At 36.7% G+C, this 144,179-nt stretch overlaps 1 protein-coding gene and 1 non-coding gene across 3 annotated transcripts; both read left to right on the plus strand.

Annotated features, from left to right (window-relative positions):
* The first annotated feature begins 12,584 nt into the window (after positions 1–12,584).
* CWC22 (CWC22 spliceosome associated protein homolog) lies at positions 12,585–79,515 on the plus strand. Of its 2 annotated transcripts, XM_012471454.2 has the most exons (20): positions 12,585–12,792; positions 24,593–24,731; positions 29,941–30,005; positions 32,054–32,164; positions 36,835–37,080; positions 40,116–40,244; positions 44,816–44,984; positions 45,365–45,418; positions 47,266–47,401; positions 47,495–47,701; positions 47,788–47,850; positions 52,108–52,212; positions 53,481–53,562; positions 58,751–58,811; positions 62,591–62,668; positions 69,381–69,533; positions 71,114–71,241; positions 72,795–72,896; positions 72,990–73,207; positions 78,059–79,515. In XM_012471454.2, the coding sequence occupies exons 2-20, from the start codon at positions 24,705–24,707 to the stop codon at positions 78,643–78,645; spliced, it is 2,721 nt and encodes a 906-aa protein (XP_012326877.2). In that variant the 5' UTR covers positions 12,585–12,792; positions 24,593–24,704; the 3' UTR covers positions 78,646–79,515. The 2 variants fall into 2 exon arrangements, with proteins under 2 accessions (XP_012326877.2, XP_064229355.1); XM_064373285.1 differs by lacking the exon at positions 29,941–30,005.
* An 8,387-nt stretch (positions 79,516–87,902) lies between these two features.
* Positions 87,903–88,040, plus strand: LOC135273739 (small nucleolar RNA SNORA43). The gene has a single exon (XR_010341549.1). It is a non-coding gene; the product is annotated as a small nucleolar RNA SNORA43 (small nucleolar RNA).
* The last annotated feature ends 56,139 nt before the right edge of the window (positions 88,041–144,179 follow it).

The raw sequence follows: 144,179 nt of genomic DNA on the forward strand, positions 1-144,179 counted from the left end.
ATGATATTACCCCCAATATCGCATGGATACCCCCTTGTGATACTGCTTGTAATATTCAGGAAGGGAAATAATATTACTCTTAATAGAGTAAACACCCTGTGTGTACACCCCCCTGTGATATGATTTGTAAAACCTGGCGGGGAGGGGGTGATATTACTCCCCATACTGTGCGGGGTGTACACCCCCCTGTGATATGGTTTGTAATATCCAGTGGGGGAGAGGGTGGCCTCATGAGATCCACTCACCTTGGCCTCCAAAGTGCTGGGATTACAGGCATGAGCCATTATGCCCACCTACATTGTTTTTTATTGTTGCATTGTTACTTTGTTTTTTTAAGAATATTTTTTATCTACAGTTGGTTGAATCCACAGATAGAGAACCAGTGAATATAATGGGCTGACTATATTCATGCCCATGGGTCATTCCCTACCCCTGAACATTGGCTGACCCTGGTGACTTGATTCTAACAAATGTAATATGGCAAAATAATGGGATGTCCCTTTGAAATTAGGCTATGCCCTTCCTCACTTGTTCACCCTGATGGAAGCCAGCTGCTATGTTGTGAGCTGTCCTAGGGTGAGGTCCACATCAGTGGCATGGAGCCAATGGTCCAGGGCAACAGCCAGCAAGAACCTGAGTCCTGCCAACGACCACATGAGTGAACTTGAAAGCCGTCTTAGTCTGTTTGGGCTGATAAAACAAAATTTTCATCAACAGGGCAGTTTATAAGCAATAACATGTGTTTTGCACAGTTCTGGAAACTGGTAACTATAAGATCAAGGCACCAGCTGATTTGTTGGCTGGTGAATGTCTGTTCCTCATAGATGGCACCTTCTTGCTGCATCCTCACATGGTAGAAGAGGCAAACAAGCTGCCTCAGGCCTCTTTTACAGGGGCACTAATCCTATTCTCGAGGGCTTGGCCCTCATGACCTAATAACCTCTCAAAAGACCCCACCTCCTAATATCATCACCTTGGGGGTTAGTTAGGATGTCACCATATGAATTTTGTGAGGACACAAACATACAGACCACAGCGGATGCAATCCCCTCCCTGTTGAACACTGAGGGACTGAAGACCTGGCCCACACCTTAACTGCAGCCTTGTGAGAGGCCAAGGGTGGGCCAGTGGACCCAGCTAGGCTATAACTGGATTCCTGACCTACAGGGACTGTGAGATAATAAATGTTGTTTTGATGTGTTGTGTAGCAACCAATAACTAATACAGTTGATAAATTTAAACTTAGATAATCTGGCTTTGCACACCATGTTATAACCACCATGTTCTACTGGGGATCGGTCCCCTGGGCTTCCCTCACAGAGACCAACATTTACAGCCAGGTCTAGTGTGCTGCTTCTGCTTCCCAGGGGCCCAGGTGGGACCGGAAGTCTAGCACGCAGCACATACCACAATCAGCTCTGAGGTACTAAACAAAGATTCCTGTCTTCTTGCTTGCATCATCACAAGATCATTATTGATCATTCCTGTTGGATTGTGACTCAGAAATATCCATTCTTACATTTTGTTTGTTTCCATACTCCACTTTCTTTTTTTCTCACTGCTTTCATACTCCATTTTGCTCTTATCTAAATCTATTTTCCTCTTCATGTCTACCTTCTCTCTCCTGTAAACTGTTTTCTCCTGCTTCTGCTTTCACTTACAGAAGAAGGCACTATTTACTTTCTGGAAATATTAACATTGGTCTGAGAAGGACATTTTTTTGGAAACAGCATCAGAAGGAAAAACACAGGTGGGGGGTGGGCTGGGGTGGAGCAAGAGAACCCTCGTTAGTGAGTTTTTTTGTTGTTTTTATTCCCACCCACCTCTCATATCAAAACATCCCCTATGGCAGTTAAAAGCTGTTGCCTACCTCAATTAAAGTGTTTTTGTAGAAACCGTCAGAAATAGTTCCAAGAGCACTTTTAAGTTATTACATGTGGGTTGCATAAGTACTGGAGACTCATTAAAACATTCAACATATGATACGAATTAAGTGACAAATCAGTGAGTCAAAACTTTAGCTTTTCAGTGTGACTAACATGATCCTCTGAAATTTAGGCACCCTGTAAAAAAAAATCTTAAAAAAAACAATGAATGAGTATGTTTTGTTCCTTCTAGAAATCTGTATTTCCAGCATTGAAAAGATGGCTATAACTATTTTGCATTTGGATTAATTGTGTTTTTAAATATATCTGTAATTAACAGGACCAGTCACATTGCAAATTGGATCTGGGATGCAAAGGTAATTCTTTATTTTGTTTAAACAAATCTTATCTTCCTCAAGAGCTCCACCCACTGGGTTTTGCAAAGGGGAGGGAAAGAGATCTATTAAGTCATTTCCCTAGACCCAGTGGACTGTAAGATTTAACAGCACATTTCCATATTTCTTATGATAACCCAAGGGGCATGCTGGGTGGGACATTTCTTCCTAGAGCTGCACAGACACTTAGCACCCCTACTGTCTCCCTTACCCAACTTCCTTCCCCCACAAAATGCCAGCAGCTGCCTCTTCTGACATGGGGGTAACCTTAACTGACCGTATACATTTCCAAACACCACCCTGAAGGTAAGTACTGCCCTCCCCCCTAAATAACAACAACAACAACAAAAAAACCCTAATTGATTCTGAAGTATTTCGGTAAACCTTCTAGCATGTCCAATCCATCTTTTCCCACCTCCTCTCCAAGGTAGCATCTGAATGTTTTAGGAAAAGGGATTAGTAAGGGTTCTTTGATGGGTTCAATGACCCTGGGTGCTCTGGTCTCCAAGGAAATGGTCATTACTCAGCTTACTGGCCTTCCCTGTAATGACAACAGCTGGTGTCATTTATGAGCTGGTCTCCACGTATAAAGTCAACTCTTGTTGATACATACTTAAACAAGAATTATTTTCAAATGTAACACTTCAAATATAGTCTTATTGCACAATCAATTTGTCCAATTATACCCTGGTAAAAATGAAGACATATTCTTATTTATCCTATGCAAAAATTATATTGCTATGAAAAAGTAAAGAGACTTGGTAAAAATAGTTCTTTCTCAATTCTTACATGTCAGTGAAAATCAAACCCCAAAGGAAGAGTCTACTAAATTGAGGATTTAAGATAGCTTCAGAAGAAAAAGAATCTGTTATGTATCTATGAAAAAATAGAACACAAAATTAATACCAAAAATATATTCTGAGTAAATCACATTAAAATTTCTCTCTTTTGCTTAAGTATGCTGTAATTAACTCTTACTGCACTGGACCTTGAATCAAGCAGTTGGATTTGATGAAGTATAATGGTTTCTGAACAGAAAGGGATTCTGGAAATCCTGACTTGGTCCACTGGTACAGCCTGAAAGTTTTCTAAGCAATCTTATCTTGGAAGATTATGCTCAAGACTCTATTCTTTGAAATACCCATAGTTCAGAGTACCTACTACAGTCTTTTCTGTAGGGCTCTCAGATTATATTCTTTGGAGGAACAAAGACTAGCCTGTTGCCTAAACTAGGGTTTTTAGGCAAGCTTCAGAGGGAAACAGAAATCTGCTTAAGAATGAGGCTGGGCCGGGGCGCGGTGGCTCAAGCCTGTAATCCCAGCACTTTAGGAGGCCGAGGCAGGTGGATCACAAGGTCAAGAGATCGAGACCATCCTGGTTAAAATCCTTTGCGAACAAACAAGCACTTAGAGAGTTCACCACCACCAGGCCTGCTCTACAAGAGCTTCTGAAAGAAGCACTATACATATAAAGGAACAACCAATATCAGCCTTTCCAAAAACATATCAAAAAGCAAAGAACATTAATACAGTGAAAAATTTACATCAACTAATGGACAAAACAGCCAGCTAGCATCAAACGCCAGTATTAAAGTTATATATATTTTAATTGAATAAAAAGCCAAAACCCATCGGTATGCTGCATCCAGACCCATCTTACATGCAGCGATACACAAAGACTCAAAGAGAAGGAGGAAGATTTACCAACCAGAGAGTAAAAATAAACAAATAAACAAAAAGCAGGAGATGCAATTCTCGCCTCTGATAAAGTAGACTTTAAAGCAACAAAGATCAAAAGAGGCAAAGAAGGACATTGCATAATGGTAAAAGGATCAATGTAACAAGAATAGCTAAAGATTCTATAGATCAACGAGATAGAAAATTAACAAGGATATTCAGGATTTGAACTCAGACCAGGAACAAGTAAACTTAATAAACATTTATAGAACTCTCCACTTCAAATACACAAAACATACATTACCACCTCACACCTATTCCAAAAGTGACTATATAATTGGAAGTAAATCACTCCTCAGTAATCGCATAGCATTTCATAGGTTTAAATGAAATATTGGTTGGCTGTTTGTTTGTTATCTTCTTCCCTTATTCCTTCCTGACTACATCATTAAGTATAATTATCAGTATAAAAGAGGTTTTCAATACCCATTACTAAATTGCATTCTAGCCTGGACAAGAAAGCAATACTCCCATTCTCTCTCCCTCTTTCTTTTCCTTTTTCCTCCTCCCCATTCTCTCTCTTTCTTTCTCTTCCTTTTTCCTCCTCCCCATTAAAAAAAAAAAAAAAAAAAAAAAAAAGAATGAGGCTGGGCCGGGGCGCGGTGGCTCAAGCCTGTAATCCCAGCACTTTAGGAGGCCGAGGCAGGTGGATCACAAGGTCAAGAGATCGAGACCATCCTGGTTAACATGGTGAAACCCCGTCTCTACTAATACAAAAAATTAGCTGGGCATGGTGGCGTGTGCCTGTAATCCCAGCTACTCGGGAGGCTGAGGCAGGAGAATTGCCTGAACCCAGGAGGCGGAGGTTGCGGTGAGCCGAGATCGCGCCATTGCACTCCAGCCTGGGTAACAAGAGCGAAACTCTGCCTCAAAAATAAATAAATAAATAAATAAATAAATAAATAAATAAAAGAATGAGGCTGAATAGCTGCGATCAATTTATTATAATACCAATAATATCAGAATGAATGGGAATAAAATTTCCCATTAGCCATTTCATAAGTTTTTAATCAATGCTTCCTATAAAGTGAGAGCTTAATATGAACAGTGAGGGCAGTGATAACTCTCTGGAGTCTTTCCTTGAAATCTAAAATCTATGAAACTTTTAGATTAACTGATCCTAGGAGAGGCTGCAAATCTCTTCGGATTTGACAGTTCTTCCCATGCAACTCTAATAGTGTTGAGCAAATTTAAAAATATGGAGCATACCAAACAAATCTAATTACTTCTAGTATCTCCTTATGCTAATACCTATTATGGCAGACATAGAAATGCACCCTTCTGATATTCACACTTGTGGCCTCCAGCTGTTAACTCCTTCAGATCTGCCTCTGAGCCCAGGTCATACTCTTGTTGGGGTCATCCCAGCCAAGGACCAAGCAAGAATGTGGTATAATGGTGCAGTAGTCTGTTTTGTATTACTATGACAAGATACCTGTAACTAGTTAATTTCTGGAAAAAAAACAAGAAGGAGAAGAAGTTTATTTGGCTCACAGTTCTGCAGGCAGTGTAAGCATGAGACCAGCATCTACCTGACTTCTTGTGAGGCATCAGGAAGCTTTTACTCACAGAAAGCAAAGTGGGAGCAGGTGGGTTACATGGTAAGAGATAGAGCAAGAGAGAGGGGGAGGGGGCACATTCCATTTTTAACAATCAGCTGTCACATGAACTAATAGAGCAAGAACTCACTCATTTCTGTGGGGAGGGCACAAAGGTATTCACTGGGGATCTGCTGCCATAACCCAAACACTTCCCATCAGGCCCCACCTTCAACATGGGTTGGAGGGTGGGGGTCACATTTCAACCTGACATTTGGAAAGGACAAATATCCAAACTATACTAAATGACCTAAAATTTCCCCCAATGCAAGACTCTCCTAATAGGCAATCCTTGCTCTGAACCTCTCTGTTGAACTTTCAAAGACCTGTCAGATTTGCATCATGATCTGCTGAGTTTTTCTGCTCAATCTTGCTTCCTGTCTTTTCTTTTCACAGGTATTACTTTCTAATACATCTTTTATACTCCTGTTTCTATCTCAGTGTCTGCTTCTCAGAGGATCCAACTGATACAATTCCAGGAATTATTCAAAAAAACAAGTGATAAGTTGAGACTTTGACACTGGACCCCTCATTGCCAGAATGATAAAAATGAGCCTACCATAGGTAGCATATGGGCACAATTAGTCCCTGGCACAATATAGTAGCCCAACTGCTAAAATACTTCACTGGTATATAGCACTAGAACATAATACTAGATAAAGAAGAACTTTTTCACATTGGGGTACTCTCTTGAGATATAATTAAATTCCCTGGAAAGGATCTAAGGAGGTAGAGCAAATTTCCTGCTAGGGCACCTCTGGACACCAGGAGAAAGTGATAGCCCATGCTGAGAAAAACTGAAATGCCTAGATTGCCATAGCAGACAATGGAGGAAGGCAGCAAGAAGCTCAGGAAAGCAGACATGCTGGAGTGGATATGAGATCAGAAAGTCTACCAGAAAATTATTTTCCACAGGAGACCATGAGGACACATCATTCCCCAAAGTCATTAGGAATTTACTAGTAAGTGGGCACCAACATCATCAAGACATCCAGTGCTGGCTTTTCTCTACAGGTCAGGACTGACTGTAGGAGAGGCTGTCATAGAACTTGGCTCCTTAGTACCAATGAAGATCATGGGGCCCAAGAGCAAGAGAGGTTGAGGTAAAACTTAATCCTCAATGTTGGGGGTGGGGTAGGTCACAATTATCGTTGTGCCCAACAATGTCAGAGCAACGGTGAAGGGGGAATTGTGAAGATGGTTAATAACACATAGTGTCACTAGGTGTAAAACATATGGGCCTCCAATGAGGATGCTGCTTGATATATGCAATTAAAGAAAAGAACGTATGAACAAGAGGTTGACAGTGGTCACATTGATAAAAAATCACAATATCTTCCTGGATATTGTGCCCACTTCCTGGATCTGTGCCAGTTTTCAAGGTATTGAGACTTGGCTGGGTCTCAGGAAGAAATATCCTGTGATATCATGTCAAGTACGACATGCAATGATTCCCTTGGTCCTTTCCCAAAGAGATCCATTTCCACTTACTTGAATGACTGTACATTGGGAAAGTGAGTACCCACACTTCCTGGGAACTATGGCATACAGGATCAGAAATAACACTGATACCTAAAGATCTGAAGCAACACCATAGCTCTTCTGTTGGAACAGAAGCATATGGAGGTCATGAGTCATGTCCATGAGTCTGTCCAGAATCTGCTCACAATGAATCCACTGGTTTCACAAACCAACCCAGTGGACATTTATTTACCCAGTCTTCAAGTGAATAATTGGGATTGACATATTTCACAGTGGGAGCAACTTCCATGCATTGTTCTTGGCCTATGGAGTAAGAGCAATCATAGTGGGGAAGGCTAAGAAGAAGTCTTTAAAACTGCCTCTCTTGTCCAAGAGACAACATCTAAAACAATATAATGTGCCTAGGAAATAGTGCAGATTAATGATACCTATAAAAATGAAAAAGATTCAGGGTTGATAGTTCCCATCACATCTCCATTTAATTCAACAGTCTGGCCTCTGCAGAAACTAGATGAATTATAATAGAAGAATGATTGTAGACTACCAAAAGTTTAACAAAGTAACACCCCCAGTTGCAGTTGTCTTGCCAAGCATAGTATCATTGATAAAGCAGGATAATATGGCGCCAGGTATATGGTACGCAGCTATTGGTTTGGAGAATTCATTCTTTTCTATACTGATCAAGCAAGACAATTTGAAATAGTTCATGTCCATATGAAATAAAATATCAATATATATGGAAACTTTTCCCCTGGGCTATGTTAACTTTCCTACTCACACTCATAGTCCAAAAAGATAGGAATCATTTGGAAATCCTGTAGAATATTGTATTGATTCATTATATCAATAATATCATGCTGATCAAACAAGTTTAGCAAGAGGTTACTAGCATGCTTGAAGTTTGGGTCGCAGGGAGTGAAAAATGAACCCTTGGAAGAATCAGAAAGGGACCTGATTCTTCATTAAAGATGTTAAGGGCCCAGTATTCAGATGTGTGCTAGAATATCCCCTTCAAAATAAAAGACAAATTGCGGTATCTTACGTCCCATTCAAAAAAGGAAAAAGCACAATGCCTAGGAAGCTGCTTTGGGTTCCGTAAGCAACATACTCTACACCTAGAAATATTTTTCTCATTCATATACCAGGTGACATAAAAAGCTGCCAACTTTGCAACCTGCCACAGGAAAGAGTTTTACAGCAGGACTGAGCTGTAGTGAAAATAGCCTTGACACTATATGATTTGGCAGATCCTATGATGTTAGAGGTGTCAGTGGTGGAAAAATATGCAGTATGGAGTTTATAGAAATCTCAGTGGGAAAATTACAGTTAAGGTGCCTGGTTTCTAGATGAAGGTCTGCAAGTCTTTTGAAAAATGGCCCTTGTAATGCTATTGGGAAAGAGAAAATGCTTGACTGTGGGACACTAAGTGACACAAAACAAAATGTGCCTTGACTCCAGCCTAGGCAACAGAGTGAGACTCCATCTTAAAAAAAAAGAAAAAAGAAAAAAGAATGTGCCTTGTTGAACACACCATATTATAAGTTTTGGGCAGCTCAGCTGTAATCCATCATAAGATGAAAGAATTACATTTAGGATGAAGCACAAAGAAGACCACAATCAATCTACAGGAGCAGATAGCATACATTCCGACATCATCATTATAGTTGCATCACTACCTCTCCCTCAGCTCATATTGGTAACCATATGGGCCAGAGGTGTGGTCTTGAACAAGAAGCTGAAGAAAGAAAAAAAAATGGCTCAGCTTAGTTTATGAATGAGTTGCCCAAGTATGTGGATGAAAGCTGAAATTGGGCAGCAGCTTGTATTACAATCACCTTAAAGAATAGCCTTGAAGACAGTGGAGAGAAACAGTCTTCCTAATGGACAAAGCTTGGATGGTGCACCTTGTCATCCACTTTCTGTAGAAGAACAGGTGGCCTGAGGTTAGAATATAAATATACTTACAGGAAATGACAAGCATCCCAGCTAGCTGGTCAGAGGCCTGCAAAGAATGAGTTTAGAAGATCGCAGACAAAGAGTTCTGAGGGTCTTAGAGGAATGTGGATATACATATTAGTTGTGGGCAAAAAGTGTGAAGATATTTTTTATCACACATCAATGTCCACAAGAAGGTATGATCTATTGAGTAAGCACTTAAAAATGTAGAAAAATTACTCAGTTAGTTGATGTCAACCTGTCTTTATTAGTGGCCACCTCAGTGCTGGCACAATCGGCACAAGAACAGAATGACCAGAATGGCAAAAATAGAATACATGCACAGGTCCATCAGCACAAAGCCCACTTACCACAGCTGATCTACCTACTTACTACTTCATCTGAAAGCTTGACCTGTGAAACTGATCCTTGATTTGACACCATACCTTTAGGAGAGCAAGTAGACACTTGGTGGTAAGTAGTCTACACTACATCGAGATCTTTCCATTCTAGCAGTTCAATTTTATGGGAATACTTATTTGGAGTATGCATTTGCATTTTATGCTCACCAAGACTTGTCCAGCACCAGTATCTGGAGACTTTCACAATGCTTGATCCACAGGTATGGAATATAATACAATGTAGCATCCAAGCAGGACTTGCTTCATAGCAAAGATGGTGCAAGAGGTGCCTGTGACCATGGGTTCCACTGGATGTATCACATGCTGCATGCCCAGAAGCTGGTGGCCTAATAGAGCACTGGAATGGCCTGCTGAAGGTTCAGTTGAAGTACCAGCTAGAAGACAATATTCTGCAAGAATGAGGTACTGTCTCTCAGGATGCAGGGCCCTTAGTAGGAACAATACTTGGGTCCAAGAAACAAGGCATGAAAACAGGATTATAACCCAACTTATCATTTTTCCCAATGACCTGCTGGGGGACATAGAGTTCCCCATTCCTACAACTCTGAGCTCTGTGAAATTAGAGGTCTTAATCCCCAAAGGTGGTATATTCTTGCTAGGGGACACAGTGCCCTATGGAACTAAGCTTAGCAGGTGGCTGGGAACATGGAACTTCTAGCGTTTAGGGACCAGTAGGCAAGAAAGGAATCAATGTTTCATCAGAGGTAGCTAAATCCAAACAGCAGGAGGAGGCAGGCTTGCTGTTATACAATGGGAACAAGTAAGAGTATGAGTGATACTTAGGTGATGCACCTGGGCATCTCTTAGTAATCCCTTACCCTATAATGACCATAAATGAAAAAATGCAGCAACACCTACCTGAGAAGATGATCACTACCAGGTGCTCAGACTTCCCAGGAATTGGGGTCTTATATCACCAGTATGACCACAGAGAGAAGTAGAGATGGTAGCTGACAGCAAGGGAAATTTAGAATGAATAGTAAAGAAGAGAGGAAATGGATTCAGTGCGGCCTCAGGACCCAAAGATGGGGACTGTAGTTTGTTTCACCAACTTTCCACTTCTAAGTTTCTTTTTAGGAAGAAATGTGCACTAGAACCCTGTAAAACCTGCTCCCAAAATGTGTATGGAGACTGAATCCGCATGGTGTAATGGGTGCACTGTGACAGGCACAAAGATATGCTACTCAGATACCTCTTCAGGAAAGGACTTACTTGTAGCCTAGCTGCAAGCAGTGTGGTTAAATGATAGCCTTTAACTGTTCACATCTTCACATCTACCTCGGGTTTTCAGTTGAGGCCACACTCCTCTTAAGGTGGCTCTAGCCAATGACTGAAAATAACTGGTACAAGGGCCTAGAAATTTCATTCCAATGTAGGCCTCTTCATCTTTATTATGGAGCTACCCTGCCCAATACTATTTCCTCCCTTTTCCTTTCACCTTTTTCATTCATAATTCTTTCTCAGTGTCTGCTTCCTGAAGGACCCAACTGACAAATCTATTCTTTTCCAGCTCCATCTATTTCTCTGCTCAATCTTTTCTATTTCTGTCAATCATTGTAGAGGTAGTGTATTCATCAGGGTTCCCTAGAGGGAAAGAACTAATTTTATATATATATATATATATATATATATATATATATATATATATATGAAGGGGAGTTTATTAAGTATTAACTTACATGGTCACAAAGTCCCACAATAGGCTGTCTGCAAGCTTGAGGAGCTAGGAGAGCCAGTCTGAATCTCACAACTGAAGTCCAATGTTTGAGGGCAGGAAGCATCCAGCATGGGAGAAAGATGTATGCTGGGAGGCTAGGCCAGTCTTGTCTTTTCATGTTTTTTTCTGCCTGCTTTATATTTGCTGGCAGCTGATTAGATTGTGCCCACTAGATTAAGGGTGAGTATGTCTTTCCCAGTCCACTGACTCAAATGTTAATCTCCTCTGGCAACACCCTCACAAACACACCCAGGATCAATATTTTACATCCTTCAATCCAATCAAGTTGAAATTCAGAATTAACCATCACAGGTAGTATTGTGGATTTTTAAATATATGAATACAAATGTTCATCTCCAGATCCATCTCCCGTGCTCTGTATTGGTACACCAAAATGCACCATGAACAATGGCCAAATATCTTAAATATGAAACAAAACAGATAACACTATTGTATACCAGCAATTATCTTAAATGCATTATGTGAATCAACTAATTCAATTCTAAAAACTACTGCATGGGTGGGTACTGTTAGTATTTCCATTTAACAAATCAGGAAATGGGCACAGAATGTGAAGTTTCTTGCCCCAGTGATCCATAAATAATCAAAGAACTCATGACTCAAACATAAGTGGTCCAACTGCAGTGTTTTTATTCTTAATCATCACACTCTGCCTCCAGAAAGGAGTGGAAGCACAGCACTCTAAAATTGTAATAGAGAAGTGCGTGGAAAAACCAGGCCTGGTTTATGAAAGGCTTGAAAATATAAAGATATTATTGTTTTAGGAAGAGAGTTTCCAAAAGAGCAAGTAGTTGAACTTTTAGGTTTTGTTACTAGCGAAAAGTGAAGTTTAAAGAAACAGTTTGTTCAATGCCCAAGTTCTACACTCTGTACAAACTGCTACTTCCCACTCAGTCAGGCAATCTCCTTACTCTCAGGTCATACCAGTTGGTACCTTAACCTAAAAGAGAGGTAACATCGTCTCTACAGAATTAGTTTTTCCTCATTATTTTACTCTATTTATAATCTAATATTCTCCTATTCTCTTGGTCTGGACGTCTTGGAATTTATTAGGCACTTAACATTTGGTAACATTTTTGCTTATTAGGCTCTTGGTCAAACTCTATTATAAAGTCTCAGGAAAATCTCTTAATATTTTCAAGGAAAAGTGACAAACTGCTTTAAAAAAAAATTTCCCCTAAATGCAGAGAAATAGTTTTAGATTAAAGTAAATTCGGCTAAACTCTAAACACTATTAGGCTGCCAGTGAGCACCTTGGATGTTACTGGTAGGCGCCCATCTGTATGAACTACAATTCCCATCTTACAACGCGGCCTTCCATGCTAAACTACAATTCCGCTTTCATCATTTCCGTCAACTCAGGCGCTGGATTTCGGACTTTGTAGTTCATGTCAACTTCTCTTTTTTGTAGCCATTTTGATAGGAAGACAGTGTGCCTGGATCGACCACTTTGACTCTGGTATTATGATATGGTATTTGAAATAAATTAAAAGGATAACGTGTCAAGCCAGTTGAGCGTCAAGTTTTTATGTATTTCACTATCCGCATTCTTCCTACTGTCGGTTGTCGGGAAAAGGAAGTGACGTACGTCCGGTGTAATGGCGGCGCGGTGGAGCTCTAGGTAATTATCCAAACTCCGTGGAGTCCCCGCAGACAGCGAACCGGAGTAGGGGTGGCGGGTCGCTGGATTGGGTGGGAAGTGAAAGAGGCCCAGGAGTGGGTGCGGGCTCACTGGTACGGCTGTGAGCGGCATTGGAGTGCGCGTGGCTCTCTTTCCGCCAGGCACTGACCCGCGAGGGGGGTGTGAGAGCGGTTGGGGCCGGGGAGTCCGAGCCGGTGGGGAGGGAATGGGCTGTGTCAACTCACTCACTGCCTGCGCCGACCGACCGACTTTCCTTGTGAGGTTCTTGAAGCTATCTGAAGTCCTGCACCAATCCTGGTGCTCTGTTGTTTCGTGTGCAGTGTTTCGTATTTAGAGCCTCTGGAGTCACTTGGGCTTGCGAAAGCCCCTTTGCTAGTGCCCAGATCCCCGCTCCAAGGGAGTGGGATTAATGAGCTGTAGTTGATTAAAAGTTAGTTGAAGTGCTTGCACTCTTATGCCTTTTCCGGCCTTATATCCTTTTGACTATTTGTGTGAAATTTCATTAGTGGTTTCTTCTTCATTTATTTGCCCTGTAAATACTGATAAGTTCTAGTGTTTAGTCTTGAAGACGCTTCATTTCTCCTGTGTCCTCTTCATCTGTCATCCTTTATCCATCTCTAGTGAGGTAATAACTGCCAAACTTGGCTTTCCAGGCTCCACCTCTCTAACGAGCTCTGGGTCCTACAGTGCAGCATTATATAATGTAAATATAATAGTTAATTTCACTGAGTTTAACTGCAGAAACCGCAGTACCTATTTCTACTTAATCTTCACAATTCTTTTGAGGTAAGTGGAGAAGGCAGGATTTGGAGAAAGGCTATTCTTGATGCAAGAATTAGCTAAGAGTTTCCTTTGCATTTTTAGGTGTGCAGAGACTCGAAATAGATAAACAAGCAAACTTGGTCCTCAGCAGATCAGTTAACCTAACTCTTACCTGTATTTAGGATTGCTTGGAAATTCAGGAGTTAACATAAATTATCCTACTATGGAAGGGCAGATTTAAAATTCGTATTAAAAGTGTGGTTTTGACCAGGAGAAGCATTGTAACAGGCAATATCAGTAGGAGGAGGAAACTCACTTGTGTTGGTCCTGGGTGATGGACTAATAGAACAAATATTTCAATTTTATTGTGCAATTATTAGGTCTGTCACATGGAGCAAGTTATCTAAGGTCTTTAGTGTCAGCTTCATCGTCTGAAAACAATCCAATGAGGCAGGTATTGTATTACTACCTCATCTGTAGGTAACAATACAATCAATACCTGCCTCATTGGATTGTCTTTTGGAGTTTAAAGAAAACTAATACTGATGAGGCACTCAGCACAGTGCCTGATACACTGTGTTAGCTTTATATTATTGTAAAGCACAGTGCCTGATATACTGTGTTAGCTTTATATTATTGTAAATTACTACGATGATACAGTTGATGAGTTCTCTCTGTGCCTCCATTCTTGTTCTCTGGTTCTGAATGTTGCCTTTCCACCTTTAAGTGTCCTTCCAGTTTTAAGTGTCCATGTCACTTTTATGGAGTCTTTCCCAACTCAGTTGACTGCGGCTCTGAGACTGTCTTGGTTATAAGTTAAAGACCAAGAATTTTGATCTAATGTTCTGGTCTCGTGCTTCCAAAGTGTGGTCTCCTGAATCAGCAGCATCATCTCCTTGAAGCTTGTTAGCAATGTAAATTACTGGGCTTCACCCCAGTTCTGTTGAATCAGAAACGTAGAAATGGAGGCCCAACGATTTTATTTTTGTTTGTTTTTCCAAAACATTCCAGTGATTCTCATGCCAGTTAGTTTGAGAACTTGTGATCTAACCCATCCTTTAGGGACATAACTGATTCGTCCTTCCCCTGCCCTCAGAATCAGGTTTGATGCCCTCCTTGCTCCAAAGTATTTGATCCGTGGCCAGCTAGTATTTATTATTATGACACCACATCCTTCCCTGCTTTGGATAGGTTATCTTCACTCACTTTTTGGAGTTCTGACACTTTCTAGACTACTTAATTGTTTTTTCCAAGCCAGCTTTCTTAGCTCTGTTAGCTTTCCCAGCTGCTGAATTTTTAGAAGTTAACGCTCCTGGTGGGGCGCAATGGCTCACACCTGTATTCCCAGCACTTTGGGAGGCTGAGGAGGGTGGATCACTTGAGGTCAGGAGTTAGAGACCAGCCTGGTCAACATGGTGAAACCCCGTCTCTACTAAAAATACAAAAGAAATTAGCTTGTAGCCCCAGCTACTCAGCAGGCTGAGGCACGAGAATCACTAGAACCCTGGAGGCAGAGGTTGCAGTGAGCTGACATTGCTCCACTGCCCTCTAGCTTAGAGTACAAAATGAGACTCTGTCTCAAGAAAAAAAAAAAAGGAAGTTAGCTTTCCTTCCCAGTGCTTGTACATTGTTGAGCGACCTACAGTGGCTTGTACCTGAGACCGCCCAAAAGACAACACAGTGACACATTTTATATTTCATATACCTATGCCTTAACTTGAATAATATTTTCAATTTATTGTCCACCTGTATTTAGATGGAATTTTGTACTACCTTTCATATCCCTAACTTGGGCATCGTTTGTTCATGGTGCCTGGAGCTAGTCCAAGAAAGAAGTGGCTATTGGTAATACATCTGATCCCACTGATAACTTTGAAGGCTTCCTTGTTGAATTTCCCTGCTTTTCTGTTTATCTGAGCATGGGAGGGTGGTGGAACAATAAAGCCACAGAGCATACTGGTTTTAGCAAACTCCCAGACTTATACTCTTTCTCAGTATATACATTCCCAAGTGGACATTGGAAGAGACATTTGAATGCCTATAACAAAGTGCAAACTTTAAGCATGGATTAAAGCAAGCCTTTACTATATATAGTCAAGTTAGTAAGTCTTTCCCAGTGAACAGATACGAAAAACGGGGTATGGGCTGCCTTGGCCTTGGTACATATTAACTTCTGGAGAATGGGTTAGCTAGTGGGAAGGAGGAACTCAGTGGTGACTCATGTTTAATCTGTCTCTCAGTCTAACTTATAAATGGGTAGAGCTAGACAGAGTTCAGCACTTCCACCTAAAAAGTTACCTTGTGCGTCCTTCCTGAGATAGTTGGTCAGGATAGCTTTATTTTAGACCTGGCTACAGGAGCCTCTGTAGTAGAATGCAGTGCTTACATGTCTAGGGGCTAAATTTCTCTATGGAGGCCAACACCTCCAAGTTTTCTTTAAACCAGAATGTGGTTTACTAAATGGCTAATTAAATAATCAGAAAGGTGACTTTCAAAGCTGTGCCATGAAAATTGGCAGAATGTATTCGCTCATATACTTAATTAGGCAAGCTGAGGAGCAGATTTGGGGTGGGAGAGAGTGGTTTGAATGTATGATGAAGGCATGTGGCATATTCAGTAATTAGGCTTGATTTTGTAAGTTGAAAGAACTGCACCTTCAGGGTTGGATTTCCTCTTGTGCTTGCAAAGGAACTAGTATTTTTTTCATCTCACTCAATGAGGAAGTGTTGTCAAGCTGCTCCACAGGTTAACATGGAATGAAGACTAATAGGGGGTGGCATCTGATAGTGCTGTCTTGATGCACTAAGACTTGGAAATCTTAGTATTTCCAAGAAGTAGGAGTTAAAAGGTGAGACAAGGCTGCTGTTGTATTCCTTGATGAGCAAGTTGACAAAATGGCGTTATAAGGAGTTCTTTGTAGGAAAAAAAAATAGGAGTAATCAGCAGAAATATACACTCCCCATTTTTTATTTAATTTTAGAGTTGGAACTTACTAAGTAGCAGACACTGTCCTAGGTTATGGATATGTAGCAGTGACCAAGAACCTTGAAGATCCAGTGTACTCATACAGAGCCTTTCATAGTTGAGCTTAATGAGTCTTGCATGTTCCTGCTTATTCATATACACCCTGGAATCCCCAAATTCTCTGTCTCTGAGTCTTTACACATGCTTCTCTGTCATTTCCTGAATGACCTCTTTCCCATTTCTATATGGATAATTTCTCCTTGTCTTTCAAGACTCAGCTTTAAGACCTACTTCTTTCTGTGTGTCCCAAACCCTCTTTTCCAGTTATACTTTGTTTATAACATTGTTGTAGCACTTAGACATTTTTAGACATTTCTAGACATTTCTTCTTTACCCTAGGACAGAGTCCTCCGTGCTTTGTGTGCTGTGTAATTATGTATCTCCTGACTATACATAGGCACTGCCTTAAGTAAAGACTACAGCCATACTTTGTTTCTCTTAGTTTCACTCTTCCTTATTTTCTCTGTAAACACTTTTATTTTTTCTTCTTTTACTATTTTCTTGGGAATGGGATCTCATTCTGTTGCTGAGGCTGGGACTATAGGCCCACTGCACCCAGCATTTCTCAGTCACTGAATATAAATATCAACTATGACTCTAGCCTCATCACTTTTTTGGTCCTATTTTCCTGTACAAAATTCTTCAATTATTGTAACCTCACAAAGATAGACTCTTGTGCACAAATACAAACTTCAAAAAGTGAAGAAGGAAGTATTCAGTGAGTGATTAAAAGCACAAGAGCTATTTTTACCACAGGCATATATTAAGTAGAGTGTTGAGGGTTACAGTACAGGTTTGAAATTTAAGATTTTGTTTTATAATTGTTATCATTAAAATGAGTATCATTGGGTCCGTTAAAACGTCTTTTTTTTTCACGCCTCTGTCTTACTGTCTTAAAGTGTCTCAAAATTTGGGCTGTCTGCTTTCCACACAGAGTTGCAGACCACTCAAATGCTTTTATGTTGCTTATCTTTTACAAAAAAACAATGTCCAGAACGACCTGCACAACTTCTAGCCCTGTCCTTGAACCTGGGAATCTGGTCATTCAAATGATTATGAGTCAGAGAGCACACCTGGCATACGCAGTGACTAGGAAGCAAAACAGGGAGTACAGCTCTGCAGCTCTTTACTTGTAATTCTTGGAGCCAGAGTATTTTGACTTCAGAATCTTGTAGATTTTAGAAAAATCCAGCGCACATACTGCATATTAAGTAATCCCCCATTTGGGGCCTGGAGCAACATCCTCTAATCAAACACTAATATTTCTGCATTGTGTCAAGTCACATTCAGTGTCAAGTCAGTACATTTTGCTTTCCAGTGAGTTGCCACATGCTTAAGAAAAATCTTTGTATTTTCAGAGCTTTTCAGATTTTAGAATTGCAGATAAAGCATTGTCAAACTGTACTGGTGACTTTTCTAGGAAGAGACAGGAGTATTTTGAACATTTTATTTTCTTGAAATTGTGATTCTATGTTGACATCAAATTATGTATTTTTTGCCTTACCTTATGTGGTATATCATGGAGCACATTTTTCACTAATATGTAAATATTTTTGAAAAAAAAATAGCAAGAAATGATTTTCCTAAACAAAGAAAGTTTCCTTCAGTACAGATACGGAAAGTACACAGCAATCTTGTTTTATATTGTTCAAGAGTGAAGCCAGTCTGTTACTTCTGTTTGTTTCCTGAGAAGGAAAATCCATTCCTTGGGGGCTTGGCTCTTGTTGGGGGATTTTCTGAGAATTCCATTATCTCCCTCCTGTTATATTTTGGCATTCAGAATAATTTTAAGACAGTTTTTATTTTTTATTATGTAATATTGCCACTTAGGTTTTGGGTTATATATATATTTTAAATTTGAACTGTGTTATAATGTTTGAAATTCACCAAACCTGTTGTTACTATTTAGAAGCCAGAGGAGCCAACTAAAGGAAATTCACTGTTGATTCCCTCCTTTAGCAATTTTTTGATAGTATGCTTCAGCAAGTTCCTCTAACCTGGTCTGAGAACACCGAAGTGACAATGGTAGAAGTGTTTTGCTACTGAAGTCAGGTGGAAAGCAGTGCATTTCAGCCATTAGTTGAATATTTTCTCATTTTCTTAAATTTTGAGATAATTGCAGAATTCACAATTTTATAGCTTCTAGTTAACAGTCTGAAGTACTTCTTATAAATGGTACTAAATAGTTTGCTTTCTAATGCCTGATGAAACAGAAAGAAAAAAACTCTCATTTTTTTAATAGTGCTCTCATGAGTACTATATCTACTATTGGAAAATATCCTCCTTCTTCAGGAGAGCAGGTGTGGTTTTGTTGAGTTGCTTTCTTGTGAGAAGGGGAAGGAAATTTAATAATTCACCATAAAATTCACATAGTGATGCTTAGAAGAGCAGAGAGAGCTATAAACTCTAGATAAATCACTCATTTCAGGAATTTCCAGTTACTCTGAGTATTAGCATGCATATGTTGAACTCAGAATTTCAGAAGAGGCATATTCTGTATAAATCTGGACAATGACAATATATTCATTATTTTGTTAGAACTATGATAGCAGTCTATTTTACAATGTTGTCATTTTCACACTTACATTTTGAGACATGGAAATGTAACAGATTGTACTTTATTGCCAGAAATTATTTGCTGATGAAGGGTGAAGGGGAAAGATGATACCAATCAGAAAGAAGACTCTTTAAATTTAAATATGTAAGGTAATTTGAAATAAAATGCACAGAAATTGCTAGTTTTAAAATGTGTAAGTAGGTTGGGAAGAGGGACTGGGTTTAAGACCCCAGGGGACAAGCAAAGGAAAATGCCAATCTTGTGCAATAGAGTCAAGTGATTTTTTTTTTTTTTTTCCTCGTAGTATACCTAGTCACAATGAATTCTAGGTATGCTAATTAAATAAAGGAATCCTTAAAATTCCTATGACTGAAAAGAAGTAGTGCTTTGTTGTATTAAATCAGTCTTTGCTGTCTGGAGCTTTGAACAAATAGATCAATTTAGGCTAGGATAATTTTCTGGATAGTAGAGTCTGTACTTGTTTACATTTTATAATGTACCATTTTGACTTCAATTCATTAATGTTGGTGTTTTCATTGGGACACGATATTATATGGCTTTGGCATCAGATAAACCTGACTTTGAATTTTAGCTTCTGCCATTTACTAGGTATAATTTACTTGGACAGATTGCTTGAATTTGCTATACTTCAGTTGTTCCGTTGAAAAACATGGCTAAAAAAAATCACCAGAGCAGGGTAATTATGAAGATTGAATAAGATTGTGTAAGTGATTATAACTTGTGCCCATAATTTCTCAGGTTTAAAAAGCACTTCTTACCTGTGAATTATTAAGAATTAATACATTTGGAATTTCTGTGTCCCTCCAATTGATTTACAACTAAGTTCTTCACTATAAAGTAGGTAGGCTGTGGGGTCTTCATATTCTGGCTAAGTGGCTCATGATTTGAGAACAAATTAAGAACCAAAGTTTCTTATGTAGAATTGAAAAGCTGAGGAGACTCAGGGAAAAGTTGGATTTTAGAATTCCCTTGGGAATACTTTCAGAAAACAAGTATGCACAGGTCTTTTCCTTACACTTTCTGCCCATTTTCTGGTTCAGTAAGTCGGAGGTGGGCCCCAATATATGTACAAGTAATTCTCCTCTCATGCGTGTGTCCATGATTCAGGTTGTTTTTAATATAGTGATATCAAACTAGTTATACACTGTTAAGTAGTGATTTAAAACTGACATGTAGGAAAAAAGCCCAGCCTGTCACCTTGTTTGAGTGACTTAGTGTTTTGCTTATTATAGATTTGCTTCTATACCTAGAATGTAAACTTCATGTGAATAGGAGATTTTGTTAGGGTAGTTCATTGTTGCCTATCCAATGCCTAGAAAGATGCTGGGCAAATAATAGAAGTGCTGTATTATTTGTTGGGGAACAAATGTATGTATACATAATACTGGGTTTAAAGGTAATAAAGGATATATTAGAAATGATAAATGGTTGTGCTAGTAGAGGTAGGGAAAAAAATACCAGTATCTTTGAGCAAAAGTAAATTAAGTAAAGTTTTGAATTTTATGGCTCTCTATACCTTTATAGCCATAAAAGCAGGACCTTTGGGAAGAGTCATGCAATTTGGTTTCAACAGAGTCATCTTGTTGAATCCAGCAAGGGTTATCCCTATAGGGATCTCATCCTGAGGTGAGAGAGGGGTAGCCTCTGTTTTAAATATTTTTAAAAATTCTATTTTAATTTGTAGGCTTTTACACTATATTTTGTACATTTTTTTTTTTTTTAGTCATTACTCTAGGGAACAGTATATATGTCCTTAACTTGTCATGTACTACTTAGAGTCAATATTGTATCACCTCAAAAAAGATGTAGAAACCTTGCGTAGTGTACCTCCATTTTGACTGCTAATTCTATATACCATACATATATATATATATACACACACATATATACTCCAGCTACATATAATCCCTCAAGACATATTTTTTGCTGTAAGAGTCCTATGTATTTTAGATAAATTAAAATAAAACAGAGTCTTTTGTATTTCCTGAGAAAGGTATCATTTCCAGTATTCTTCATTTCTTTCTGAAAAAGTTTCCACCTGGTATCATTTCCCTTTAGCTTGAAGAACTTATTTTAGCGTGTTTTGTTTTGTTTTGTTCGTAGTGCAGGTCTACTGGTGATAAATTATCTTAATTTCTCTTAGTTATTTTGTTTGTTTGTTTAATCAGTAAATGTCTTCCTTTTTTCTTCCTTTAAAGATTGTTTTTGCTGGAATTATAGGTTACCTGGTTTTTATCTTTAACACTTTTAAAAATTGTTTCACCATTTTCCAGTCCCTATAGTTTCTTTTTCAAGTTTATATATATATATATATATATGTAAATTATATATACAAATATAAATTTTTAAAATTTATATATATGTATATATGTATAATTTACCATCCTTACCATGTTTAAGTGTACAATTCAGTGGTAATAAATACATTTGTGTTCCTTTTTTTCCTTCATCCTCCACATCCCACTCCTGTTTCTGGCCTCTGATAACCACCAGTCTACTTTATCTTTATGAATCCACTCTTTTAGCTTCTGCATATGGGTGAGAACATGGTCTATTTAGTTTCTGATGAGAAGTCAGCAGTAGTTTGAATTGTTATTTTCTGTATATAATATACTATTTTTTTCTTTTGCTGCTCTCAGGATTTTTCTCTTTATCTTTGGCTTTCATTAGTTTTATTATTAACCATTAATCATTCTATTGTTAAGCATATTCAGTGAATTTTTTATTTCATATATTTTTCAGTTTTAGAATTTCTGTTTGGTTCTATTTTATCATTTCTCTTGGCTGAAATTTCCCAGGCATATTTTCCTTTGCATTTTTCCATATGTTTTAAAAACCATGCTTTAAAAATCTTATGTGCTAATTCCAGGATCTGGGTCATCTCAGCATTGATCTGTTTTGGTTGTGTTAAGATTGGACCACAATTTTTAAATGTTATTTTTAATTGTCTCCTGGAAGTTGTTATTGTTATGTTACAGAGACTTTGGTTCCTTTACATTCCTCTAAGGAGTGGTGACTTTTTAGGCAATTAACTTGGTTGGACTTAAATTCCAAACTCCATTCTCTTGAGCAGCAGTTCAAATCTTAGTTCAGTTATTGGCAGGAATCTGTCTTGTACATGTGTTGGTTCAGAGGTAGTTAGAGATGTGGAAACAATTTATACCCAGCATATGGGGCTTCCCTTCACTCACTCTCTCCCCTCCTGGATTTCCCCTCAGTTTCCAGCAGCTGTGGTTGCCTCAGACTGTCCTCTTCTTCTTCAAATGAGAATGGCTGCAGCTTTTCGTCAGTTTTAGCCACCCTTGCATGGTACAGACTGCAGCTTGCCCTCAGACTAAAGCTGTATTAAATGGGATAACTCACTCAGGTTGCTCCTTTCTCCAGGGCATTTACTCTCCTTAGACTCAGCCTGTTTTTGTTGATTCTCCAGTGCCTTCAGGTGGCTGTTGTGTGTTTTATCAGGAGTTTATGGTTGTTGTCTGTGAAAGGATTGGGTTCAGTAGGAACTTCCTAGCCATTTCAGAAGTGGAAGTTCAGTTACCCTTTTAAAAAATTTGTTCAGAGGTGCCTCACAGACTACCCAGTGGCACTGGGAACCAAAACACCCTTGTTATTTAAGTTCTTACAGGAAAATAGTGTAATTATTGTATTATGAAACATTCTAGTCTCTAACCTCTCTTTCCCCTTTGAAACACATTTATTATTTGACTTCGGATAATATAGAGTTATTAAGATAGTAACTCTTTCATGATATCAGAATAGACTGTTTAAGGTAGAGGGTCATGCCTCTCCTCTCTGTTACTGTCAGAGTCTGATTTTATGAAATGTTTTATACAACTTATTCTGGATTTTCTCAATTTTTATCTAAGGTATAGCATCCAGTAGGAAAAGTTGCTCTGAAACCGAGTTCAAACAATAATATCATAGTTGTGGGCCTGGTAAGGTCCTAGATAGACTGGTCTGTTATATGGCATTAGGTTTAGGACCAGAGTAATCTTTAAAAATATATATAAAGGAAAGATTTGGGGAGAACTTGCCAGCTAAAAACAAGGCTGAGCTTTCCAAACTACTGCAATAATAACTAATTGAAGAAAGAGCCTGTTAATCAGCGTATTATGTAAAGTTACACACATTTGTCTACTTAACTGTAGACTTCATACATAAGCAGTGATGTGCTTTAAATTGTAGCTATATTTTCTAGATTGGTAAGTTTGCCTTTACTAACCTTGACACCATGCCAACCATTGTAATAGAAACATTACTTGACTTAGTAATTTGTATACATCCCTGTCTGCATCAAATGATAGCAGCTCTGTATCACTTTGTAATGTAAAGACTATTTCTATATGTGTTCTAGTGAGAGGAATACTTAACAGGGTGTCCTCACGATAGCTTTCTAGTTTTAAGTCTTAACTGGTATTATAACTTAGTTATTATAATTATAATTGGAATAGCTTATCTGGCTTTCAGTGTTCTCTTTAAAAAGAAGGAATTGGACCAGATAATCTGTTATACCCTAACACTGAAATTAATTTTTTTTTCTAGTTGTATTCAGTTATTTTGGTACTAAGTACATTACTTTCTCTGCAATCTCTATATCTTTTAATCCTTTTATTTTTTTTTTCTATTTTATTTTTGGGATTTTATTGCCTTAAACTATAAACCATAGAGATATGTACTTACAATAAAATACTCAAACAGAAGTTCTTTGTGAACCTAAGTATCCATTTAGCATCTTGCAGAAATTACTAAAATTTACTTAGGCAAATATTAAAAGACAACTAAAGATTTTAGGTTTAATGCCGATGACAAGGTTTATTCTGAGCCAGATACTTAGTTCTCGTATGTGTATATATCTGAAGCCTTGTGCCATTGATAGATCACATTGAAACATAATTATTGTAGTTTAACACCTTAAGTTTCTGTGTGGATTATATTTATTTCTTAATGATTATTATTGCAAGGATATAGGGTATTTCATTCTTAGTCTGTATAGAAACATTGGATTTTTATACTGAGTTTATATAGTTTCTCTTCTATCATTGTTTTCTCAATTTTTTAAAAATAATATCCCAATACTATCTTATGATGTAGGTGTGTTTCTCCCTCACTTTGAGAACATTTTTAATAAAAAAGTTATAGGACATCTCTTTTTAAGTTTTGTTCCTCTTGGTCCTTAGAATATAACCTTCTGCTTGCTCTCTCGTTCATGGATTTTTTTTTTTTCTACTAGCATATCTTAGGTATACATTATTATGTGTAACTACTTAAGGATTTTTAAAATTTTTGTTTAGTTATTATATTTGTTTATGGATTAAGAAAAATGGGGTTAAATGTCCATTGTGTAGAAAAAATATGTCATCATTTTACACACTTTATTGGTGTTAACAAAGTTTTCTTTGGTATATTTTATAGGTGATATTTGCAGACAGAAAAAGTAAACTGTCAAGGAATTCAGAGCATTGGGTACTTGTTATTTGGACCAGTTTGAGGAGTCTTTGATTTATTGGACCAACCAGCAACAGAAATGAAAAGTAGTGTGGCACAGATAAAAGTAAGTGTTCGAAACTTAAAATAGAGGATGTAGGCTTATAGTCGATTACCTGTTCTTTAAATGCATTTACGTAATTAGGACAGCAGAGCCAGACAGTAGAGTGGCACTTAGGTTGGTGCAAAAGTAATTGCAGTTTTTGCAATTTTTAGAAACCGCAATTACTTTTGCACCAAACCAATACATCCAACTTAAACAATTTTAAATGTAGATTCTTAGCTATATGGAAGCAATAGTGTGCAAGAGAGCAGTTGAGAGAACATACAGGGGTGTGTGTGTGTGTGTGTGTGTGTGTGTGTGTTTGTACACGTGCATGCATGCAGCAGTGCCTGCATAAATCATGTGAGTGATCAAACAGTGCAGGGAAATTTCTGCTTGTCTGTTTACAGTGTGAGCCTTTTGTTGCATATTTCTTATGAATAGATGGGCTCTTTATTCTGTGCTGTACTTTAGACAGTGTACATTCATTTATTCAACAAATGCATAGCAAGTTCTAGTGATGATTCCAAGAACTTTGAACAAAATAGTGAATAAAACAAATCCTTGTTTTCATGGAGTTTACATTATAGTTGTGGGGAGGAGACTAAACGATAAACTTGTTAAATAAGTTATATAGTATGTTAGAATGTTAAGTAATAGACTTGTGCTGTGGAGAAAAGAAGTAGAATAGGGTACAGGGGTTCAACATTGAGGGGTTGCAGTTTTTAATAGAGGGGTTAGTAGGGCCCGTTGAAAAGATACCCATTTGAACAGAGACTTGAAGATGTGAGAGTTAACTATGCCGATATCTGGGGAAAGAGTGTGCTTGGCAGGAAAAGCAAGTGCCAAGGCAAAGAATCTAGAGTGAGTGGGGCAGGTATCAGAAGGGGAGGATTATAGTAGGTGAGATCAGGGCAGTAACAGGGACCAGTAATTCCATCTGCTTTCAAAATTGTTCTGCCTGTGAGTGAACTTGGCAGGTGAGCAAACTACTCAACTTCCTTTTCTTTTCAGCTGCATGGATTTACAACCAAGCCATCACTTTTTGGGCCATAGAGTCAGTAAAGGGGGAACTGTATTTTTATTTGATTATAGCTGTAGGCACTCCTCCCTTCCTCTCCTCTACCAGCTGTGTACCCCTAAAGTTCCTTCTTTAAAGAGAAGCAGTAGATTGCAAGCTCCTTGACAGTAGGCCCTGTGGTAGGTGCTTATTAAGCTTAAGCTGAACTGGTAAACTTGTAGAGTAAGGCAGCCTCTGCTGCCATCTTTTCCAGCCTCTGTCAAGTGTGAGAAGACACTTACCCACCCCTCTGCTAGGTAGACATCCAGCCTCTGCTTGGTGCGTATCTCTTTTGGCATGGGGCTCACAGTTTCCTAAGGTAGTTCCATCTGTCAGTAACCCTTGTATATTCTTCTAAAATCAACCTTTTTGGGACTTGTACTCATTGGTCCATTGTTACTTAAACAGTTAATTTGTTGAAGACCCAGTAGGGGGCAGATTCTGTGTTAGGAGCTGGGGACATAATAAAAGAAAGGAGACCTTGTGCAAAACTGGCTGTTGACAGAGCTGTGTTAGACAAGAGCACTCAGATCTTTAGATTAAGGCCTTTTCACTCAAAGGCAGAAATGTTTAGCCTTTCTCAGAATCCTCTTTCAGTTCCTCTTAGCCTCTGCTTCTCCACGCTTCCCTCATGTGGTCCTGATGGGTCTCCTGTGGCGTTTTCCCCCCGGGCCTGGGCCTGGGAGTGAGTGACTTCATTTAGCATGCCCTTCACACTTAGTGGCTTGGCTTTCCCAGCCAACTCTCTTTGGTCTGCTTCCATTTCTCTCCTTTCTGTTAGCCACAACAGGTCCACTAGCTGGGGTGATGCTCATTCTTATTTTAGGTGACACTCAGCTCTTTCCTTGATGTTCTGAGGACTCACCTGTTAGGTTCATAATGCTTCAACTGAGAATTCCCTGTTTTTCCCTTGAACTTTATGGTAGCTTCCTTAGCGAGCTCCCTACCTCTTCTAGCCCTTCCTCCCTCCTTGTCTTAATGTCTAGTGGATCCTGAAAGCCTCTGGATTCAAGCTTCTTGTTTCCCTTGTCTCCTCATACTGCTGTCTCTATGTTGTTGTAGACTATGAGTGATTGCATGATATCATCATATTTGTTTTGCTTCATGAACAGTTTAGAAAAATTTTAAAGGTAATTCTGACTGTATAGTATTTTCAGCTACTGCACTGACTTAACAATCTAAAGTCTGTGATAAAAGAAATAGGGAAATTTGGGTTCTTAATATTTGAATCATACCCGAGTGATTTTTAACTTGGTGAAATTCTATTCATCTATGAAAGCCAAATTCAAGTCCCCATTTTCCCACTTTCATCCTTTAGCACCCTGTGCCACAGTGATTATTTCCTACTCAAGATCTCCTGTTAGCACTTACTATGTGTGCCAGTCATTTGTTTCTTGACCATATTTACGAAATCTTTCTTATTCACGACTTCAATATTTTTGGTCTCTTCCTCTTGCTCACAACAGATGTTGCGGAGATGTGTTAAAAATCATTAGCACAGAATTGAGGCCTTCTCCTTAATGTAATCAAAATAATTTCTTTGCCTTGTAAAGAGAAAGGAGGTCATGCAGTTTTACTGTTCTCTGTCTTCTCCCCTGTATTCTCCCCTCCTCCCCTTCTACCTCCTCCTCTTCTCTCTCTCTTTCTCTCCCTCTCTCACTCTCCTACTTTCTCTCCCTCTCTCACTCTCCTACTTTCTCTCCCTCATTCTTGGAAACTTACAGTCTAATGTGTTTAATTGTGGAAATCTTTATGAGCCTCTCCTACAAGGTCATAAGCTCCTTGGCCTTTCTTATCTATTGTATCCTTCAGAATGTCTACACTGGAAGGACTATGTCTTACAATACATGATCATATAAATATTGTATTTTATGTTACCATTGAATTGAGTGAATCTTGTGCTCTGTGTCTGATCTAAGATCTTTATGTGAAGTTTTATAGAAACCTATATTATATACATTGAACAATTCTATTTCACTGTGTTACTAAGTGAAATAATTTTTAAAACTTTCTTATATTAGAAACAGAATTTTAAGATGGTTGAATTTAGTGCAAAGTAACAGCTAAACTACGGTTACTTTAAATTATCAATTTTGATTACATGCTTATTCATCTATATAGATTAGTTAGTGGATACTGTTCAAAAAGTTCAATAGTTAATGAGACTGTTTTGCAGTGTACTTGTGATCATGTTAGACTCAAACTGCTGTTAATTAGATAGTCATAAAATCAGAGGAAGTTGGATCTTACATTTCTACTCAGAATAATTTTCTATTTTAAAATATATATTTTTTTCATTAAGGAGGCAAGCATGCAAGTTTGCAGAACATTTACTCATTGTTTGATTTAGTTTATCTTAGATTTCAAGATTAAGGTATGTTAAATGCTATTTTCTTTTCAATATGGTTAATTAATATCATTTTAATTCTTAAAAAAAAAAGGCTTGTCGATATTTGAATGTAGACCAGTTATGTAACAAATTTTACCTATATGCAGAGGTAAACATTTTGGTTCCTTAATGTATTTAGATTTTTAAATTAGGATATAGTCCCAAACTGGATGGTTCATATCTCTGTCTCATGTCAGTCTCATGTTACATGAAGTTACTTACATGTATCCTGAAGTTACTTATATGTATCCTGTTTTTCAAAGGATTTGGAATAGGACTTATACCTTAAAAGTAATGTTGTTTCGCCTGTAATCCCAGCACTTTGGGAGGCCGAGGCAGGTGGATCACGAGGTCAAGAGATCGAGACCATCCTGGTCAACATGGTGAAACCCCATCTCTACTAAAAATACAAAAAATTAGCTGGGCATGGTGGTGCATGCCTGTAATCCCAACTACTCGGGAGGCTGAGGCAGGAGAATTGCCTGAACCCAGGAGGTGGAGGTTGTGGTGAGCCAAGATCGCGCCATTGCACTCCAGCCTGGGTAACAAGAGCGAAACTCCGTCTCAAAAAAAAAAAAAAAAAAGTAATGTTGTTTGATTCTGTAGTGCTTACCAAAGTATAATATATATCAGACATTCAAATGATGTTTGTTGAAAACAAAAATGAATTTTTATAAACATGTTAGAGTCAGTTTTTTCCAGCTGTTTATTTTACCCTGTACTAAAGTTGTGGTTTTCATAAGCCAAAGGAGAGATGAGGTAAGTACAGTATGAAGGCAAGAGGATCACTTGAGCCTGGGTGATTGAGTCTGCAGTGAACCGTAATTGTGCCACTGCACTCCAGCCTGGGCAACAGAGCAGGACCTGCCTCAAAAATAAAAATTGTAACTATTACATAGAAATAAAATATAAGGCCGGGTGCGGTGGCTCAAGCCTGTAATCCCAGCACTTTGGGAGGCCGAGGCGGGTGGATCACGAGGTCAAGAGATCGAGACCATCCTGGTCAACATGGTGAAACCCCGTCTCTACTAATACAAAAAATTAGCTGGGCACGGTGGCGCGTGCCTGTAATCCCAGCTACTCAGGAGGCTGAGGCAGGAGAATTGCCTGAACCCAGGAGGCGGAGGTTGCGGTGAGCCGAGATCACGCCATTGCACTCCAGCCTGGGTATCAAGAGCGAAACTCCGTCTCAAAAAAAAAAAATAAATAAATAAAATATAAACTAGATGTCATTGATAATTGGAGAATTATCATTTTCTACTTTGAATTTTTTTTGGCTAGAAAGAAGTATTTGGTCCAGCAAAGGCATAAGAATGATACAGTGGACTTTAAGGACTCAGGGGAAAGGGTCAGGGAGGGTGAGGGGTGGCGGTGAGGGATAAAAGACTATACATTGGGGTACAGTGTACACTATTCATGTGATTCGTACACCATAATCTCAGAAATCAGCGCCAAAGAACTTATCTATGTAACCAAATACCACCTGTTCCCCCAAAAACTATTGAAATAAAAAATAAAAGAAAAAGAAATAAAAAAAAAAAAAACAGAAAAAAAAGTATTTGGTCCATAATGAAAACAGGTGCCTGCCACAGACAGGCCCGAAATTTTTGTTTTATCTTATAGACTGTTTAGGTAACATGAATTCTTCTTAATGATGTTTTAAAAAATGTTTTAATGTAATATCTGAAGTACTTCCAACTTTCTGAGACATGTATTTCAGCCTGTGTTTTTTTTTTAAACATAAATAATTTTTGAAATGTTTTTTCCTTTTTCCTTTTTTAAAGCCTTCTGGTCATGACAGAAGGGAAAACCTTAATTCGTATCAGAGGAACTCCTCCCCAGAAGACAGGTAAATAGTTTTATATGCTCTAAATGCAATGTAGTTTTTATAGTAAGTTTTATGTAATAATTTAGCTCTTAGATTTCTAATTTTAGGGTGGATAACGTCTTTCTAATGGTTTTATAACCAGTATTACTTGAATGGACTTGATGGAGGAATCATACTTAAATGACTCTTAGGAGTGTCTAGTAAATAATTCCAGATATTATGTAATTTTTATGTGAAAGGGAATAATTTTTAATGTCTCAAATACTAATGGAATGGAAGTATATAATGGAAAACTGAGTTGAAATTACACTATTTAGAAGTGCTACATTTACTACTGGTAGTACTGTCCCTTACATTTACATAGCCCTGTATTGTTTTTAAAATATTTTTATATGGATTATATCAGGGATCCCCAACCCTAGATCCAGGGACCAGACCGCACAGCAAGAGGTGAGCAACAGGCCTGCCAGTATTTTGGTCTGAGCTCCACCTCCTGTCAGATCAGCTTGTTGGATTCTCATAGGAGCACAAACCCTGTTGTGAGCTGTGCATGTGAGGGATCTAGGTTGTGCTCTCCTTATAAGAATCTAACTAATGCCTGATGATCTGAGGTGGAGCAGTTTCATCCTGAAACCATCCCCTCACCCTCACCGTCTGTGGTAAAATTGTCTTCCACAAAACTGGTTTCTGGTGCCAAAAAGGTTGAGGACTGCTGGATTATATCATATTATAATTATGTTAAAATCCAAAAATGTTACCGTTAATGTACATTATGAATTCATATTAGGACTACAATCATTTCATTTATGATCATTGAAAGACCATTAAGCATATGGTCTATTAAATATAATGATTGTTAAAAATAATTTTTTATGCCCATTAAAAATAATTTATGAAGGAAGAAGCATCCTTCAAACTTGCTTTCAGTTGTGTAATCTTCCTTACTCCGTATGTACTTTCTTATTCTACTCTGCTAAATATCTCTAAAAGCTTTGCTTTTCGGACATCAAGTTAATTGCCCTGGTTCGTGACTACTTACTGCCTTTCACCAGTTGCCACTCCCTATATATTAAAATATATATATGTCTTTCTACACACAGACACATACACACATGGGTATATGTGTGTATAACTTAATTGTAGATGTGCATGTACAATATGGATTATGTTACTATATATCTATTATGTATATATTTAACTTCTCTTAAGGTTCTTTGATTTTACTCACTTTTTTTTTTTCCCTTGAAATGGACTTTCACTCACTCTGTCGCCAGGCTAGAGTGCAGTGGCGCCATATCGGCTCACTGCAACCTCTGCCTCCTGGGTTCAAGTGGTTCTCCTGCCTTGGCCTCCCAAGTAGGTGGGACTACAGGCGCGTGCCACCACGCCCAGCTAATTTTTGTATTTTTAGTAGAGATGAGGTTTCACCATTTTGGCCAGGATGGTCTCGATCTCTTGACCTCATGATCAACCTGCCTCAGCCTCCCACAGTGCTGGTATTACAGGCATGAGTCACCATGCCCGGCCCTCACTTTTAAGATTCAAATAACTGACCCAATGCTATCCATCCTTGTTTGCTAATAATTTCAACCCATTCTCATTGCTTTCCAGTAATGCATTTTCAAGATTAACAACTGATGAATATGGTCTTTTGGTGTCAAATTAAACAGATCCTATGGAGGCCAACCAATGACAGTGGTCTCATACATTCAGTGTTTTGATAAATGAGCCAACTAAGCAAAAGGAGTCATTTGCAGGATAGCCTTTTCCATGCTAACTGTATGTGATATCCACATATATGTCTCCTACTGAGAACAAAATGCATCAGGATAATTCACTAACCAAATAAGTTCTGTTAAGTGAATTCTAGGAGTTGTTTTGCTGTGTACAAGCTGAAAGGTTCTGTAATTCTTACTGAAACAATGGGTGTTAGCAAAATGAGCTGTTAAGAACAGTTTGATAAGATGTTGTTCAGTCGTAGAGCTGCTTTATCATTACCAATATATGACTTTACTATTTATAACATAGTTATTTTTAACTTACAACTTGGTTTTCTTATTTTATGTTAGACATGCAGAACAAGAAAGATCCCCCCGGGATAGAGATCACTTTGATTACAGCAAAGGAGACTGTGAGCATTCAAGAAGAGGACATTCTTATGATAGTAGCATGGAGTCACGGTTAGTGTTGGGAATTTCTAACTGTCGAAAGTCTTATTTGTTTAAACTTTCATTTAAACAAATGCTTTATGCTATATTTATAATAAAAACAAAAATAATAGTAGCTAACATTAATTGGATGTTCTTAGGTGCCAGGCTTTCTAATAAGGACTTCATGTGAATTAACTTCTTATGGCAGTAAATATGTGAAGTGTAGATACTGTTATGTCTGCTTTACAGCTGAAGAAACTGAGGCCTAGAGAAGTTTAGTAATTTGTTCGTGTTTTGAAATGTAATAGTGCCAAGCCCAAGTCTGTCTGACTCTAAAGCCCAAGCTGATTCATTATATTGTACTGCAAAAGTAGTCAGCTTATGTGATTTTTTGAGATTCTTTACTAAATGAAAGAAATTTATATTGTATGATATAGAGTGGTCTAAACTTATTTTCCTACATAATGGCAGAGGGACATTGAGACTAAAGTTTCCAATTTGTAGTTTTTTTCTACTTTACTTGAGCCTTAGAGAACTTGGTTACCCACCTGTTACTCTGGCTAACAAGACTTACAAGATTTACTTGGTTGAGAAATGGGCAAGGAAACCAAATGGAAGGCAGATAAACTCTTCTCCAAAGCAAGAAATATTGGAATGAGAGTGTTTGGAAACTCTTAGGGGTAATACTTAAGAAGAGTCAGACATTAAGTGCCATTCAGATTTCACTGAACACTAGACAGAGTATTATAGCCCCCTTGTTATTGATCTGTACTTAATTTCAATTCTTTTTCTCATTTGTAGAAATTAATAATAGTTTTTACAATGAGAATATATTAGTTCCCACTTATCCGTGGGGAACGTGTTCCAGGACCCCCGGTTGATGCCTGAAACTGTGGATAATACCTGAACCATATATATCTATAATGTTTTTTCCTATACATACATACTTATGATAAAGTTTAATTTATAAATTAGACATAGTAAAAGATTAACAACAGTAATACTAAAATAGAACAATTATGATAATATAATAAAAGTTATATGAATGTGGTCTCCTCTCAAAATATCTTATTGAACTGTAGTCACTTATTTTTGGACTATGGTTAACCACTGGTAGCTGAAGCCTCAGAGAGTGAAACCACAGATAAGGGGTGACTGCTGTGTTAGAAAGATGTTGGTGTTTTTAAAATTCCCTTTAAAACTTCACTACAGGGCCTCTGTATTTGCTCAGGAGAAAGTGTAATGGAATAAAAAGTTACTTAGTACATGTCGGGAGAGAATCTCCAGGTAGAAGTAATGGTAGTCTCAAAGAAAATAGGTGAGTAGATACTTGAGATGCTCAATATAGGGAAGAGATGTTAACTAGAACTCTACAGATGAGAATACTCTCAAGTACATAAAACAAAAGTCACTATATGGGTAGTATTCCCTTAACTTGCATGTATCTTTGCTTAGGAGAGAAGTAGTGATGCAGACAATTTCCAGGTCATTTGAAATTGACTTTGGTTGGAATGTCTGTATTTTAGCCTTTTTAATGAGGAAGTGTTGCATAATAGAAAGAGAATAGATTCCATATTCATGCAGATTAGAGTTCAAGTTTTAGTTACTAGTTATTGAAATTTGGTAGTTTCTTAACAAATTTCTTCTGAGCCTCAGTTTCTCATCTATAAGATGAGGATGATAACATGAATCTTGTCTAGTTGTTTAGGTTTAAAAATAATGTCTGTCCTACTACCATGTCTGAACATAGTAGACACTAAGAAAATTATAACTTTTAAAGTATTAGTTTCTTGAGCATATCAGTTTGAGTAGTGAAAAGCAGTGAACCAGTGGCAGGCACTTTATATAGAAAACAATGTAAGAGTTCAGATAAACTATTGTTGAACAATGCGGTTGATTCTGAATGTATTTCTAATTAATCTTAAAAAGCTAACATTATTTCAGTATTTTATAAAGGAACTATGATTTGTCTCTGTAACAACCATTTCATTATCCCTTAAAAGACGTCTTTCTGCCTTTATCATTGTTTTCATAAAACCAGCTTTCTCCTGATTTTCCTGTGTTCTCTAGTCATCTAGCTTCCAAAACCTGACTCTCATATTTTATTTTTCACTAATTTTTTTGGTGTTTCTCAGATATTATCCACCCCTTTACTACCAATATTATAACCCCCAGGAATTTTGACCAAATTCCTCTGCAGTTTCGAGCTAAGCACATTCTTTGATATTTACAGCCGAAAATTTCCTTCTCATCACTTTCTAATATATACTTAATCCTAAAATGTCAGATTACATTAACGTTCAAAATCCAGGCTTGTCTGCTGTCACCTTAATGACACCTTAATGAGAACAACTGCTATAGCCATAATCGGTAAGCTAAGCTTTTTGCGTATTTTCCCAGTATACTGTAAAAGCTCTTAGAAACGAGATACTATTTTTTTTCAATTTACAAATAAGGAAGTGGCTTTGAGTTTATGAAGTAACTTACCTGAGGTTGCATTTAAACATCTGGTAGATATTGAAACTGGAATTTGAACCCAGTTCTGACTCCAAAGCCCATGTCTTTTCATAATCCCTGACTGTACTAATTCAGTATAACTCTGTTAGGTCTAGTGTATGAAAATGAAGTCTCATGTGATCCACACAGTCACACTGTGAAGTAAGCAGGCTAGGTATTATGTAGAACATAAAGGCTAACAGTCCAAACATGTTGACTCTTAGAATATTTTGTTATTTCTGCATTATAAAGGAACAAACACAATAATGAAAAGGATCTGATTTTATCAGCCAGCTAGCTCTCTTACTTGGTGTTTCTCAGACGAATCGTAACCAATGTCAGGAAATCCCTTCTGTAGCTATTCTCTTGGAACATATGTATTCACAAGAAGAAGCAACTCAGTTGCAAATTAATTCAGAGAATTTAGAGTATGTGCCTTTGTGACTAACGGAGGCTTATATTTGAAATCACTCTTTATCTCGTCTGTTGTTGACTCTTGGTGTATACAGATTGTCTGTCCTCTCTAGGAGTCATTTAAGTCTCTTATATCTTAATTTCAAAACTGTAATTCAACCCAACAATCTCAATTATTACTGGTTATATACCCAAAAGAATATAAATAATTCTATTATAGAGACACATGCATGTGTATACTCATTGCAGCACTATTCACAATAGCAAAAACATGGAATCTGCATAAATGCCCATCAGTGATAGAGTAGATAAAGAAAATGTGGTACTTATACACCATGGAATAATATGTAGCCATAAAAAAGAATGAGATTATGTCCTTTGCAGGGACATGGTTGGAGCTGGAGGCCATTATCCTTAACAGACTAATACAGGAACTGAAAACCAAATACCACACGTTCTCGTTTATAAGTGGGAGCTAAATTACCAGAACCCATGAACACATAGAGGAGAACAACACACACTGGGGCCTTATGGAGGGTGGAGGGTGGGAGGAGGAAGAGGATCAATGAAAACAACTAATGAGTACTAGGCTTAATACTTGGGTGATAAAATAATCTATACAGCAAACCCACATGACACAAGTTTACCTGTATAATAAACCTGCGCTTGTACTCCTGAACTTAAAAGTAAACAAACAAAACTGTTCCTCCACAGCTGTCTGGGAGGGCGACTGCTTTTCAGTCTCCATGTAGGTTTTATTACTATATATTTAAAAAAACCATCTCAAACATACCCCTTAGATTTAGCTAAAATCTATCTCATAGTTTTTCCTGGTAATGCAGTGATAATATGAAACTTACTTTTATTTACTGTATTATATATGACTCATGGTTACCCAAAACATGAACAGAATGATCTGAGTTTCCAAGGCAATATATTTAAAAAGCAGCTTAGTGGATAAACTTTTCTCTGGGGAAAGATAGCAAAATGCAAGGATTTGCTTTTTCCTGTTAGTTCTTGATGGTTTCAGAGAACTGTACTTTGATTGTTTTAAAAGTCTTAAGAAAGGATAATCAGGTATGTTAGTTGGGAAGGAAGACTTAATTGTGGCTAGAAAAAATTCCCCCCCCTACGTTGTCTCAAATAAGCAGAAGCTTCCAATATTCTGAGATTTCTAATAAAAAATATTAGTTCTATCAAGAAACAATTTCAAATATGTTTTCTGTAGCAGTCTTACAACTAAAGTAACCACTATTGGAGATTAACTCTTGGTTTCTTCTTTTTTTATACAATTTGTCATAGATACCACAGGCTAATTTTTCTTCTTAAAACATTCTTTTCATGCCACTCTCCTACTCAGAAACTTTTAATGATTCCCCATCAGCTCCAGTATAAAAACCTTAAAGTCTTTTGCATATGTTTTAGATTTTAACTCATCTTTCCAACTACCATCACACATAATTCTTTGTTTCCTGATTGTGCTACTCATTCTTACCTTAACACCCCTGCTCAGTCTTTCAATAGTTATTCCTTCGTCTGCTAGTTGCAGAATGCCATACTTCTTCTCCCCTTCCTCCTCCCGACTTGCCTCCAATCTAAATCCTGTCAAGCCTTCAGGACCTAGTTTGTTGCATTTTCTCTGGGAAGCGCTGTCTCACTATCATTCTAAACCACTTTTCCTAGTGTGACTTTGTGGGGCCCACTTAAAGTTTCACTCATTTTTGTGCACTTAATTGTTAAGAGTGTATTTTATATTGTCTTTTCTGCTCTTAAAAAAATTAATATTACAGAAGCAGGGAGCGAGAAAAACGCAGAGAAAGAGAAAGAGATATGGATCGGAAAAGGTCCCGGAAATCCCCATCTCCTGGGAGGAGAAACCCAGAAACATCAATAACTCAGAGTTCCTCTGCTCAGGATGAACCTGCTACAAAGAAAAAGAAAGATGAGGTGGATCCTCTTCTTACTCGCACTGGTGGAGCATATATTCCTCCTGCAAAGCTCCGGATGATGCAAGAACAAATTACAGATAAAAACAGGCATGTTGATATCAATAAGTATATAAGGCCATGATATTGTCATTGAAAAATAAGTCAACTATGGTTTAATTAACTCTGGTTCTTGAGAATTTACATTAATCTACAGTGATAGAGACCTCAAATTAGAGACCTACTTCATAGCTCCATTGGAAAACCACACACTGCTTGCCCTTATATTAGCTCATAACTTCTTTTTTTGCATGAATGAATTAAAAAGTTTGAGCAAAAGATTACTTACCCTTTTTATGGTATTTTCAAACTGTTATTCCTTTCATAATTTCATGGATGCATTACTATTGATAACATCTACTTTTTGTAGAAAAGAGTAGTATTGGCATTTTAGTTCTAAAATGGACCTTTCCTATTGTAAGCCGGGAGTCAATAAACTTTTTCTGTAAAAGCCCAGATAGTATATATTTTACATCTGTGAGTCATTTTGTCTCTGATGTTGCTACTCATTTCTGCCGTTGAAATGTGAAAACAGTCGTAGGTATTGTGTGGCTTTGTTCCAATATGGCATTATTTACAAAAGTAGGTGGTCAGCTGCATTTGACTCATGGATATAGTTTGCCAACCTCTATACTCATCTATAAAACTGAAGCTGGCAATTTTCTCTTTTTGTATATTTTCTTTAGACCCCGATATCTTAGACTATACTTTTTTGCTACTCTAAGGCAAACAAAATTTGTATATGAACAGTCACACTCAAAACACTCTTCCTTCCCTTTTCAGAATAATTGGGATGGTGAGGAGCTATTTAGGAAAGTGCAACTAAGTTTTTGAGATATTTTCTCTAATAAGATGAGTTGATAACTAGGGAAGGTATGGTCCCAGATTGAAATGTTTATTCAGTTGTCAGGTAACTAGTTAAAAGATTGGGATAGAAGATATTAATAGTTATAATTTAAGAAAAACAGATGCAAGGTAAGCCAGACAGGAGTATTTCCATATCTTTTCTTGGTTGTGTTTTAATGGCAATTTGAAAAGTGCTTGAGAACCTTATATAAGTTAAATCTAAATTTGTTTCAAGGATTAGCTTAAAGTAGAAATGTCATTTATCTAAAAGAAGCTATGAAGATTTAAAATAAATTAAAACTGAATTTAAGAACCAGAAAGAGGTATTTGATGCCATTAAATTCGAAACTAATAAGTTTTTCTTTATGTGTCATATTTTAGCACTTGGTAGTGATATTTGAAGTGTTAGGTTGAAAAGGAATTTAGAGATGGCCTCTGTGGTTAGTAGGACCTTCATTATCATGTAAGCATTTTGCTCATCATGCACAAGGCAGTAATGGCAGTATTACTGGAAAGTATTCAGTTTCTCCAGTCCAGTCCAAAGCAATCCTATTTGTAAAAGACTAGAAACTTTGTCAGTCCAAGTCTTGCTTCCTTTTAAATAAAGCAGACAGGAGAGAGTCAGCAATACATGTAATTTAAAGCACATTCCTTTAAGATAATTTCATAAACAGTTGAAGTCTGTAGTTGATGCAGCTGTTTGATTAGTTTAATAAGATAGGTTGTGATTATATATGAGCAACTTCATATTAATTAGGCTAGTTGTTAAGCCATATGTCTTGTTTCTCTAGAGATAGTGGGATACCAAAGGGTTGGAATTATGAAACAGTAGAATAGTCCACCTTGGGTACAGGCAGTAAGGGGGTACATAATTTATAGAGAATTTAGAAACAAAATAAAAATTAACTGCAAAGTCAGTCTGCTTCTTATCCTCACTGTGCTGGCAATTCTAAACAATGTTAGTGCTACAATCCTCGTTCCCACCAGGAACTGCTCTCACCAACCTGCCTTGTTGCACCATTCCAGAACAGGGATTCTTAACCTAAAAGCCTTCAAGAGGTCCATGGATAGAATTCAAACCATCAGTCCATGAGTGTGTTTAGGGAAAAAAATGGATGTTTATTTTTGCTATTCTCTAAAATTTAGCAATTTTTTTCTTTTGAGAATGTAGGCAATAGATCAGAGTATTGACAGTCTGTTTGTTACAGATATTTCATAATATGGATTATGGCTATGCTACTTAGAAATTTAAGTAGTAATTAAGCATTCTCCCAGTTCTTTTTATTTAATGTGTTATGAAGCATATAGAATATTATATCAAACTTTTGTTTCGTGTTTCGAAAACTGAATTTCAGTATGATTAGTATCCTTTGTAATCCTCTTCATTGTATGTATCATTCCCAGAAGTCTACTGGCTTCACCAGACTTGCAGAGAGAGATGTGTATGGAAGAAAAAAGGTTAAGACTTCCTGAAGCTGAAATCACATTCCACAGAAAAGCAGTTACAAAACCCATAGAATTGTAGAGCATTGAAACATTTTAGATGTTATCCAATTCAACCTAAAGAAACTCAGTGAGGCCAAATAATTTCCCCAAAATCTGGAGTAAAAAACAGTATAGCTATCTAGCATTCAACTGGTGTAACTGTAGGACTACTACATCAACAAAGAGATTGTCTTTAAAATACTTAGAACAATGTTTCAGCCCCATTATTTCATGTGACTCCCTTTTCCTGTAGTTAACATTTCTTTGTGGTTTAAAACATTTAATTTTGTTGTCTCTGTGATGCTTTTATGAGAAGAGACATACAGATTTTTTTGTGTGGTTTATATTTTGGTATTTTACGTTATAATTTAATTTTTTAAATTGCATTTATTTTAAAGGTTTCCATTAAAGACAAGTTTAGATCAAGCATTATATTAAAATAAGCATGTAATGAATTTGACTAATAAATGTACATAGCCATAAGAACAAAATGTTATCCTTATATAACCTTACATAATCTTATTGTGTTATTAAAGGGAAATGGTGTGTACTTAAGCATATGTACAGAAAATCAAATATGGTTTAGGATATCTGTTTATTCTGTTAGGCATCATATATTTTACTGTACTTGGGGGTCATTTCATGAAAATAATGTTAAAAAGTAAGGAATACTAAGTAGCTTTTATGTTCTTATAGCTTCTTCTTATTGTATTGTTGAAAAAGTTTTAATCTTTATTAAAATCACTTCTTTTTAGCTTAGCATATCAGAGGATGAGTTGGGAGGCCCTAAAGAAGTCAATTAATGGGCTTATCAACAAAGTCAACATTTCCAATATAAGTATTATAATTCAAGAGCTTCTTCAAGAAAATATAGTTAGAGGAAGGTAAGTATCAGCTATTTTATTTGTAGTATTTCTAAGTAACATTTTCAAAGGAATATATCTACATGAATAATAATCATTGATGAGAATATTTATTTAAAATGCAGTGCTTATAAAAATACAGGCTGCTAAAAAATAACTAGTGCCTTGCTATTAGAGGTTGTGTGGTATTTTTGGTTTTTGAGAAGCTTTGATTTCACATAATGGTTTTTGTGGACATTTACTTAATGCCTCCAATAATTTAAACTCATGAGGAATAATGAATATTAAAATATACTACCTCAAACTAATTTAATTTTTTATTTTTTTAAAATTGTATATGTGGTATACATCATGTTTTTATATATGTTACTTTGTAGAATGGCTAAATCAAGCTGTTTAACATACGCATTCACATACCTGTCATTTTTTGTGGCAAGAACACTTAAAATCTACTCTATTTTCAGCTTTCAAATATACAATATATGGTTGTTAACTATAGTCAAAATATTGTAGAATGGATCTCTGGAACTTATTCCTCCTGTCTAACTAAAATTTTGTGTCCACTGACCAGCATCTCAGTTCCCCCAGCCCTCAGCCTCTGGTAACCGTCATTTTATACTCTTGATTCTATGAGTTCAATTTTTTTTAGATTTCGCATGTTAGTGAGATCATGCATTATTTGTCTTTTCTGTGCCTGGCTTATTTTACTTAGTATAATGTTCTCCAAGTTCATCTGTGTTTTTGCAAATGACAGGATTTCCTTTATGGTTGAATAGTATTCCATTATGTATGTATACATTTTCTTTATCCATTTATTCACAACAGACACTTCTGTTGTTAACATATTTGACTATTGTGAATAATGCTACAATAAATGTGGGAGTGCACATACCTCTTCAACATAACGATTTCATTTCCTTTAAATATTTACCCAATAGTGGGATTCCTGGATCAAATGGTAGTTATAACTGAAAAAAAAATTGTATTGATTTATTTTAGATGGGGGTATTGCTTTATTGCCATGCCAGAGTACAGCGCATGGACGTAGCCCACTGCCCCCTTGAATTTCTGGGCTCAAGGAATTCTCCCACCTCAGCCTCCTGAGTAGCTGGGACTGCAAGTACTCACCACCACGCCAGGCTAATTTTTAAAAATTGTGTAGAGAATGAGATCTTGGCATCTTGCCCAGGCTAGTCTCCTACTCCTGGGCTCAAGCAGTCCTCCCCGCTTGGTTTCCCAAAGTGCTGGTATGACAGGCGTAAGCCACCGCACCTGGCTGGTCGTTTTATTTTTAGTATTTTAAGGAACCTTTATACTATTTGCATAATGGCTATACTAATTTACATTTCTACCAACAGTGTACAAGGGTTCTCTTTTCTCCATGTCCTTCCTTGGCAACACTTGTTATTTTTCATCTTTTTTATTACTGCCATTGTAACAGGTGTGAGGAGATGTTTCATTGTGGTTTTAATTTACATTTCTTTAAGATAATTGGTAATGTTGAGCATTTTTTTCATATATATATATGGGCTCTTTGTACATCCTTTGAAAAATGTCTGTTTTTGTCATTTGCTCATTTTTTAGATTGGGTTATTTGTTTTCTTACTATTGGGTTGAATTCCTAATTTATTTTGGATATTAACCCGTTAGCAGATACATGGTTTGCAAATATTTTTTCCCTTTCTGTAGGTTGTCTCTTCACTCTGTTGATATTTTCCTGTACTGTGCAGAAGCTTTCTAGTTTTACGTAATTCCATTTGTCTCTTTTTGCTTTTGTTGCTTGTGCTTTAGGGGTCATATCCAAAAAAATCATTAACAATACCAGTATCTGGGAGCTTTTTCTCCTCGTTTTCCTGTTAGAAACTTAAGAGTAGTTTCACAGTTTCAGTCTTATGGTTTAAGTCTTTAATCTGTTTTGCATGGATCTTTGTATATGGTGTGGGACTAAGATCTATTTTCATTCTTCTGCATCTGGATATTCACACCATTTATTTATTTCTTTTTATTTTACTTTAAGTTCTGGGGAACATGTGCAGATCTTGCAGGATTGTTACATAGGTATACACATGCCATGGTGGTTTGCTGCCTTCACACCCCCGTCACCTACATTAGGTATTTGTCCTAATGTTATCCCTCCCCAATCTCCCTACCCCCTACTATCCCTCCCCTAGGCCCCCACCCCACAACAGACCCCAGTGTATGATGTTCCTCTCCCTGTGTTCATGTGTTCTCATTGTTCAACACCCACTTATGAGTGAGAACATGCGGCCTGACACCATTTATTGAAGATACTGTCTTTTCCCTATTGTGTCGTCTTAGCCTCTTTGTTGAAAATCAATTGACTGCAAGTGCCTGGATTTATCTCTGGTTTATTTGTTCTCTATAGCTCTATATGCCTGTTTTTATACTACTATCATGCTGTTTGGATTACCATAACCTTTGTAGCAGATTCTAGGTCAGGTAGTGTGATGCCTCCAGCTTTGTTCTTTTTGTTCAAGATTGCTGTGGCTATTTGGAGTCTTTTGTGGTTCCATGTGAGTTTTAGGATTGTTTTTTCTATTTCTGTGAAAACTGTAATTGGAATTTTTAGAGATTGAGTCGAATCTGTATGTTGCTTTGGGTTTTATGGACATTTTAATAATATTATTTCAACCCATGGACATGGGATGTCATGTATGTCCTTCCATTTTTCCATCAGCAATTTGTAGTTTTTGGTGTATAGACCTTTCATAGGTTTTCTTTTTTCCGTAGCTATTGTAAATGGGATATTTTCTTGATTTCTTTTTCAGATATTTCATTGTAAGCATATGGAAGCACTGCTGATTTTTGTATGTTGATTTTGTGTCTGCAGCTTTACTAAACTATTAGTTCTAACAATGTTTTTGGTTAAGTCTTCAGGATTTTCTATATTAAGATCCCATTTACAGCAAAGAGACTTCTCTATTTTTTATTTGGATTCCTTTTATGTCTTTCTCTTGCCTAATGGCTCTGGCTAGGTCTTACAGTACTATGTTGAATGGAATTGGAAAGAGTAGGCACCCTTTTGTTATTCCTTATCTTAGAGGAAAAGCTTTCAACTTGTCACTGTTGAGTGTTATTAGCTATGAGCTCATCATGTATGGCCTTTATTCCAATTTAATTTCTAATGAGAATAGAGTGAGAATGTGAGAGAAAAAGGAAAGATGAGCAATAAATTTCAGAAAAGCAGAAAGGAATCACCATATTCTATAATATGTGGCTTGAAGCAATTGGTGATATTTAAAAAAGTCAAAAAATAGAAGTACCCCATGTTCTATTTATTATTTTAAAATCTGCGGGCTGTTTTCTCATGTCGTTTTACATGACTATGATTCTTTTAAAAAATAGAGAATATAGTAGCCAGGCATGGTCGTTCAGTATTTGTAATCTTAGCCCTTTGGGAGCCTGAGGCGAGTGGATCAGTTGAGTCCAGGAGCTTGAGACCAGCCTAGGCAACATTGTGAAACCCCGTCTCTACCAAAAATACAAAAAGTAACTGGGTGTGGTGGCATGCAGTAGTCCCAGCTACTCCGGAGGATGAGGTGGGAGGATCGCTTGAGCCTGGGAGGTGGAGCTTACTGTGAGCCAAGATCATGCCACTGCACATCAGCCTGGGTGACAGAGTGAGACCCTGTCTCTCCTCAACCTCACCAAAAAAGGTTGGGGTATAAAGTAGATGTATTAAGTTGTAGAGGTACAGAAAGTTGATCAAGAGACAGCCATTATCCTTAAAAGTAGGCAGAGGTCTCTCCATTTTATTTAGTAAAAAAAGTAGAAGAGTTATGGATTGCTGAAGATACTATAATTTATAAGCTGCATCCTTTTTCTCATTTTCTACTCTAGTGATTCAGTTGTCATATCTAAACCTACCATTAAGACTTTTTGTTTCTGACTTTTGGCAATCCAATAATTACTTGTCATTACATTGCTAAAAATAACAGTTTGCCCAATTTGCCTTTTTCCCCTTTCTCATCAAATGCATATAAAAACATGACCATTTTCAAAATCAGTTACAAATAGTAATTTCCTGTCATTGTTTTAGCATTAATCTTGCATTGTTTTTAATTGTGTCTTTATTTCTCATAGGAGTATTCCAGATCTTCATTTTATTCTACTAAAATTAGACTTAAAGATTTAAAGTCAAATTTGTCTTTAATCACAAAATTAATTTTATAAAAATGACGGACCTGTAGTAGAAACTTTATGTTGTCTAACTTTTGAAGCAGGTCTGGTTTTGTTTAATTTTTTGAAAGTATTAAACAAATTATTTATATGAACCTTAAAAACGTCAAATTCATAATTACATATAACAAACAGGGATAAGAGGAATTATATATAGAGAGAAAAATTTTGAAGATAAATTGCAGTAAAATCTTTATTCTGTTTTACAAAATCACAAATTCACATTTTGCTTTCTGAAAAACAATTTTTATTAGTAAGATGAACTCTTTCCATTTAGTTCTGATTTAGATTTTATGATTATTTATAGAGAACTATTACTGAATTTTAATAGTTTTTGTTTCATTTAATTAATTTGGTGATTATTGTTGACTCCTTTTTTATTTTTTAAACAGAGGACTGCTGTCCAGGTCTGTTTTGCAAGCACAGAGTGCATCTCCAATCTTCACCCATGTTTATGCAGCATTAGTGGCAATTATCAACTCAAAATTTCCACAAATTGGAGAATTGATCCTCAAGAGGTTAATTCTTAATTTTCGAAAAGGCTACCGAAGAAATGATAAGGTATATATGAGTGGCTTGTAAGTAGAATTATACATAGGAACAGACTAATAAACCAGTATCAACAAAAGTAAGCAAGGTTAATTTTGACTCAGGTACATATATAATACTTTTTAAAAACTGTCTTGAGAACTTCTTTTGTTCTGTTAAATATACCTGACCACTATTGATGAGCCACAAAAATGATGGCTAAACTGTATTATAACTAACCAGAAGTGCTACTTTGATGTGTTATTTTATCTTATAACTTTCTTATAATATAAAAATTATACTTTTGTATTACACGTTTTAAATAGATTATGTTAGTAGGCCATAGATTCTATAAACAAATGAATATCAGGTTTAATTTATGGATTAACTTTGTCTCTACCTTCATTTTTCAGCAACTTTGTCTGACTGCTTCAAAATTTGTGGCTCATCTTATTAACCAAAATGTGGTGAGTAATTATCTTCAAAACTTGGTCCCGTTCAGTGGCATTAGACCACAGGGTTGATGCCACTCCACTGATAACTCTATTTTTGTTTTACTTTATAGTTTTTGGGATAAGTATGTTGGATGATATTTTCATTTTAAAAGTATAATAAATGTATTTCATGTTCTTTAACATAACACTTTGATGCTAATGAAAGCACTTTTAGATATTTTATCAAATTAATCTAACTTAATACTGTACATGGTTACTTGACTACAAACCATTCCTTTGAAGAACCATTCCATTTTTATAAAATAATAAAGTTGGTATCTCCTCCACTTCATTCCCTGTACCTGGTATTCATGAGAACCTAATAAATATCTAATATTCTACAAAAGCCTCTATTCCTTGCAACCACATAGGTATAGTCGTATATTTGTAGAATCACTTTATAGAATATAGTTGATCAATTTTAATCTGTTTCAAATGCAAATAATTTTATCATGCTATTATTCCATTTGTGTTTATTTTATATTCATTCATTATTTGATAGTTTTGATTTAGTTTCTGTTTAACCTTGAAAGTAGTAAAATTGTTCTTGTTTATACTCAAAAGTTTCCTTCAGTTATATATTATCATTTCCAATTTAATATCACATATACTATGTATAACAGGAAGAATTTTGTAGTCACACTTATAACAGGAAGAATTTTTAAGTCATACTTATTCCCTAACATTAAATGTTTTGGTTCTTATTTACATGAAAATTCTTTCACTCTTAGAAATCTTTTAGATTGTAACCTAATTAGTCATTGTATTATTACGATGATAACTTGCTACTTAAGACCATGGAAACTTAATTTCACATCTATAACCACAGAGATATATTTTCTTTTTTAATTGTGTATTACACTTGGACTAGAGATTTTTGGTTTTGCCATAAAACACTCAATATGACAAATTTTTTACATCTTCCCAACTCTGGTACAGGGCAGTTTTTTTCTTGTCACTGATATAAGACTGTTTGCCACCCCTCCTCCCCTCATTAAAAGAAGCAGTGGGTGTCTTTGATGTTGTACACAATTGGAAGAAGATAGACTCCTGAGTTGAGATTTAGACTTCTTTCCTCCCCATTTCAAATCACCATCTGACTTTAGAAAGGCATATGTATGGTGTTGTAAACATCCTTTGTAGTTCTTTTTCTTCTCATACCAAAGTTTCTCAGTAGAATTTTATTCTCACTCTTCCTGCCATTGTTTATAAATGTCAGTTTTTGAACGTGGCCAGTGGAAATAGTTTGATTTATATTTTTTTTTTGAAAGATAGAATATTCCAAACTGTTGTGTTCCGGAAGTTATTAAGATATTTTGTGATAAAATTAGTATTCATGTAGCTTAAGGACTATTTGTGTCTAATAGAGTTGCTGATAGAATGAATTGGGAAATGTATATAAAGAAGTGTAGTCATGTAGAAGGGTATTATAAATCATATTACTATTACGTAGTAATTATGAAAATAATTATCTTATTAGAAGGTAGTATATGATTTTTAACATATTTCATCTATGACACTTTCCATACATAATGACTAAGAATATTTCTTCTGAAGATAATTCAGATAGTTGTGTTCAGCATAAAAAAATTAAGATTTTTGGAACAGTCATCTGAAAATTTTTAATAGATTGATAATAAAAGTAGTAGAAAAATTGTATCCATATTTGGAGTATTTCTATTTGCTTTATAAAACTTTGTCCATTATATGTGCAATATAATTATTGTAAACAAGATTTACTAATTTTTAGAAATTATAAACAATATTTTAATGTATGTAAAAGCATTTTTTTTCTTTCATATATATGTGTTCTATTTAAGGCACATGAAGTTTTGTGCTTAGAGATGCTCACTTTGCTCCTGGAAAGACCAACAGATGATAGTGTTGAAGTAGCTATTGGTTTTCTCAAGGAATGTGGTCTCAAATTAACACAAGTGTCACCAAGAGGAATCAATGGTAAGTGTACATTCTTAGTTTGATGTTAAGTTTTTGTTTGAGTATTGTAATATTTATTGCTTATTTTATTGTCTTTTCTTTGTTTACCTTTAGCTATATTTGAACGCCTTCGAAACATTCTGCATGAGTCTGAAATTGACAAAAGAGTTCAATATATGATTGAAGTGATGTTTGCTGTACGGAAAGATGGATTCAAGGACCACCCCATTATCCTAGAAGGTCTTGATTTGGTGGAAGAAGATGATCAGTTCACCCATATGCTCCCTTTGGAGGATGACTATAATCCAGAAGATGTTCTTAGTAAGTCTGGGGCATAGTAGGTAGAAAGTGGAGCACCAACAAATGTAAATATAGAAAATAAACATTAAGTTTTAATTTTTTTAAAGATGTTTTCAAGATGGATCCCAATTTTATGGAGAATGAAGAGAAGTACAAAGCTATTAAGAAAGGTATGTAGAATTTTATAAAATAATTTATTTTGGATAAGTAAAAGCAATTTAAGTAGTCACATAATACTGATAGGAAATATTTAGAGATCACTGATCCCCACCTAATGAAATCTCTACTCTTGTAAAGTTATTCTCTTAGCTGTTTCCTTGGGCATTATGTTTTTCCTGGTACTTGCCCATGGTTTTTTACTTCATTCTGAATTATTTACCCCATTGTTCCTCTCTTCTTTCCCTCTATAGTATACAACCCGTAAGTCTTACCCATCTTAAGAAATATTCATAGATTAGTAGTGACCTTTATTTAACTTCTGTACCACTTACTGTCTTTGCCACCCAGTTTAATATTCAATTAAGTGGTATACTTTCTTTTAAAGTGCTATACTTATATTCTTTCTTAAGGTCAGGTTGATATCCTTCTGGTAAGGTGAATCATGGTATTGGTGCCTGATAAATTGATCATTTGCATTTGTACATCATTGGTATATGGTAAGTGCTAACTTTGGACAGGTTTTGATTTGTAATTTGTCTTTGACATTACTAGCTGAGTGACCTGTAGCAAGTTACTTGTTTGATGGAAGACTAAATGTTACCTTTCTATAGAAGGATATATACAATACATTGTTGTTTATTATCACAGACAATGATAGCTATTATTAATTACTGTTATAATTTTCACATTTGCATTAGTTTTCTTCTAAAACTGACACTCAGGCCTACTTTCATAATAATTTTATGGGCTTATTTCTCTTGAATTGTAATTTTACTGGAGAAGTATTTAATGCTGTGAAAGCAATAAATATTTATCTTTGTATTAAACCCCAAAAGTTTGTATTAAAAGCTCTCTAAATGTAAATGTTGGTCAGCTTTGCAAAGTCTTTTATCCGGCTAACAGAGCACCATTGGACAAAATATAAGTTTAGTTTTTGTCATTTGTTTGCTTGTAACATAAAGATCAGCCTTATGTAGTCTCATACACAGAGGAAGTAGAGACCTACTCTGTCACTGTCTGCATTCCATTGTTCAGTAGTGCTTAGAAGTGGAAGGTTGAAAGGAAAAGGAAAAGTGGGAGAAATCTTCCATTCCTATACATTATCCTTAAAATCTGATACAGTAAATGGGTTTCTCTTCTTAGATGCTAATTTCCTAGGAGCTTTTCACTAACCTGCTAGATTCCTTTTTTCTGTTATATTTTAGTTTCCAAATAGAGAACTCCATAGATCCATTTTGCCTTCTTATGAACCTCTTTTCCTGCAGTCTCCCTGAAAGATGCCAATGTTTTTTGTGAAATTCTTAAATACACCTGATTTGATTTCTTTCTTTTTTAAACTTGAGAATTCTCTATCCATTTCTTCAGTGTCTAGGCAATTGACCAATGCCTGGAATGTAGTACTTTCTTTTATTAACAGCAGTTCTCAAATTCTTTGGTCTCAAGATCCCTTTATACTCTTGAAAAATTATTGACAACTCCAAAGAACTTCTTCTTATGTGGGTTATATCTATTGATATTCACTTTATTAAAAGTTAAAACAGTATAAAAGAATTTATTAAATTATTTCAAAATAATGGCAAACCTAGTATATGTTAACATAAATTACATATTTTTATGAAAATCATTATTTACAAAACAAATTTAGTGAGAATGATGTTTTATGTATTTTGTATTATATCTATATTTTATAAAATGTTATTTGTGTAGTTTACTGTTTGGTCTAATGGGAAGCAGCCGTACCCTCATATCTGTTTCTTCATTCAATCTACTGCAGTAGGTTGTTTTAATTGAAGTACATGATAAAAATCTAGCCTCAGGTAGGTAGGTAGGTAGAAAAACTGAGCAGTATTTTAATAGCCTTTGCAGATAAATGCTCATATTTAACAACTAGTAGTTTTAAGATTAATTGCAGTGTGAATTCTGAAGCAATATCAATGAACTTTCATAGTGTTACATTAGAATGCATTTGTCTGTCACATTAAATACATCTTTTACTTGTGTATGATTTTGTAATGTTGCATTAGTCATTTAGAAAATACTAATTCACTGAGTTATGCATTTTTAAAATGTTAACCTTAATATAATAAAAATCAAATTAACATGTTGATACAATATCTAGATAGCACATTTAATAATATTGCTAATTTCCTAGGAGCTTTTCACTGCAACCTGCCAGATTCCTTTTTTCTGTTATAATTTCGTCCGAAAAATCTTATTAGGGAGCTCTTAAGCTCACAGGGATGGATATAAGTTTTTCAAAATTCTTGAAAACTCTAATGTTATCATCGTCGCAGATATCATGAGTTGTTTTCCCTGAAGTGACAGTCTCAGTTTGTTTGCATTTGAGAAATTGTTGGCCAAATATCTAACAACTGTAGTTAGTTGGCCAGTTCTTTCAAGTAAAAATGAAAAAAATAGCTAACTCACCTTGCAAAGCAGTCACACAAGTGGTTTTCCTTGACATAACTGTCACCATTGTGTATCTGTCTTTAACAGAAGTGCTATATATATGAACTTTATATTTCATCACTCAGATTAGGATAAAATCCTATATTCAGGGCTGAGATTTAATAAAATTAGTTATGTTTTACTTCTTCATCAAGGACATTCTCAGATGAAAGTGGCTTTCTACTTCAAGAGGGTGGTAGTAAAGAATACATTGATTACTAGTGAAGTTTGGTGCCTCAGTGCTTGGATTACAGCAGTTTTAAACCCTGTTGCTTTTGGATCATCATCACAGATGTCAGCACAGTTAAAAGGCGGATACTGTCTTGGTATTATTATGAAAATAGTTTTGACCTCACAGACCACCTGGTAGACCTCAGTTCCTCCTTGGACTCCTAGACCATGCTTTGAAACCACTACTTTATTCAGTTAATGAAATCCAATTGTCCTTGTCTGAGTGATTTTAATAAGTGGATTCTAAAGTGGAGACCTGAGAAGAGGATGATGTAAATGATTAGACAATTCATTTGACCTTCATTGTTTTGTAAAACATTCCTCTAGAGCTGGAAAAAAATGGTCCCAGCAGGAAGAGGGCACAGCTTTAATAATTAGAACCTTAGACTGACCCAGGTGTACTTGTGTTTTAGATCTTAACAGCATTTGGGAAAACAGCAGGAGTGCCTGTCTTCCTACTATTGAATACTAAATAGTTTCTTCTTTTAAAAGTCTGTCTAAGCCGTGTTGCATAGTAATGAACTAGATACTTTAGATTATCTCTTGAATTCACATTTGTTAGAAATATTCTTGAGATTTGTATGTCAGATAAGGGCTGAATGACTCCTCTTCATTTTTATACAATGATTTGTTTCTCATAATATGAAGTTCTCTGCTTTCATTATGTGTCTCCTGATTTATACTGCTTAGTTAAATATAAAGAAATTAGAATTTTTCTTAAAATGAATTTATTTCAGAACTTTGTATTAAAATCTCTCTGATTATAATAGAAATGCAAAAGTAAAGAGTTGGTCAGGTTTGCAAAATCTTTTACCAGGCTAACAGAGCACAATTGGACAAAATATAATTTTAGTTTTTATCATTTGTTTGCTTTTAGCATAATGACTGGCCTTATGTAGTTTCATATACATCACTGTTTTTATCCAGTTCTGAATATATCAATTGTATTTTTAAAAGTGATAATCCAATACAGTGCTTGTCTTACCAATTGTCTTAAAGGCTTTTAAACTTCTGTTTCTGTTTTATGTATGAAAAGTCTTTGGATTTATTGTAATGTTCAATTTAGTAGGTATACATGTTAATAAAAATCTCATTACTATTTATTTCACATGAACACTAAATTATGCAATTATTTTCTCTCCCTTCTTTGTCTTTCATAGTATATTCTTAGCCTAAATTCTTGTTTTCTGTATCTAGCCTTAATTTTTTTTATAATGGACTGACTTCTTTCTGATGATAAAACAATATTTTGACTCCCATATGCTAGCTTCTGTTCTTAATATTTTTCCAGTGCTCTTGCTCTTTTCAAAAACCGTCATCTACTTTTTTTGTTGTTCTTTTTCTCATCTCCTTGTTTCATGGCCACTTTTTATGTGGCAAAAAAATGTTACATATGGCTCTCTCTAGTCATATCAGTTGTAATTCTTTTTCACCACCTAGGTAATAACACAAGGCTTGGTGGTTATCTTTGTTGGCTGGTAAACTGTTATACCACAGTGGATTTCAATGAACTGAGAATTATCTTCTTAGAATGAAATACATATATATTACTTGCACATTATTTTTTTCCTAAACTTTGTACTTTCCAGAAATTCTTGATGAGGGAGACAGTGACTCAAATACAGACCAAGATGCTGGGAGTAGTGAAGAGGAAGAGGAAGAAGAAGAGGAAGAGGGAGAAGAAGATGAAGAAGGTAAACATGTAGCATATTCAAATAATATTATAAGATACTCTAAAATTAAATTAATTGTAGTATAATCTTCTAAAACAGTAGTTCTTTTTGGAGAGAGTGAGGAGGGATGGTGATGGCATCTAGTGGGTGAAGACTAGGGCTGCCGTTAAACAGCCTGCAAACCACCGGACAAGATATGATCCAGCCCAAAATTTCAACAAGATACGATCTAGCCCAAAATTCCAGTATTGCCAAGGTTGAGAAACTGCTCAGAAAATATTTAACAAATTCTTTTTTTAGCATCAGCACGATTTTAATTTAGTATATTATGCCTTTGATTATATTATAGACTATGAAAACATGTATTCATACTGAGTGCATGTGATTTATGTAGCCCTGGCAAGAATGCGACAAATGAGAGTGACTGGATATTTGCCGTTCATTTTGGCAAAATAGAGTGGGGAGGCCAAGAGCTGTATTTGCACAGAAGTAGTATGTTTTTCCTCTTCAGCTTTGATTACATTATTTCACAGAAATAAGCTCAGAACTTTACTTTGGTTAAGGCACAGTTAATATATCAGAACATACATAAACTGTTCATTATTCACATGTATTACATGTGTGAAGATATTAAAAGTTTATCTTTGCCTTTTAGGGTATAATATATACTTCTGTCTTATAGTACAATTGTTCTTCTATGATGTATTTTGTAAAAATAGATTTAATTTTTTCTATTTTTTTATTGAAATAATCTATGTACTACATTTTACTTTAGAATTTCCTTGTTTTATGTGAAAATACTATTCAAATAAAAACTATTACATATTTATAAGGCAAGTTTTCATGCATTAAATAAGAAAATTTTGACAAATACACATATTTATGTTGGACTCATTCAGCCTGTTATGATGATCCAGTGTTCTCTGAAGCTCAGTTTTTACCTCTGAGTTATATAGTGCTTCTAAATTATCAATATTGTTTACAACTCTAGAAATAATATTTTACCAAACAACAGGATGAGTGCAGCCTTTCATAGTGTCTAAATGAGCAGATGACAGAAAAAAAATAGTTTTCTTGGCTTGGTTCTGAACTTCTTTGAGCTAACATGATATAGCAAAAGACTTGAAATAGTTACTTTGAATTCTGTAAATACTAATTTGCACAGTTAAAAAAAGATATTATTAAATTCGTATTGATTCTAAATAGTTATATGAGGAAAATACAGAGATGCATTTTAGCTTCGTCACATTTATTTTTGCAGTGTTGTAATTTTGTTATGTTTCTTTCAGGACAAAAAGTGACTATTCATGACAAAACAGAAATTAATCTGGTCTCATTTCGTCGTACAATTTATCTTGCTATTCAGTCAAGGTAAGAGATCATCTCTTAGTTGTTCCTTTTTTAGTTTTTGATAAGGGATGGGTAAGGAGATCAGAGATACATTTTGGGATCTCATAACAGAAAACTGCACACCATTTCAACATTCTTAGACTGCCTACCTCTCTCTCCCATCCCATGCCCAAGCTCATAGTTCCCGTCTGTTGGTTCTTTGCTTTACAGACAAATTGTCTTTACTTAATTGGAAGGTCGAATTGTGTTACATAATTAAATGGTATTTTAGCTATATCATTTCTTATAGTTAAGTGCCACTAATAAAAACCTGAAAATAATTCTGTTTTATAAGATAGCAGAGTATTGAATTGTATAATGAAAATTTAATATTTAACATTTTTAAAATTTGGTTTCTAGTTCTGGTTCTAGGCAAAGAAGCACTGTTGCGATGACTGTTAGACAGTGATTTGCTCTCCAGATGTAAATGAATATAAACAGAAACAGGAATTAGACTTAGGAAGGTTTTGAGGACTCTTTGAAGTAATGCTAAGTAAGAAGTATTGTGATGTGATGTCCTGAAAACAAAACCTATTCTGTTTGAAGGCTGTGAATTTGGTTTTGAAGAGAAATAAATGAGGGTGTTAAATCTTAGTCCATCTGTTACTTTATATGCGAATCAACCTATTGATTTAATGGGCACAGTGTTTACATTTTACACTGGAGGAGAAATGTTTCCTCAGTTTTGTTTCATTACTAGTATATTTCCATTTAGTATGATGTAATAGCAGTAATGATTCATAAGTAGGAGTCATCTGTTTTCAGTCTGAACAATTTTTGGCTTTAGGTTTATCTTCAAATACAGGAATGTTAAACAGCAAAACATGGGCTGGGAATTTTTTTGGCTTTATCCTTACCTGTTTTCTCTTCACATAAAAAAGTATTAAATGTTTTTTCATGTAAACTTAAAGCAAAAGATGATAAATATTTTGTCAGAGGTAAATAGCCTTAGAGTTTGACCTTTCATTTGTTTGTCCTTTTTCAGAAATCCAACAGTAATCAGTTGTGAGGAGCAGATTTACTGTGTTAGTGTTGCAGTTAACATTAACTTTGAAGAGTTACAGTGGAGCTCTTTGAATAATTATTTAAAAGAAATGTAACCTTGATAATCTCTGAATCACACAAAAGACTTGAAATATTAAAGCATTAAAAAACAAGTAATAGCCACTATTACATAGTGGTATCTGTCCCTAGTCGCAGTAACTCCTGTCTTATGTGTTGATTTTCTGTGGGGATTTTTTTGTTTTTCTAAATATTATTATTTTTAATTAGTTAATTTTTATTTATAATTTACACATAATATTTGTACATATTTATAGCCTAAGGGTGATGTTTCAAGGCATATATACATTGTATAATCATATCAGGGTAATTACCTTATTTATCTCTTTAAAACTTCATCATTTCTTTATGATGACAACATTCAAATCTAGCTACATTGTTATTTGCTGTAGTCACCCTGCTATGTAATGTGAATCAAGGACTTATTGTTCATGCTGTTTGACCCTTGTTTTTCATTACTGTATTTCCTAAAGATATAAATGTGGACACATAATTATATACAGAATTGTTTGTTGCAAAAGAAATAATGGAGACAGTCTTATTTTCCACCACAATCAAAATGTTCAGTCTATGCCACCACTGAAAATTAGGTTAATAGAGAATTGTTTTAAATGTGAGCAAACAGTCTGATGTAATCTTAGGTGGGATAAAAACTATATAACTATATAGAATTGTGCTTGTTGTATTTTCGTAACTGTAAAAATAGATGGATTCTAGAAATAATATGTTAACATATCAATAGTGATTATCTTGACATGAGGTTGGATTAACAGATATTTTAGTGTGTATCTTCAGTTTTTGTATTTTTCAAAAGCTTTTTGTTTATTATATACCAGGCTAAAAATCAAGAATAGGATGTATAATCATCAAGCCAGGTGGCTATAAGGGCATCTTAAACAGTCCACTTGAAAATCTTGTGAACAAAACCTTAGTTCTGGCAACTGAACTGTGTGGGAATTTTATTTTTTAAATTTGTTTTTGTTGACTGATATCACCAGTAGTCTTATCTTCCTTCTGGTATGGCCACCTGAATTACCCGTTTTTTATACGCATGAAACATTAAACTACACAATTGCCTTGAAAGATAAAGCATTCCTGTTTTTTCTTGCTTTTAAATGATGTTCCAGTGTTACTTTACCATTTTGAAGTTGTAACTAACATGAGAGGGAGATGGACTACCATGTCCCCACCTGTTCAAAGTTTCTGAAGTTGGACACATCAACAAAACCACTTTCTAAACCATCATGTAAACAAAACAGTAATTCAGTAAATGTCTTCTTTTTTCTTTACCCTCCCCTCAATCGCTATTTCTTTGTGTTAAACCTGAGACTCATTTGGTTTAGCAACCTAAGATGAGAAGTAAAATATCAACAAAATTTAATTCATTTCATATTCGTAATTAGTAGAGCCTAAAAACTATCTTGGTGTAGGGAGTTATTAAGTACTTTCAAAATAAAACAAGAACAAGAACAACAGACTGTCTTATAGCTAACTTTCTCCCTGATACTTCACTTAGTAGATAAAAGGAAAGTAGTAACATTTCTTCATCAACTACTTGACTGTTTTTCAGAAATTTCAAGATTTTGCCTCAGTACTAATTTTGTTTTTTTAAAAAGGTAGAAAAGAAAAAGTCACATCTGTTTTAAATGTTTTTTGTTTTGCTGTATTATTAAAGTTTATCGGTTACCATTTAGTGTTTTAAACTTAATGTTAGATACTGTTTAGTATTCTCTGATATATAATCTCTTTCCTGGTAGGTGTTTTTCTTTATTTCGATGCCTTGTATCATCCTAGATTATTACCCTGTTGTGCTTAGGAAGCCCTTTAAGTAATAGAAGCTGAGGAATACAGATGAACTGCAAAACTAAGTCCATAATCATTATATTTCAGTTAGTGATTTTATGCTGTGTTATCAAAAATAAAGGTGTGGGCATTCCACAGAAATGCAAATATAGTAGCATAATTTCTCAATAAAGCAACTAACAAATTGAGTTTGCTAATTCTTTTAGGTGAACTATGCTGATGATACTTTAAAATCTGTTCATATGAATACTGGGTATTTTTTTCTTGCAAGTTTTTTTTATTTACTATTTTTGTATGTGGTATTTATAAACTGTAGATGTCCTGTGTTTAGGATGAACCAAGCTAACTTGTAAAAGTAATGAGTAAGCACTAACGTCATGCTGAGCTCTTGGAACGTCTTATACCTCTTGGAAGCAGTATAGAAAAATCCAAAAAATTTGCAATGCTTAGTAAAAGTAGTTAGAGTTATGATAGAGTAATGTATCATTTACTCTTCCACGCTGAGATTTTAATGTAAGCAGAGAAACTTGATCTATGTTTACTCCTGTCTTAATTAGGACTTTTCCTGGTTTCTCTAAACACATAATATACATTTCAAGATATGACTTGTCAAATTAAATATTAATTATAGCCTTTTCTTCTGAAATATTGAGTGAGAAAGTATAAATATTCCTGTGTTCAAGTTCTACTTCCAGGACTATGTGGTCAGGAGCAAATTTCAAACACAAAATACCTAAGTCTCATTTTTCTCATCTATAAAAAGAGGATCTAATTAGATCGTCTCTAAATCCTTCTGAAATCCTATGTATAAACCTAAATCAGTATAGTAGCCTATAGGTGTTTTTACCTCCAGTTCTTTCTAATTTAGGTGTACATTTGTGAATAGGAATGCATTTCTTAAAAATTTTAGTTATAATTATTTATTTTAAAGAAGTATTAACATTTTAAAGCCTTTATTTCTTTGTCCTCATTGTTAACCATCCTAACTGTTGTTTTATCTAAGCTTTTGAATAGAGTTGATTTTTCTTTCTTAGACTTATTTAACAACTTAAATGTAGAACAGAACAGCTAGGTCTCTTGAAAACCTTGAGCATTGGGAAATACTCCATGAGATCTAGGACCTAATTACCCAGTACTTAGACTTGTTCTGTAATATGGAATAATCAAATCAGAACAGTTAATAAATTCTTTATGTACAGTTACTATCCTTCAGTGCTTGAAGGAAAAGATATTGCTAACACTTAATAATTTACTGCCATCATACTTGAGTGGCCAGTTTGTAGTGGGAAAACTTTCTATAAGCATAATATGATTGCAGAAATGAGAGAGACTTACACATCATGTGTTTTGTTTCTTCACTTTAAAATGAAGAAAATCATATAGATTAGAAACCCTTCTATCTGATGAGTTACAGCTTGAGGATGGTTGGTTTGAGGGAATAATACAATTCAATGCATACAACTCTTTTTTATTTTTATTTTTGCCTTTTTAAGATTGATATTTTATTCATATGCTATGATATTCACCCTTTTAAAGTGTACATTCACAGTTATGTGCCATATAACAACTGTTCAGTCAACAATGGACCACATAGGCAATGGTGGTCTCATAAAATTATAATACCGTATTTTCACTATACCTTTTCTATGTTTAGCTGTATTTAGGTACGTAAATACTTAACCATTGTGTTGCAGTTTGCTATAGTATTCAGAAGTACGGTAACATGCTGGACAGGTTTCTAGCCTACGGGCAACAGCCACAGCATATAGCCTAGGTAAATTAGGTTATACCATCTAGGTTTGTGTAAATGCACTCTATGATGCTCGCATATTAAATTTCTTAATGATGCATTTCTCAGAAGATAACCCTATTACTAAGCGATGCATGACTGCAAGTAGTTTTAGTATATTCACAAAGTTGTACAACGATCATCATTATCTAATTCCGGAACATTTTTATTACTGTAAACTAAACTCTGAGCCTATTAGCAGTCACTTCCTACTCATTTTATCTACTTTCTGTGTCCATAGATTTGTCTCTTCTGAACATTTTATGTAAATGAGATCATACTATATGTAGTCTTTTGTGTCTGGATTCTTTCACTTAGCATAATTCAAGGATTCATCCATGTATATATTGGCACTTCATTCTCTGTAAAGAGCTCTATTTTCTTCATATACACAGTACAACAATATGAAATTACAGTTAAAAAAGGTTACTTTTGTTATTAAAGTAAGATTCTTGTATATAAAAAGTGTTACAGTCTATATTGCAAGCTTTTAACCTATCATGATCATTTCCACAGTTTAGATTTTGAAGAATGTGCTCACAAATTGCTGAAAATGGAGTTTCCTGAAAGCCAAACAGTATGTTAATACTTCTTTTCTATTAGAAAATTTATATATTGGTTTTTAAAATGGTTAAGGCTGTTAATGAGTAAATATTGTGAATTGAAGCAATACCCCAGTGCTAAATATTTATTTTTTTAATGTAGGTTTTATATCATTTTAGAATAACTGCAGTGTTCCAGTGAATTAAATTTTCTGCTCGAATGGGATATGGTAAAAAGAGAGTCTCTGAAACACTGCACTTTACATAGAATTTCTGAGTTATTGCTTATAAATCAAATTGTGACTTAAATATAACAGGAAATCTGTTCTTTAATGGATTATGTGGTCCATCTTCTTGATGCACTGTAGGGGTATCCAATCTTTTGGCTTCTCTGGGCCACTTTGGAAGAAGAATTGTCTTGGGCCACAATAAAATGCACTAACGCTAACAATAGCTGATGAGCTAAAACAAACAAACAATTCGTAAAAAGCATCATAATGTAATTTTTTCTTTTCTTTTCTTTTCTTTTCTTTTTTGTTTTTTATTTTTGAGACAGAGTCTCACTCTGTCGCCCAGGCTATAATGCAGTGGCATGAACTCGGCTCTCCGTAACCTCTGCCTCCCAGGTTCAAGCGATTCTCCTGCCTCAGCCTCCCAAGTAGCTGGGATTACAGGTGCCCACTACCATGCCCAGCTAAATTTTGTATTTTTAATAGAGACAGGATTTCACCATGTTAGCCAGGCTGGTCTCCAACTCCTGGCCTCAGGTGATCTACCCACCTCGGCCTCCCAAAGCATGGGAATTACAGGTATAAGCCACCATGCCCAGCCTTCATTCAATAATTACTTTAATGAAAATTTATTCAGCAGATACTGTGTGTCAGGCATTTCACAGCATAGCTCCATCCTGGCCCCATGGGACTCACTATCTTACAGCTTGGAAGTATCAGAACCCTAATGCCAAGGATAATGAAGATCAGATTAAGTGGATAAAGTTGCTTTTTCCTCTTTTTTTTTTTTTTTTTAAGTGTATATTATATATATTGCTTCCTTCCCATCTAGATAATACATCCTTAGAACCTGAGCCAAAGCTTTGGTGATTTTGTTTTTCTTACTTTCCTTTACATGTGGTAGACCTGGCACAGATGCTAGAGTGAATGTATCAGCTCTGATGGGCTGTTCAGTTTCTGGTTCTTCTAGGTCTTCTTGCTTATCTGATCTAAGTTACTGTTAGATATAAACTCTTTGTCCTAAGCCTTTAAAAATGATGTGTTACAGAGATTGGCAACCTGTGGCAGAGGCCTGCTCCCTGTTTTTATGAATAAAGTCTTACTGGAATGTAGCAAGACTTACTTATTGATGTATCGTCAGTGGCTCTTTTCACACCACAGCCACAGAATAAGTAGTTTTGACAGAGACCCATATGGACTCTAAAGCCTAAAATGTTTATTATCTGGCCCTTTACAGAAAATGTTTGCCAGTCTTTGTTCTAGAATATATATTAATTCTTAAGGTGATAGGGAATTTTGAGAAAAATTTATTCTTTTAAATGTAAAAGATTCCTTTTTTTCCTTTCAAAGTTTTGTTATTGGTATATTAATAATAGTGTGCCTGTTTGTAAGCTGGCCACACTTGCTATGTCATCAGTGGAAGGAAATAATACATTAAAACCTTTAAAATTATAATTATCACTGAAATTTCTATATGATCTTGTCATATTATTTGAAGAAGATAATTAAGCCATTATAAATTGTATTAACATTAATCTAGAAGATAGTTATTTCAGAACTAACCTTAGTATATTTTGGTAATATTTGGAATAGTATCTTAGTGCATTTATTTTCATACACTCAGAAGACTCCTAAAATTGCTATAATACTTAATTAAAATGTTAAAATATTTAATTAATATAAGCTAGAGATAATAACTCTTATAATTGCATTTAGGTAGGAAGGGAATTTGTTTTGCAAGTAGTACATAGCAGTACTGTCAGCATATTACCATGTTTTATTGTTTTAAACCTGATTAACTGTTATATTATTATAAAATATAATGCTGGTAAATAAGTTGAAAATGAATTTTAATATACAAAGTTAACATAATTTGGTAGAATTTAGAAAAGGCTTTTTTAGTTTTTAGTACTACATGACAATTTGATAAAGTACACCTTTTCAGAACTTACACATTTATAAACATTTAATTGAGATAACTTGAGACTTATCTTAAAAATATGCATGTATGCAATGTATATATTACATATACACACACACACACACACACACACACACACATATGTGGAGAGAGAGAGAGAGTGCAATATAATGGCATCTGAAAGTATCTAGCTCTGTGTTGCAAAGTGAGGCCTTCAAGCTGTGAGTAGATTGTTCCATGAGTAGATTATCAGTATCTAAAGCGGTGCTATCCAATATAACTTCCTGTACTGATGGAAGTATTTATATTCTCCATTCTCTAGTATAGTAGCCACTAGATACATATGGCTTTTGAGTACTAGAAATATGACTAATAATGTGGCTGAAGAACTAGAATTTTAATTTTATGTATAATTTAAAATAATTAAAATTGAAATCTTGGGCAGCACAATTCTAGGGTTCTGTGCTTCTCCAAGGTTCTCTTCCTACCTCTTGCCCTAAGTCCTTCTTCTGGAGTCTCTGACACATAATGTTAACAGATATGTGCAGTAAATAATGATAGAATTTTTAAAAATATTTACTATTTTTACTTGGGTTGTATCCTCTTATTAAATATGACAAAATGTCAGAATCGTTAATTGAAAATACAAAGGTAAAAATTCAAAAGCAACATGTTTTTATAGGCTTGCTTTCTGTTTGGAGAAAGCAAGTATATTACAGTTACTCTATTTGGAAAATTTTTTTAAGTTTCTGTAAATCTTTATAGAAAGAGATATTTGGTCAGTTTTACACTGATCATAGATGAATTTGCACCTTTTTTCATTTTGTCTATTCACCTTATGTTGCTTGAGTTTTTTGATCCATGACATTGCTATCATCAATACATATCTCATTAGAATTATTTCAGGAATTAATATAATATTTAAAAACTAGTTTATTATGTCGAAATCATCTATGATGATAGTATTTCTTGACTGTGAATTTATTCATTAGTTTAACAGAATTTTCAGAGAGGTTTACATGGAACCTGAATAGCTAATTGGAACAATTTACTAGCAGTTATGGAATGATTCCATTTATTTGTATAAATCCATATAGACAGGTCTATATGAATAACATTTATTTTGAGGTGAGAAGATTCAGCCACAGAGATTTTTTTTTTAATGTTTCTTTATCAACCAGAGGGTCGTTTATGTTAACGTTGAAGTTGTACCCACTTATGCCTTTTCAATACTAAATATATTCCTTAGCAATTGAGTTTATATCCTTGGGAGAAATGTAACTGAATTGTTAGATGTTGTTTTGGTGAATCTTCTATTTAAAAGAATTCTGCATAGAATCCTTTAAGAATGCAGTGTATTAAATCTCTCCCTCATATGTCTGTTTCATATTCTAGGTTTTCTTGATGTGGTTCATACTTATCATGAATTTAGAATTTTATAATTAATATAATTAGCATAAATGACCATGGAAGCTGTCATCCGGACCCAAGGCTTTAAAAAATTATGAGCTTAACATAGATTGAGGTTTTTATTTTACTTACAAAGTTTTTGAAGTTTTAAACCTTTAAAAATGCAGGCAGTCACTATCATATTAGTAAATTATCATACAATATTTAGTCTCCTTGTGTTTTGACTCATTAATTTATTTTTTTCCCCAAATAGAAAGAACTCTGCAACATGATACTTGATTGCTGTGCCCAGCAGAGGACATATGAAAAATTTTTTGGCTTATTAGCTGGGGTGAGTTCTGGCCTCTACTAAGGGAATTCTTAGAATGAATATTGTAAATTAATGATTTCTGCTTTATGGTCGGGTCTCATACAACAACATATTAATATTTTTGCTAAAAGCAAATTATTCTCTCCTTCCTTAGGTTTCCCGCTCTCTTCACTTTCCTTCTTTTCTGATTCATTTTTGTAGTGCTTTAACTTGGTATATCACTTTTCTAGATCTTTTTGGAATTTTCCATGCTTTGTAACAATTTCCCAATAGAGGACAATTAAATACTATCTTTTCAAAATCTCAAAGCAGTTTCTAAAGTCAAGTACATGTTCAGGCAACACAATTAAATCATGATCTAAAATGTTTCTTTTTTTTTTTTTTTATTGCATTTTAGGTTTTGGGGTACATGTGAAAAACATGCAAGGTTGTTGCATAGGTGCATACATGGCAGTGTGATTTGCTGCCTTCCTCCCCTTCACCTATATCTGGCATTTCTCCCCATGCTATCCCTCCCCAACTCCCCACCTCCCCGCTGTTCCCCCCACTCCCCCTAACAGACCGCAGTGTATAGTGCTCCCCTCCCTGTGGCCATGTGTTCCCATTGTTCAACACCCGCCTATGAGTGAGAACATGCGGTGTTTGATTCTGTGTTCTTGTGTCAGTTTGCTGAGAATGATGGTTTCCAGGTTCATCCATGTCCCTACAAAGGATGCAAACTCATTGTTTTTGATGGCTGCATAATATTCCATGGTGTATATGTGCCACATTTTTCCTGTCCAGTCTATCATCGATGGGCATTTGGGCTGGTTCCAGGTCTTTGCTATTGTAAACTGTGCTGCAGTGAACATTCGTGTGCATGTGTCCTTATAGTAGAACGATTTATAATCCTTTGGATATATGCCCAGTAATGGGATCGCTGGGTCAAATGGAATTTCTATTTCTAGGTCCTTGAGGAATCGCCACACTGTCTTCCACAATGGTTGAACTAGTTTACACTCCCACCAACAGTGTAAAAGTGTTCCTATTTCTCCACATCCTCTCCAGCATCTGTTTTCTCCAGATTTTTTAATGATCGCCATTCTAACTGGCGTGAGATGGTATCTCAATGTAGTTTTGATTTGCATTTCTCTAATGACCAGTGATGATGAGCATTTTTTCATATGCTTGTTGGCCTCATGTATGTCTTCTTTTGTAAAGTATCTGTTCATATCCTTCGCCCATTTTTGAATGGGCTTGTTTGTTTTTTTCTTGTAAATCTATTTTAGCTCGTTGTAAATTCTGGATATCAGCCCTTTGTCAGACGGGTAGGCTGCAAAAATTTTTTCCCATTCTGTTGGTTGCCGATTCACTCTATTGACTGTTTCGTTTGCCGTGCAGAAGCTGTGGAGTTTGATCAGGTCCCATTTGTCTATTTTGGCTTTTGTTGCCAATGCTTTTGGTGTTTTGGTCATAAAGTCCTTGCCTACGCCTATGTCCTGAATGGTTTTGCCTAGGTTTCCTTCTAGTGTTTTTATGGTGTTAGGTCTTATGTTTAAGTCTTTAATCCATCTGGAGTCAATTTTAGTGTAAGGTGTCAGGAAGGGGTCGAGTTTCTGCTTTCTGCATATGGCTAGCCAGTTTTCCCAACACCACTTATTGAACAGGGAATCCTTTCCCCATTGCTTGTTTTTGTCAGGTTTGTCAAAGATCGGGTGGTTGTAGATATGTTGCGTAGCCTCCGAGGCCTCTGTTCTGTTCCATTGGTCTATCTCTGTTTTGGTACCAGTACCATGTTGTTTTGATTACTGTAGGCTTGTAGTATAGTGTGATGTCCGGTAATGTGATGCCTCCCGCTTTGTTCTTTTTGCTTAGAATTGACTTGGCTATGCGGGCTCTCTTTTGGTTCCATATGAAGTTTAAGGTGGTTTTTTCCAGTTCTGTGAAGAAAGTCATTGGTAGCTTGATGGGGATAGCGTTGAATCTGTAAATTACTTTGGGCAGTATGGCCATTTTCACGATACTGATTCTTCCTAACCATGAATATGGAATGTTTCTCCATCTGTTTGTGTCCTCTCTTATTTCGTTGAGCAGTGGTTTGTAGTTCTCCTTGAAGAGGTCCTTTACGTTCCTTGTTAGTTGTATTCCTAGGTATTTTATTCTCTTTGTAGCAATTGTGAATGGCAGTTCGTTCTTAATTTGGTTCTCTTTAAGTCTGTTATTGGTGTATAGGAATGTTTGTGATTTTTGCACATTGATTTTGTATCCTGAGACTTTGCTGAAGTTGCTTATCAGTTTCAGGAGATTTTGGGCTGAGATGATGGGGTCTTCTAGATATACAATCATGTCGTCTGCAAATAGAGACAATTTGACTTCCTCCTTTCCTAATTGAATACCCTTTATTTCTTTTTCTTGCCTGATTGCTCTGGCTAGAACTTCCAGTACTATATTGAATAGGAGTACTGAGAGAGGGCATCCTTGTCTAGTGCCTGATTTCAAAGGGAATGCTTCCAGTTTTTGCCCATTCAGTATGATATTGGCTATCGGTTTGTCATAAATAGCTTTTATTATTTTGATATATGTCCCGTCGATACCTAGTTTATTGAGAGTTTTTAGCATAAAGGGCTGCTGAATTTTGTCGAAGGCCTTCTCTGCATCAATTGAGATAATCATGTGGTTTTTGTTTTTGGTTCTGTTTATGTGGTGAATTACATTTATAGACTTGCGTATATTGAACCAGCCTTGCATCCCTGGGATGAATCCTACTTGATCATGGTGGATAAGCTTTTTGATGTGCTGTTGTAATCGGCTTGCCAGTATTTTATTGAAGATTTTTGCATCTGTGTTCATCATGGATATTGGCCTGTAGTTTTCTTTTCTTGTTGAGTCTCTGCCGGGTTTTGGTATTAGGATGATGTTGGTCTCATAAAATGATTTGGGTAGGATTCCCTCTTTTTGTATTATTTGGAATAGTTTCAGTAGGAATGGTACCAATTCCTCTTTGTATGTCTGGTAGAATTCGGCTGTGAACCCATCTGGACCTGGGCTTTTTTTGGTTGGTAGGCTGTTAATTGCTGCCTCGACTTCAGACCTTGTTATTGGTCTATTCAGGGTTTCGACTTCTTCCTGGTTTAGGCTTGGGAGGAGGCAAGTGTCCAGGAATTTATCCATTTCTTTCAGGTTTTCTAGTTTATGTGCATAGAGTTGTTTGTAATAATCTCTGATGATGGTTTGAAATTCTGTGGCATCTGTGGTGATATCCCCTTTATCATTTTTTATCGCATCTATTTGGTTATTCTCTCTTTTCTTTTTTATTAGTCTGGCTAGTGGTCTGTCTATTTTGTTGATCTTTTCAAAAAACCAGCTCCTGGATTTATTTATTTTTTTGTAGGGTTTTTCGTGTCTCTATCTCCTTTAATTCTGCTTTGATCTTAGTTATTTCTTGTCTTCTGCTAGGTTTTGAGTTTTTTTTAATCTTGCTCCTCTAGCTCTTTCAATTTTGACGATAGGGTGTCAATTTTAGATCTCTCCTTTCTTCTCATGTGTGCACTTATTGCTATATATTTTCCTCTAGAGACTGCTTTAAATGTGTCCCAGAGATTCTGGTATGTGATGTCTTCATTCTCGTTGGTTTCGAAGAACATCTTTATTTCTGCCTTCATTTCATTGTTTATCCAGTCAACATTCAGGAGAAAGTTGTTCATTTTCCATGAGGCTGTGCGGTTCTGGGTTGGCTTCTGAATTCTGAGTTCTAACTTGATTGCACTGTGGTCTGAGAGACTGTTTGTTATGGTTTCCGTTCTTTTGCATTTGCTGAGGAGTGATTTACTTCCAATTATGTGGTCAATTTTAGAGTAGGTGTGATGTGGTGCTGAGAAGAATGTATATTCTGTGGATTTGGGGTGGAGAGTTCTGTATATGTCTATCAGGCTTGCTTGTTCCAGGTCTGAGTTCAAATCCTGGATATCCTTGTTAATTTTCTGTCTCGTTGATCTGTCTAATATTGACAATGGTGTGTTGAAGTCTCCCACTATTACTGTGTGGGAGTCTAGGTCTCTTTGTAAGTCTTTAAGAACTTGCCTTATGTATCTGGGTGCTTCTGTATTAGGTGCATATATATTTAGGATCGTTAGCTCTTCTTGCTGCATTGATCCTTTTACCATTATGTAATGTCCTTCTTTGTCTCTTTTGATCTTTGTTGCTTTAAAGTCTATTTTATCAGAGATGAGAATTGCAACTCCTGCTTTTTTTTGCTCTCCATTTGCTTGGTAAATCTTCCTCCATCCCTTTATTTTGAGCCTTTGTGTATCCTTGCATGTGAGGTGGGTTTCCTGGATACAGCACACTGATGGGTTTTGGCTTTTTATCCAATTTGCCAGTCTGTGTCTTTTGATTGGGGCATTTTAGTCCGTTTACATTTAGGGTTAATATTGTTAAGTGTGAATTCGATCCTGTCATTTTGATGCTAGCTGGCTGTTTTTCCCATTGGTTGCTGCAGATTCTTCATTGTATTGATGCTCTTTACCATTTCGTGTGTTTTTGGAGTGGCTGGTACTGATTGTTCTTTTCTATGTGTAGTGCCTCCTTCAGGAACTCTTGTAAAGCTGGTCTGGTGGTGATGAAATCTCTGAGTACTTGCTTGTTCTCAAAGGATTTTATTTTTCCTTCACTTATGAAGCTTAGTTTGGCTGGATATGAAATTCTGGGTTGAAAGTTCTTTTCTTTAAGGATGTTGAATATTGGCCCCCACTCTCTTCTGGCCTGTAGGGTTTCTGCTGAGAGATCTGCTGTGAGTCTGATGGGCTTCCCTTTATGGGTAACCAGACCTTTCTCTCTGGCTGCCCTTACTATTTTCTCCTTCATTTCGACCCTGGTGAATCTGATGATTATGTGCCTTGGGGTTGTTCTTCTAGAGGAATATCTTTGTGGTGCTCTCTGTATTTCCTGGACTTGAATATTGGCCTGCCTTGCTAGGTTGGGGAAGTTTTCCTGGATAATATCCTGAAGAGTATTTTCCAGCTTGGATGCATTCTCTTCGTCACATTCAGGTACACCTATCAAACGTAGATTAGGTCTTTTCACATAGTCCCATAATTCTTGTTGACTTTGTTCATTCCTTTTTACCCTGTTTTCTCTAATCTTGCCTTCTCGTTTTATTTCATTGAGTTGATCTTCGACCTCTGATATCCTTTCTTCTGCTTGGTCAATTCGGCTGTTGAAACTTGTGCATGCTTCGCGAAGTTCTTGTGTGGTGTTTTTCAGCCCAATCAATTCACTCATATTCCTCTCTAAGTTGTCCATTCTCGTTAGCATTTCGTCAAGTCTTTTTTCAAGGTTCTTGGCTTCTTTGCATTGGGTTAGAACATGTTCTTTTAGCTCACGGAAGTTTCTTATTATCCATTTTCTGAAAGCTGATTCTGTCATTTCATCACACTCATTCTCCATCCAGTCTTGTTCCCTTGCTGGTGAGGAGTTGCGCTCCCTTGTAGAAGGAGAGGTGTTCTGGTTTTGGGTGTTTTCATCCTTTTTGCGCTGGTTTCTTCCCATCTTTGTGGATTTATCCACCTATCGACTTTGTAGTTGCTGTCTTTCTGGTTTTGGTAATTTTAAGTCTGCAGCAGCTGAACTCATAAACCCCCTTTTCTTCCCCCCAGGTGTTCTGGCCCAGGGAGTTAGGGCTTTATGATTTCCCGTTGTCTTGCTATCATTTTCCCTGCCCACAAGGTGGCAGCCTAGTCACACTCAGCCTGCAGAGGCTTCGCTGAGCTGCTGTGGGCTCCACCCAGCTTCCGTGTGAACTTCGCTGCAGTCCTGTTTACATGGGTGTAGTTAGAACTGCTTCCGCTATGTTGGCCCGCCCCTGTAGTGACAGAGTCTCTGTAGTGGCGGGTTACCTTGGTTACGGCAGATTGCCCTGGGAACTGCAGGGTGTTTCCCAGTGGGGGACGCCCTTCCCCCACTGAGCTGGACCGTCCCGGGTTCAGCCGTGCTTCCCGTGGCGCCCTCTTTGCCCGGGAATCTCTTGGCTTGACTCCCTGCCTCAGCTCCCCTTGCTGGCCCAGAGGGTACCCAGTCTTGTTCACTCTGCACAAGGAGCCACTGTCCCCTGCCCCAGGTGTTGGCCGAGCAGCCGCTCCGTTCCAACCAGCGGCGCTGGCAACCCGTGGAGCCTCTCCGTCTGTGAATCTCCTGGTCCGTGGGCAGTAAAAGTCTGCTGCCCTGTGAGCCACTGCGTCAGCCGAAGCAGCGGCTCTGAGATTCGTGGTGCGCCCTTGCCCAGGAATCTCCTGGCTTGACTTCCTGCTTCAGCTCCCCTTGCTGGCTCCAGGGGACTCAGTCTTTCTCACTCTGCTCAACGAGCCGCTGCCCCCCGCCCCAGGGCATAGGCCGAGCGGCCACGCCGGTCAGACCAGTGGCGCTGGCGACCCGTGGGGCTCCTCCTCCTGTGAATCTCCTGGTCTGTGGGCAGTAAAAATACGTCTGGAAATGCGGTGTCCACTCACCCTCTGCGCCTTCTCTCGGAGCTGCAATCCCGACTTCCTCCTAATTGGCCATCTTGGATCGATCCTAAAATGTTTCTTTAAATCTAAGCTCTACACACATATGATCAACTATATGTATAGATGTAAATCTCAGATAATTAGAAACCATATATATTAACATTTTTAAGTTTTGATTCAGTAAATTTAGGATTTAATATGCTCATAATTGTATTAACATTTGGTTTTTAATGTACTGATTTTTTATTTATTAGCGATTTTGCATGCTAAAAAAAGAGTACATGGAATCCTTTGAGAGTATATTCAAAGAACAGTATGATACCATCCATCGCTTGGAAACAAACAAATTGAGAAATGTTGCTAAGATGTTTGCTCACCTTTTATACACTGATTCACTTCCATGGAGTGTAAGTACATGGGTCAATATTTATACTTCCTTCCTAATTCCCTATTCTCAAATAGATTTTAGTATAAGCTAGCCATATTTATCCTATTATGAAATGTGCTTTAAAATTAAATATGTAGAACTCCCATCTTTGAGATTGTCTTTACGTAATATGGAATCAGAAAGCTAGGTAAATAATTTACAAATAATACGATCTTTATATTATATTAACAGTCCAAACATGCCAATGTTTCAATAGTGATGCTAGGAGTGTCTTCAGGAAAAATACTGCAGATTTTCATCTTCTTTGTCTACATACACATGCATACACACTTATATCTACAGATGCCACTATTTTGGTGGTAAATGTATCTCTGAATTACTCTCCCTTGATTCCTGAGGGAATAACTCTTCGTGAGTCCTCTTGTTAGGTTCAAGAAAAATGATTATCCTAGAAGGATGTGTTATTTTCAACAGATACTGAATTTGAGTAAGCTATAGAGAAGATGTCCTATGGTCATAGAACAAAGAAACATAAATTCTTGATGGGGAAATGTGCACTGGATTGAAATTTGAAAGGCATTAATTAAGCTGGCATTTATTTTACAGCTGCTATTCAGCCACTGTTATTTAGCCACCATTTATATATCCAGTCATTGAGAGAGGTACTGGGTATAAGTGAATTAAACATGATCCCTCCTTTCAAGGGGGTTAACATATAAGAGCAGAGGTAAGATATGCCCATAGCAGTGATACAAATAAAAAGTCGTAGATCCTAAGAAATGCAAAGTTGCTAAAGGAATTTTAAAAAAAAGAAAGAAAGAAAGAAAGAAATTACATCCAGGATGAAAGAACAGGATCATCTTGTAGAATGCCATCCTACTAATGGTAAAATGAGGCAATATCTCAAACTTAGAAACATTGGATAGCTTTTTATAGTATTTTAAGTACTAAGTATGTCCAGCTACATTAATAGGCATTTGTAATCTAACCCAGGTGGCTAATTGTAATAATTTTTTACTTCTTTTTTTTCCCTCTTTGAGAAAATGAAATCAGAATTTTAAACAATTAACTAACTAGTGGGCTCCTGGAACACATAACTCATAAAAACTAGAGGTTACTATTATTTTTATTTGCCCTAAAAATATTTCTTTAGACATTTCACTTTTTAAGCCACAGTCTTAATATTCAGAATAAACCATCATACTTTTTTTAGTCATATATGTGCTATACACAATTGTAGCCTAATGTGCTAAGTGACATTTTGCCCCAACTCCTCATATATACCACATTTTGATGAGTAAGTTTTAAGAGCTAGTAATCTTTACCATTATCCACTCAAGAGAGGATACCTTCTTTGCTATAACAAGCACATTACTCAAAACAGAGAATGAACTCTATTTCTGTAGCATCTTAACATTTTTAAAGTTAATATAGAGAAGTAGCTTTAAATTTTTATGTCAGCATAAGGGGAGATATTCAGAGATAACTATGGTTGAAGATGGGAATAAATAGTAGTTTTCACAAACACTTAAACCTACAAATATTGGTCAGTCTTTTACAAATTAAAATATAATTGTCTTTTTTAATTTGAATTTTCAGGTTCTTGAATGTATAAAACTGAGTGAAGAAACCACTACATCATCCAGTAGAATTTTTGTCAAAATATTTTTTCAGGAACTGTGTGAATACATGGGTCTTCCTAAACTTAATGCAAGATTAAAGGATGAGTAAGTTTCTCATTAAGCACTTTTTATTCTTGTTGACCTCAGGTTTTCTCTCACTATAGCAGACATAAGCCCATCCAATTGTAAAACAAGAGCTGAGCCCCGTGGGACTTTCTTCATCCATTAATCACTACTCTGGATCTCATGTTATGTTGCACAGGACAACATGCAACTTTTAGTGGTGGTTTTTAGTTCAAGTGGAGTTCAAATTAATGCATTTTTAAATTTTCTTAGAAAAGAATTATTTTTATATGCTCACTTGAATTCTCCAGTGATATTTATAATTTTATTTTCTTTTTACCCTAATATCAAGCCTTAGAATGGTAACTAATATTATCAGTGGACAGTTTTGAGTATATATGGCATCTATTAATAATTGTTCAAATTGTTACATGGAACTAGAGTCTTATTTCAGGACTATTATATAATCCTCTCTCACCTTTCTTATTTCCTATTTATTCACATTGCCATTTAGGTTGGCTTCTACTCCATTGACACTACTGCAATCATGCTTTCAGATTTCTCAGTGACCACCTGCCATATTCAGTCATCTTCCTCAATCTGCATGCCCTTTCACTTCTCTGCCTCACTTACACATGTGACCCCCCCGCTCACTGTGGCTCCTCACTTTTCTGTCAGTTCCTCTCTCAGTCTCTTCCTCAGCCTGCCTCTTCAGTGTTCCTGAGTTGCACACACTGCCTGAGGGCTATTCCATCCACTTCTCGTGGCTTCATATATTTACTCATTTGGTCCCTATCTCCTTGACCAGGCTCATCTTCTCTCTCTTCAGCAAGCTGCACTCCAGCCATACCAACATTGCCAAGCTTGTTAAACACATCTGGCTCTTTCATGCTTCCTTACTTCTGTTTCCACTGCTGGCATTTTCCTCTCTTCTTGATCTGTCTGGCAAACTCTTAAGTCATTCTTCTTATATTTTACCTTTTTCTGTCAGAAAGTTTTTCCTGACTCCACTGAGTTGTTATTCAGTGTGGTGCTAAAAACCAAATGTCCAAAACCACCTTGTATTGTTAGTGTCTTTCTGGTTGTCTCGCTTCATAGATATTGTAATTATATGGTCTTTATCCTTGATTTCTCCCTTTTGTTGACTACTTCCACCTCTCCCCCTGTACTTTGCACAGTTCTATATATGTGTGTGTGTGTACATGTACGTAAACAGAGGAGGTTTTTAAAATTTTTTGTACATATACTCACTATATATACATATGTGTGTGTTTATACACTATACATATATTCACACACACATATATATGTGTGTGTGTATATATTTATCTTTTCTGTGTGTGTGTAAAAAAGTTTTTTAAAAACCTCCTGCATTGTATAATGACAGAAATCAAGTTTGGTAAATTATTATTTGGCCCTACTCATTTCATTTAGATAGCACATAGCCTAACCTAATAAACGACATCAACTAGTTACTTGGTTGTATTTCATTTAGTAATTTAATATATGAAAAATGTGAAAAATGACTGTGTAAGCATTTTGCCTTTTTATCTTTAAGCAATCTATTTTCTTTTGTTTATTTATTTTGTTTTTAGAACCCTACAGCCATTCTTTGAAGGTTTATTACCCCGAGATAATCCAAGAAACACTCGATTTGCCATCAACTTCTTTACTTCTATAGGTCTTGGAGGTTTAACGTAAGGATTATTCTCAGAATTTTATTTTCAGATTATAAAGTTATCTCATAATTGTCTTTGAAATAGAATCTAACGGGTTTTATTTTAAATTAGGGATGAACTACGTGAGCATCTCAAAAATACACCAAAGGTCATTGTGGCACAGAAACCAGATGTTGAGCAAAATAAATCCTCCCCAACCTCTTCCTCTTCGGCGTCCTCCTCTTCAGAGTCTGACTCTTCTGACTCCGATTCTGACAGCAGTGGTAGTTCAGAATCTTCCAGTGAAGAGAGCGATTCTTCATCTACCGGTAGTCATAGCTCTGCCTCAGGTATTGATGCTCATTTTTAATTTGACTTGCTCTTTTTTAATAAATATATTGCTGATATTTATGAAGGAAGAAAATAGATTGCTTATTTTAGAGATCAGTTGTTTAAAAGCTGATCTCTAAATACAGTGGTTCCGTCCATCTCTAAAAACAATACAAATGGTCCCATCCATCATTGTTGCAGTCTGTGGTGCAGTACAACATTTATAATGCTGGGATTACCTTTTGATATCCTCATTATAGAAATGAAAATATTTCATTGGCAAATACTTATTTGCGTTATGACTGAAATACCATTCATAATGTTTGTAATCTAGTTTATAGAAGCTATCCTGATCTTTTTATTTTAAAGACGATTTGAATTTTTACTTTTAATGTTAAAGCTTTATGTTTGTAATTGGCATATCAAACATTCAGTGTGGACCTCAGATGCTATATGAATGTTTATAGAGGGGACACATACGTATAGCTAGCACACAGAACAAGATATACTGGTACCCCAGAAGTTCTCTGTATTCTGATTTGTAATTTCATAAATTAATTTCGCATGTTTTTAACTTTAGTATCATGTATTATGGACTCCTTTTTATTTCTGGCTTATTTTTTTACCATTATGTTTGTGAGATTTAGCTGCATTACTGCATTTAGTTATAGTTAATTCATTCATATTGCTGTGTAGTTTTCTAATATATGAATACCACAGTATTTATCATTTTTACTCAACAGACTAGATTTATAAGTGGTATTTCCATGTATATATATTCTCTTACATATCTTTTGATGACCTTATTTATTTATTCACATTTCTACTGGGTATATACCTGTAGGTAGAATCACTGTGTCATAAGATTTGCATATATTTAGCTTTAGTAAATACTGTCAGTTTTCCAGCTGGTTATTTCAATTTACACAACCTCCAGCCATGTATAAGAGTTTGCGTAGTTCCCATCCTTATTAATACTTCAAATTGGCCACCTTTTTCATTTTAGCCATTCTGGTGGATGTGTAATGGTACTGCATTGTGGTTTTAGTTTTAATTTGCATTGCAACTAATGAAGTTAAACACTATTTTATACATTCTTGGCCATTTGGATTTTTGTGGTCAAGTTCTCAAGTATTTTACTGATTTTTTTTTTTTTTTTTTGAGACGGAGTCTTGCTCTGTCACCCAGGCTAGAGTGCAGTGGTGCAATCTCAGCTCACTGCAGCCTCTGCCTCCTGGATTCAAGTGATTCTTCTGCCTCAGCTGCCCGAGTAGCTGGGGTTACAGGCGCCCACCACCGTGCCTGGCTAATTTTTGTATTTTTAGTAGAGACGGGGTTTCACCATGTTGGCCAGGCTGGTCTTGAACTCCTGACCTCATGATCCACCTGCCTCAGCTTCTCAAAGTGCTGGGATTATAGGCATGAGCCACCTCGCTCAGCCTTCAGTTTTTTTAAATTAAGTTGTGTTCTCTGTATATTTGTAGGTGTTCTTTACATATTCTAGATAATGATATCTTTTGCACATATATGTATGGCAAATAACCAGTCCTATCCTTGTCTCTCTAGCCCTACAAGGCTACCAGGGCTTTGGTGTCTTTCTGCCCCTCACCGGCGCCCCTGAATCAGCTGATGCTCCCAGGGAGAAAGTGGCTGTAGAACATCAGCTTACTTCTCAATGCTTCTGCCTTCTCCTGCATCTTGGCCCCTCTAGTCCTTATTTTTCCACTATCTCTCTGATGCCTTTATATTTTTTACTTTGTAACTATAACCTTTTATTTTGAACTAATTTTAGACTTAGGAAAGTAGCAAAAACAGTACAGAGAATTTCCATATACTCCTCATCCAACTTCCCCTAATGGTAGCGTCTTACATAACCATGGTTCATTTATCAAACAAGGAAATTAACATTGGAACAGCATTATTGAGTAGACTACAGATATGATTTGAAAACCAGTTTTTCTACTTATGTCCTTTTTTTTATTTCAGGATTCTCCTTACATTTAATTGTATTCTCAATTTTCTGCATTCTATGATAGGTCCTCTCAAGCTTTCCCTGTTCTTAATAGCCTTGACACTGTTGAAGTCCTCTGGTCACTTATTTTGTAACCTGTCCCTCAGTATGGAGTTTCATCTGATGTTTTCTCATTATTAGAGTGAGGTTAGACATTTTTGGCAAGAGTACAGTGGAAACAATATATTGTTCTTAGTGCATCTTATCAAGGGGTTTATAATTTTATTTTGGGTGACAGCCTTGATCACTTGAGTAAGGTGGTGTCCACTGGATGTCTTCAGGGAAACTGTTTTTCTCAGTGAAAATATCTTATAGGGAGATAACTTGATAGTATGCAAATCTCTTTCTCCTCCAGCCTTTACTCACTAATTTTAACATCCATCTTTGGATCTTGTCTGCAACACTTATTTTTTCTATGGTGTTTTCCTAATGGTGATTTTTTATTTGTTTTCTTCCACATCTAGTAATTGAATTTCTTCCGTAAGAAAGCATTATCTGTCTTGTCTCATTTATTTATTTAGGTTATTTATCTTATCCTGTGGGTTAAAGTTCAGTACTGTCATTTATTTTGTTCAAATCATCTCAGCTTTGGCAATTAGGAGTTCCTTAATTTGATTTCTGTGTACTTTTCAATGTTTTTCAATGGAACATTTTAAAATTTTATCTGGCATTTCTAGTTATTTTCAGCAGGAGCATAGGTTTTCCACAGTCTTCTCTATCCTATCTGGAAGTGGAAATGCTGTAGTAAAAGATGTTTACAAAGTTTGGTTCTGGTTCATAGTTTCTGAAAAGATTGTGTCGTTTTACACAAGGTCAGCTCTGCTTTCTTTCATTACAGTATCCTGGTCCAAGTAAGGGAATGTCTGCTTACCCTACATGCATGTCATTTCTCATTTTGTTTTGTTTTGATACAATATTTCATCCAATGTGGCATCAACACTTTCTTCCATAGCCTTAAATTGAAAGTCTAATCTTTGCACCTTTGTTCCATAGCTTGTTATATTTCAAAGTGTTTTACATATTGTGTGACATTCAGAATTCTGGGGTTGTCTGTTTTTTGTATTATCAGAGAAAGATTATTTGCTTATAGGAACTTTAATTCTTGTATTTAAGCGTACAAACGTTGTTCATTAAATTCACAATTTTTATATTCTGCAGAATTTGTTTTTTTCATGGTATTCATTTTGAGAACAGATGATAACACAGCATGAATTTCTTCAATAAGGAAGCTTGCTGATTCAAAATTAATTTGCCTTCTCATACAATTTCAGTAGAGAACTTTGTTTTATTAATGAAATATTAAATAGCATAAGACCAGTATGAACTGCCCCAAAATTAGGAAATTGTAAAACAAACATAGCAAAGGGAGAAGAGACTGCCTATTGTTTTGTGGGTGGGTTTTTATATCAGGAAAGCCTGAGAGTAGTGTACAATAGAGTCAGGGGGACGTTGGTTTAGCACAGAGCCAGATGGTTTCTGCTTGGGTAGCTGCAGCTCAGCTGAGCTGTTTGATAGGAACCAGAGAAATAGGTCCTTAGTGGCAGACCAACTGACTGTACCATGTGCCAAAGGTAGGCATTTAGCAGAAGAAATAGAGGTTGGTACAGTGAGATTTAGGTAGAATTAGGGTGATGAGAGGCACTTTTCTATCATATTTTCTCTTTCCTGCATATGTATGAATTTGACAGACATTTTTATTATCTTAGCATCTTTGATTTATGCACCCAAATTAAATAACAGATAAACTGATTAAATTTGTTTTGTTGCTTAAAGTGGTAAAGTTATTTCAGCATAATCATTTTGTATTTATAGTTGGGATTATATCAGCAAAATTAAATTATTTGAGGTCTTTTTAGAAGAGTTTCTTCAGAAACTAAGCATTTGTGGCTCTAATAAAGCCTATGACTGTAAATCTTAACATATCTGCTCTTGGTGATGCATTTAGTGCCTCTCTGCAAGTATCAGAGAGGAGAACTATTGTTTTGGCAGGAAGAGGCCTTTCATTGAGAAATATATATTCATACTGTTAAGCAAACCCAGTTGTTCTACTCCTCCTGTGTTTAGGAAGTGATTACTAGTTTGTGTTATCATTGTATTTTGATTAGGTACCACATCTGACATAATATTCCTATGAATAACACACATGGGATGGAATTTCAATTTTTGGATTAAATTTGTTAAGTGGAAATGTACTATTCGAGTCATTTTCTAAACATTTTTACATTTGCTATAAAATTTCTTTTTCCTGTCTTGAATCTAAAGATCAAAACAGTACTTTGGTAACTAATGTTGAGATATTATATATTCCCTTTCCTTTCTTCTTCCTTTACTTTCCTCCTTACCTCCTTCTGCCCCATCCTTCCTTTTTTTTTTTTTTTTTTTTTGGCAGAGTCCCACTTTGTTACCCAGGCTGGAGTGCAGTACATACTAGGTTCACTCAACTTTTGCCTCCTGGGCTCAGTTGATCCTCCCACCTCAGTCTCCTGAGTAGCTGGGACTGTAAGTGCATGCCACCACACCTGGCTAATTTTTGAGATTTTGTAGAGAAGGGGTTTCACTACATTGCCCAGGCTGGTCTGGAACTTCTGGGCTCAAGCAATCCACCTCCCCACTGTCCGTGCTTCCAAAAGTGCTGGGATCACAGTCGTGATCTGCTGTACCTGGCCTGAGATGTCGTATATTCTTAAAAATTAAGCGTTTGTTAAGACCCTGTGTCATCAGACCTTCTATTCAATCAATTTGGCTTTGCGTCCAGTTTGTCTGAGTTAGTAAACCTACAGTGTATCTGTAAATGTGATTGTTGTAATTATGAAATTAAGATTGAAATAGAAGCTAACTGTCTTTTATTTTACATATGCAGCTAATGATGTAAGAAAGAAGGGACATGGGAAGACCAGAAGTAAAGAAGTAGATAAATTGATCAGAAACCAGCAAACAAATGATAGGAAACACAAAGAAAGAAGACAAGAACAAAGGCACCAGGAAACAAGGACTGAGAGAGAAAGAAGATCAGAAAAACACAGAGATCAAAATTCAAGAGATTCAAATTGGAGAGATCCTATAACAAAGTACACATCAGACAAAGGTGTTCCTTCTGAACGAAATAACTACAATAGAAGTGTGAATGACATAGACCAAGAAATGCATATAGATTTGGAAAATAAGCATGGTGATCCCAAAAAGAAGAGAGGAGACAGAAGAAATTCTTTTTCTGAAAATGAGAAGCATAGACACCAAAATAAGGATGGTGAAAATTTTAGAAGAAAAGATAGATCAAAGTCAAGGGAAACGAATAGAAAACACTCTGGCACAAGAAGTGATGAAGATAGATATCAGAATGGTGCCGAGAGGCGATGGGAAAAATCTAGCAGATACTCTGAACAATCCAGAGAATCAAAGAAAAATCAGGACCGGCGGAGAGAAAAGTCTCCAACAAAACAAAAATAATTCTACAAAATGACGTAAACTGGACATGCTTTATATTCAGTTGAAGCATATTACTTTTTACTTTGATTGATGAACTTTATAGAGAATTCTTGTATAAAGTAATGGTTTGTATTAGTAAATTTTGAAAATGTTTTCATGTTTTATAATTGATACATCTCAAGGCCCTACACATAAAATTATTTGAGAAGATTCACCAGAAATGAATGTAAGTCTCACTTATATTTTATGAATAAAATTATCAAATTGCTCATTGATTCAGTCATTTTTTTAATTGACAAAATTTTTTTTTGAATTAAGAAGCTGTTATAGTGAATTATTAGTGCTTTTTTATTTCTAACTGAAGACCGAAACAGGTGAACCTTTTCACTTTAACATTTTTGCTTTGTTAATAAGATATCATGAATCTTTTTCAAGTGGTCACTTCTTTTTTAAAGCAGAGGATTTATTACAATTTTCATATTAGCCTTTGAACAAAGTAAGTAATGTGTAATTTGTTCACAAGTGTTGGTAAAGCTAGGTGTATGTTAGTCTTTAAACCAATACACAGTTATTTATAATTAGGACTACTGCCACAGGCAACATTTCTTCTCTCTGGACTGCTTGATATCATTTAATTGAAATTCTTTGTGATTAGTACATTTTTCTCAGCCTTGAAGTTTTGTCACTGTTGATGAATTAATATGTATTTAATTTTTAATTTTGATTAATAGATCTTTGGAAAACATACAGTTGAGAGATATGCAAGCAGCCTAACTGTAATTTGTTTTTTATATGAATTTTAAGGGTTTCCATCATTGTAACTGTCATCGATTAATTAATATGACCATATTATTTATTACTTTTGAAATAAATACTGCCTCTGAGATCTTAGACTTGCTGGCAAACGTTTCACCTTACTTGCTAAATGTAGACTTCTTGTGCTTGCTCACCTTAAAAGTGCATATAGTTTGTTTTAGCCAATGTTTGGTTTCAGGAATACTGAGGCCACCATTTTAATGTTTAGTTTTTGGGCATATGCTGATTCAAAATGTTTCCTATTTTTGTTGTTTAACTTGAGTATAAGTAACAATAAAATTCATGTAATTAAATATCCTCGCCTTCTCCCCACCAACTCACAAAAAGCGTTCATTTGAATGAGATAACTTAGATAAATTCTCTTTAGTGTTTTCTCCCTTTGTGGTGGTTAAAATTTGGTATCATCGGAAGGGACTATCATAGACATAGTGCATTCCACAGAACTACAAGCTGAGCAGATTGGATATAACAAACATGTAGGCCATAAGCGCTAAGGGAAATAATTTATTTTTTTTACCTGAACCCTCATCTTCGGGGGTGGTAAAAAGGAAAAAATAGTAGACTAGGAATTTTAATTTACTTTTTTCACTTAAAACTTAGTTCATGACTTTTACATGTAAATATGGGAACCCATTCTTTTTATTAAGTGCTTAAGACCTTAGAGTAGTTAGATTCTTTTTTAATGTTATTAAAATGTATTAAGCTTTTACTATTTGCTCAGGTTTGTTTTAGGTACTGGAAATAAAACTGTAAACAGAGTTTCTAGGCTTTGGGGCTGATAGTTCAGGGGAAGGAGATGGTAAACAAAGACAATAAATAAATGTGATATATCTAGTAGTGATAAGTGCTATGAAGTAAAGCAGAGAAAGGGAAGACTGAGTGATTGGGGGACAGGGTGTATAGAAGGTCAGAGCAGTTCTCTGATGAGGTGACGTTTGCCCATATACCTGAACAGAATGAGTACTTGAGACGTGGATTCCTTGGGAAGAACCTTATAGACAGAAGGAACAGCTGAAATACAAATGTTTTTTGATAGCAAATAGCCTGGAAATTTTTGTTAACATTTCCTATTCTACTTAATTTGTGTTTTGTCTTCTGTGTGTGTGTGCTCCTCACTACTTTATATACTCTTCTACAAGCAATTAATGCCTAACTACCTCTAGCAGAAGTATTTTAAGTGAGCCATATCAGAAGTAGAGACTAGAAGCTGGATTGAGGAACTATCCTGTTCTGCCTTCAGAATGCATTTCTACAGCATCAACTGTGATGTAGTCACATATACTGTCTGCTACTCAGGCAGACTTTTCACCTTCATCTATTTAATGTGTAAACAAGAAACATGTTGCCTATGTTTGCTGTTTCTATATTTTTACACTATTTTTAGAGTTAGCATTTTTTAAGGATCAACTGAGTTCTAGATATTTTGCATGCTTATTCCTTTTCAGCTTCTCAGTTTCCTTGCTTCCAAAGTTCTAATTCTACATCCCTAGCTACCTGCTCCCATTGTTGTCCCTTTAGGTTGACTTTCAAATCAATACCACCTCTGAAATCCCTCCTTGAAGCATCGTACTTTGGCAACCGCCCATCCAGTTCACCTGCTTTAGTACTGTTATTCTAGAAGTCCTTTCACCTCAGCGAACCTCTGATCTATTGACTTCATTATAATCAGTTACCAATCCCCACTCATGCATTTCTTTACTTCCATCATTCCATGATCCATCATTTGAATAGATAAATGAACAAATCAACGAATTTAATTCTTTCAAAACAACCCCATGAGAATTGGTATTGTCTTCCCACATCACAGAAGAGGAGACCGAAGTCTCCTTAATTAGGCTCAGGCCACAAAGTTGGTAAGTAACAGGATTTAACTCCAGTCATCTTCATTCCAAAGCATAACTGGAGGATGAATTAAACCCCGAGAGAAGGATTTGAGAATCAGCTCCGTCTCCTAGCAGCTGTGTGAACTTAGGCAAGTTATTTCACTTTTCTGACCTTCTGATTCATGTTTAAAATACTTGTGTCTACCTTACACAGTTGTAGTGAAAATTATATGAAATAATGAAGTCAAAGGGCCTAGAGTAGCATGTAACACAAAATGCGCATCCAACAGAGTTTTTTCACAGCATACAGCAAAGATTTGGAAGAAAATTCAGGCTCATCAACTGGTTCATTATGATTACTTCATTCCATCTGTAATGCCATTTGTAGTTTTAAAAAATGTGTGTTAAAATACCAACACAGCAAAATGAATTGGTTTTTCTGGAGTCAAGGTGTGACAGAGTAATTATCCACCATTTCTATCGTAGTACCTGTTTCCCAGATGTACATATCCTTTTAGCTCAAGCACCCTGCTTCCTGTGTCTTACACTACTACTTCCCATTTCTCAAATGTGTTATCAGAAACAAAGGTTTTGGTTATCCATGAGAGTTATGAGTGAAGTTTTTATTCTTGAGTTACTTTGTTTACACCATTTTCATTTTGATGTAACTTATGTGTATCCCCTCAAAAAAAATTCATAGATTAGCAGATTAAAATCTTGCCCATAGATTTTTTTTCAGAACCCTGATGCTTTTGTTTTCCAATCCAATTCTCACTTTTTCCAATGTAGTCAAATGTCCTTTCTGTCTGATCTTTCAAGTTTTTTCCATTCTGTTCCCTGTATATTTCACAGAATGTTTCTTCAGCTAAGCAAACTTTAACACCCACTGATACTTTAGCAGAGAACTGAGAGTGCCCACTATGACATCTCGGAAACCTGTTCCCTTAACATGGACATTTTTCACATTATACACTTTGAAACACTCACTGAAACATCTCCAAATGGTGTTTCTGGCTCTCATCTCTTGTGTCCCCTCAGCCTTGAATATGGTCTACAACTTCCAATTATACTCACCCACATGTTGCTAAATCTCATTAAAAACCTGAGGCTGTTGCATATCTCCAATTAGAACTTAAGTTTCTTGAGTTGATTAGTTGTATCTATGCATTTTATGTTTACTAGACATAAAAATGAAGACAAGTCTCTACCACTCCCACATTCTCCTCCCACCACCCAAAGTTCATGATTTATGGTGAGAAACTAAGCTATTGAGTTCATCTCAGATCATCGTAGGCAGAGGTAGAAGAAGCAATGAGATAACTACCCAGGTGTGCATGTTCATGTGTATACTGCAGAAAAGAGCACAAGTTCCTGTGGCTGAAGTGAAGGTAGGTATTTGCTTTTAGGAAAAGACCCAGATTTCATATAGAGTAACTTAGTACCATTTAATTTGAATACTATTTGGCAACTGCAAATTACGGTGATTGGATTTCTCATCTCACCATTACCACTTTCTGGCTGTTGACATTTAGGCAGATCTTTGAACCTCTTAGTCTTTTCACCTGTACAGTGGTACAATTATGGCACCTCCCTCAAATGGGGGGTGATCTCTGTGGCACACTTAGAACAGAGCCTGCCACTAAGTGCTCAGTCTGCTATTATTGCTGTTACTGATTTTATTCTTACCATTGTCATTAAAGCTGTCATAATGCCACTAGACCAGGATTTGCAAACTCCAGTACCTACAGGGGCCAGGTGAATATCACAAATGAGACAAATTGGGTAGTGAATCGGAGTCATTTAAAACAACAGCATTTACTCAGCTTCATCCAATTCTACCTGTAAAAACGAAGACAAGGTTGACCATCTGCCTGATATTTGAAAGAATTAAAGCATCAGAATTTTTATGTAGCTTCTGATTTTTAAATGTTGACAATTATTAAACAGGCCAGGATTAAGCTGTCCAAACAAAATAATCTACAGGTAAACTGTAGCTAATTTGTGACTCCACTCTAGACTCTTAAAAACTATTACTTTATTTTGGAATGGCACTGTTTGTAATACAAAGAAGGTCATTTTTCAGTTTCTGCTTCTCATAGAGTGGGAGGATAAGGTCCTTCATCTTTCCTGAAAAACCTTCTACTTTGCTAACCTCAGCAATCCCCACTAGCTAAATTGCTCTAAAACTTTTGTCAAGTTTTAGTCCTGCACTAAATTGGGCTGCTTCCTCCCTGTAATCCAGGGATGGAAAATACGATTTATTTTTCCTCAAATCTGCATATTTTCTAATGTCCTGCAATTGGTTCCAGCAATCTCCCATCACCTGAGTTTTTATTGCTATTCTATGTCCAAATCACCAAATTTCTTTGGAAAAACTTTGGCTTGCATCTGTATCTTCCCACAGGAACTGCTGTCACCATAGTTCTGGCCCTTTTTACTTTCTCTTTTCTGTTTGAACTGTTAAACAGTAGTTTATTGGTCATCTCTGTGGTGTGTCAGGTACTCTGCTAGTTGCTGAGGACACAGACATGAGCAACAGAGACCTGTTCTCAGTTGAGCCTAAATTATTGCAGGAGGAAGCAGAAAATAATCAAGTTCTAAGAAAATAAAAACTTAAACTTTGAAAAATGTTAGCCATTCAGAAAAGCTGAGAAAATAATGCAGTGACCACTTACGTATCATCCACCTAGAATCGGATTAATCGAAAGCATTATTTTCATCCTGTCACTGCCTTATACGTTGAAGCAGTGACTCTTCCAGCCTATAGGATAAATGTAAATTTCCACCCTGTTACTTTAGTGGTTTTTTTTTTTTTTTTGAAATTTAAGTTCAACCTGTCTTTCCTTAATGTTTGCTGTAGGAGCTGCCATCCTTTAAGCACGACGATGTGACAGGCATGTCAGTGTCTAATTTTTATAGGAACAACTGTAAGGTAAGAGATATCCCAGTTTTACAGCTTGCACACGGGTGTTTACCCAGGACTCTGCCAGCCACATGATCCCACTTGACAAGTGAAAATGTTTTTTGCTGATTGCCTTGCCGCACAAACCCTGCTGGACAGGGCTGGTTATTTACTGTCCTGAAAAGACACTGTTCCTTCTTATCTCTGGATGTCTGCCTCCAGTGTCCCCTTCACTTGAAATAGCATTTTGTTTGCCTATCCAAATCTTTCAAAACTCAGCACATCTACCTTGCTACTCTCATAAAGCATGCAATTCAAACCCCATGTGTTAAAAGGCCTTTTAATTGGTACTTAATGCATTGTGCATTGAAATCATTTTCATCATTTATCCTTTTTATAAATTTCAGCTTTTATTTTATTTTTTTGAGACAGAGTCTTGCTCTGTCACCCAGGCTGGAGTGCAGTGGAACGATCTTGGCTCACTGCAACCTCCACCTCCTGGGTTCTAGCAATTCTCCTGCCTCAGCCTCATGGGTAGCTGAGATGATAGGCATCTGCCACCATGCCTCTCTAATTTTTGTATTTTTAGTAGAGACAGCGTTTCACCATGTTGGCTAGGCTGCTCTCAAACTCCTGACCTCACCATCTGCCTGCCCCGGCCTCCCAACGTGCTGGGATTACAGGCGTGAGCCACCATGCTCGGCTTCTGGCTTTCATTTTAGATACGGGAATACATGTGTAGGATTGTTACACAGGTATATCACACCCTGGTAATGATCTAGAACCTAATAGGTAGTTTTTCGACTCATGCCCCCAACCCCATCCCTCCCTCCCCTCTCTAGTGGTCCATAGTGTCTACTGTTCTCATGTTTATGTCCATATTTGCTTCCACTTTTAAATGAGACATATGGTATTTGGTTTTCTGTTCCTGTTATCTGCTTAAGATAACAGACATTAGCTGCGGATATAATTTCTTTTTTTTTTTTTTTTTTTTTGAGATGGAGCCTCGCTCTGTTGCCAGGCTGGAATGCAGTGGCATGATTTCAGCTCACAGCAACCTCTGCCTCCCGGTTCCAGTGATTCTCCTGCCTCAGCCTCCCGAGTAGCTGGGACTACAGGCGCACCCCACCACACCCAGCTAATTTTTGTATTTTTAGTAGAGAAGAGGTTTTACCATGCTGGCCAGGATGGTGTCAATCTCTTTACCTTGTGATCCACCCACCTCGGCCTCCCAAAGTGCTGAAATTACAGGCATGAGCACAGTGCCCAGCCGACTATTAAATTATTTTTAATGCTATGTTAGATAATTAAGTTATCTAATACCATTGTTTATGTATGTATTTTTTTAATGTTTTAGTAGACTTCATTTTTTAAAGCAATTTTAGGTTCACAGCAGTAATGAGCAAAAGGTACACAGATTTCCCAGGTACCCTCTGTGCATAGCCTTCCCATTATCAACAACCCCCACCAGGGGAGTGCATTTGTTATAATTGACAAACCTACATTGACACATCACCCCAAGTCCATCACCCCAAGAGTGGAAGGTTCACTCTTGCAGGCACCTTAATCTGTTTTTCTTTTCTTTTCTTTTTTTTAAACCATCTTTTTATTTTTAGAGACAGGGTTTTGCTATGTTGCCCAGGCTGGTCTCAAACTCCTGGGCTCAAGTGATCCCCCCTGCCTCAGCCTCCCAAGCAGCTAGGACTGCAGGCACATACCACCTCACAGAGCTAAACCCTTAATTTTTGATCAGACACTTCAGTGACAGTCAAGTGGTTGTTAAAATGAATTAGCTAGTTGTTTAATCAGTAATTTCGTGCATTGAGATACCTAAAAGACTGGGCAAATGAGATTGAATCTACTGCAATTAGAAGTCATTGTGATTTCCATTCTTTATATAGCACCCTGGTTTGCTTAATCATAGATCTTCCCTACTCCAAAACTATTTTTGTGACCAATATATGTGAAGCCCCTGTGAGAGCTGTACTGAACATTTGCTACTTTTTGTCTGAGGGTTTTTCCTTTCTCTGATGAAATGATTCTAGTGAACCTGCCAACAAAATAACTTCCTGGCCTGGCCACACCTAGTACTCCATTCCCCTGGGCACTGTAATTGGTTCAGGAGAGAGCATATGACCTAAGCGGGGCCACAAGGAGTTCTCTCCTAGTTTTTCTGTTTGGCCGTGAAATACATGGCCATGTCTAAGGGCATAACAGAGCAGGAAGAATGTTTATTGGAATGGAGCATTCACTGACCCATGGAAAAAGGTAGTCTATAGTAGGAGAGGATTAGTACAGCTCAAAAGGAAGCAGAGCCCAGAGAGAGGAGCAAAGTCCAAACAATTTTGTGAGTCCTTGAATTGAGCTGTGACTGAAGTTAGCCTCCCAGTTATATGAGCCAATGAATTCTCTTTCTATTTAAGCTACTTTGATTTGGATTTGTACCACATGCACTAAAAGTATCTGTATTAATTCAAGGATTTTCCTGTTGATGAATAGTTTGAATCATTTGGTATAAGCAGCTATTCCCACCATACTATACTTTTGCTTGCAACTCTTTCTTTTAACTATAGATGAAAATAAGTACAGACTCAGTAAAGCTACTCATGAAAAAAAATACAATAAGTGACCTTTGGGTGTCTCTTAATACTTTACGGAAACATCTAAATGAGAGATTTTTAGATGAGGTTAATTGTTTTACTAGAAATCGATGCTCCATTTTTATAAATTACAGAGAATCTCTCCTTTAACAGCACCCTTTCTGGGCTTTGAAATGCACTGCACAGGTGCAACAATTCAATTCACAAACAAAAATTGGTTTTATATTACCAGTGAGAAGGACTAACCATAGCTATTTTGGGAGTTGTAATACCTCCTTTAAGCCACAAAGATACTTGAGCACATTACCTTAACAACCAACGTAGTCTGCAGATCATTTTACAATATGAAATACTGAACAGCAAGAACATTGTGAACATTTTCAATCTTTTTACACAATATAAATGTAGTCTGAAAATCCCATTATACACAAATATATACAGACTCTTGAAAAATTGTGAAAAATGAATATTACCACCATTCCTCAAGTTTCTAGAACAATTTTGCTCTTGTCTTTAATATCATTTTTTTGTCCAGAAAAGGAAAAGACTAAACCCATGGATAGTTATCCAAAGAGGTAAAGGAGAGAAGAGAAAATTGTTTGTGGTGAATGAAAGATGCTGTCTACAGTAGCACGAATAATCCCATTTACAGCTGTCAGCCTGTTATGCATTACTTACATATGCCGCAGGCAGCTATTGTGGAAGTGACAGGAGGACAGGAAGGCACGGGAAAGGGGCAGACAGCTACTGAAGAAAGAGTCATCAATTACTGTAGATACTTCTCAGAGACTGGAAGTTGAATTTTACATTTCTTTATATCCCCAGGTTCAATTTTTAAAAATCACTTATAAGTGTTCAATAAGCATTTGATAAATGAATGGGGGAACAGTTTAGTTATTTTCCTTGAATCCTCAGCAGAATGATTTGATACACTTTGGATTCTTGAGGTTTTATGAAATTTTAAATGCAGGGTGAACTATTAATCGAATTGAAATCCAAATATAAGCATTTTATGGTAAAGCAGGAGAAAAACGAAGGCAAAAATGCATTAGCTTAAATAAAACCTAGGACACCAAAATGAAGATAAAATGTTGCATAAAAGTGTGTTAAAGAAAATTGTTGCACTGTCCCGCAGATGCTATCCTGGACTTGCCAGCACCATAGATTCAGTTGCTCTGCTATGTCTGTAATATCTGGGCAAAGAGAAAGTGGCTATTTCTATGCTCAGTCTTCACAAACCAGTGAACACTAGGAATGATTTATAGCCTGATATTTTTTAGAATAAAATAATAAGAAAATTGTTGCATAGTATTAGCTAAATTTGAACATACATGTTTCCTATGAGTCAGCAATTTTTTTTTTTAATTTTGAGACAGAATCTTGCTCTGTCGCCCAGGCTGGAGTGCAGTAGCATGATCTTGGCTCACTGCACCCTCTGCCTCCTGTGTTCAAATGACTCTTCTGCCTCAGCCTCCTGAGTAGCTGGGATTACAGGCATCTGCCATCATGCCTGGCTAATTTTTGTATTTTTTGTAGAGACAGGGTTTCACCATGTTGGCCAGGCTAGTCTCAAACTCCTGACCTCGTGATTCACCTACATCGGCCTCCGAAAGTTCTGGGATTACAGGTGTGAGCCACCGCACCTGACCTGATTCAGCAATTCTACTCTTAGGTATCCAATAAAAATGTGTGCACAGGTACAACAAAAGACATGCACAACGGCCAAAATTTGAAATAACCCAAACATTCAAATTTGTGTTATATTCATGCAATGGAATACTATACAGTGATGAAAATGATAAAACCACAATGACATTCAACAACATGGATGCATTTAACAAGCATAAATGCTGAATACAAAAGCCAGACAAAGAAATGCACATTATATGATCCCATCTATACAAAGCTGTAAAACAGGCAAAACTAATTGAGTCAGAAGAGTGGTTACCTTTGAGAAGGAGAGTTGAGTAATGTTGAAGAAGGGATACATGTTGGGGAAAAACTACTGGGTGTTGGTAATATTCTCTTTCCAGACATAAGTGTTAGTTACACAAGTGTATTCATTTTACATCTAATTGTAAATCCTTAGGATTTGTATACCTTCTGTTCAGTAGCAATAGCAAAAGAAGCTATGTAAAAGTCTCCTAGAATAACCTTTGCTTTTGACCTTCTTTTTAACTCACATACAGCTGAAATTATTGCCTCATCTTAACTGTAGACAAAGATGCATGAAGTGGCGATTATAACGTGGTCACAAATTTCTCTCATCTCTCTATGCATGCCTTTTATAGTCAAGAGATATACTCCTTCCCCCTTGGGACCAAAATAGATACCCGATACCAAATCTGAGTTTTTATCTGAACCATAGTTAGGATTTCAACCTTTTTGCCTCAGGAGTATTTTTGTATACCTCTGTGAGAGGTTTAAATCCAGCATGACTTACTTTGACCAATGGAACATTAGCAAGTAGGATGCATGCAGAAGCTGGAATAGTTGTTGTGCATAGGGGACTGGACTCTCCTGATGCTGGAAATCCTTTCATCACCAAGATAATAAGCCCCAGCTAGCTTGCTGGATAATGAGAGATCATGGCCATTTCTCTAACTAACCTTGGGCCAACTGCCACACGTAGTAAATCCACCTCAGACTAGTCAGCCTGCTAAGTGCCAGAAATGTGAGTGAGCCTTGAGCTGTTTGGCACTGACCAGAAGGACACCCAGCCAACTCTCAGAACTTCAAGAACTAATAAGGGTTTGCTCTTGTAAGCCACTAGTTTTGGAGTATTCATTAATAGTTTGCTACACAACAAAAGCTGTCTGATACAAAAAATAATCCCTGAACTTTTTGTACAGCAACTAATATAACACTGCATACTGTTATACACTTAATAAATGTATTTAATCATGAGAGAGATTTCTTCTTCTCCAGGTCTTTTCTCCTAAGTAGTCTGTTTTATAACCTAAAACCTCAATATTAGCTTCACAAATGTTAAAATGTTTAAAATGCCTGTTTCATTGTTTTTGTCATTGTCAGTTTTGTTTTGTTTTATGTACTAGCCTCTTTGAAAGCTTCAGGAATGACCTTCGGATGTGTTAAGGTTTTCCCCAAAAGCCATGGTGATTACTGTTTCTATCACCATGGTTTAGAAAATAACAGTCAAGACTTGTTCAGCAGCTGCATGACTTCTTTTTAACGAATACATTTTCTGTCAGAGAAATGCTGAACAAATGTACTATGGAGAGTTGTGGAATCTCCTGTAAGCCTTTGAAGGAAAGACTTCTCTTCTATTTGAACATATAGGGCATCTCCTGTTTGATCTCTTGATCCCTACTAACCCTGTGGTTTTAGCCTATGCCACAAACACAACATAAAGAAGAAAGCCCAAGAAAAATTGGCATGCATCTCTGCACTGTAGTAGGACTGCTGTTAATTTTTATAGTGTTCTTTAAGAGACTTGTGGCTTATAATCTGGGTTTTTAGGAGAATCCTATGTATAATCAATTAGTTCTGTTGGCTGTGCCATTGTAGGTGATGCCCCTATCTCTTAGTTACTGTTCATCTGGTGTGTATTACTGATCAGAAGTGTAGGGTGGAGAAGATTCCGGTGAATGGTTAACACACTATATAGACAAAATAAAAAACCTAATCCAAGTGCATGCTCTACTGATAAGGGCGCGATAGTGTCATCTTTAAAAAAAAATAGCAGTAATGTAGGGAATGCTGCCATCTCTGTTCTTGCTTTTCTGCTGGTCTCAAACACTTTAATTTGAAAAGGGTAAAAACAAGTTTATGTGGGGGTGGATATTAACTGATACATTTCTCTTTCCCCTTTCATCTACACATCATTTTCTATTATCCCATACTCCCTTTCTGCTTTGAAGTCATTAGATAGGAGGCCACATTGTGCTCAGTGGGAGTTGTCCCTGTAGAACTAGAGAACAAAGATGTCAAGTCTTGGCTTTTGAGTTTCAAAAGCTATAGTACAAGAGTAAGTCAGAGATACTTAGAGAAGAGTGTGATGAGGCAGAATTCGATTTTATAACTCGAATTTAAAATAAAGTTTCTCTAAACTTCAAGGGAGAACGGAAGACCCCATATAAATTTGAAATCGTCAAAGGAATGCTACAGTTTGGCTATGTCTCTACCCAAATCCCACTTGAATTGTATCTCCTAGAATTCCTACATGATATGGGAGGGATCCAGGAAGAGGTAATTGGATCATGGCAGCCAGTCTTTCCAATGCTATTCTCGTGATAGTGAATATGTCTCACCAAGATCTGATGGGATTATCAGTGGTTTCCACTTTTGCCTCTTCCTCATTTTTCTTTTGCTGCCATCATGTAAGAAGTGCCTTTCGCCTCCTGCCATGATTCTGAGGCCTCCCCAGCCATATGGAACTGTAAGTCCAATTAAACTTCTTTTTATTCTCAATTTTGGATATGTCTGTATCAGCAGCGAGAAAACAAATACAGTAAATTGGTACCAGTAGAGTTGGGCATTGCTGAAAACATACCTGAAAATGTGGAAGTGACTTTGGAACTGGGTAACAGGCAGAGATTGGAACAGTTTGGAGGACTCAGAAAAGACAGGAAAATGTGGGAAAGTTGAAACTCCCTAGAGACTTGTTGAATGGCTTTGACCAAAAGCCTGATAATGATACGGACAATAAGGTCCAGGCTGAGGTGGTCTTAAATGGAGATAAGGATCTTAGTAGGAACTGGAGCAAAAGTGACTCTTGTTATATTTTAGAAAAGAGACTAGCAGCATTTTGCCCCTGCCCTAGAGATTTGTGGAACTTTGAACTTTGAGAGAGATGATTTAGGTTATCTGGCAGAAGAAATTTCTAAGCAGCAAAGCATTCAAAAGGTGACTTGAGTGCTGCTAAAAGCATTCTGTTTCAAAAGGGAAATGGAGCATAAAAGTTCAGGAAATTTGCAGCCTAACAATGCAGTAGAAAAGGAAAACCCATTTTTTGAGGAGAAATTCAAGCCAACTCTAGAAATTTAAAATTGGCATAAGTAGCAAGGAGCCTTATGTTAATCCCCAAGACCATGGGAAAAATGTCTCCAGGCCATGTCAGAGAGCTTCCCAGTAGCCCCTCCCATCACAGGCCCAGAGGCCCAGAAGGAAAAAGTGGTTGTGTAGACTGGGCCCAGGGTCCCCGTATTGTGTACAGACTAGCGACCTGGTGTCTTATGTCCCAGCCACTCCAGCTTTGGCTGAAAGGGGAGAATGTAGAGCTCAGGCTGTGGCTTTAGAGGGTGGAAGCTTCAAGCCTTGGCAGCTTTCATGTGGTGTGGAGCCTGTGGGGGCACAGAAGTCAATAATTGAGATTTGAGAACTTCCACCTAGATTTCAAAAGATGTATGGAAATGCCTGGATCCCCAGGCAAAAGTTTGCTACATGGGAAGGGCAGCACTCATGGAGAACTTATGCTAGAGCAGTGCAGAAGGGAAATGTGGGGTTGAAGCCCCCACACAGAGTCCCTACTGGGGCACTGCCTAGTGGAACTGTGAGAAGAGGGTCATTGTCCTCCAGACCCCAAAATGGTAGATTCACTTGCAGCTTGCACCATGCCCCTGGAAAAACACAGACACTCAGTGCCAGCCTGTGAAAGCAGCCAGGAAGGAGGCTGTACCCTGCAAAGCCACAGGAGTGGAGCTGCCCAAGACCATGGGAAACCACCTCTTGCATTAGTGTGACCCAGATGCAAGACATGGCATCAAAGGAGATCACTTTGGAGCTTTGAGATTTCACTGCCCCACTGGATTTCAGACTTGCATGGGCCCCCTTTGTTTTGGCCAATTTCTCCCATTTGGAACAGCTGTATTTACCAAATACCCATAGCCGCATTGTATCTAGGAAGTAACTTGCTTGCTTTTGATTTTACAGGCTCATAGGTAGAAGGGACTTGCCTTGTCTTAGATGAGACTTTGGACTGTAGGTTTTTGGGTTATTGCTGAAATGAGTTAAGACTTTAGGGGATTGTTGGGAAGACATGATTTGTTTTGAAATGTGAGAATATGAGATCTGGATGGGCCAGGGGTGGAATAACATGGTTTGCCTGTGTTCCCACCAAAATCTCAACCTGAATTGTATCTCCCAGAATTCCCATGTGTTATGGGAGGGACCTAGGGGGAGGTAATTAAATTGTGGGGGCTGGTCTTTTCTGTGCTGTTCTCATGATAGTGAATAAGTCTCACAAGATCTGATGGGTTTATCAGGGGTTTCTGATTTTGCTTCTTCCTCATTTTTCTCTTGCCACCACCATGTAAGAAGTGGCTTTTGTCTCCTGCCATGATTCTGAGGCCTCCCCAGCCAGGTGGAACTGTAAATCCAATTACACCTCTTTTTTTCCCAGTTTTGGGTATATCTTTATCAACTGTGTGAAAACAAGCTAATACAGTTAAGGAGGCTCGTATTCTGATGCCCTTCTGGGTTGCCTGGAAAATGACAAGCCCCACAGAATTCTTTATATCACCATAGCACTAGAGAGTAGACTAGAAATTTTGAATATAATGAATATACAGAAGAATTGTAGAAAGTCTTGCAGAATCCTTGCAAGACTCAACCAGGAGAGGGAAGTAGCCAAAAGACTTTTCTGTGAAGATGACAGTGAAAACCTGTGGATTTGTGATGCTGGGCTTCATAAAAGGGAGGAAAAAAACACAGCAGCAGATATAATGTGGAACTCATGTCTAGAGGCCAAATGAAAACTCAGACATTGCTGGATTTTCCAGTGTAGAAGAGTGATGATAACTGAAATATTTCAAGATAGGCCCATAACAATCAGATATGAGACACTCAACCTAGGGGAGAAAATGGAAAGCAAGAAAATAATAAATTTACTGGATTTACCCAAAATTGACTAGATTAACTTTTCTATTACTAAACAGAATAGAGTTCAAAATAGTTGCTGAATGAAAATAAAATTATATACCTTATGATCTAGAGTGGAGGGGTTGTAACAATAATGCAGAGCCAGATCATGAAGAGCATTGTCAACTGTGTTATGGAGAGTCATTAAAGGGCTTCAAAGACAGGGATCAGCTCTGTGATTTAGGGATTCTCTTTAAGCAGCATACAAAGTGGATTAAAGAACAGGTATATTAGAGGAAGGTGCCTAGGTGACACAGTAGGTGGTGGGGAGGCATTGGGAGAGAGAGGATTCATTGTTGTGGGACTTACTTAGGATAAGGTTCAGTTACACTAGATCTAATTTTTATGATAGGACACAAAACTTCTTTGATATTGAAAGTAACTTTATCAAGAAAAGATTGAGAATTTCTGGGATCAAATCTAAGTTAATGTAATCATAATCCTGCCTGGATATAGGAGAAATAACATATATTTATCTGAAGAACTTAATTTTATATGGGAAGATTTAAGGGATGGTCTTATGTTATTTGACTATGTATGCTAGCTCCTTTGCATCCATTTAGGGTGTAGAATATAGAAAGTCACAAGGATACATTGCTTCTACCCTAACAAGAATGAAAGGGGATAACAAATTCATGTGTTTGGTTCAACAAAACAGAGCTGAGGATGCAAAAAAGACCAATGAACTAAATCAAAGTGAAAGAAGAAATCCTCAGCTACTCCATCCTTATAGAAAAGCTGGAGGAGGAGGAGGAGGAGGAGGAGGAGGAGGAGGAGGAGGAGGAGGAGCAGGAAGCTTCCACAAAAGCAAATAAAAGAAAATGGCTGAGCTTTTTAACATATTTTTTAAGGCCAAGTAAAGGATGATATGATGATTCAGAAACTCTAAGTGGCCCATACACAAAGACAGTTTGCTCTTTTCAGATCTTTTCCAAAGGCCTCCACTGAGTCATTGCTGGCAAGATTGGGGAAGGACAGAGAAGTGGAGAGATTTATCCTCCAGAAGCACAGGCTTAAGTGTGAAGGAAGACAGGAGAATGGAGGGAATTCTGCAAAGCACTATGGGCCAGAGAAAGGGGAGCTTTCTACGGTTGGTTGAGGGGTAGGGGACTTGTGAGAGATGTCTCTGCTCTTCTTAGACACAGGTGTGCTGGGCCTGCTGAAACCTGAGGGTAATGCAGGACAACTGCAAGAAAACTTCCAGGCATTTCAGGCCTCACAAGTTAAAAGCAGCAGCCCACTGGAGCTGAGAGAGAAATGAAAGAGCTGACAGATAATCCCCTGAAAAACAGGTGCACCAGGCATACCAAAGGCTAAAGTCAGGGATAGAGAACTTAGGCAAACTCTCCAGTTACTCAGATCTCAAGCTATGCTAAAGGAAATATTCTAATCCTACCCTCAAACCTTTGAAGTCTTTGCTGAACTAAATCTAAAGCATCAGAAAGTCTATACTCATCTCAATTACAGATAGTTTGAGCTCCTCTCATTAATAGCCTAACTGAAAAAGGTACCCTTTTCTGAGTGAAAGTTGTATTTGCTTTCATCTCTATTCCTTTATACACAATGTTAGCATTTAATAAAAATTATGAGATAAAGAAGCAAGCAAATATGGCTCATAATAAAGGAAGAAAATAGTCATTTGAATAAGACCCAAAGATGATAGAAATGTTGAACATATCAAAGTATTTAAAATAATCATGATAAACAAGCTAATGGTACTAATAGAAAAGGTGAACAGTATTTGTGAAAAGATAGGGAATATCAGAAAAGCTGTAAAAACTATTTTTAAAAGAGCCTAATATGAAAAATATGATGACAAACATGAAGAATTCTTTTGTGGGCTTACAAGCCCAGAGTATATGCCACAAGAATGGATTTATATACTTGACGATAGGTCAATATAAATCATATAAACTGATACAAAAGTGAAAAATGAGAGAGAAAAAAGTGGAACACATGTCTAAGTGAAACAATATAACATGACCAATCATACAAGTAATTTGAGTTATGGAAAGAGAACAAAGAGAGAGGTCAAAATTGATGAAAATCCTCAGTGCACATATTCAAGAAACTCAGCAAACTCTAAGCTGAATAAATATAAATTAAAATTACACACAGGCACATCATAGTCAAACTGCTAAAAGAATCCAAGATAAAGGGAACATCTTAAAAGCAGCCAGAGAATAGAAAACACTCATACAGATGAATGACAATAAGAACATAGAAGGACTACTCATTAGAAACAACTGAAGACTAGAAGACAATGGAATAATATCTTCTAAGTGCTAAGAGAATAAAACTACAATCTAGTATTCTATACCCAGCAAAAGAATCATCAAGCATGAAGGTGAAATAAAGACATTTGTACATGTAGAAAATCTGGAAAAATATTCCTCTTTATCAGACCTGCAATTAAATTAACACTAAGAGAATTTCTTAAGACTGAAGAAAAAAATAATCCAGAGAGGAAAGGTGCCAGATAAAAATTATCAAATAGAAATATATGTACAATCAAATTTCAGTTAAAAATTATTGGTTGTTTAAATAAAAATCAATAGCAATACATTATGAGATTTACAGCATAAATAAAAGTTGAATGTATGAAAAGAATAGCACAAAGGGAGGGAGGGCAGTATTAGAAGTTCATTGTTGTAAGATGCCTATGCTGTCAATGAAGTCATAAACTAATTGTGGAAGATATACCGTGAAAGATAAAGATGCAGTCAGTCTTAGTCAACTCAGGCTGCCATAACAAAATATAGTAGACTGGATGGCTTAAACACCTAACATTTATTTCTTATAATTCTAGGGGTTGAGAAGTTCAAGATCAAGGTGCCAGCCAATTTGGTTCCTGGTAAGGGCTGTCTTCCTGGTGACTTTCTCACTGTGTTTCCATACAATGGAGAGAGAAAGAAAACAAATTCTCTGGTCTCTTCTTACAATGGTAATAACTGCATCATGAGGACCCCAACTTAATTACCTTTCAAAAGCCTCATCTCCAAATGCTAAAACTTTGGGGGTTAGAGTTTCAACACATAAACTTTGGGGGAACACAGCTCAGTCCATAGCAGTTACCTATTGTAATCTCCACAAAGAGGTGCAACTAAAAAGTCAATTGAGAAGCTAAAATAGAATATATTTTAAAAGACTTGATTCACTCAAGAGATGAGAGGGAGAAACAAATATAAAGAGAAAATGGGACAGATAGAAAAAATCACAAACATGATAGAATTAAACACAAACACATCAATAATTGCATGAAATGTAAATGAAGTAATGAGCTTTTCAATTTAAGTAAGTGAAAGCCAATCAGACTCAATTATGCTATTTATCAGTAATACATCTTAACTATAAAGACACAAACACAAAGAATGGAAAAAGATATGTGATGCATATACTAAATATAAAGAAACTATCTTAATATCAGATACTGCAAAACATAGAGTATTCCTAGAGAAAAAAGGGACATTTCGTAGTAATAAAAGAGAAGATAATGACTATGTACCTAATATAAAGCTCTTAAATACTTGAAGTAATATTGTGAAATCAATGCAAAAATATAGTTGGAGATCTTAATACCTCAGTAATCAATTAGATAAAAAATCAATAAAGATACAGATTAGAGAAACTATGAACTGAATTCATGTAATTTAGTTATAAAATAACCAGACCAAACCAAAACAGTTATTCTCAATTGCACATGGAAAATGTACCAAGATAGATCATACTGGACCACAAAGTAAGTTGTAATAAATTTCAGCAATTAAAATTATACAGAATGTATTCCTCTGACCACAACAGTATTAAGCTAGAAATTAATAACTGTAAGATATCTAGAGAATCTTTAAATATTTGGAAAATAAATTCTTAAATAGCTCATGGGTCAAAGAAGAAATCACAAAGAGAAGTAAAAAGAAATTTAGCAATGAAATGGCAATCACAATACAGCACTTGAAAATTTGTGGCATACATACTAATGCTGTACTTAGAGATAAATCGATGGCTTTAAATGCTTACATTAGAAAAAAATATATACATTAAATGATTTATGCTTTCAATTTAAGTTAGAAAAATCAGAAGAAATTAACAATATAAGTGAAAACGTAATTTGAAATTAGTAAAATAGAAAATGGACACAAAAATGAACAATGTAAAAAATTTGGTTCTTTGAAAAGATTAATAAAATTAATAAATATCCAATAGGACTGATCAAGAAAAGAAATAAAGCCAAAATTGCCAATATTAAAAATGATAGAAAGGATGTTACAAATTATACAGATGTTTAAAGACAAAAAGGGACATTATAAACAATTTTACACCAATAATTTAAACGACCTCAGTAAACAGACAAATTCCAAATATCTAATTACAAAAAAGAACATGACAATATATGAAAAACCTCCACAGCCTTATACCTATCAAAAAAATTAAAATCTTCATTTGAAATAGAATATAAAACTTGCCACAGATTCAGAAAATACAGGAAGAAGAGATGCTTTCCAAACTGCTTTATGAGGCTAGATTGCCCCTATGTGAAGACCATACCAGAACATTCAAGGAGAGAAAACTTCAGCCCACTGCACACACAAGAATGGCTAAAATGTTGGCACAGAGTGAATCAGCCAAAACTGTCAAACAGTCATGGTGGAAATATATGATATAACTACTTTGAGGAAATTTGTAGCAGTTTTTTTTAAAGCTAAATATATATTTACATTATGATCTGTAATCCCATACCTATGTAATCCAAAAGGACTTAAAATATATTGTTCACCAAAGCCTTATAAAAAATGTCTATAGTAGCTTTATAATAGCTAAAATCTGGAATCACCCCAAGTAGTCATTAACAGAAAAATGAATAAGCAAATTGTGATGTAAAATATAATACTTTAAAAACATGTTCAATGAAAGAAGTTAGACATAAGAATAAATATTACTGATAAATATTCATGATTCTAGAAAAAATCAAATCTAGTTAATGGTAATAGAATTCAGGACAGTAGTTGCATGGGGTTAAGGGTTGAGGGGCAGGGCCACAAGGGAAATTTCTGAGGTCATGGAAATAATTTATATCTTTATAGGTATTTGGATTACATAGTTACATAAATTTGTCAAAATCAAACAAATTTTATGCTTAATGACTGTGCATTTCACTGTATATGAATTATAGCTCAATAAATGTGACTGGAAACAAAAATACTTATAACAATTTATTATTACCATTATTATTATTTTGAGACATGGTCTAGCTCTGTCACTCAGGATGGAATGCAGTGGCGTGATCTCAGCTCACTGCAGCCTGGACCTCCCAGGCTCAGTGATCCTCCCACCTCAGCCCCCTGGGTTTCTGGGACTAAAGGTGTGCACCACCACTCCAGACTAATTTTTGTATTTTTTATAGAAATAGGGTTTTGCCGTTTTGTCCAGGCTCATCTCAGACTCCTGAGCTCAAGAGATCCCCCTGCCTTGAGCTCCTAAAGTGCTGCGATTACAGGTGTAAACTACTGCACCCAGCCTGACAATTTATTTTCAATAAGTAAAATTTGCTAATAAAGTTACGTTTTTCAAGTAGAAAGTATTCAGCCTTAAATATAGTATAAAATAGCTTATCGTTCATGTTAGAAAAACTGAAGCAACTTTCAGTAGGATTATTTTTAAATTTTTATCATTTTGTTTCTCTTAAATGATTTTGCAAACTGTCACTTTATGGCAGGTCAAATTTGGGACTTTTTTAAAAAGTCTTTTTTCTGTCTTTAAGATTTGATTAATTACCTAGTTATTTAAAATTCTTTGGGCCAGGCTATGTCTCATGGCTGGAATCTCAGCACTCTGGGAGGCCGAGGCGGGCAGATTGCTTGAGCTCAGGAATTCGAGACTGTTCTGGGCAACATGGAAAAGATCTTCCAAAAATACAAAAATTAGCTGGGTGTGGTGGCACATGCCTGTAATTCCAGCTTCTCAGGAGACTGAGGTGGGAGGATCACTTGAGTCCAGGGAGGTTGAGGCTGCAATGAGACAAGATTGCACTACTGCACTCCAGCCTGGGTGACAAAGGGAGACCCTATCTCAAAAAATAAAATGATAAACATTGGATCCTAAACAAATTCTCTAAAAGCCTACCAATGTGTTTCTCTTACCAATGGGTCTTATTGTAACCCTTTCTATACACACATTAAGTCAAAAATTAAATCAATCTTATCTCTGTCACAGACACTGTTTGAAACAAGTTTAAGTCTCAGCGGTCTTATGATTTTACCAGTCCCAGACCTCTAATTAATTTGTCATTAAATATAATTAAGAAACTGAGGTAATTCAGTTTAAGAATCTGCATAGGTTTTAAAGAGTGATTAAAAGGCTTCCTTAATTCATTAGAAACCTGAAAAATTGGAACACAAAGGAGACTTCCTGCTTTGGTATGTGATATTTAAAAAATACATCTATTTATCTGTAAGTAAAAGAGAACCTAGATAAAAGGATCATCTTGAGTTTGCTATTTTATGCAGAGATATTTATTGTGGTGGAAAAAGGCAGCCTTCTTTTTTGTAAGTGTATATATCATTATATTTTTATTATAAATTTAGTAGTGTCAGGAAAGAAAATTTGAGCATATGAGAAAAGATGGGAAAATAAAATAGCCATAGTCTCATGTGTCTAATGGAATTATAGTTAACACTGTGGAATATTTCTTTTCCAGCTACTTTTAAAATAGTTTTTATTAAAGATTGACAACATAAAAAGGAGTATTTCTAATATACCTTAAGTCATAAGAACAATAAAAAGGAGCACTTGTACCCATCACCAATCTTAAGAAATAGAATGTTCTTGTATTCTTGAAGCCCTAATTACTCCCACAGTATCCATGCCTCACTTTATCCCATAAGTAACCATTATCCTAAATTTTATATTTATATTCTTATATTTTATTTATAGATTTACCACACAATATTGCCTTTATCTTTCTACTACACTTCTTAACATATGTTACATATTTGTGACCTCTTTGTCTCACTTTTGCTGCATTCTGGAGACTTCTATTAAATCTGCCTTCTGATATTTCCAATTTTCTCTTCAGCTGTGTCTAATATTCTGTTTAACCTGTCCACTGAGTTTTAACTTTCTATTATTTTATTTTTATTTCTAGAATTTCCATTTGTTTCCCTCAAGTCTCTTTCTTCAGTTTTAATATACTCTCATTCCCTTCTTAGATTTACAATCCTCTTTTATTTCTCTAAATATTTAATATATTGTTTATTTTTAATTTTGTACCTACATTATATTTAAAACTTTTGAATGTCAATTTTGCTGTTTTTTTTTCTTATTCAAGCTGCCATATTTTCATGACTTATTTTCATTTGTTAATGTGAGGTAATATTTCTGCTGATTTTTGAGGCCAAATTGTAGATATATTTCCACAGAAAGAATGTATGTTTGACAGAATTACCATTTGACCCAGCAATCTCATTATTGAGTGTATACTCAAGGGAATATAAATCATTCTACCATAAAGACTCATACATGCATATGTTTATTGCAGCACTATTCACAATAGCAAAGATACAGAATCAACCTAAATACCCATCAACAGTAGACTGGAAAAGGAAAATGTGGTACATACACACCATTGAATATTATGTAGCCATAAAAAAGAATGAAATCATGTCCTTTGCAGCAACGCGGATGGAGCTAGATGCCATTATCCTAAGCAGGTTAACACAGGAACGGAAAGCCTAATACTGCTTGTTCCCACTTGTAAGTGGGAGCTAAGCAATGAGAACACATGGACACAGGGAGGAGAACAATACATAGTGGGGCCTACTTGAGGGTGAGGGTGAGAGGAGTGTGAGTACCTATTGGGTACTATGCTTATTATTTGTACACCAAACTCCTGTAACACAGTTTACCTATATCGCAAACCTGCATATGTACTTATATAAGAAACCTGTACATGTAAATAAAAGTTTAAAATAACATAAAATAAAAAATTCAAAGAAACTTAAAAAATGTATGTTTGAATCAGCCAGACACCTGGGGATACTATCAACTTGGACACTTTAAACTTTTGGCTTAAAGTTTTGTGTACCACACTGGTAGTATGAATTTCAGGTTCTAAAATGTTTATGAAGGTGGTTTAATTTGCAAGAAGGCTGTTTTGTTCTACACCCAGCATCAATTTGTTTCCTTGATGATTCCTTCTGTGGAGTAGGCTTATCTCTACTCCTCTCTTTTACCAAGTATGCAGCTCTTTGGGGCCCAGCTTTATATGGGGTCTACAATTAGACTCACCATCTTCTGCAGGATCCTAGGGGTTTTTTTTCCCCTAAACTTTGCTCAGCAATGTGTTGGTAAATGCTTAAGGGCTGCTTCCCTGATAAAAACATCCTTATTTGTAGTATTTGCCAATTTTTGTGTTGTAAATACATGCCAATTTCAAGTGCCAAAGTGATGTCACTGAATGTGAAGATGGGAAAAGATGAGCACAATCAGTTCTTGGGGCCAGTAATAGGCAACTCTATCACAGCACTGCCTGCACTTGGCATAGCTATGAAAAATGAAGCTAAATTCACCAGAGCTTAGCATATCTCTCTGATATAGTTAGGCTATTTCCCCACCCAAATCTCATCTTGAATTGTAGCGCCCATAATTCCCATGTGTCCTGAGAGGGACCCAGTGGGAGGTAATTGAATCATGGGGGTGGGTCTTTCCCATGCTTTTCTTGTGATAGTGAATAAGTCACACGAGATCTGATGGTTTTATAAGTGGGAGCTCCCCTTCACAAGCCCTCTTGCCTGATGCCATATAAGACTTATCTTTGCACCTCATTCACCTTCAGTCATGATTGGGAGGCCTCTCCAGCCATGTGGAACTGTGATCCAATTAAACCTCTTTCTTTTATAAATTACCCAGTATCGGGTATGTCTTTATTGGCACTGTGAGAACAAACTAATACTCTCTCAGAGTAAAAGACATTTGAGTAATTGTTACCTACCTGACTTTCCATTTTGACTTTGTTTTAGGATTCTGTAGATCTCTACCAGTTTGACAATATGTCTTAAAAGGAGATGCTTACTTTGATTATTCTATTTTTTGTTTAGCCCAAAATTTCTTGTTTTCAGCAAAAGGACTGGTTAGGGTATCTAGTCAGCCTTATTGCCAAAAATAGAGGTTCTATTCTTGGCCATCTTCTCTTTAAAAAATTCAATTTATTGCTTCTGTGTACATAAAGATAATGCATGTTAATTATAGAACAGTTGAGAAATTTACAAAAGTACATAGAATAATATTAAAACTATCCATAAATTCATAACCCAGAGCTAAGTACTGATAACATTTGGGTGCTTATCTTTCTAATCTTTATATTATTTGTGTTCACTTAAATATCTCTGTGTGTTTTTAGCCAATGTGCATCATGGTGTATCTACTATTTTAAAATCTGTTTTTGTTGTTGTTATTGTTTTGAGATATAGTCTCGCTCTGTTGCCCAGGCTGGATTGTGCAGTGGCACAATCTCCAGCTCACTACAACCTCTACCTCCCACGTTCAAGTGATTTTCCTGCCTCAGTCTCCCGAGTGGCTGGGACTACAGACAAACACGACCACACCTGGCTAATTTTTGTATTTTTAGTAGAGACGGGGTTTCACCATATTGGCCAGGCTGGTTTTGAACTCCTGAGCTCAAATGATCCACCCATCTCAGTCTCCCAAAGTGCTGGGATTGCAGGTGTGGGCCACCATGCCTGGCGAAATCTGGTTTTTATTTCTTTATACTATTTAATGGATTTTTCTCATCATTAAATATTTCTCTGTAACTCATTTTTACGGCTGTATTATGTTCTCTCACATGAATGAGCCAGAATGGCTGATCATGTATAGTGTTTCTGTGTCTTCACCATAATAAATAATACTGAAATGAACATAAAAGATGTATCTCTGTTCAGTTTTCTGGGGCATACATTTTTTTCTCTCACCTTGGAATTGAGGCAGTCTTCCTCTGTATTGGTAGACTATTTTCTCCCTTTCTTATTTCTGCCTTACTCAGCTGTATCTCATTCTGCAGCAATTCACTTTTCTCCTATTGTATCTCCAATTCCTCATCATTAATAATACTATTTATAGAACTACATTTGACTTTGTCAGCCAAATACATTAGCCATTTAAGAAATGGTGTCATGAAAAAATATATAGTTAAATGTGAGTTTTAAAAGGCCAATGGAAAAAAAAAATCTGTTGTCTTTTTTTTTTTCCAATTTGATGTTTACTAAAATCAATTTTGCCCCTGGATGTTGATGACTCTATTAGATATAGCCACCTTGTAAACTATCAAAAGTATTGCTTCTCAGCAAATAAAGATATTGCCAATCCATTGTGGCCATCTTTGGCAAAGGTATAGAGACAGCAGAGCATCTGCACTCAGTGAAGATAGTGTTTGCAAAAGGAATATGTCATCAGTTTATGAGAATGTCCAATGAGGGGTCAGTTCTTTCTTCATGAGTGCTCTTCATCTCTCCTGCTGCCCTGTGACTTGTTTTGATCCAGTCTCTTTTGGGGCAAATCATCTATCAGGAAAGAAAAAGGCAAGAAGTGAAATAATGACTATAGGTTGATCCCTGAGAAAGAATAAAACATTTATTTTAATATACTACAAACTTGAGGTAGGAAAACGAGGTGATGCTTCCCAAGAAATTGGTGGTCAAAAGAGAACATTCTGTCATTTTTAATAATGTAATAATAATGGACTATGGAATATCTTATATTAAAACTGAGTCATCTCAAAAAGTTAAGCTGTAGAAAGAAAAGTAACTTCACTTCTCCAAAAGAAATGATTGGTAATGTGATATGAAATCAGAGACTATTTATATGGCAAGCTTTAGCTGTAGAAGGATTACAGATAATATTCTTGTTGAACTCAATTTTCTTTCTTCCAGGTAAGTGATATATCTAGAAAGACTCTCTTCAACCCATTTCCTTCTTCTCTACTCCAAAGCAAGTATCAAACTATCAGTCAGATCCCTCATATTCAGTTCCATGTATTCAGACACACAGTACTCAGACACTCAAACATATAACAATATGTTTTTTGTCTGTTTAATCAATTCTTGTTTACTCTTTATCCAGCAGCAAAAATAATTTTGTTAATAATATCAATTGTTCTATAAAATTGTAATGTAACAGGACTACAGATGATAAAGAGCACAGATATTTTTACAAAAATTTGGATTTGAATCCCAGACTTTCACTAATTATCTGTGTGGCTTTGGTGAAATTGTTTAACATTTATCCAATTTCTTCATTTGTAAAATGTACATGTGAAGCCAACTTCACAGGTCACCTCCAAAATTAAATGAAGCAATATATGTAAAGTACTTGGCACATTATGAGGCTATGTGTACTAAATACTTTATTAACCCTCAACACCTATTATATATAGTAACACCCAAATTCAATTCATCTAGTATTCACTGAGTATTTACGTTTGAGATAGTGGTTTGGTAAACTGGAAGAGTATATTCTACATAATCGACATGAATGAACCTACATTCATAAAGTTTATAGTTGAGGATCAAGTGTTACACATTTTAAACTCGTGCATAATAATATAAGGCAGCATATAATCAAAATACAATATGTGTGACAAAAGGTTTGATTTAGAAAAGTGAGTGAGATCTGTGTGGAAATCTCACTGGACATCTGGATAAGAGAGCAGATCTTTTTATTTAATTTCCAACTTTTAAGTTCCGAGTACATGTGCAGAATGTGCAGGTTTGTTATATAGGTAAATGTGTGCCATTGTGGTCAGCTGTGCAGACCATCCCATCACCCAGGCATTAAGCCCAGCATCTACCAGCTATTCTTCCTGACCCTACCCTATCTTTCTGCTCCTCTATCTCCTCCCAACCCCCACCCCCCAACAGGCCCCAGTGTGTGTGGTTCCCCTCTGTGTGTCCATGTGCTTTCATCATTTAGCTCCTACTTACAAGTGAGAACATTTGGCATTTGGTTTTCTGTTCCTGTATTAGTTTGCTAAGGATAATAGCCTCCAGCTTTATTCATGTTCCTGCAAAGGACATGATCTCGTTCCTTTTTATGGCTGTGAGCAGATCTTTTGAAGGAGATGGACTTAAGACTCTGAAAGACATAGTAGACAGGTCAGGTTCTGGAGTCAAATAGAACTTACTTGAATTCTAGCTCTGCCATCTCCAGCTCTGTGATCTAGGACACATTATTTAACCTCTGTATTCCTCAGTTTTCCCATCTGGCATGGCAAGTACCCCTAGCCGTAGATTAGTTTGGAATGTTAAGTGAGATTATGCATCGGTTAGTAGAGTTCTTGACCTGTGGTGAGTGCCCTATGAATATTGTGCTGCTGGTGGTGATGGTAAATACTGTAAATGAGAAGAGAGAGGAAAATTAACATAGAAGCAACACAAGGATCAATTTTTAATATGTCCTTATGTTGTTATTTATGTACTTAATATGGTTTTAAAGGAAGCAGATAGGAATTTAATAAATACAACTCAAAGACTGTGATGATCATGCTTCATTTGCTATTTTTAAAATCAAACTGTAAAAAAGGATAAAAAAATGTTCAGGCTATTTAAATTATTCAATTTAAGTAAGTTTCAGAGCCAAAAGACATTCATGCATCATTTTAATTCTTTTTAGTGTATACAATTTTTAAAAAACCTTCTGTACCATAATGTTAATTTTTAAATCCATTTGTTTTCTAAAGTTATGTTTCTATTAATAATTTTTACTTTATTCCATTCCTTTTAAATATTGTTCCATTTTATGTAATTTTGTCTTTTTCTTTTAAAAATTAAATTTATTGTTCTCATAATAATGAACATACAGTTGAATACAAGCCACAAAAGCCTCAACAGTGACGTTATTAATATACCTTCAAGATAAACATGAGTGGATACCAGGCATTTACATCTCTGATGGATAACCTAGATGCAAATATGTTGAATAATAAAAATGTGTTTTGGTTTTCTATTAAATTATTGAAAATCCAAATGGTAAATGTTAGTATATTATACGGCTTGAATATTCATTATATGCTTTCCATGTTTGTGTTTTTCTCTCACTTGACAAAAATATTATTATCATTTCCATAACCCTGAATATTTTTGAAGGATAATTTTATCATTAGAACTCAGCTGCTTTCTTTTAGATAACCAGCCAATTCCTCTTTTAAAAGTTTGGCCGAGATGCAATAGCTCATACCTGTAATCCCAGCATTTTGGGAGGCCAAGGCAGAAGGATTTCTTGAGTTCAGGCATTTGAGACTAACTTGGGCAGCACAGGAAGACCGTGTCTCTACAAAATAAAAAAAAAAAAAATTAGCCAGGCATGGTGGTGCATGTCTGTAATCCCAGCTACTTGGGAGGCTGTTGCAGAAGGATCATTTGAGCCCAGGAGTTGAAGGTTACAGTGAGATATGATTATACCATTGTGCTCAGCCTGGGCCACAGAAAGAGGTCCCATTTCCAAAAAGAAAAAAAAAAAAAGTTTGGATAACATCAACATTTATTCCCCAATTGATAAAACTCTAATTTTGGAAGATGAGAAGGAATTTTTCAACCATAAGTTCATAAGATGTACTAGAGCAGATCAAAGAAAGTTTATCTAGGAGACATAAGCAATGAATCAAGTTTAGAACAAGCATGAACAAAGAAAAAGAGAACCAGTCACAGGCTGAGCTAGAGGTAAGGACTTTGTACACCGGAGTGTAAAAGGTGAAGAGATACACAGCGTGCACAAGAGCAGCACCAGGAGCAAGATGCATGGAGCCTTCTTGGTGAGCATAGTCAGTACCAGGCCATGAACCAGACTGTCACTGGACCCAGTTCAAATGTTTCTTAGCATGAGGAGAAATGCCAGATATAGGTAATGGGGAGGAAGGCAGCAAATCACACTGACGTGTGTACCTGTGCAACAACCTTGCATGTTCTTCACATGTACCCCAAAACCTAAAATGCAATAAAAAAAAAAATGTTTCTTAGCCTCATGACTCATATTGACTTTTAGACTTTGACTGATTCCTGACCTTGGATGAAATATTCACCCTTCTAGAAGGATATCTGATTTTGAGGTGAGCATAGCAGTTAGGAGTCCTTTATATCTAAGGAGGCTTGGTTTCTATGGACTGTGTACAGGCTGATTTCTTCAGCTCTTTATTCTCCCATGGGAATTTTCTTTCTCTGGGCAAGCCCTTTCAGGTGATAGTTTTGTCCTTGAGTTTGACATTGCTGGTTGTTTCTAAAATCCTGACTCTAAAGATACTCCTTGGTAATCCATTAGACACACAAGGAGAAGCATCACTCTTTCAGGTCACTGGGACTACATTTATTGAATTTCTGTTTTAAGGTATTAAATGCTTAGTCAGTCAACATTTATTGAGCACACATGGAGTATCGAGCACTATATTAGAATCTGTAGGCACAGAAAAGACATAATAGATGAGGTTCATGCCCTAGAGTAATTTTGATACAGAAAAATAAATGTTAAAAACAAAAGCGCTCTTGAAATGAAGCATATAAATATAAAAATTAATATAGCAAATTCTTGTTTATGTACCATAGTCTACCATTTATTAGTTATGTATTTTGTATTTGTCATACACATACAGTGTCTAAGACCCTAGGCTAGCGCCATGATGTTGTAAACTTTGAATATAACACAGCCTGCTCGTAAATTGCTCATAATCTAAAAGTCGTGGTGACAAATAGACAAGTAATTATAATACTTGTGGTGTGCCAAGTAACTGGTTCAGATCTCATATTGGTCTATTTAAGAAAAATAGTATTAGAATAGATAATATTTATATTATGCCTTAAAAGGTAAGAAAGATGAAATGAGAAAACGTATACAGAGGGATTTCAGGTAGAACAAAATCTCAGAAGATAAAAACAGCTTGTCTGTATTAATGATCTAATTCTGTGTAAAAAATTTCCCAAAACTTATATGCTTAGAATATATAATCATTTGCTGTATTTCATGGTGTCTAAGAGTGAGGAATTTGGGATTGGTGTGGCTGGCTGGTTCTGGTTTGGGGTCCGTAATGAGGTTGTAGTCACATGTCTGCCAGGGCTGCACCCATCTGAAGGTTTGAGTGGGTTGGAGGATTTTCTTCCATGAGAGCTGGATATGGCCAGGGGCTTTGATTCTTCTTTAAATGGTCTATGCATGGGCCATTTTAATGTCCTCATAGTCTGTGGCTGGCTGGTTAGCCATTCAAGAGACCAAAGTGTAAGCTGTGATGCCTTTTATTACTATAGAAGTCACTTCTGCATTTTATTGGTCACACAGGCTAGCACTGATTTAATGTGGGAAGGAGCCTGAGATGAGGATAAAGACCAGGAGGTGAGGTTCACTGGAGACCATATTGGAGACTAGATACAGCATCATCTGAAATGAGGATGATTTTAGAGTATACATAATATAGTTTGTTTAGAAAGCAATTGCAGGCCTTTACTGGGAGTTTGTTCATCTACCTTCTCAACTGGAATCTGAGTGCCTTGAAGGCAGAATGGTGTCCTTTATTTGTGTTGTTTTTCTCAGTACCTAGAATACTGTTTGGTAAATAAAAGACACTTCATATGTGATTCTTGAAGAAGTGAATGAATGAATGAATATGAATGGATATGATCTGAGAGATAAATTAAAAATATCAAAACTACAGGGTGAAGTGTTGATTCAGAAAAGTGTGGGAAGCTACATAAATGAATCAGGGTCTGCACGGAATCTAGAAAAGAAGGCAGATCATAGGAATTGTAGGTGTTAGCCAGTATCAGCCTAAACTTTGTCTGGTAGACATGATTTATTCCTATCACTCAAAAAGTCTACTTTATGGTGTACATGGGAGAGTATGTGGATGAAATTGTCCTCCGAAAAACCAGAGAGTTCAGATTATTAAGACAGATCTCTGAATCTGATCTATCCTCTCTAATAGGTCACTCTAAATTAGCCATCAAACACGCCTGACCTCTAAACATTGTCAAAGTGGTCACTGCACTATGTTTACTGTGACAGATTGCCACTCTTCACGCTAGAATTTCTTTGGAGAAAATGGCAGAGAAGTTGAAGTCAGTTATCTGTTGAATTATCTGTTCTTTACAACCATGATAGGCCATGGGCAGGCCAGTTGCACTGAAGTCTCAAGTAGATTCTATGGTTCAGCCAGAAACAAAGGAAGACACAGGAGATATATCATTTTGATGCATCAAGGAATCCTGAAACTGGAACCTGGAGTGATCACCTGAGTGTTGTAGACTGCTGGGCCCCGCCCTTACCCAGCCTACCCCCTTTTATAGAAAGTATTCAATATAAAAGACAGTGAACACATACATAGGCTTTTTGGACCTGGTGAATTCCTCATTCTGCACAGCTGCCTGGGCATTCCAAAGAGCAAAGCAACCCTGAGAACCACGTCCACTCATACCATTGTGTATCTTTGATCTTGCACAGCTGCATTACTTGTTTGCTGGTTCCGCACTAAACAGGAGAAAGCAGCCTTACTGGGGGCTGAAGATTCACTGAGCCCTTGGACGAGACTTTGTGTTCTGCCCTTGCTTCACCCCTGAGCACAGAACTAACTAAATCAAACCCCATTTATGTACAAACATAACTGTAAAGGTACAGAAAATGTAGACTGTTCTTATGCTGTCATAACAAGACCGTTAGATTTGTAGATCATCCTTTATTTCTTTCTCTTAGTTTATTTAAAGGAAGTATTACAGTTGTTCCTAATAACTCCATTAAAATAGGAGAGATGATATATGTTTTCTTAATGCATAATCTGCTCTTGGGAAGCTGGCAGGGATAGTATTTTAAGGTAATACCACACTTCTCACTTACATGCTGCCCTCATGAGGTGTGCTAAGAAGCTATCACCTCTCCCATGCAGCAGCAAGTGAGTAGAAGCAAGGCCAGAGAGGACAGGGTATGCAGTTCCTCTGCTGGGGAGTCAGGGGCCCAGGTGAGACTAAATGCATACAGGAGGCAAAACGGAAATTCTGTATTTTCCTTTTAGAAACATGCGATTTATGATAGAGAAGAACTTTGTATGTGTATTTTCTTTCATTGCTAACAAGATTACAGAAATCTTTTCAAATAAAAGGGCTAGAATTTGTTTTTGACATTATCATTACTTTTTAAAAGAAGGGAGTAACAAGGTCAGCAACGATTCCCTCTGAAATGGAAATTGAGGCAATCAGCATCTATTCACATACGCCCTCACCCCTCACCCACGCACCCTTGCTCAACTTTTCCCTGCAACCCACACTGCGCTGGAAATAGATCGATAGACTGCTTGTCAGACTTATGCAAGGCTTACAGGCTCTAAACCTCTCTCAGACTGATGATCAGAGTGGGAGTCTACCCAAGGGGTTAAGAGTTGAGGTTTCACGGGGTTTCTTAATACACAAAGAAAATATATGGAGTTGAGATCTTAATCAAACAAAGCAGATTGGGGCTATAACAATTTTAGGGTTCTCCACTTCCTGAGTCACTTGTCAGGTGTGCTCTCCTACCCTCTCCTTGCAGCAAGTTTAGCTTTGACCCATAGTAAGAACCAGTTTTGTGATTTTGTCCTATCCGGAGTATTGCAAAGGAACACTGATAACTCTGATTCAGCACCATGTCAGTGCTGTCCTTGGTCTCTGACTTTGGTGACCCAGGCTTGCAGTGACTACTTTGCTGTCACTGACTCCCAGCATCTATGTCCAAGGAATAAGATGCATGTCAGATGCTATCACTGACTGCCAGCATCTATATCCAAGGCATTTCATCTTAGGACAGGGACTCCCTGTCCTGGGTCTCCCTGAATTTCCTGCCTGAAGGTGGTCTCTTTCATGGCTTGCCTGACCTGGTTTAGCCTTCTGAGCTCTGGCGTTGCTTGTCCCTGTTTCTCAATCTGTTCGCATATCACCATTGCCTAGAGAGGGTGTCAGGTTTTGTTTTGTTGTTATGATTAAATATACATAACATAAAGTTTACCATGTTGATCATTTTCAAGTATACAATTCAGTGGCATTAATTACATTCGTGTTGTTATACAACCATCGCCACTATCCATTGCCAGAATTTTACTTTTCTCACTTGAAATGCTATACCCATTAAACACTAATCTCCTTTTCCCCCCTCCATATTCTCTGGAAACCACACTTTTACTTTCTATCTCTGAAATTGACTACTCTAGGTATCTCAGATAAGTGATTATACAGTATTTTTCCTTTACATTTGGTGTTATTTCATTTAATATTTTCAAGCTTTATCCATGTCATAGCATATATCGAACTTAATTCCCTTTTATTACAGAATAATATTCCATTGTATGTATATACCACATTATGTTTATCCATTCACCACTGATGGACATTTGGGTTGTTCCTACGTTTTCACTATTGTGAATAATGCTGCTCTGAACATTGGTATAAGATACTCGTTTGAGTCCTTGCTTTCAATTCTTTTGACTATATACCCAGTAGGGAAATTGCTGGTTCATTTGGTAATTTTGTGTTTAATTTGTTTTGAAGAACTGCCATATCATTTTTCATAGCAGCTGCACCATTTTATATTTCCCACCAGCAATGCACAAGTGTTCCAGTTTCTCCACATCCTTGCCAGTGTTCATTACACTTCCATGTTCATTACAGGATTTTCTGTTTTATATTTGTTTGCTTGTTTTTCTAATAGCCATCCTAGTAGGTGTGAAATGGTACCCAGGGAGTTTAAAAATTGCCGATGCTCAGAGACACTAATCTAATTGTTCAGAGATAGGGTCTTGTCAATAACCTTTTTCAAAAACTTCCCCAGGTGACATTAATGTGCAGCCACCATTGATAGCCTCTAATACATTTTTGATTTATGTGACCTGACTATTGTCCCATATCCCCACACTGCTTTGCTGGTCTCACAAAAAGACATCTTCTGAGTTATGACAGTATACTGTCTATACAGCAGTAACTCAGAAGATCTGTCTACTCCAAACCCTATGTTCTGTCTACTGTATTCCACTGTGCTTAAAGGGTGATTTTAAAGGGTTCCTGATGCACACTGCCAGCACAGAGCACACTAAACTGTTGTATCTGAATTGTGGGAGTGAATTAGTTTCCCAGGGCTGCCATAACAAATTCCCACAAAGTGGACGGCTTAAAACAACAGAAATTTAGTCTCTTGGAGTTCTGGATGCCAGAAGAAAAGAAAGCTGAGGTGGTCACATAAATCTTTGCCTCAGCCCAAATAAGCTGCTTGATGTTTTTATTCTGGCCATCATGGGCTCTGACACAAAGTCAAGTCCCTGAGACAGTTTGAGACTGCCTTGGAGCCAACAAGGTAGTGCTGAGACCCAAACTCAAGATGTCACAGGAGTGCCCAGACTAGAGTTCATATCCTGCTTTCCCTCCCACTTAAAAGCACCTGCCAGAGCACAGGGTATTAGAAGTATCTGGGGCAAAAATCTCCAATCAGTAGAAGGAACTCTATGGATAGTGTCTCCTGGCTCAAACTTATTCCATCTATTCTACTGCTCCCTGATGATTTCAAGGCTTCTTGGAAAGCTCAAAGAAAAGAAAAGAAAATATGGAAAAGGGCATGGCTGCCTATTCTGTAGAGAAATGGGAGGACTCCTTCCTAATCTATCCCACTCATCAACTAATTTAACTGTCTGTTTGGACCTGGAAGATTTATCCAGGCCAATCTAGCCAAATCTTTCATAATCTCGGGCAGTTTTAGTAAAGGAAAGTTGCATTTTATCTCATAAATACTTCCACTCTGGATCAGAATCAGGGCAGCCCACCTTTCTAACAGTGCAGGCATCTGGCATCCCAGGTATAATCCTGAACTGAATTATTTTCAGTTTTGTAGTGCTTGATAAGGTGTCTGAAGTGAGAGCATTTTGCTTCTCAGCTTTGCAGAGAATTACACACATGGTTCTCACTCTCATTTTCCTTTGATATTTGAAATGATTTTATTACAACTATAACTTTTTTATGAGTGACTACATCTGAGAAACTAAACACAGTCTCCCAGTGGAATCAGCCATTTGTAAAACCGTCACAGAATCTCCAAGCAGAGGTTTTAAGAAGTGAGAGAGGCAATTTATCAACTTTTCATGCATACTCTCCTGACTGCTGAGGAAATTAAACTTGTTTTCACCTACTGAAACCTCAATACATTTTTATTATACAAATCTAATATGTGTTTAATGCTAACCTGCAATCAATTTACCCATTATGGTGAAATCCTAGTCCTATAGTTTTTTCTCATTAGAAGTTTTGCTTTAGCATATTCGTTGATCCTGTTTATGAGTCTGTGTCCTAATATTTTTGTAAGCTTATAATTTTTTTTTATATGAAGCTTCTAATCTGGTCATTTTTATATTTTAATTTCCTATCTTAGGATGCTTAATTAGATGGAAAACCTCCAAGTTCGAGAACAAGGTCATATTAATCTCTGCCTCCAAGGACCAAGGGAAGTGCCTGGATCATAGTAAGTATCCCATAAATGTTTATTGAAATGCACATATTCAAAGTTCATTTGTGCCTTACATATAACACAGAAGCTTAATCCCCTCTGTGTTTTACTTTATCAATTTTTAATAGTTCTAATATGTGCTTTATTATAAGCCATCCCAGATATCAGCAGGGTATTTTAGTTATCTGCACATTAAAAAAGAATATCAAAGTTATCTGCATGTAAGTGGTCAGTAGATTCATGTAAAGATGTTATACTTCATTCAGAATTAAACAAATGCAAATTAAAACATCAAGATAATTTTATCCATCAGCTTGATACAAATGTAGAAGGCTGATAATATTTTGAGTATTTTGATCTGACAAGGACAATGCCATAAATTGTTGATGGGAATTGAAATAGGAACATTAATTTGGGAGGAAAATGTTTATTCCACTTAAGAGAGCCATCTAAATGTTGGGAATACAGCCTAGGAAAATAACAATACACGTGTACAGGTCTGTAAATACACATGTACAAACAGCTTTGAAATAAGTAGTTTGACATGATAATAAACAATTAAAGCAATTGATAAATTATTTCAATGCCCATCAGTAGAGGCATGAATAAAAAAACAGTGGTTCATGCAATGGAATATAATGCAAACTTTTCAAAAAGCAAGGTAGATCTGCATGGTCTGGAAAGATGGCCATATATGCATGCACAAACAGGAAAAGTAGGGAAAGCTAAATATCAAAGTGTTAATAGAGGAAGTGCTAGCCAGAGAAATCAGGCAAGAGTAAGAACTAAAAGATATCCAAATAGGAAAAGAAGTCAAACTATCTCTCTTCACTAACTCTATGGTTTTATACCTAGAAAGCCCTAAAGACTACTCTAAAAGGCTCCTGGAACTGATTAACAACTTCAGTAAAGTTTCAGGACACAAAAATCAATGTACAAAATTCAGCATTTCTATACACCAACATTAAAACAGAATGAAATCAAGAACACAATCCCATTATAATAGCTACAAAAAATAAATACCTTGGAATACATATAACCAAGGAGGTGAAAGAGTCTACAAGAAAAACTGCAAAACACTGCTGAAAGATATCATAGATGCCACAAACAAATGTAAAAACATTCCATGCTCACAGACTGGAAGAATCTGCATCTTCCAGAATGGCCAAATTGCCCAAAGCAATCTACAGATTTTAAAATGTTTATATCAAGCTACCAATATCATTTTTACAGAGCTGGAAAAAGCTATTTTAAAATTTATATGGAGGCAAAAAAAATGAGCCCAAATATTGAAAGCAATCCTAAGCAAAAGGAACAAAGCCAGAAGCATTACATTATCTGACTTCAAACTATAATATAAGGCTACAATAACCAAAACAGCATGGTACAAAACAGACGCATAGACCAGAGGAACAGACTAGAGAACCCAGAAATAAACCACACACCTATGGCTATTTGATTATGACAGAATAAGCAATGAGAACGGACCCCCTATTTAATAAACGGTTCTGGGAAAGCTGGCTAGTTATATGCAGAAGAATGAAACTGAACCCTTATCTTTCACCAAATATTATATATAAAAGCTCAAAACTATAAGACTCTTAGAAGAAAACCTAGGAAACATCATTCTGTACATTGATCTTGGAGAAATATTGATGACTAAATCCTCAAAAGCAATTGCAACAAAAACAAATATTGACAGATGAAACCCAATTAAACTAAAGAGCTTCTGCACAGCAAACAAAACAAAACAAAAACTATCAACAGAATAAACAGAATGCAGCGATAAGGGAATACTTATACACTGTTGGCAGGAATGTAAATTAGTTAAGCCTGTGGAAAGCAGTGTGGAGATTTCTCAAAGAACTTAAAACAGAGTATCATTTGATCTGGCAATCCCATTACTGGGTATATATCCAAAAGAAAATAAATCATTCTACCAAAAAGTTACATGCACTTGCATGTTCATCACAGCACTATTTATAATAGCAAAGACATGGAACCATCCTAGGTGCCTGTCAATAGCGGATTTGATGAAGAAAATGTGGTACATATGCACTATGTAATACTATGCAGCCATAAAAAAGAATGAAATCATGTCATTTTCAGCAACATCGATGTAGCTGGAGGCCATTATCCTAAGCAAATTAACAAAGAAACAGAAAACCAACTACTGCCTGTTCTCACTTATAAGCGGGAGCTAACCATTAGTTACTTATGGACAAGATGGCAAAAATAGACACTGGGACTACTGCAAGGTAGAGGGAAGGAGGAAGGCAACAATTGAGTACTATGCTCACTACCCAGTGGGTGGGATCATTTGTACCACAAACCTCAGCATCACAAAATATACTCATGCCATAAACCCTCACATGTACTCCCTGAATTTAAAATAAAAGTTAAAATTATCATTAAAAAATAAAAGTTTCAATAGAATTTACGTTGTAGGTAGAGTGGATCTTCAATTTTTGCCTTATATCATTTTATTTTGTATAATGGGATTGTGGGTAATTTTAACTTTCTTGTTTCCCATAATTAAAAATATATATGGAAATAAGTGTATATCTGTATGATATGGTTTTGTTTGTGTCCCCACCAAATCTCATATAGAATTGTAATCCCCAGTATTGGAGGTATTGGGGTCCCCACCAAATCTCATTTGTGTCTCCCCCAAATCTCGTACAGAATTGTAATCCCCAGTATTGGAGTATTGGGCCTGGTTGGATGTGATTTCATCATGGGGGCAGAGTTCTCAAAAATGGTTTAGCACCATTCTCCTTGGTACTGTACAGTAAGTGAGTTATCATGAGATCTGGTTGTTTTCAGAGTGTGTAGCAACTCCATCATCCTGCTCCTGCTCCCACTATGTGAGATTCCTCACTCCCCGTTTGCCTTCCACCATGATTATAAGTTTCATGACACTTTCCCAGAAGCCGAGCAGATGCTAGAATCATGCTTCCTATACAGCCTGTGGAACCATGAGCCAATTAAACCTCTTTTCTTTACTAATTATCTGGTATCAGGTATTTCTTTATAGCAGTGTGAGAAGAGACTGACTAATACAGGAAATTGGTACCAGGAGTAGGGTATTGCTATAAAGATACTTGAAAATGTGGAAGCAACTTTGGAACTGAGTAATGGGCAGAGTTGGAAGAGTGTAGAGGGCTCAGGAAAAGATAGGAAGTAAAGTTTGGAGATTCATAGAGACTTGTTGAATGGTTGTGAACAAAATGCTGATACTGTTATGGACAGTGAGTTCCAGGCTGAGGAGGTCTCAAATGGAAATAAGGAACTTATAGAGAACTGGAGTAAAGGTCACTCTTGCTATGCTTTAGCAAAGAGTCTGGCTGCATTATGCCCCTGCTCTATAGATATGTGGAACTTTGAACTTGAGAGTGATGATTTAGGGTATCTGGAAGAAGATATTTCTAAACAGCAGAGCATTCAAGATGTGGCCTGAATGCTTCTAACAATCTATGCTTATATGTGTGAGAAAAGACATATCCTGAAACTGGAACTTATAGTTAAAAGGGAAGCAGAGCGTAAATATTTGGAAAGTTTGCACTATGGCCATGTGGTAGAAAAGAAAAGCCCATTTTCAGGGGAAGAATTTATTCAAGCTGCAGAAATTTGCATAAGGAAAAAGGAGCCAAGTGCTAATAGCCAAGAAAATGAGGATAAGTCCTCAAAGGCATTTCAGAAACTTTTGCAGCAGCCCCTCTCATCATAGACCCAGAGGCTTAGCATAACAATGGTTTCAGGGGGCAGGCTCAGGGCCCCAATTGCCCTTCACAGCCTCATCTCTGGACACTACTTCATACATCCCAGTTGCTTCAGCTCCAGCCATGACTCAAAGGGACCCAGGTGCGGCCTACTTCAGAGAGTGTAAGCCATAAGCCTTGGTGGCTTCCATGTGATGTTAAGCCTTCAGTGCATAGAGTATAACAGTTGAGGCTTGAGAACCTCTACCTAGATTTCAGAGGATATATGGAAAAGCCTAGATGTCCAGGCAGAAACCTGCTACAGGGGCAGAGCCCTCACAGAGAACCTCTACTAGGGCAGTGTGGAGGTGAAATATGTGGTTGGACCCCACATGGAATCCCCACTGGGGAACTGCCTCATATAGCTGTGAGAAGAGGGCCACTGTCCTCTGGACCCCAGAATGGCAGATCCACTGACAGCTTGCACCCTGCACCGGTAAAAGCCATAGGCATTCAATGCCAGTCTTTGAGACCAGCCACAGGGGTTGAAGCTTAAAAAGCCACATGGGTGGAGCTGCCTAAGGCCTTGGGAGCCCATCCCTTGCATCAGTCTGCCCTGGATATGAGACATGGAGTCAAAGAAGATTATTCTGGAGCTTTAAGATTTTATGACTGCCAGCTGTCCTGCTGGGTTTCAGGCTCCTGTGGGCCCTGTAGCCCCTTTCTTCTGGCTGCTTTCTCCCTTTTGGAATGACAATGTTTACCCAATGCCTGTACCCTCATTGAATCTTGGAAGTAACTAAATTGTTTTTTATTTTACAGGCTCATAGATAGAAGGAATTTGCCTTGTCTCAGATAAGACTTAGGACTTTGAACATTTGAGTTAAGGCTGGAACAAATTAAGATGCTGGGAAACTGTTGGAAAGGCATGATTGTGTTTTGAAATGTAAGAAGGACATGAGATTTGGAAGGGGTCGAGGGCAAAATGATATGGTTTGGATGTGTCTTCACCAAATCTCATGTTGAATTGTAATCCCCATTGTTGGAGATGGGGCCTGATGGGAGGTGATTGGATCATAGGGACAGAGTTCTCATGAATGGTTTAACACCATCCTCTCTGGTACTGTATAGTGAGTGATTTATCACAATATCTGGTTGTTTTACCGTTTTGGAAGACAGTGGCGATTCCTCAAGGATCTAGAACCAGAAATACCATTTGACCTAGAAATTTCATTAGTTGTTACATACTCAAAGGATTCTAAATCATTCTACTATGAAGACACATGCACACGTATGTTTACTGCAGCACCATTCACAATAGCAAAGACTTGGAACCAACCCAAATGCTCATCAGTGATAGACTGGATAAAGAAAATGTGTCACATATACACCATGGAATACTATGCAGCCATAAAAAAGAATGAGTTCATGTCCTTTGCAGGGAAATGGATGAAGTTGAAAGCCATCATTCTCAGCAAACTAACACAGGAACAAAAAAAAACAAACACTGCATGTTCTCATAATTGGGAGTTGAACAATGAGAACACATGGACATAGGAAGGGAGATCATCACACACCAGAGCCTGTTGCGGCGTGGGGAGCAAGGGGAGGGAGAGCATTAGGACAAATACCTAATGCACGTGGGGCTTAAAACATAGATGATGGGTTGATAGGTGCAGCAAACCACCATGGCACACATATACCTATATAACAAACCTGCACGTTCTGCACATGTATCTCAAAACTTAAAGTAAAATAAATAATAATAATAATAATATACTAGAAAAAAATAACTGATTGTTTTAAAAGTGTTTAGCATGTGCCTTGCCCCACACTTGCTCCTGCTCCCACATTGTGAGATGCTTAGCTCCCCTTTGCTTTCTGCCATGATTGTAGGTTTCCTGAGGCCTCCCCAGAAGCCAAGCAGATGCCAGAATCATGTTTCCTGTATAGCCTGTGGAACTGTGAGCCAATTAAATCTCTTTTTTTATAAATTACTCAGTCTCAGATATTTCTTTATGGCAGCATGAAAACAGACTAATATGCTGTGAATTATTATAGATCATACAAATAGTGGAAGATTGGTATAGAATAACTCTTTCAATTTTTAATTTGTTAGAAATACTATATTTTCCCCTTTCAACCTCAGTGTTAGGGAGATAGAAATAATTCAGAGCATGTGACTAAATGGATACAATGATTAACAGAAAATCATTATTTTCTTATACTTTTTGCCATGGTTTGAATGTGTCCCCCAACAATCATATGTTAGAAATTTAATCTCCATTGTAATAGTGTTGAGAGGTGGGACCTCTAAGAGGCAGTTAGGCAGAGCCCTCATGAATGTCTTAATGCTGTTGTCTTGGGAGTAGATTTCTGATAAAAAGATGAGTTTGGTCCTTTTTCTCACTCTTTCTCTCATCCTCTCTTACCCTTCCACCATGGGCTGATGCAGCACGAAGGCCCTCACTAGATGCTGGCACCATGATCTTGGACTTTCCAGCCTCCAGAACTGTGAGCCAAATATATTTCTGTTCATTACAAATTACTAGTGTGTATTATTCTGTTATTACACCATAAGGCAGACTAAGACACTTTTAATATAAATTTCTTGTCATTTATTCTTTAAATTATCTTTAGAAACATTGAGAATATGCAGGAATCTGGGTTATGAAGTCGTTAAAAATGGAAGAAGAAAAAGTGGGTACAGTCATACACCACATAACAACATCTCAGTCAACAATGGACTGCAGATGAGATGGTGGTCCCATAAGATTACAATGAAACTGAAAAATTCTTATTGCCTGATGATATCATAGCCATCAAAACTTCCTAGTGCAACACATTAGTCATGTGTTTGTGGTGATACTGATGTAAACAAACCAGCTGTGCTGTGCTACCAGTTGTACAGAAGGATAGCACATACAATTATGTACAGTACATAATACTTGATAATGATAATAAATGACTGTGTTACTGGTTTATGTACTTATCATTCTGTACTTTTTATCATTATTTTAGAGTGTTGAACTTCTACTTACAAAAAAAAGTTAACGTGTAAAACAACCTCTGGCAGGTTCATCATGAGGTATTGCAGAAGAAGGCATTGATAGAAGGGATAACAGTTCCATGTGGGGTATTGCCCCTGAAAGCCTTCCCAGTGGGACGAGATGAGGTGGAAGACAGTGATATTGATGATTCTGACCCTGTGTAGGCCTAGGGCAACGTATGTGTTTGCAGCTTAGTTTTTAACAAAACGTTTAAAAATTAAAAATTTCAGTAGATAAGAGCCTATAGAATAAGGATATAAATAATAAAATATTTTTGTATAGCTGTACAATGTTTTTGTGTATTAAGCTAACTGTTATTACAAAAGAGTCAAAAACTTAAAAACAACTAAAAGTTTATAAAGTAAAAATGTTACAGTAATATGAAGTCAATTTATTAAGAGAGTTTTAAAAATAAATTTAGTGTAGCCTAAGTGTGCTTTGTTCATCGTCTACAGCAGTGTACAGTAATGTCCTGGGCCTTCATATTTACTCAACACTCACTCATGGACTCACTCAGATCAACTTCCAGTTCTGCAAGCTCCACTCTTAGTAAGTGCCCTATACAGATGTGCTGTTTGCTTTTATTTTTAATCTTTCATACATATATTTGCCATCTCTTTTCTATGTTTAAATACCAAATACTTACCAGTGTGTCACAATTGCTTTCAGTGTTTGGTATAGTAATTGTGTTATATAGGTTTATTGCCTAGGAGCAACAGGCCACCCCATAGAGCCTAGGTGTATGGTAGGCCATACCATCCAGGTTTGTGTAAGTACACTCTATGATGCTCACACAATGATGACATCACCTAACGATGCATTTCTCCAATTGTATCCCATTGTTAAGGGATGCATGACTCTATTTTAGTGACAGCTGTACAAATCTCAAAGAAAATTGGAGAAGACTAGGGCCAAGATGGAGGGGCTAAGAAGTTACAATTTGAGGATGCTTTTTCTCATTCATCTATTTAATCAGTAATTTTTTATTCGCATCTACTGTGTCTAGTAATGTAGGCACTGTGGCTCACTGATGGCAAAACAGACAGGGTCTTGCTGTTAAGAGCCTTGAGCACTGTAGGGGCATCATGATTCACTCATTCACCAATTCCTGCCAACCACCCTCCTGCTTCATAAGGACCCTGCTCCTGTGAAGCTAGTGAGAATAGTCACAATAAAGCTGATGAGAAAATAACTATATGGTATTTTAGATAGTGCTAAGAATTATAAAGAAAATAAAGCAGAGACAATGATGGGAGTGACTGAAGTGAGCTGGATTTATGTGGGTACTTTAGACAGAGTGGTCAGGAAAGGACTTTCTGAGAAGGGACTTTTGCCCTGAGATCCGAATTTTGGAAAGATGATAGCCCTGAGATTGGAGAGAATATTCTAGGTAGAAGGAAAAATGTAAGAGCCCTGAAATAATTGTGGTCAGGTGCTGTGAACTGAATTGTGCCCTTCCCCAAAATTCACACGTTGAGGTTTTAGAGGCCAATGTGACTGTGTTTTTGGTGGCAACAGGGCCTACGAGGGTATAACTAAAGTTAAATGAGGTTGTAAGGCTGAGGCCCTAATACAATAGCGTTAGTGTCCTTATAAGAAGTGACACCAGGACTCGCTCTCTCTCTCTCCCTGCCGCCCCCCACCCCACGCCAAGTGGGGAAACAGCAATTAAGCAGCCATCTGCAAACCAGGAAGAGAGGCCTCACCAAGAATGGAACTAGTTGGCATTTTAATTTTGGAGGAAGCCTCCAGAACCAAGAGAAAATAAATTTCAATTATAAACAGAAAGCCACCCAGTCTGTGGTATTTTGTTATGGTAGCCTAACTGGATTAAAACATCAGCTTTAGAATATATTTAAGATAGAGCTTACAGGACTTCCTAACAAATTAAATGTGCAGAGTAGGGAAAAAAGGGTGAAATATAACTTTAAGGGGTTTTTGCCTTAGTTACTGGGAAGATGTTGATGCATTATTAAGATGGGGGATACCAGGGTGGGGGGGGGGTATGTAAAGGGGAGGAAGCAGGATCAGGAGTTTCATTGTTCATTCATTAATGTTAAGATTTCTGCCTGCTACTCATTGCCATGCCATTGGAGATATGAGTTAGGGCTCAGGGATGAGAATGGAAAGTTGGGAACCATCAGTATTCCCACTAGGTTTAAAGCTGTGGAACTGGAGAGATTACCCTGTGAGATGTGTTGTTAGGGAGTCAGTGGCATTCCAGCATTCTGAGAGAAACCAAAGGAGTAGCCAGTGAAATTAGAAGCTTGTGAGGCAGGGACAGCACAAAACCAAGAATGGTCCAATTGATGTTAATGCTGCTAAGAGGTTGAGTGAGATGAGAAGGAAGATTGAGGGCTGCATTTGGCCTATAGAGGTCACAGGAAAACTGGATAATAAGAGTTTCACTGGAATAAGGGGAAGCAAAAAGCCCGTTTGGAAAGAGTGAAAATGGAAGGTGAAAAGGTGGAGACAGGTTGTATGTAGAATTTTGCTCCAATGGGGAGCAGAAAAAAATGAAGCTGTAGGCAAAAATGTATGGGGTCTAGAGACAAACTTAAAAAATATTTTATGATGGAGAATATAAAACACGTACAAAAATAGATCCACTAGTACAATAGACCTCAAAGACCCATCAATAGACCTCAAAGTTTTTGTTTTTTGTTTTTTTGTTTTTTTTGAGACAGAGTCTAGTACAATAGACCTCAAAGTTTTTGGTTTTTGTTTTTTGTTTTTTTTGAGACAGAGCAACTCACTGCAATCTCTGCCTCCCAAGTTCAAGTGATTCTTCTGCCTCAGACTTCCGAGTAGCTGGGATTGCAGGCCTGCCACCACGCCCAGCTAATTTGTGTATTTTTAGTACAGATGGGATTTCACCATGTTGGCCAGGGTAGTCTTGAACTCCTGACTTCAGGTGATAAGCCCATCTCAACCTCCCAAAGTGCTGGGATTACAGGCATAAGCCACCATGCCCGGCCCATCAATAGTTTTAAGAGTTAACAATCTTGTTAATCCACGCTGTTATGCACTTAGTTACTTACACATTTTGTGGGGGTAGAGGCATATGCTGTCTTACTGTGTTGCCAAGGCTAGACTCATACTCCTGGGATCAAGCAATTCTCCCACCTGAGCCTCCTGAGTAGCTAGAATCAAAGACACACACCACTGCTCCTGGCTATATTCCTATATTACTTTGAAGCTAATCCTAAATATCACTAATTTTTCTAGAAACATTTGAAGACTGTATCTCCAAAACATGAGGACTTTTGTAATCAATATTATCATGATAACCTTATGACACCTATAAACAACTGATAATAATTCCTTAATATCAAATGACCAAGATAGGGTTCAAAGTTCTAATTGGCTTATGAATTTTATAATTTTGTATGATTTGTTTGAATTTTCAAACAAGATGCCACCATTGAAATCCCTTTTGGCTTTTATTGCTATGTCTTCTATAAATTTATTAGTCTATAAATTCTCTCCATCTTTTTTTCCCCCTTGCAATTTATTTTTGAAGAGACTAAATTGTTTGTTGGTAGTTTCCTAAAATCTAGATATTTGTCTTAGCCTGTTTTTACTGCTATAACAAAATATCTGAGACTGGATAACTTGTAAAAAACAGAAATTTATTTCTCACAATTCTGGAGGCTGAGAAGTCCAAGATCAAGGCACTGGCAGGTTAGATGTCTGGTTCCATCATGGCGCCTTCTGTTTCCTCTGGAGAGGAGGAATGCTATGTCCTCACATGGCAGAGAAGCAGAAAGAAGAGGACCTATTCAGCCAGCCTTTTTTATAGCAGCATTAATTCACTTTCCAACACTTGTGCATTGGGTATCAAGTTTTTAAAACATGTATTCTGGGGGACACATTCAGACTGTAGCAGAATTTCATATTAAACTTCTGTGGTTTTGTTTAATATGTTCCTCTTCTTTTGTATCTCCCCAGCATAAACAGTTGGATAAAAAAGTTGGATCAGGTTCAGGTTTAATTTTTGGGGGTGGCAAGATTATTTAATAGGTGGTGTGTTTATCCATCAAGAAGAACATAATGTTGGTTGCTGCTCTTTCTGTGGTGTTAGCAGCCATTGATGCTCAATGCTCAAATATATTAATTCATTAAATATTTCAAAATGGTGACATTCTAATTCTATCCTTCCTTCTTCATTTATTAATTGGAATACTTCATTATTTATTTGCTTAGAGTTTGTTTAAGAAAGGCAGAATAAACATTGAGTTTTTTTCTTTAACAATTTTATGATAGTAAATAAGTTATGTAGTATCCTCTAACAATTACCAATTTTTAAAATATTGAACTCATGAATTTATATTTAATGTGTTTCAGTATGTTGAAGTTATTATCCTTAGTGACATTCACATCATTTCTGTTTGTGTGCAGGAAAGCTTCTTCAATTTGCTATCCTTTGACATACCCTCATAGTGTATTACAGCTTTCTTGCTATCTGGTATAACAAGGTATTCTTGGCTCACCTTGTAGAATTACTGTCTTAAATCTGGAATCATCTATTTCTCCAAGGAGAAGAATTTTTATTTTAAATGAGAGAAGTGGAAGTGTATTTGTATATTGATGGAGCTAATTCAATTGAGAGGAGATAATTGCAGGAGCAAATTCCTTGAGTAAGGGAGAGAGGATGGGGTAAATGGAAGTCGTGGCCTTAGGCTGGAACAGAGACAGCTCATTATTGTAATAGTCCATTGGGCAGAGCAAAATGCTATAGAAATGTAAGTGCCATATGGATGACTAGGCAATAAAATGTTGCCTATAATTCTAGGTTAAATCATCACATTTCCCACTCATAAATTCTTTTTTGTTTTTCTATAAATAAACTCCACAATCAAGAAATCACAAAATGTATAAATAACAATGCACTAAATTTTCTAGTTTGTTCATAGATTGTCAAGAATTATTTAAAACTCAAAAATACTTAAACATTAAGACTAAAAATTGTTTATTTCTAATTATTTTTCTTTTAATGTACAAACTGGGTGTTTATTCTTGATATGTTTGAAAAACTGATGTTGTAGTTTATTTGCTTTTGCAATCTTAAATCATGACCATAGGAGGATCTTGCTTTAAGCCACAAAGTTCCCAACTAATGAATGTCCTTGACGTACGAACGGCCATCCCACCTTGTCTGACTTGGCTAAAGAGTTCTCCCCTCTTCTTTTTCTTTATAATCATCCCTTTCTTTGCAGAGCCTATAGCATATCCCCTTTTCCTCATTTCCTTCTCTTGTCTATAATATCCATTCCACTACATTATTAATGCTGTTGAAGATTGCTCAGATATAAAAAGTGTGAACTCTCTTCTCTCATCCTTAGGCCTGTTATAGATATACTAAATGAGATTGTTACTCTCTCTCTTCTCACCATCAGAGTCTTCGTTCCCTACATTTTTGTCCAGCTGGATGGGAAGGCAATTTTGAAGAGACAGGATGACTTTAAGTCATATCGAAGCCTGAAATTTGTTAGTGCATTTCAAGCAGGGGACTAAAAAAGAGGGCCTTAGGGCAAGACCCTGAAGATGGAACTAGATAGGAAAGAAAAAGAGAAATATAGGGAGTAGAAGAGTGCTGCTGGCAAAATTTGTAGTTTCAAAGTATTGCTTATTACCAACCAGCAAAGATTGCAAGAGGAAACAATTCTCCATTCTCTTCATTCTTCCCTTAACATTCAAGGCACTCTGGTCCCAGGATCCTGAAACTGATCTACTTATTAATGGTACTAATACATTGCAGGTCACTAACATTAGAGTTTAAAAGAATCAGTTTGGAAAACTTGACTGAAACAGTTTTGATGGAAAAATTTTATTCCAATTTTTCAGTAATCAATTTTCAACCCATCTTTGGAATCCAGCATAATCCTAAATTGTAAATACATACATGAGCTGTATGTCAAGTTGAATTTTCAAACTACAAATCACTCAGTTTGCAGAAGTATTGACCCTAATATTCCTTTAAAACAAGAACTTCAGTATTTGTTTCCAGACTATTAACTACTTGATAGAGAATCTAGTGGTGGGTTGAGCAGTCTAATGCACAAAAGTTGAAAATTGCTAGACAAAGATAAGTGAGAAATAAATGTTAAATAAATTATAAGGAGATATGAATATAGAATTGATTTATTGATCTATATACCTTAGGAACAAATCTATTTGTGAAAGTGAGGTAGAGTATTAATTGCTTACCATGCACATAATATAATTTTGTTGTTGTTGTTACAGAGAATAACCAAGTATTTTCCTCTTACAACATGAAATACTAACCAATATTTCTTTATCCCACTGTACAGATTTATCTGCCTATTACTTCATACACTTAATTGAAATTCACATATAAATATATATATATGCATGCTAGTTATGAGAGAAAGTTTAGTGTCACTCTATCCCATATATCCCAGAGAGTTATTAAAATTTAATGAGCATCAGTTGGTGATAAATCCTAGAGTGGTAATTTAAAAGAAGATAGCAAAGTAAGGCAATTATCCAGGTACTTCGGGAAAATGCAGAGTTGTTTTGCTTAATGCTTCTACATATTGCTTAAAATTTCCTCTCAGATTTAATCTAATATTTACACCACTGAGTGATTTGAGTGAGACAGAATGATTGGCATTCTGGGAAAAGTCTTTGAGCATAGACCACTCTGTTTAGTGAAGGTAACTCTTACATTGGTTTGTAGGATTGAAAGAGGACGAAACTGGAGTGTTGGAGATGAAATAGAAGACTCTTGCATTTGCCTAATGAGGAGGAGATGAGGCTCTGAATTAGTGTAGGAGCAATGGAAATGGAAAGAGGGGGTGGTTTCTAGATTTTATGGGGGTAGGATTGTGATAGCCTAGTGACAGACTAAGGAACACAGGGATGGGGGTGATGCAGAAGCCTCCCACATTTATGCAGAGAAAGAGAAAGGAGAGTTAGAGGAAGGTATTGGGAAGAATAAAATTTGAAGAAAGCCACACAATGTCTCAGAAGTCAAAGTAGGAGAGGGCTTCAAGAAGGAGGTCAACAGAAACAAAGAAATACTGAATCAGAGAAATACTGTTAGAGGAGAACAAAGAGGACACATATAGATTTAACAATTAGAAAGTTGATGTTAGTTTTTAATAATGTGATGATACTGGAAGCCAGATTGTAGCACATTGAGGAGTAAAAGTAGTGTTAACTTTGAGGAAACAAGAGTAAAAAATGATTTTTGAGAAGCAGTGATGAAGTGTAAATGAGAGCAGGTTATAACTCTTTAGGCAGAATAAGTTTGGGAAGATAGTTTTATTAGGATAATGGAAGCAGATTCTAAAGATACAATGATGAGGTGGGGTAGTAGTCTCTTACATTGGTGACCCCCAGTGAACTATATCTTCTGGGACTCATTCCCTGTGTACTCCCCTCCGCTTGAATTTGGGATGGCCCTTTGACCAACAGAATGCGATGCTCTTGGACAGGCTTCCAAACCAAGGTATTAAGAAGACCTGGCAACTTCTGCTTCTTCTGCTCTTGCATTCTGGAAGAAGGCAGCTGCCAAAGAAGAAGTTTGACTACCTGACCCCACCCTCCTGTGGAGAAAACCTATGCTATCCATGTGGAATCACCACATGGAGAGAGAGAAAGATGTCCAGGCAGCCCTCAGTTGTTCAAGGCATCCCAACTCAGGCACCAGACACAAGTGAAGAAGCCATTTTGCATTTTCCAGCTACAGAAGATGCCATATGATCACAGAGAAGCCCCCATCCTGCCTAAATTGCAGACTTATAAGCAAATAAATGTTGTTTTAAATGCTGATGGTTTTGAGTGATTGATAAGCAGCAATATGTGACAGTAATAGGTGATTTTTAAAAATATGAATGTTGGATAGAGAGGTGTGAGGGATGGAATAAAGCCCCAAAGAAGATGAGTGGGGGATAGGGTCATAAGATCTGGTGGAAGAACTGGTCATCTTGGAAGCGAGTAAGGACACTGCCTTTTCTGAAGCAGAAAGGATTGAGGGTAGGGAGGGTAAAAATGAAATTAAAATTAGATGTGGATGAGAGGAAATTGGACCCATCCAAGTTAGACAGTGAGGAATTATGTTGCGAATGAAGGCCACACAAAGAAGCTGAGAGCTGCAGAGGAGGAAAAAAGATTGTGACTAGAATAGAGATTCATTCTGAGACGAGTAAATGGATGGCAGAGAGGCTGTAAGAGCCACAGTGAGTGTGATAGTAATGAATTTGTGATGAGGCCAATCAACAAGGCTCGGTGATTATTTGTACCCATGCTTACTGAGATTGGCTTCCTTCAGTGATTAAAACTGTTTAGGTAGGTTACCAGCCATTCTACTTGGTTTAGGAGATTTGGATGCCAGTTATATTAACAAATAGAAAAAACATATACAGCCCAACTGAAACTTTTGAGTATTTCAGGTTTTTCAGAGACCCTTCCCAGTTTTCTATTTAAAAAAGCATGGCCTTGTTTCTTGCCCATTTGCAATACTAAAAATGATTTTCATTAGCAATTGCTGAATCATATACCTGAGATTACAGACAATGCTATTTATACTAAAGAAATTGAGTGCACATCTATTTTAGCTTCCTGCCCTATTTTCATACTTTTATCCATTTGGATTTTTGTCCCATATGTTGTCCTCAGCACCATCTTAAGCTGCTGTCTAGTTATAGCTCAAAAAAGCTTCCGTTCCAAATGGGGCTTTATTTCAGTGGGCGGCAGGGGGGTGGGGAGGGGCTGTACTTTCTTTCAATCTATTACTTAACTGACAGATATTGTGAAGATTAATTAGTCAATTCTTAAAAGTTCTCTGTAGTGGCAAAACAAGAGTTAGTTTTTATACCTGAGAATTGTAGACCAACTGGTTTTGTAGCTCCTTATATGAAAGATAAACTCCTGGAGGGCTTTGGAATGTGGAAAGTCAAGGCTGACATGATCCAATGACTTTGAGACACTAATAGGAGTTCATGATATCCCCATATCACTACTGAATAAAATTCAGTAGCTTCTACCTGATCCATTGCCTCCTCTTGACCTCCAGAGGCTCCCTGCTCCCTGACCCCTCTTACTTTCTGAGGCTCAAATTCGTGATTAGCTTGATAGCTGGCTTTGAACTCCGGGTCCTATTTATTTTCCTGCCAGGACCTAACTGTCTTGGTTCTTTCAGTTCTGGCTACTCAGTCTGACTCTATGAGAGACTGCAATCAATGGATATGAAGTTTCAGCCTTTCATACACCTCTCACCAACTAGGATGTGGCCCCACAATGAGAAAAGAACTTGCTAAGATGCAATATACATTGACCCGTGCCATGCAATACCTAGTTGGCTAAACATAGGGAGTGCTCAGTGACATTCAGGTAAGCTTAGCAGCTACTAATTAGGTTTGTTCACCAGAAAATCTCAATAGGCCATTTAAATGTGACAAGGCAACACAGGTTGTCACGTTAGGGTTTATGATTAATGTTCCAATTGCATTCAGTAAGGAAATTTAGGTTAGAATTCATTACTGGTACTTTCATTCATTAGCTAGTAACTGATTTAGGATTTCTTTAGGTTCATACCTATTTGCTGAAAGTTAATACACATTAAGACAAGCATAGAATCACTATCAAGTTAAATAAATGACAGCCTAAAGGAAATTGAGGTTATACATCTTGTTATTTGCTATGGATAAATAAGCTAAGCATTTCAATGGAAACAAAAGCAAAAATTTTTTTTTTCAATCCCAGTCAAAGTACATGTTAAATACATTGGAAAGGAGAAAATAGTATCAAATGAATCTATGGCTTGGAAACTGGATTGGCATCAACATAGCTGGAAAATTCAGGCCAAGTTTGAGATATGCTAAAAACCGAATTTCCTAAAGGGCTGGGAGACTTTGGCATGCAGTATTAAGCAGTTAAATTCTAGAGCTGTTTCATTTGTGCCAGGGACTTACCATCAGCGACATCAAACTTGCATAACTACATTGCAGTTTTACTACTGAAAATAAACTTTTCTTGGCCTGAAAATATGCAGAAGGTAAATGGCAAGAAGATGTCAAAACTGCTGTGCAAAAAGCTTAAGGGAAACATTCATAGGATGAAGCTCGAGCATAAAGAACTCCTCAAAGACATCTGGCAGAACAATTTTCCTGTAAGAGGTAGCCATTGCCTGGTTTGAAACAACAAACCAAGCAAACTTACTTCATGTGAGGCCTTCCAAAATGATAACTGGCGAGAAGGATGCCCCAGAGATCATAAAGTGAAAAATGATGGTCATCAATAGCAAACATGGAGGCATTTAAGTCCTGTTACCTGATATGAAAAGACAATTTTTAATACAATGCTTGGAGTAGGTGCTTTTATGCTCCATGTATACACCCTGTTCTGGGCTCTTTCTCTCAGCTATCTAGGACATGGGCTGCTGACAACTCAGAGCTGATTCTCTCACCCTCTGTTGAAAAGAGCTGCCTTGCCCATGGTTATGTCCCCTCCACAGCCCATATCCAGTGACTGGTACAAAGGCCTCCTCTCCCCTTGTCTTGATTCAGGACAACTCTCAAGGACCATCCCACCTTCATATTTTCCCTGCAGTACTGTGGAGGCCTCTGTTGCAACTGCTTGGAACTTGGATAGTAATCAAGCTTTTCTCATGCTCAAAAGGTGTTGTTGCTGAGAGCTAACACAATAAACCACTCACAGGCAAATCTCTGTCTCAGCGTCTCTTTCCCCAGAACTTGATCTAAGACAATGTTAATTGGATACTAACACTGTGTGATGGGAAAGAAATGGTCAATGTACCGTTGTTTCCAGCTTTCCTTTCCCCTACTCCTCTAAAGAGGAGTCATTCTTTGCCTGTTTCATTTCTTCCCCGGAGCCACCTTCTAGGAGCAGCATACTGCATTGCAGAGTTTTTATAAAAGGGGAAAGGTGGTAGGGAGAAAGATTAAAATGCTGATGGGTTGAGATGCAGGAGAAGCTATGGCAAATAATAAAAAGTATTTGGGATTAAAAGAAGTTTTATAAGAAATATCATTGTGCACAACATGATGAATTGAATTGTTGGGGGAATTAATTTTTGTGGCTTGACCGCCATTCCATTCTGAGGTTGGATTACATGGGTCACAATTTTTAAGCTTTATATTTTAATATAAGTAACTTCAGCTTTGGGTGTGAATAATTACACCAGCAAAGCCATTATTTTAGGAGTGTTTAAAAATAGGGCAAAGTTGTATATAGTCTGATTTATATTCTTTTTATTCTATGGATTTAAATCAACAAAAAATAGATTTATAGGGTCCAGAATTTTAACCAATGGTTCATAATAAGAAAAAAATAATTAAATAATATTTTCAACCCTAATAATGACAGACATCTAAACCACTATTAAAACATCCAAGTGTCAGCCATACACATATGGGAGCTTGAATACTAGTATAATGGTCTATGGGAATTTAGGGACAGGAGGGTAAAGACACTCTAGAAATCAGCACTTTAGATATTCAGTAAGTTACAATTATTCTAATGTCCAATACCAATGGCACATAAGTATAATTGATCAGAAATCTGTTCAGGATGGAGTAAAATGCAAGAGCATGTGAAGCTAAGTAGAAGTCCCTTTCCTATTAGACTCACAGCCCAGGGATCATGTCCTTATTGGGCTCTCTTGAATTGGTTTTGGGTTGGTTGTGAGTCATAGCATCCTGAGTTACAAGATGGATCTTTTTTTTTTTTTTTTTTGCTATTAAAAAAATAGGGGTAGTTAAGAATTATTAGCCAATTTTTCTCAAGATTAAACATTTCTCAAGAATATTTCTTAAAAATATACATGAGTATCTTTGGTGTTATACATAGGACAAGTATTCTGAGTATTTCTGATTTCAGAGAACTGATAATCATCATGAGCTTTGAGTAAATCTACCAGATGCTTCAATTTGTCATCCTTCAACTTGTTCTTTCAAGGCCTAATAGACAAGCTTTCCTCTTAAAGATCTCTGGCTCTTTGATTCAGTTGCAAAGACTCCAAATTCAGAGTTGCAGAGCTTACTGGAGAAACATAGGACAAGAAAATTAAACATCTTTTCCAGAGAAAAGGATAGAGAGTGGTGGGTTTCCCATGTCCCATGTATCTTCAAACCCACACAGAGATCTATTAGGCTATTCTTGAAACTGGTCCCGTTTCTGTCCTATGCTTATGCCCCTGGCCACCCGTGAAGTTGACCTCAGAAATCAATACCTATAACTTTTAATTTTATCTAAAAAATTTATTTTGGAATCCAAAATTTAATAAATTGTATCAGAAACATTGACATATACTTTTTATAATATTATTTAGTACATAATAGGTGTTTATGATTCAGAACAGAAATATGTAGAGGGTTAATCCTTTGAATCTTAACATTCTTTTAAAAAAGTTTATAGTGAAGTACAGCGTATGTAACCACAAATAAATACTTTATAAGTGTATAATGCAAGGAATCTTCACACAAGAAACACACCTGGTTAAAGAAACAGAACATTATCAGCACCCAGAGGCCTCTGTGCCTCCTTCTAGTCACTGCCCTGCACCAAAGATACTACTCTCCTGACTTTTGACTCCTTAGGTTGGTTTTGAGTGTTTTTTGTTTTTGTTTTTCTTCTTGCATTGCACATAATTGGATGCAAAAAAAGATGTGTGTCTGGTTTCTTTTTTCACTCCGTATTATTATATTTGTAAGACTTTTTCTTATTGATGCATGTTGCCGTAGATCATTCATTCTTATTGCAAGTATTCCATTGTATGAGAATGCAACATATTGATACCTTCTTCTAGAAACATTGTCCCTATAACCAGCCACAAAAATCTAATTTCCTACATATGGATATAGAGTGGACTAATAGATATGGAAGGGTGAGACGGTGGGAGGGAGAGAATGAGAAATTAATTAATGGGTACAGTGTATATTATTTGGATGATGACTTCACTAAAAGCCCAGACTTCACCACTAGGTAATATATCCACATAACAAAGCTGCACTTGTATCCTTTAAATTTATGCAAAGTTTTAAAAAATCTAATTCTCATTGTTTTGTCTAAATTTCTGAGCTACTCAATGCTCTGGGATGGGGTGGGGGCATTAATCTTTCTGAGGCTTTTTACCCCTTTATGACCAAAAAGACATTCCAGCCCACTTTGTAAACCTAGAGTTGCATTTTCAAAACAGTAGTCCCTGCTCATATGTGACTATTGAGCACTTAAAGTCTGGGGGGGTGGCTATCATTATACTAGGATTTCAGATGTGCTGCATATGTAAAATACACAGTGGATTTCAAAGATGTGCTATGAAAAATAGTCAGTAATTTTTATATTGATTACTTGTTGAAATAATGATTTGGCTATGTTGGAATAAATAAAATATATTCTAGCATTAATTTCACATTTTTTAAATTAAAAAATCGATCTCATTTTAAATTTTCAAGTAGCCACATTTTTTAAAAAATATGGCTACTTGAAAATTTAAAATGAGATCGATGATACTCCTTATTTTTTGTGGAGGGTTGTGTTGATCTAGATCACTATCTTATATAAGTGGCTTAGTTATTATTATTATCATTATTATTTTGCTAAACCGAGATTGTTAGATCGGGTGATCTCACAAGTTTTTTGTTCAAAAACTATCTGAAGGTCCACGTGTCACTGGAGCAAATACACATAACGCCCAATTACCACTTGCGCAATTTGAAGTTGGTCCAAGTGAGAACCAATGCATACCTGCATAGGATGTGGGTGCTACACATATGCCTCGGGTAGCCAGTGAGCATGGGTAATTACATTAAGCACTCAAACCACTTTAATTAAAACTCTGAAAAGAGATGTTGATTACACAGAAGTATATGAGGCTAAAATTCATGAGAGACTTCACATTTTGAGCTTCCATAGGGAAACCAGTTTTCGCTTCACTTAACACTGTTTATAGCTACTGTTGGTTTATATGGAACACGTGGCAGCTAAAGTTCAAACAATTTACATATAGCAATATAATTTATATGGAGTCATTTTGCAGGCCAGCTGAATAATGAAAGTGTCAATTAATTTTAAAGTTTTTAGACACGTGTTTAGGTTTTATCATTCACAGACTGCATCTCAGAAAAATTCCAAACATTCCAATTAAGGTAGACTCACAAGTCCGCAGCCATAAAGAAATTAAGATAATCCTAGTGAAATAGGAATATATATGAAAGAATTTTTTTAAGTGAAATATGATTCCTAACAACGTGGCTGAATTCCATATTCCACTCATATGAGAGGTTTTATTCTGATATATTGCTTTTAATCTGGTAGAATTGAGGACTGTTGAGAGTTTCACCAAGCAGGTGAATTTTTTAATCTTTGGGTACATCTGAGTTTTTATATTTTTTAGTCACGTTCACATTCTTCTCTAGTGTCGTTACTTATTGCTGACAAATACACATACATGCCTCTTATCTTTAAAGTCAGAAGGCCTTTAAATTATTAGCAGCCTATAGAAATATGGCCTCTTCATTGTGCATTATATTATGTTTCAGATCCCCCATTGCCCTAATCCTTTAATTAAAACTGGTGCAATTTAAGTAATTGCAATGATGTTTTTATGATTCTATATTATAATTGCATGTAAATGATGAATATTTGATGCCATATATTTGTCAGACAAATAGGAATTAGTATCCTAGTTCCCCAAAGACAGTTACCACAAATTAAACTAGGGAGGCTTTGATTAAAAGAATTAGGAAATTAGGCACAACATGTTAATGTATCCAAGGGGCAAATTCAAGGACTTCATTATAAATATCTTTGTGGGAAAAAGAAAAACCATGCTGATTTCAGAAAGGATTAAAAATTGAACAGGCCTTGCCTTTTCATCAGGAAATGATCTGGTTTTAGAATCTCCATTATTTTTTAAGCTACTTTGGGGACTGTTTTAGAAACAGCCTCAGCTTCTAGAGAATGAACCTGTAAGTAAAGCACTGACTAGAATTTGTTTTTCTATCATTAGATCTTCACATAAAATCAGCCCATTAATGTCCTTCGTGTCATCTTGAGGAGGAATAGAAAGCATTACTTTAAAGCAAGAATGGAATCAGAGAAATGGATGCCCTGGGTGCTCCTTTGTCCCTGTTCTTGTCACACACAGAGCAGCCTGCCATACCAGTGAAGTTCTCACAAGGCCACTGAACACAGGAAGCAGAGGACGCAGTCATTTGGCATTCTTCTGCAGGCACCAAATGACTGTCTACACAGAATCCAGAAGTGGTACAGCTGGAAAGGCCCTAGAGATCATTGGATCCAACTCCTCTCCTTATGAGGATGCTGAGATAGCACTCTCGTTACTGGCAGAGTATGATCTGCTTGTAAAGTACACAAAGTCACAGGCAGTGAAATGTGCACACACACTTCACACACACATGTGAGCACTTCCACCCTCCACACTCCCACCCCTGTCCTCTGTTGTCAGTAAATTCTCCCAGGGTGGTATATAGAGAAGAGGGGAGGGGACTCTTTACATGGACCTGGGTCTGTCCTTTGAAATACAACTCCTGAGAAATCCTCCTGAGGAAATTTTTCAGACCCAGTGCTGCAGTCTTGAGGGGCGGGAGACAGGTCATCTATCTTAAGCCCACAGTTGTCGATAATGTGTTTTACGAAAAAGAAGGATGTGTAACTTTTTTATCAGCTTTGTCTGCGGCACACAGGACCCAGGTTTTATTCATTTGCAGTTTATGCACTGCCTACTTCCAGACGGGCCACGTGTTTGGGTTTGTGTTGCCCTGCTCTTTAGTACCCACATTCACACAGGAAAGACTCACCTGGAGAGCGCAGTCGTCAACTTTCAGCAGCCCCAGGAGACGACTCCAATTTTCAACAACAAATTGATATTATTGTCTGTTTCAGGAATGAAATTTTCAATCAAAAATATCCCCACCTGTTTTGAGATCACTTGAGCCTTTGAGGTTTGATTTAAAAGGCCAAAATTTTGGGCCACCCCTACGGCCCTCTGCTGTATGTTGCTCTCCCACTTCTGCTTTTCCCATCTCCCAAATCTCCACCCCCTCGTTCCCTCTAACACAGGATTTCTCAGCCTCTGTGCTGTTAGGGCTGGATAATTCTTTTTTGTGGGAGATGTCCCCTGCAATGCGGGATGTTTAGCCACAACCCTAGCTTCTACCCACCGGATTTCAGTAGCACCCCCGCCTCCAGTCATAATAACAAAAAATGTCGCGGTGGCGCACGCCTTCAATCCCAGCACTTTGGGAGGCCATTGTGTGAGGATCACGAGGTCAAGAGATTAAGACCAGCCTGACCAACATGGTGAAACCCTGTCTGTTTTAGCCGGGTGTGGTGGCACACGCCTGTAGTCCCAGCCACTCGGGAGGCTAAGGCAGGAGAATTTCTTGAACCCGGGAGACGGAGGTTGCAGTGAGCCAGGAGGGCGCCACTGCACTTCACCCTGGTGACAGAGCGAGACTCCGTCTAAAAAAAAAAAAATGTCTCCAAGCATTGTTCTCACTCAGAGCCACTGCTCATTGTGTGGGGAGGGGCTGACTGTGTAACCCATGATGTTGCATAGGTATAACCTGTGCAGTATCTGCGCCACACCTCACAGACTCTCTAGGGATGTCCAGTAAGAAATTCACCAAGTTCCTTTCCGGGTCTCTACGGCAGTGGTGTTTTTGTGTAACATGCTAAGAATTTCTCTGATGAGATTGTCCTCATTAAGAACAAGAAGGATCTCCAGAGAGCTGTAGATTATTAAAGGAACTGGAGCATGGGTATCTTTATCAGGGGAACCCCCTCTCCTTTCTGCCAGTGATGGAGCACTTCTTAAGCTGGTTGAGCCCTGAGTCGCATCAGAGAAGAGGAAGACTGCTTTGTACCTAGGGGCCTAGTTCTTGGTTCCAGGGGCTGACCCACTTCCCTGATGGTAACTCAATTCACTCGTAAAGGCAATGGGGATACATTTGTTGGGGGGAAAAAAACCGTTCACCCTCTAATACCATGGATTGCAAATATTTCACATCCCAATGAGTAGAAGCTACGAGTACTGCTTTGTCAAACCAACTGATTGATTTCTGTCATCCTAAACGAATTATCGTTTCCTTCCTAGCTAACTCCTTTGGTGAGAACAAGGAGTTCACAAACCAGTGCAGCTAGAGAAGAGGGTGTGTGGAACAGGAAAAGCGTGGGAGAAGCATTTTGCAGTTTATTAAAATACCAGCACCTGTTTTTTTTTTTTTTTTTTGATACAAAAACAAAAAGCAATGCATATATGCATATTTAAACTCTTCTGTCTTCTGGACCATTTCCCAGTAGTGAAGATTTATATTTTATGAGCATTCATATATATATATATATATATATATATGTAAATCTATAATATATATAAATATATATATATTTCAGTGTTTAAGCTCAAATTCACAGGGCTGTTGGTACATTAGCAGGTACACAGATAAGAAAAATATTAGCAGGCAGAATCATTTTCTTCCTACTCTCCTTAATTTCCTCCTTTACATGCTGGAACAGAGCGTCAGTGCTTACAAAGAGATTTTAGAGGCCATTCCAGGTGAGTGCAATGAATAAATGGTAGGACAGAAGAACACCCACTGATACAAAGAGGGGAAAAAAAGCACCTTTTTAAAATGGCTAGATTTGTTTGCATAACTCAGCATTTCTCCTCCTGGGGCCAGGGCTCCTAGCAGGGTCACAGAGATGCTGGTGAAGGGTCATGGAGACTGTGCCCAAACGGGACCTCCTGCAGCTGTTTGATGGTAACATCTCCAAAGGCAGAGAGTCTGAACTGAATACTGTCACTAGTTCCTTTTCCCGGCTCCAGCCTTCTGCTTACTCTGATGTCAGGAGGGACATTAGAGTCTGATTATTGAATTGTAAACTATAGTATGTTTATAGTAAATGGAGACAGTAAAGCTGTACCTCCGAAATCTGAAAAGATGTTAACAAATCTAAATATGAGAAGTTTTTAGCCCTTTTGAAAAAGAAGGGAATTTTTCTTTTAAAGTAGGTATTATGAATCCCAACTCCATGGAGCTATCCAGTTTCATGGGATTATATAACCCCCTTGAAATTCAAAACATGCACTTTCCTGAACCAGGTACTGTATCTTTTATTCCGTTCTCTAAAGGGGCTGTAATTGTTGATAGGTTGAGAACCACTGCCTCAGAGGCAGCTATGATGTTGCTGTCTTTTGTCTAGGATTTTGGCTCGTTTCTTATCCTGTGTGTGTGTGTGCTTGTGTGCACGCACACATATGTGTGTTTGGTTTTGAGTTTTCTTAGAGTTTCCTTGGTGTTTCTCTATGAGATGTTTTCTAAGATGATGAGCCAATTTGAGGTTAAAGGTCCCTGGGGACTGAATTCTTAACTCTTACTGTTTTAGGTCTTGTAGAAAGTTTTTCCTTTGAAATTCAACTGTGACTTCCTGTGCAAGACAATGTTGAACTGAGAAAGAATCTTTGGTGGTGGGGAAAGAGATAGAAAATTAAATATATAGGGTGTGCAATCACTTTTGTATCTTTCTTTAAATGTGCCTGAGATAGCTGATTTTCATCTGGTTTTCTGTTAAGATTGCTGCCTTCATGGAAGAGGTGTGTACATTAAATGTGATACCCAGAGTAAGAAATTGAGACTGAAGATGACCAACTGAGGCCAGGCCTGGGAAACAGGGCTTTGCCCTCCCACACTACTGTCCTTGATCACAGCATCTCTATTCCCTTGGATGCTGAAGTCCTGAAACTGGATAGGGAAAGGAATGAATCTCCTCTTCTTTAAGAGGAGAATGATTTTTCACCGGCTAATTCTCTGAAGCCAAACGCCTCACTCTGTTTTGACACTCTAGGCACTGGCTTGCTATGGGGCCTCTTGCACTTGTTCCCTTTGTCTGGAACACTTTTCCCTCAGAAAGTGGCACAGCTCATTCACATCTTTCAAATTATGACACAGAAGTCACTTGCTGAGGGAGTTCTTTCCTGGATGTCCTAGTATGTTGAAGTTTCTCTTATATTTTATATTCCTCTTCCCTGATTTATTTTTTCTTTAGCACAAATCATTATTTTCTCTATTCTATATTTTACTTATTCATGTGTTATCTAGTAGAACTTTGGCTCCACTAGAATGTAAACTCCATGAAGGCATGAATGTTTTGTTCAATCCTAAAATAATGGCACTATAGAACACTGTCTGGTTCATTTTAGACAATCAATCAATAGTCTTTGAATGGATAATACCAAGAGATCTGAGGATAAAACTTGCTTGTAAAAAGAGTATTATATGACCTTTAAATCCTATGATTCTGTGATCAGGCAATCAGATTTATCAGTCAGACTGGTGTAAATGGTCCCATAGCCCCTCTGTCTATATCTATCAAAGCACTTGTTACGCACATACCATAATCTTTAGGCTGGCTGTTCGCTTTACCAGGTTAAATTCTGCCAGAGAATGAGGATTATGTCTTTAACTCTGAGAGGAAGGCTTCAGCATATAGTTATATAGCAGATGCTCAGCAAATATGAAAAAGATGAGTGAATGAAAAAAATACAAAACATGCTAAGAACAGCCATTGAGGCAGATGTGAATATTCCATCAGAGGGTAGAGAAATCCTTGGTAAAATACATCCTCATTTGTTTTGATTTAAGAAATTCCTTGGAGAGATGCTATGCAGAGTAGGGACAAAACTGTGATCTCTGAAGGAATATCTGGATGCAAAATTAGGCAGGACAGACAAATAACCTTGGATCAGGCTCAGACTGAAGTGCTCAGTGTGCAGAATGAAGTTGTTGGCCATGAGAGGAGCCAGAGTGAGAGGTGGAAATAAAAGTTCAGGTGATTTGATGGGTGTAAATCATCTTGGAGCAGTTTTCTGAGCTGTGGTAAGTAACAAGAGTTAGAATCTTAAGAAAAACAGTGGGGGTGATTCCAGGGTGGTTTCCCAGCAGGTCCTGGTTTCCACAGTGGCTTTAACCTTTAACATAAAGGTTTCGATAATCTGTCTTTCACATCCACAAAGTGCTCATAACCCTGGTGGTATATAATTTTCAGATCTGAATCCACTGCTTTGGGCTAAGAAGACATACAGACAAGAGACCTATGCAGGTGAATTTTTCAGATTTTTCAGTCTCATCTCCATTAGACCTTGAGCCCTGATACATCATGGTTGGTACATTTACTCAAACTAGTGGATTCGGGAGCCTTAGCCATCATCTAACCCAGCCGTACAAACAGTCTTGCAAAAGTGATATATTTAACCAAAATTTCATGGTGATTTTATTATAAAAGTACACCCACAATTAGCACATCTACTTTCCCCCAATCTCCCCAGCATTATTATTTATATCTTTGCAAATGGCATTTCCTTTAGAAAATATGAAGCTATCCATCACTTTCCTTCTATAAAATTGTCACTTGTGTTTAAAAAACCTAACACCTTTTATCCTGCTCTCTTGGAAAGAAAATATTCACATAACCAAAGTGATCAAGATTTGGAAATCAGAAGCTGGGCACATCAATCAAGAAGTTTCTGATCCAATACAGAAGGGTTTGTGTTTCTTTTCCTTCATTGTTTTCTTCTAAGCATTCTCTTTTCATTAAATCACAATGCTAGACAAAGTCAGGGGCATGCTGTGCCCGTCTTTGTGGCTTATAGATCAAACGAAAGCTAGTACTCATCATCTTGCTTGATTTGGGAACCTATTAATTTCTAAGAACAGAATCCCAATGACACAAGTCTTTTATTCTGTGATCTTATGCAGTCTCATTTCCCTTTCTTCTCTTAGAGTAGAGCTTAGAAAATGTTAGTTATGTAAAACCATTTTAAAGTCAACCATTATCTTTTCACTGGCCAATTAGATATAAGTTTGGTTTAAGAAAACTGTACCTTGCTTCTATTTTCCTCAGGAATCCTTGAAAAACACTTGTTACTCCAGGTACAGGCCTACACCGAGAGGTAAACATCAGTCCATTTTTTCTTTATTATAAAGGATTTTATGAAGAATAAACCAAGATCTGTTCTCAAGTCTGGAGTTAACAATCTTCTGGTAAGATTTTTTTTTTCAAAATTCTTCATGATCTTGAAGTTATGAAAAGAAAGTGATACAGAACATAAAATCCCTGAGATACTAAACTTCTTAGGAGAAATTGTATACATGGTAGACCCTCAATAAATAGTGTTCAGTGAATCAGTGAAGCTGAGAATGGAGCATACTCTACATCCTTGGGCTTTTCCTCGAGTAAAGAGAATGGTGTAGGAACTGGGGAATGCTACCTGATATGGACTCACTATCTTCTGATTGGAACCACTGTGTAGGTAGACTAATACTGGGTCCTTCAGTTAAAGCTTTATTTCTGGGTAGCATATAGTCAGTGTATTCTTTGGTAATGAAATCTGTACCCTTTTACTTGGTTCCAGATAACATTGTTAAATTAAATATTGAATCACTCTGGGACACATTTAAAGCAGTGTCTAGAGGAAAATATATAGCAATAAATGCCCACATGAGAAGCAAAGTGAGATCAAAATCGATACACTATCGTCAAAATTGAAAGAGCTAGAGGAGCAAGATCAAAAGAACTCAAAACCTAGCAGAAGACAAGAAATAACTAAGATCAGAGCAGAACTGAAGGAGATAGAGACACGAAAAACACTTCAAAAAATCAATAAATCCAGGAGCTGGTTTTTCGAAAAGATCAACAAAATAGACCACTAGCCAGATTAATAAAAAAGAAAAGAGAGAATAGCCAAATAGATGCAATAAAAAACGATAAAGGGGATATCACCACAGATTCTACAGAAATTCAAACCATCATCAGAGATTATTACAAACAACTCTATGCACATAAACTAGTAAACCTGGAAGAAATGGATAAATTCCTGGAGACTTGGATCCTTCCAAGCCTAAGCCAGGAAGAAGTTGAAACCCTGAATAGACCAATAACAAGGGCAGAAGTTGAGGCAGCAATTAACAGCCTACCAACCAAAAAAGCCCAGGTCCAGATGGGTTCACAGCCGAATTCTACCAGACATACAAAGAGGAGCTGGTACCATTCCTTCTGAAACTATTCCAAACAATCCAAAAAGAGGAAATCTTTCCCAAATCATTTTATGAGACCAACATCATCCTGATACCAAAACCTGGCAGACTCAGTAAAAAAAGAAAACTTCTGGCCAATATCTATGATGAACATAGATGCAAAAATCTTCAATAAAATACTGGCAAACCGATTGCAACAGCACATCAAAAAGCTTATCCACCATGATCAAACAGGCTTCATCCCGGGGATGCAAGACTGGTTCAACATACGCAAGTCTATAAACGTAATTAACCACATAAACAGAACCAAAGACAAAAACCACATGATTATCTCAATTGATGCAGAGAAGGCCTTTGACAAAATTCAACAGCCCTTTATGCTAAAAACCCTCAATAAACTAGGTATTGATGGAACGTTTCTCAAAATAATAAAAGCTATTTATGACAAACCCACAGCCAATATCATACTGAATGGGCAAAAACTGGAAGCATTCCCTTTGAAATCTGGCACTAGACAAGGATGCCCTCTCTCACCACTCCTATTCAATATAGTACTGGAAGTTCTAGCCAGAGCAATCAGGCAAGAAAAAGAAATAAAGGGTATTCAAATAGGAAAGGAGGAAGTCAAATTGTCTCTATTTGCAGACGACATGATTGTATATTTAGAAAACCCCATCGTCTCAGCCCAAAATCTCCTGAAACTGATAAGCCACTTCAGCAAAGTCTCAGGATACAAAATCAATGTGCAAAAGCCACAAGCATTCCTATACACCAATAACAGACTTAAAGAGAGCCAAATCAAGAACGAACTGCCATTCACAATTGCTACAAAGGGAATAAAATACCTAGGAATACAACTAACAAGGAACGTAAAGGACCTCTTCAAGGAGAACTACAAACCACTGCTCAATGAAATAAGAGAGGACACAAACAGATGGAGAAACATTCCATATTCATGGTTAGGAAGAATCAATATCGTGAAAATGGCCATACTGCCCAAAGTAATTTACAGAGTCAACACTATCCCCATCAAGCTACCAATGACCTTCTTCACAGAACTGGAAAAAACCACCTTAAACTTCATATAGAACCAAAAGAGAGCCCGCATAGCTAAGTCAATTCTAAGCAAAAAGAACAAAGCGGGAGGCATCACACTACTGGACATCAAACTATACTACAAGACTACAGTAATCAAAACAGCATTGTACTGGTACCAAAACAGAGATATAGACCAATGGAACAGAACAGAGGCCTCGGAGGCAACAC

This window comes from Aotus nancymaae, unplaced genomic scaffold (genome assembly GCF_030222135.1).
Source record: "Aotus nancymaae isolate 86718 unplaced genomic scaffold, 86718_ANA_hifiasm-v0.15.2.pri h1tg000008l, whole genome shotgun sequence".
NCBI classification, from domain to species: domain Eukaryota; kingdom Metazoa; phylum Chordata; class Mammalia; order Primates; family Aotidae; genus Aotus; species Aotus nancymaae.

Bases quoted from the DNA above. Each gene is read 5' to 3' on its own strand.
- CWC22 (XM_012471454.2), top strand. From the start codon at position 24,705: ATGAAAAGTAGTGTGGCACAGATAAAA. The intron at 47,402-47,494 runs GTAAGTGTACAT...GTTTACCTTTAG, and splicing joins GTCACCAAGAGGAATCAATG to CTATATTTGAACGCCTTCGA. The intron at 53,563-58,750 runs GTAAGAGATCAT...TCATTTCCACAG, and splicing joins TATCTTGCTATTCAGTCAAG to TTTAGATTTTGAAGAATGTG.